At 39.3% G+C, this 144,179-nt stretch overlaps 1 protein-coding gene across 4 annotated transcripts; it reads left to right on the plus strand.

Moving 5' to 3' along the window:
- The first annotated feature begins 25,610 nt into the window (after positions 1-25,610).
- On the plus strand, positions 25,611-107,972 carry ZNF608 (zinc finger protein 608). Of its 4 annotated transcripts, none has more exons than XM_077171264.1 (10): positions 25,611-26,107; positions 29,217-30,263; positions 61,788-62,043; positions 98,545-98,632; positions 99,106-101,557; positions 103,322-103,739; positions 104,283-104,455; positions 105,364-105,517; positions 106,766-106,847; positions 107,837-107,972. In XM_077171264.1, exons 2-10 carry the CDS (start codon positions 29,379-29,381, stop codon positions 107,841-107,843), a joined length of 4,515 nt encoding a protein of 1,504 aa, XP_077027379.1. In that variant the 5' UTR covers positions 25,611-26,107; positions 29,217-29,378; the 3' UTR covers positions 107,844-107,972. The 4 variants fall into 4 exon arrangements, with proteins under 4 accessions (XP_077027379.1, XP_077027380.1, XP_054508287.2 ...); XM_077171265.1 differs by lacking the exon at positions 25,611-26,107 and adding an exon at positions 26,507-26,650; XM_077171263.1 differs by lacking the exon at positions 25,611-26,107 and adding an exon at positions 27,091-28,255.
- The last annotated feature ends 36,207 nt before the right edge of the window (positions 107,973-144,179 follow it).

The following is a 144,179-nucleotide window of genomic DNA, read 5'->3' on the forward strand; positions in this document are numbered from 1 at the left end:
GCTGCTGCACTGTTCTAATAATAATGACCAGGAAAAGGAATGTGGGAGAGGGAGGCTCTATGCTGTTTTCTTTTCAGTTTTGTGTTCCAAGCCTTTCCTGGAGTCAACGTGAAATGTAATTGCTCTTTTGACCTCTATCTTCTCTCTCCCTAGGTCTGAGGAAGAGCTACACTGGTTGATTATTGCAGGAATGAAAGGCACTCTGACCTTGCCGACCGAACGCCTTGCTGCTTTCAATGTTGCCCATTATGCGGAAGGCAGGCAACTCCTGGAGAGAGGCTGAAATCTACAGGAGCGCTGCTCGCCGGGCAGGCTGCCAGCAAGGGCTCCAGCACACACGGGAAGACAGCTGGGGGAGGGAGAGGGGGGAGACTATATCAAAACATTGTTAGCACAGGGTATAAAGAGCTCTCAGATGCTGATCACAGATTGCTTCTTCATTAATAAGACTTTACATCATCCACCTGAAATGAAAAGGAGCAGAGACGTAAGGGAGAAAGAAGAGTACAGTGATAATGTTTTTGCAGTGGAATGGTGGAATGTGGCAGTCATTAATTTAAAAAAATAAATAAATAAATTAAAAAGCCAACAAACCAAACAAAAAAACCTGAACCCAAACCCACAATTTTAACAAGAATAGACGGATTGTTGCTGTATAAGGATCCATTGAAAATACTCCTCCAAGGAAAATGGGTCAAATATTCAGTTGCTATAACTATGCTAAATTGGAAAACATTCACCATAAAATCTTCCATAGAATATTTCTGGAGCTGTAAAAGGCTGGAAAACATACCAAATGCTATGTTTGACAGATTCTCTTTTCATGTGTGCATGTTTTTATATTTCAAAAACATATATTTCAGAAAACCAAAACCTTAGAATTCACAGCAGTAATAAGATATTAGTTGAAATTATTTCCTATTACTCTGACTGTAGCTTTCATTGCCCTGAGCCAGCCACAATGACTGGCTGAATGACGTTTGTAATTTGACCCAAAGATTATATGGAGACCCAGGTGGAGTTCTTGAAGGGCACTGATAGTTTGAAGACAGCTCATTTTAATTGAAGCTGCCCAAAAAGATGTTTAAATAACATGGGCATTTCATTTAGAAGCTGAGTTTATCTCAGCAGGGTCACCAGTATTTCAATGTCATCATGACTTGAATACGTGTGCGTCTCATGTGTCTCTAGTGATTCATACAGAATGAATTGATGCTCTTTTGTTTGGTGGGTTTTGCTTTCTTTTTTGTCTCAGTCATTTATGCCTACCACAGAAAAACTCAACCAAAATACAGGCAAGAAACCCACATGTTGTCTCCCTAGGCTCGTGCAAGGACTGGGTGATTGCTAGACCACTCTAATGGTCTAAGCTAATGCTGCACGCTCGCCTTTGAGCCACTGCCTTGCAATGACAAACACAGACCACATCATGGATCCAGCGGCCATGCCGCACATTCCCCAGCCCTGCCAGCTCTCCGTCTGTCCTGCCAGGCTGTGGACAGTGGTGATGGCTACTCTTTGTGGCAGCAAGGCCAAAATATGCTGGCAATCCCTGCACTGCCCCTTGCCATTTCCCATCTCTATTCTAGAAAGCAAGGCAAACACTGTGTCATCACAGGCACTTTCTGCCTTGAAAAGGTGGTCTTATCAGATCACTGCTGCTCAGAAAATGAAGCTCTGCACCACACTGATGCTGTGCTGCTGACCAAGAAGCCTGGAGGAAGAAAGCCAAATAAACTGGTTAAAACTCATGACCAGAACTCAAAATATATTCTCCTCATTGCTTGGGCCAGAGTGTTTGGACCAAGGGAGAATCTATCAAAAGTCTTTGTATATGGTAAAGAGAGTTAATGACTTTTCCTTTTAGAAGGAATGCTGCCCATCGAGATGGCGCTGAGGTGATCTGAGTTTATCTAAGTTTATCACCAATACATTCCATGCAGTTATATCGCTAATGGAGCTCTATATAATCAAATTCCTGATTAATTACTGGAATTTGTGGCTATGACCAACACTCTCATTCAACTTCTCTGTGAAGTTGAATTAAATAAATAAATAAATAAATAAATAAATAAATAAATAAATCTGACTGCACACCTCAAAACTTTCACAATGAGGCTTGTTCTCCAGTCTTTCCATTTCTTTTCTAATTCTTTCTGCATTTTCTCTGGAATATCAACAGCTTACTTGAACAGAGTGCTCCTATACAAACTATCCTACTAAAAATATTTTGAACCTTATTTGAGAATCACCCAGCCTTGTTATTCAGTTGACTACTCCCCATGGGCCTCCACTCATTTTCAGAGCTGCTGAAGTCCTCTACCCTGAAATACTGGCTTCTATTATTTGCTCCGAACTGAATTGCTATATGTAGGTCTGGTTCTTTTCTCCTTCCTTTTGTTGGAAAAAGAATAGCCATAGTGTTGTGTGAAAATGAAATAAGCCATGCTTTAAAATACTATGTGTAAAGAACCTGAGTGAGCAAATACAGGGGATCCTTTCATGCAGTTACCATACTTTCGATAGTTTTTCCATTTAATAAATACAGATTATATTCTGTATTTATATTGTTATATTAACACTTTACCTAATAGAAAAAAGGCATTCATATTGAATACTATTTGTACTATTATTTTTATTAATGCCCTGTACATTTCAAGAAGCAGTTGCCAGGATTAGTGAGAGAAATGGGAGCATATTGTACAGGCAAAATTGACATAGTAACAACAATGAAGCCAGGTGACCAGGAGTCTAACACACAAATGAGAGTAAATATATTTTCAACACACTAAGGAGCTAAGTGACTTTTTTCCCCATTCTTTACAGAGTTCAAATCCCTGGCAAACAGCTTGCTGCAGCTCAAGTTATTTTGTTTGGAGAAATCTAAAAAGGTTAAGCCAACTAACACCATGAAACAAATGGATCAGAGGAATTTGAGCTCTGGAAAGTCAAAGTATTAAATAAATTGTAAGTTCATACTGTGCCAGTTCTTTGTTTTCATTGTTTTAATTTGAAAGATGAAGCAAAATACAACTACATTAGATAAAAACATAATAAAATAAAAAGGTATGAGTAACGTGACATGACACATAAAAAATAGTAAATAATTGTTTTTGCTCAGTCAGTTTACATAGAATCTCAGCAAATCAGCTTATTTTTCCTGAAAGCAGTTCAAAGAACACAAGCTGCCATTTGTACCCTGTGCTTTTTGCATCTTCCATGCTTGCTACCTAAATGCTTTGTATTGTAGATACAAAATAGGAGTTTTGACTGTGCACCTGACAACATATTCCATGGATTTTGGCTGTCTCAATGGGTGCAGTTCTCCACAACACAAGTATCTGCATAACACAAATGGCTTATGAACATAAAGGCCTGCATGTACTTTCAAAACTGAATATTCGGTTTGCAATGCTTTCCACACTTTGGCTTGAGGTACAGATCCTTGTTTTGCCTGCAAATCAGGCATAGTAGGTACTCAGCCTAGGAATACATGCCACAGTACATGCTCTCCTGTCCACCTGGACCTTCACCCTATGAAAAAATAATAGTAAGTGGAATTTTTCTAAAATATGGTGGCATATGCACCATGAAATCACTGGTAGACTGAAAAAAATTTATAAATTATCTAGTATAACTCTAAAAACAACTTAAGCAAGACTTTGTCTTGGTCCAAAAATAAAAACTGAATAATAGTAAAATTTAAAAGACACAAGTAATTTTCCAGTGTGTTCGTGCATTTTTGGTCTCTAGACTATTTGGAATTAGCTTTAAACTTTTTGGGAGTTTTTTTCTATTGTTTTGATTGCCACTTTTCTTATACGTATGACACTTTCTACAATTAAAGCTCAAAAGAAGGGGTGTTAGTGAACTTCATAAAGATGACCGGAGTGAAATCCCTGAAAAATACATTAAAATGTTGGTTCTTGTCCTATCTGCCAGACCCTGCAAGATGCCAGAGTTTTACTGTTCTCATTGATCTGATCTGGGAGAGATGACAAACCCCTGGAAAAATTATGCACCACTGAGGCCCAAGTGCATCTATGGGTTCAACAACCGGGATTGATGCAAACGAGAAATCTAATTCTTGCTCTTTGCTTTATTTTAAAGGTTGGAATGTGGCATTTCAAAGACATAATGTCAGATAAGAAAAAGGGTGAATGTTAAGGGTTTACTGAATATCAGATTTCATCCAAGGAGATGAGAAAGACATAATTTCTGCAATATTTGCTAGATTATGGCTTTTATTTTTGTAGGAAGGGTGGCTGGCAGCTCCTTGTCAGCAGACGGGTAGGAGTACAAGAAGCTTCCTTGTGTTCAGTATCAGCAACTCCTGTTTAATTTGCATTTGAGGGAGCTTTTTCCATAGCGTATTCATTTGCCAGTGAGTTAATATGTCCCTGCATAATCAGATAAGAATGGAGTAGAATTACTAATGATAAGAGGAGGTGGAATAAGGGCATGCCAGTAGAGCAGCCTTTCCTTCACCCACTTAATCTGGGTAGGTCATAATTTCAGCTATCTCAAGTTTAGGATAGTCTTATTTCTTTTCCCAAGGTAGGAAGGTTTGTTGCTTGATGTTTGTTTTTATGGTTTTTTTCCCCCCTCAATGGTGATTTTAGAAAATTAAATGCTGTGGGTTGTCTATGACAGATACTACTTCATTCTGTGAAGGTGGAGAATACAGAAGTTATACTTGCAGCTAGAAAAATACACCACTTACCTCCTAAACCAAATAGAAGAGCAAACTAATTAAAGCAGAGTAAAAAATATTCTCTGTGAAGCATGAAGTGGAAATCAAAAAACCCTAGAAAATGTTTGTTCCAGTGCAATACAATCTTAATATATGCAAGTCAATAGCCATGCTTGCATTGGAGTAAATGCAAATGCCATAAGCCTTTAGGGTTGTAACGCGCCATTCATGGGGCAGCCTTCAGTGGAGGACGGAGGACTCCAAACAGCTTTGTCAGCTGCTATTGTGGCCGTGAGCAGCAGTGCGTGAGTGCCCTGCCAGACTCCTTGGTGCTCCAGAGGTGGTGCCTTGACCTCAGCCGGGAGGTCACGGCTGCGCTGCAGGGGCTTGTGCTGCAGCCAAGGACAATCCTCCCGGCTGCTTAGCAATGCACTTGTGGGCCCTCCTGCAGCCCTTGCAGAGGGGTGCAGGGACCAGCAAAAGGCTGCAACGTGGAGCTGCAGCATGTTACAAAACCCACAAATTTACCACCAACAAATTCATCCCTACTAGTGCGTCTTGGACAAAGTAATAGTACAAACACTCTGGAGTTTTATGTTGCATTATTGCTTCTAAGCTTCTGTAACTCCACATAGATTATGCCGTCTAGCTGAAATACTTTGTAATGTAGATGAAGCTACTTTTGAATTAAAGAGAGACAAGTGTTAATGGCCAAGATGCAGGAGGCCCAATTTTAAACTCATGTATGATGTAATTTCATTTGGATTAGCTCAAATCCTAATTCGGTTTTCTGTGGAAATTCTCAGTGAGTTTAGTAGGCTACACCATTTAAACACAATAGCTAATGCAGAAAGTGGATATGTCATATATTGACCAATTCTGCTTTACAAATTTCATTGTGATTTTAGCATAGAACTGTGAGTATATAAGCCATGATATATTGATAAGTGTCATGAATATCCACAGAAGCATATACGCAGTTTGAAAGAAAAGAAGGAAGGAGAGAAGGGGGAGAAAAGAAAAATGAAAAAAAAAAAAAAAAAAAAGAATTGCAGGGGTAAGGGAGGGGATGAAAGGGAATGCAAGGGAAGGCAAAGCAAGGCAAAGGAAACAGTCTCTAAACATGTATTATGTGCCAAACCTAAAACAGTTTCTTCAGCGTAAAGCATTCCTGTGGATTTTGCTTGGGCCCCTTAAAATTCTTAGACATTTCCTATTTGAATATCATCTGCTCAGCAGGACAGATAAGCCAACTATAAACTATTCTGCCTAAGTGACATAAACTACATGACCTTGCACTGGCCTTTGCAAATGATTTGGACCAATGATGTGTTTAATTGGGAATTTAATGAGCGAAATAGATGTTCCTGTGCTTTTCCAATTCACAATTATGTTCTCCTGCCTTTAATTCCAGATAACTCTACTGACTTTGAGGAAGTTACCGTTAGAACACAATTTAAAAAAATAAAAAGGCAGAGTAACAGGCCCATGAGAACTTTGCTGCTGAAAAAAAAAAAAAAGCAGGATTTACACCACTATGGAGGAAGCAAATCCAGATGTAAAACAAGGTAAGTAACTACGGTGTCTGCTGAAACAGCCTCCCCAAAAGGAGCATGAGATTACTGAGAGATGTTTCAGTCACTGACACGAAAACTAAACTTTGAGATTGCAATGCCTAATGAGCATGAGAGAATGCTTGATCCTGTCATTGAAATCACAAGCATTTCCCTCAACCAATACATCCCAAGAATCATCTTAAAATTACAATACTATAGTCCCTTCTGAAGAAAGCCTACACTTGATGCTACCAAGTCCAGTGTTTCTAGTCACTTTTCTTACTAAATCTTTTTTCAGTAGCTTAATTGAGAAAAATGTATAGCTATCTCAGCTGAATGGGTCTTTTTCCACTTTCTCCATCACTGTAGGACTTGAACATTTAGCACTGTCTTGAGAAGAAATATAGCATAGAGAGTTATGGGGTTACTCATTCATATAGAAATATGCTTCAAAAATCACACTCAGAATTCAGATTATATTAAAAAATTCTAGCTTTTTGACTTTGATTTCAAAGTCGCCTTATCATTAGTAAACCACAGAGAAGATGCAATATGCAAGACAGGTGAAGGCCTGAGATCCGATACAGAACACAGAGCAAGGGCTCATCTCTGACATTATTTAATGCAGAAGTGCAAAGCTAAGGACATCTAGCCTCTAAGGTAGATACTCATACTGGATGAACAATCCAAGCAGGATCCTTATTCTAAAGTCAAAAACTTTAAAATAGAAGTCATTGACCAAGATATGGACAATGTGTTCAGATCACAGGGACACCAGGAAGAAAAGGTTCTGCTTCAAGTACAGCGTGCTATGAACATATTTTACTTTTCCACTGGCTTCCAGTGGGGCCACTGAATTCCATTAAAAAAAAAAAAAGGCATTCTGCCCATACAAGTATGACAATGATGTATTGCTAATTCTTCATTCCCTCATGTAGTTTATTTATGGTAGGCAACAGATAAAGTGACAAGAACTACATGACTGATTTTTATATATAGTTTTGTTCCCTTTTTATTGAAGATTCTTTTCAAGCACAATACATCATTTAGTGAATCAGTAAGATTCACTAAATTATAAGAACCTCGGGTCCACACAAAATTTTCCAAAAACAGGTGAAACTAGCTTTTGTACTTTAACCTTCCCTCAGTCCCCTAAGGGACTGGTGTTGCCCTTCAGGTACCCAGACAATGTCTGGGAATGTCTGTGATCTTTAGAATATAAAATTCCAGCTCCACCGTATTTGTATGAAAGCCAATTCTGCATTTTTCCCTAAGTCATAGGAAATGTCAAAAGCCGTAAGGCATAATGACAGAGTTAGAGTCCCTGCTGTAATATTTATACACATTAAGATATGTCACAGCAATTGTTGTACATAAGGAAGCCCAAGTAGCTTGTATTTTTAAAGGTCTTCAAGTGGATATTTACATGACAATGCCTGTGAAGACCCAGTAGGTGTGTTCTGCTAGGAAAACCTCTGTGGGTCACTTCTTTCTGCAACCGGCAAGAGGTTGTTACAAAGCCTTGTAGGAATGTCTACAAAGTTGTTGTCAGGTAGCCAGAAAAAAAAATCTGCATTTTAAGAAGGATTTATTCATTCACATAAGTAGACTTTACAGGTGTAAGTGTCTGTATGTTTCCACTGGTCCCAAAGCTGCTGCATGTACTTATTGAATTGGCCCATTACAGTTCTTAGGGCTGGCCAGACCTGTCTAGTTTTTAGTGCAAAGCAGAAAAATTAATTTTATTTACACAAACCACTAAGGTCCCGAGTTCATGTGAGCAAAGATCTGTGTTTAGGATCTATATTATTAAGTCTCTTCCCTAAACTCCATCAACAACATTAAGGCAATGAGACATAGAGTCTTCAAGAAAGCTATGCTGAAGCCTCTGAAACACAAGGATTTTGATTCAGCAAAGAAGATGAACATCCATTCCTGCCTATTCATAAGTCACCAGAAGGTTTCTGAAACAATGAACTTGCTTGTAGAAAAACCACAGACTAACAAAATGTGGTAACAAGATAATCCCAAATAATTGGGCTATGGTTTCTGTGACTGCACAGTGAGGTGGAAAGATCAGACTTGCAGTAAATGGGCAACCCTCTACTGCTTTGTATCTGATTGTTGCTGCCCAGGCAGCTTCAGGAACCTGCAGGGCTGCTGGGCAGCTTTGCAGAGATTGTACAATAGGTCCAACATTCCTGGGGTTGAGCGTTGTGCACTGTCAGTTAGAATCTTTAAGAATGGAGACCTGCAACTCCATGCTCTCAGGTGATCGTGCATAGCAGCAGTAAAGAGTGAGGAGCACTCAGAAACAAGATTAATTACCCTTTTGTTTTGGTCAATTCTTACTGAGTTGTGAAAAACAGACAAAGTGATCACCTTTCTGCTTTTGAAATGTATGTGGTGATGAAAGACGTACATAAATTCTGGCAGCAAAGTTAATTTCCCTTTTTCTGCTTTAGTGTGTCATGCTGACCTACAAAAACATCCAATGGGAAACAGGTAAAACACTGCAAAGAAGAGGAGATGGTGTTAGCAATCAGGTGTTCAAATATTTGTTCTTTTTTTTTCTCCTGGATTTTGTCAAACAACTGCAAGTCAGAATTAAAGTATTTTATTGCAAATTCTTGTGTATCTTGTGTATCATTCTGTATTACTGGTCCTATTGTATTCCTTCAGCAGGGCACAACAGACATCAGTTACTATTTGCAGGTTTGGAGATGTATATATTTATTACATCTTTCCTGAAAGGCTTGAAAATAAAAGCATTTTCATATAGCTTATTAACATTATGCAAATGACAACATAACTAGTCTTGATTTGCTGCCACCACCTTGGAAATATTTAAATATTATTATTACTGAGCTCAAGCTTTCAGTTTTATCTTGGAAATTTATGCTTTTAGGCTCAATTTATGCTTGTCAACAAATAATGATCATAGATGTGAGCTGGTTCATAATCCAGAGGTACTAGGTTACAATGTGTTGCCATGGAAACTGTGTTTTATTGCATTTTCTCTACTTGATTTAAGATATTTGACAATCATAGCAACTGTTTGCCTGTCTTCCCATATCATAAAATATTCAAAAACACAAACAGCCAATAGGAGACATTCACACAGTTCTTAGACCTCACCATAAAAATTAAAAAAAAAAAAAGAAATTACAACCTTATATTTAATAGGGACCTTTTCTGAATAGTTTATCTCACAGAATGTCAAAGAGTGTTGGAAAATTCAATCAGAGGTTAGTCATCAAATGGACCTGTCTTGCCTGTGGTTCATTTTGTTTATTGCATCATATATCTTTTATGATCACTGGGACTTTAGCCTGAAACAGCATTTTCTTTAACAAGAGCCATGTTTCCTCTAACGTTGTTTATTGCATCTGAAACATTACTCTTTGAAACCACAGTACATTTTCAATTGAGCAAAGGTCTGTAACAGAATACAGCATGTCTGTGTTTATTCAGGATCGTGAGTAAAAAATATCCCAGTTCATGTAACATTAATCACTTTGCCAGTGTTCAGCTGAGGTCATTGCCACATTCCTAGCAGTATTAAGCCAAGTCAAGATTAATCACGTACATTAAACCCTGCAAGGAAAGCATGTGCAGCAGATCTGAAATTAGACATTTGGTGAAGGACTAAGAGAGCACTGTAACAAAATATGTTAGCAGTATTGTAGCAAGCTTTCAGAACAATTTGAGATTTTTACCTCCTATGCCCTTGTCAGCTCATCTATATTTAAGGCCTTGTTGCTGTCTCCCTCATTTAGCCCATTTTTAAGAAGTTCTAAATAAAACCACCAAAATCCTTTCTAGATTGTAGGAATTGTTTCCTCCCTTTTTTACTCATTCATATACTTTAAAATGCATTAATATATTCTTTTGTAACTGAAATTTGGCTTCTTAATATGAGATTAAAATGAGATTCTTAATAAACAGGTAGTAAAATGATTATATATTTTCAGATAGAAAGTTAATTATCAAATAGTATTTCATATCAATTGTCCATTATACTTTCACTTCTTTTTGTATGTGCACATACCTCAGTACCATAAAGCTTCACATTTTGTGCTAATGTTGCTGGAAATGCAAAAGAAGCATTTTACACTATGCCTTCATGTTCTACATGGCAGACAGTTAGAATACATTTGTACATTCTTGTAAACTTCCATTAAACATTTGTTTGATTTTTTATGTCACACAATCATAAGAGGATAATTGAATGAGAAATAATTTCCACTCAGAACCCCAAGGAGAAAACCCTGTTGTGACATGGAGTTTACAGTCAGTTATTTCTGTCTCAAGAATATATTGACATATCAAAAAGGCTAGATTCATGTTTTTAAAAAAATTAGGAAACTTGGCAATTCAGCAACAAAAACGGGAACTAAACTGCTGAACTACAAAATTAAAGGAAGCAGATTAACATTATTTTGCCATTCTGCAATGGCTTAGCCATGTCCTTCAATACCAAATGCTTTTTTTTATCCAAAGATAACAGAAAGGTTTTTCATACAGCAACATCCAAAATCTGGGCTTGCCATAACTGTAACTACGTACAGTTGTGTCCTTATACAGCAGTTCAGGGTCACAGAAGTGTATAAAACTTGATCTCACACCACCAACTCATCCAAACACACAAAACGCTCCCAGCTGGGGATGGAAGGACTGCACATTGAAGGCAATCCTTCTCTGCTTGGAAAGTTCTCTACTGCCTGCCTGACTTCTGTGACCAGCAGGAGCAATATCCCCACCTCAGGGTCCTCAAGAGAAAGGCTGGATTCTACAGGAAAGGTAAGTGGCACTTTATCTTGACAAAATCTCTCTGGAAAAGGTTGCCTAGCACCAGTTTTTGCAAGGGTTCAGACACGATAGCATTTTTTTATCTCCTTCTTTATGAACCTTCACTCAGCAAGAGTGGGCTTTTTGTATTAGACCAGCAGAGAAAGCAGTGAGAAAGTTTAATGCTTTCCTGCACTTAGAGAACAGCCTTCCTCTTGAATCATCAGAGGCAATGGTCACAGCTGAAGGCAGGAGATGCTTCTAGTAGCAATGACATTTATGAGACATATGTGTCCTGTCTGTTTGCCACAACTTTATGCTAAACTGATGTCTGGAAACAATCTTCAGTTCTAATTGGGACATATTCCTGATGTTCTTCCATACAATTAATCTTTTCCCTGTGGTCGTAGGCAAGGTTCCTCTCTGCTGCAAAGGCTTACAACATAGGATAAAAAGCCTGCTGCCCTCCTTGGACATAATATAGCTGTGTCTTTTCATGGTTTTTTTATAGGTCTCATATTTGCTGTAGGACTTGGGAATTAATTCTGTGGCCTTCGATGTTTCAGTAGTATGTAGAATATATATTCTGTGAACCTCCTAAAATACTTATTGCAAGGTTTTCTGCAATGGCAGGGATTGTGATTTCTTTCACAGTGTCCTCTCCAAACCCATACTCTAGGGATTCAGTGATTTTGACTGTTTTGCCACAGAGGTGATGTGTGACATTCAATCTTGTTCTTCTTCTATACTACCTGTCTATCTAGCAGTTTGTCTACTAGGTGCCTGTAATATTTTCACTTCTGCTTCATATTCTAAAAGAGTATTTATGAGAAATAAATTCATCTTCTCAGGTTTTTTTTTAACTCTTTGTAGAAAACAAAAGTCTTTGTAGAAAATAAAAACTTAAAAAAAAAATCCAAAAGGCAACATAAAAGAGAAGCGCTTGTCTCTCTTTTTTTGCCTTTTGCTCCAAAAAACTTTATTAATGCAAGTTAAAAGTAAACTGAAAGGGTCTCGCATGTCTGCTATTTATCAAACTGCATATGTTTTCCCTGGAAATCAGTTTACCACTGGCTTTATTCAAGACCAAATTCATAGACTCACAGAATATGCTGAGTTAGAAGGAAGCCACAAGGATCATTGCACTTAGCTCATGGTCTTATGCAGGACACCCCAAGAGTCACACCATGAGCCTCACATCATTGCCCAAACACTCCTTGATCTCTGTCAGGCTTGGTGCTGTGACCACTGCCCTGGTGAGACTGACAGTGCCCAATCACCCTCTGGGTGAGGAATTTTCCTGACATTGAGCCTAAACTTCTCCTAACACAACTTCAGGCCGTTCCCTCAGGTCCTGTAACTGTCACCACAGAGCAGAGATCAGTGCCTGCCCCTCCTCTTCCCTTCCCAAGAGCTGTAACCGTTGTGGGGTCTCCCCTCAGTCTCCTCCAGCCTGAGCAGACCAAGGGACCTCAGCCACTCCTCACACGGTTTCCCCTCAAAGCCCTTCACCATCCTCGTGGCCCTCCTTTGGAGCCTCTCTGACAGCTCAGTGTCTTTTTTGTGTTGTGGCACCCAGAACTGCCCCTGGTACTCGAGGTGAGGCTGTCCCAGAGCAGAGCAGAGCAGGACAATCCCCTCCCTTGGGGACTGTCCCTTGCATCAGGCACAGCTGGTCATGCTGTGCCTGATGCCCCCCAGGACACAGGGCCCTCCTGGCTGCCAGGGCACTGCTGGCTCATGTTCACCTGGTCATCAACCAGGACTGCCATTGTACCAATACCTGTGCAATTGGCCTTAGGTGATGCCATAATATTATGCTAGAGTAAAAGAGTTAACACAGTTAAAGTTTCAACACCATAACAACTTGACATTGTTTTTCTGAGTCTTTTTTGTTTTGAATTATTTCATGTTTTTGGGTTTGTTTTTTTTTTTTTTGGTTGCTATTTTTTGGGAGGGAGGTTCTTTGGGTTTTTGTTGTTGTTTTTGGCTTGTTTTGTTTGCTGCTGCTATTGTTTTTGTTGTTTGGTTTCTTGTGGTTTGGTTGGTTGGTTTGGTTGGATTGTTGATTGATTGATTGATTGACAGATTGAATGAATTCCTGTTATCCTATTACTTTTTTGGCATGAATAGAAAATCTATGCCAATCTTAAAAATAGGGATGCCTCTCAGAGATAATTATCTGTGCTCAACTTTAGAGCTAAAGAAACAAAATGAATGTTTCAACAATATTACTAAATGGTCCTAAGTTAGTTAAATTAATCACAGCAAAGATAAGACTGTTGAAATCTTTTGTGGAAAAAATATGAAACTGTGGCTTCATGTGTGTGTAGTAAATGTTTCCCAGACAGACGCACTGAATGCTAAGGGATGTACCACACAAAATACTCCTCATGGGTAAGTGTGATTAACAGGTAAATAGCCTGACCAAAAGACCTAAAAAAAAGCCAGTGGGTATAACATAGCAAGAAATCAGGTCACTTTGTGTTGAGCCCATGTACCTGAAAGAAGTCACACAAAAGATTTACTTTGAATTTCTAAGATTTCTTACAAATTTGGAAGATTATTTTGTAGTTAACAGCCTGAATATTCTCTCTGACTTTTCCAAATCATTTGTCTTCCAAACCATTTGCTGCCTTCAGCTCAGCTCATCATCTATTGCATACATTGATCTCACAGCCAAATCTCCTTAGTCTGCTATGAAAGCAGGTTTATTTCTTCCCTTCATTTGCTTAGGATTTCCCATGTGTCTCCGTGAGTTCCACCTTGATTTCTTTGATATATTCTTTTCACTGAGAAAGTTACTGCAAAGTATACTGTTGTGAATTTATAACACAGTCGTTCTTCTGCACTAAATCCCTCGCAATGCTGATGCTCTAGGGACAGAGGCAGATCATTTCTTTTTACTGTAGCTGTGCCAGAGGAAGGGATCCCTAGGTACCAAAACTTTCTAGCTATTCCTCTGAATGAGGTGCTTTCATGAGTATGTCTTATCCTGCTCTTGGAAAATGAATGGGAGCGGGTTATGTCTAAAATGTGGTTTTTTGGGGGCTTTTTTTTTTGCAATTCAACCCACAGATCTGGTGATGGTAGGTATCTGTCCTTATGGTGCAGTTGTATTAAATGGTATAACCCAATTTCACGGTTTACTGCAATTAAAAGGGGTTGTCTTGCGCTGTTCAGGCCTCAGTTTCCTCACTCTCACTCCCATCTAAACTGTATGCTACCACTGAGCCCCTTAAGAGGTGACACATCTGCTCCTCTCTGACTGCAGAGTGCACTCACTCATTCAGCTCACTGAGCCAGCAGCAAACTAACCCCACAAAACAGTCAACAGTTTTTGTTGGCTTAACAAACTCCACCGACTCACTTAGGGGTCAAATGACTGCCACATCTGTGCAATGGAGAGGATGAGACCACACAACTTGAAGGGCTGGAGAAAAAGTGGGAAACCCGGGCCTTAGAGAAAGGAACTTCCTCTCTTGGCAGCAGCAAGCTGTTAGAGCAGCTGAAGTGTCTGTCTGAACTGCACCCTCACCGTGCACAAAGGATGCCCATACGAGAAAGAGTGCGGTAGTGTGCTGTAAAGTCACACCCCTGCATACTTTGCAGTAACTTCACTTGAGCCGTAACTCTTTTGTTCTGTGTTTGTTCTCCAAATTCCCTCCCTGCAGGCAGGTAAGGGAAGTAGCTTCAGCTAATCCCCTTAGCATACCTTTTGTCTGTCTAAAGTGCAGTTATTATGTTCAACAAGCCTCCATTGTAACGAGTCTGGGAGAGAGAAGACACTATCCACGTGACCTGGATACCCATTTGCCAGGGCATTCAGAAATACAGAAAACCTGCAAGCTCACCACACCAACCAGAAATCCTAAATCTTACCCGTTCACCCCATCGCTGCATTATGTCAGAGTTCAAATTACTAGACATTGATTAGGTGGGAGAAAGGTTTGCCAGAAAACTTTTCTGGCTGAATGCACATACATTGCACAGCAGAACATGTCGGGCCCCTCATCTAATTAATTCTGTAATTAACAGACATTGCCCTGTTTTGAAGAGATCAGCCTTTTTGTGAACGCAAGTAATGTCAGTGACTGGGACAGAAAATGTGGGTTTGAATTAAATTTTCAGTGACCAGTTTTAACCTGTTCCCTTCAGTAATTAGCAAGAATATTCTACAAGAATCAATGGCTTAACAACAATAGAGGCAGCTCCAGGATATGACTACTGGGCTGTAAACAACCATTGCAGATGAAATAGAGTTATTTTCTATGTCTATTGTGACTTGTTTATCACTGCACTCCCATGTCTCTTCCCAGAAGTAACTAAATAGCATCTCTTCCAGGAAGAGCCCCCTCTAAATCACTTCTGGCGAAATGGGTTCGACTACTTAAGCAGTGGGGAAAATAGTTTTGCTAATTTGCCTCATTTTGGTTGAAATGATCTGGAGAGTGCTCAGGTGGAGGGAATATGATGTGCTGTCCCTAGGCAGATGATGAGCTGCATGTCTTCGCTGGAACAGCTATTTGCGGAGTACATTGTTTATCTCTACTGCTGCAGTCTCCCAGGGAGACAACAGGGATATCTTCAGAGTAAGAAACTTTTAAGGTGCATTTAAACATACATCAGATAAACCATTAAAACATTATTTCATTTTAATGATTTGTATCTGCAAGAGGACATAAATTAGTAATGGCTTATCAAACTTTACAGTTACAGTTTTTTAAAAGATCTCTGAATAGTAGGTGTTAAAAAACCCCATTTATATGTGTGTGTATATATATGTAAATGTATGTGTATATGTATATGTATATGTGCATATATATGTATATATGTGTATATATATGCATATACGTATAGTCTTACACTTACATTTACACTTATATTACTACAGAAAGAGCTAAAACCAACTATTTTTTTGTCTCTCACAAAAGAAATGGTTCACACATGTTGACCGGTTTGAAAGTTTCCAAGAGAGCTGATTGCCAGCAATTATTTTGTTTTATGATGCATTCTTTCACTCTATATTTGGTTTTGCTCATATGGAGTGCTCAGTGCAGTACAAAGGTTTGTATAAGTTTGGAATTCCTAGATTTCTCTTCAAAGCTTGCTACTACTAACAGAGATTGCTTAAAAAAACCTTTTCCATAGCTACTGGCTGCTCCTGAAATGCATAACAAGATTTCAAGGAAAAAAACTCAACCCATATAGAGAAAAAATAATGAGAGGACACTAATTTTACTCATTCTGAGTAGGAGGTATAATGTCTTTATAAAGTAATAATTAAAAAAAAAATACAAAACAATGACTGGTGGCTTATCTGGACCTTCCAGCTGTACTTACCCCTTTTGCATTAGCAGTATGTGTTCTAAGGTTATGAAAAACCATGAAAATTGCATCTTAAGAGGAGTTTTATTCTTTTTCCTAGGATTTGATTGAAACAGACAGCTACATTTTGTGTATATATAATTAGGCAGTAAAATAGGCTTTGAAGGCAGATTTCTGTTTAGTATGTGAGTCACATGCACAACAGTCTTTCATTCAGCAAGGAAAGACTGATCTTTTTAATGCCTCAACTCGCTCAACATGTTTTCTGAATGCTACATCTTGCAGGAAAGAAAGAAAAAGGAGAGAAGGAAAAAAAAAAAAAAGACAACCCAAGCAGCTTTAAAGCCATATTTCTCTCTTTCTTTCTGGTTTTTTTCCTTGTTTCCCCAAATAAAAAACAATCTGAAAAGCCAATCTAGCTAGTCTGTAGTGATTTAACCTTATGACAAACTGATTTTTATCGTCTTTCTTTCCAGATTGTTGTCCAGGGCAGCAGTGAATGCTGCACCAGCTCTAGGCGTATCTAATCCCTCTCATAAAAGGCCATTGTGGTAGTAAAACTGAGACCAATGGCTTTTTCATTCTCCACATCTCAGCTCTCCAAAGTAATGGCAATGGGGTCTCCTCTTCATGTTTTTCTTTTCAGATGCATAATTTCTCCTTTTAATAAGGCTAAAATAGAGAGAAATAAAAGGAACACAATCACATTTTCCTCAAAGCTCTTTCTATAAATACCTTCTGGGTAACTGAACTTAGGAACAATTATCTGTATTCTGAGTTGTTGGGACACTTGTGTGAATATAGCAAACTATTCATGAAAGTTTCTGATCACTATGAAGTATGCGAACATATTCAAATTTTGGGCACTATGACTTAGGGCTTCATATTTTCTGCTTAAGGTCACACTGGCATTCTTCATCATCCTAAAGCCTAAAGATGCAATAAAGGCAGTGCTCAACACCAGGACAGTTCTCGTACTTATTCCTTGCAAACTAATCATGTAAAAGCAATTACCCACTGATTTTGTGCATTTGCAATGCATTCCTCTCAACAATATATTCCCTAAACCATAATTCATGTATTTTTACAAAGAACATCTAAGAAGGCTAGACAGCAAATATTCTCTGGGGAAAAAAAAAAGTGTATTTTCCTTTTTTTCCCCCCTCCCCCAAAAAGCCTTGACCTCGGTGCTAAATGTTTTCATTAACAATATGTTAACAGATTATATTTCAGAACTAGTTCACCATTTCGAACAGCAGTATGAGAGAGTTGGTCTGCATTTGATTACAATTTTTTATTTGACCTCAGAGGAATGCTTTTAACCAGCAAAATACAAAGTGCTAGATAAAAAGATTTAGAACCAGAAACTTTTCACATAAGCTCATTTCTCCAAATAAAAAACCACTACATTTTAATACACCTGATTAATATTGATACACTTGCAGATAACTTTTTATATTACCATTAAAATTAAAACCGAACAAATCTGTTTAAATAATATACAATTTTGCTTTGGGCTTTTTTTTTAATTTTGAGAGCATTACATTTGTGCCCTTAAAATTATAGAAGTGTAAAATGGAAAAGTAAAATTTTATAATAAAAAATCATATAATTTATTCCTAAATTTCAAATCAGGACAAAAGGAAGGAGAGGTATTTAGTCTGCAAAATAATATTCCATGGGCCAGAGCATGGAACAATTCATAAGTATCCTTGTTGTTTAAATACAAGAAATCTTCTGGGCATTCTTGATGAATATGCACTAGAATACACTCTGTAGAAGCAGAGATCCTCACAGGATTTCTTCCAGGTTCTTTTATAGTACATCTGTGGGAAGATAGTTGAAACAGCACTTCCGGCACCAGGACACCACAGGCTTAGGCTCCAGAACAATTCCTAAACATCTCCTAAGGACTCAAGACTTTTTTCATGACAATTACAAAAAGCACACCAGGTTTTTCTTTTTTCCACATCCCCGGTGGAAGTTCAGAGAACTGGACAAAAAGTCTGCTTACATCCCAGCTTAAGGGTTTGAAAGCACAGAGGATCTTTACATAAGGCAAATAAAACTGACACCCCTGTGTAATTCTTGGGACTTCTTTTCTCTGGTCCTAAAGAAGAGAGAAGTTGCAGTCACTGGAAAGTCTGCTTTAATAGCAGCTATTTGCAACACAGGTCTAAATCTAATGCAGATGTTCTTAATCACATTACACTTGATCTCAATATGCTTAACAAACACAGTCCTCAGGGCACCCTGTAAGGTAAGTAATCACTGTTACACTAAATTACAAGTGAGGAAGCAGAAGCTTTGTGATGAGAAGACCTGAAGATTTCAAAGTCCAGATTGTGCAGAGGCTCATCAGCTAACAGACCACCTCTGCCCTCTTGTTTGACACAAACAGTGCTACATTTAGCTCACACCACTGCTCTGAAACAGATGTGAGGAGTTCAATATAGCTACAGTCACAACTTGCTTCCATTAATACGAAGAATGATGAAGCAGATATGATTATGTCACTTGGTGCATTCCCTGGAGTTTTGGTTTGTTGTTCTTTTGGGGTTTTTTTTTTCAGTTTTGGGGGTTTGGTTTTGGTTTTGTTTTGTTGTTTGTTGTTGTTTTGTTTTTTTCATTTTCTCTATTATTTACCAGGCTTCTTTTTAAACTAAATGTTTGTAATCATACTGCTGAAGAAAATGTCTAAAATCTGGATGGGTTTTCTCCTCAAATGTCAATAGTGCAGTTCAGCAATGTTTCAGGTACCTCCATGGAGAATGTAAACCTTGAAATGAGTAATGTCTCACCTGATTGTGTTTCATCATCCACTAAAAATCATAGCTGTGTTACTTATGACTAAAGGAATCATTGATGTTTTTACATTCACTTGTTGCTTTAGTTACTATTTCAAGGCAAGACGGCCAAATCACAGAAGTTGTCACATAATGACTGTAAGACAGCTGAGACCAGACAGCCCCAGTTCCCTATCTTCTGTACTAATCTTCCCTTTCTGTATTTACATTGCCGCCTTTACTGCCTTCGTCTCTTGGTCCATCACCCCCTCTCCTTCTCTCCTACTGTCTCACTCCTGTTTCCTCATGCTGCTTTTAGAGCAAGTCCCTTCTTGTGTAGCTGAGGGTACAAAGCTTTCTTTGTGTTTCTCTCCTGCCCCAATACAGCAAAGGAAACAACAAAAGAGCAACAAGGACAGTCAGGAAAACAAGAGGTCATAGTTGCTAGCTCTGGTACACACAGAGACATTCTTAGGGTTATTCTCTTCACTTGCAGCTCTACCAGCTAACATATTTAGTTTGTTTAAATGCTTCTCATCCTGATTATCAAAATCTTTGGTATTTGTCTTAGAGCATAGGTTTTCTCCTTCCATGCCTCTGCAGTTTTTAAAACTACTGGGTTCAAACCTACACACAAACAGACTCTTATTCTTCTCTCGTGGGTTTTCAAGGGTCACTCATCTTCGAGCTCCTTTCTGTCAAAAATGTAGCAGCATGTTTTCCTCACTCTTCCTGCAAGGATGTTATACCCAACCTTGGCTCTGAAAACTTTCAGAGTCATTCCTCTCTTTACCAGACAGTGCACATTCTGACTGTTAGTCACCTTTATCTTATTCCTGGTATATGCTATCTGATCTTATATCTGGCCTATTCCTTCTGCTTATTCAACATCATGCTTCTTGCTCTCCTTTCACGTTGGGAAAGTCCCTCTCAAACCCGCTTCTGCTGCAGACTCCTTAAGCCTAACTGGCTACTCCTCTGCAAATTCCATTTCAAGATTCATCTTTCCTCTGCCTGGCCTATGACTCCTAGCCTTTCCTCTAAAAAACCAATCCAATCCTATTCACTAAGCCTCAGTTTCATTTCCCCATGCTCATTTGTTCTCTCTGGAAATGGGAAGTACTGTACCCAGCCACTGGCCTTTTGTACATTTTTCACCTTAGCAAGACTAGAACATCGACACGCTGTCCTACTAAAATACTGAAACTGCATCTATCATTTCTATTACAAATTATAATGGACTGTGAAACATTAAGCTTAGGCTATGACAAGACTGTAAAAGATTTCAACATGTATTGCTTGTTTTTTCAGAACACACTCTTTATTATGAAAGAAAAAAATGTTTTTAACATTATCTGAATGTTTAAACAAAGCACTACATAAATATGCTGTTTAAATTACTTGAAAAATTGACCATCTATACAATGAACTGAAGGCTATACTCATGTCTAGGTAAAAGGTTTGTAATTCAAATTCTACAGCAGAACCTTGGATAGCTGTTAATTTACAGAATAGAAAAGACTTACTGGGTCATTCAGTCCACTCTAATGCCAACACGGAGTAATTACCCATATTATTTATTTTTAGTGCTCTTTCCAGCCTAATTTTTAAGTTCTATGCTACGGGACTTAGGAACATCTCATTTATTCCTTCTGTATTTATTTCACTGATTAGCACATCACACTGGTAGGATATTTATTTATTTATTTATTTATTTATTTATTTTCAACTGTTGCTTTTCTCTTTTCATCTTTTATTTTTTTTTTTCCTTTCCTTTTTTTTCGTCTTCTACATTTCCCCCCACTTTTTTCAGGTTTGTTCTCTTTTGTTTTCTTTTTTTGTTTTCGTTTCTTTCTTTGTGCTCTCAGAGGGATAGTTTTAATCCTGTTTACTTTTTACATTCTCTGTACTCCCAAATAAATATACATATGCACATAGAGGCTCTTTCATAAATCATTCCATCTACTTGTCAGGTCATTTTTGTTGCTCTTCAATAAACTACATAGCAGCACTTTGATTCCATATAGAAACTATATTTGTATGCTGAAACGTCAGAGACACTGACCTCTAGATTAGGTATCAAACTGAGACTCCTTGTGAATATGCAGATAAATGTAAAAGAGTCTATGGACTGCTCTAAAGAAGAAGGAAACATTGTCAGCATTGCCTCTGGAAAAAAAAAAAAATGGTATCTAACAGAAGTATCTGCCAAGTGTATAATGACTCCTCTGTAGTTTGTATCATCAGTTCCCACACTCTGGTCTATGGATCACTGGCTGTCAGCAATGCTGTAATAAATTACCCACAACTAATCTGCAGAGCCAGTAGTTTGTGCACATCAACTGAAAGTTCGCCCATAATACTGTGGGATGTTCTGAAAGTTCTAAGGACGCGCTATCCGAAAATTTTCGAACCAATACAATTTCCGGTGCACTGCTTTCAAGTCTTGTTATGAGAAAACTTTTATGCACAAAACGTTGTACAGGAGAGAAACGCCACTCATTGTTTACGTAATTAGTCTGACAAGTAAATGCTGATGAGAAATGGATTTTTGCCCTCTGGTGCAAGTTGAAGAGAAAGAGAACGATGGGTTTATCTTTACAGACACGCTGTCGATAATGCCGAGATTGGCGGTACGGACCCGTACCCTTGCTCCTGCAACACCGAACACGGGAACAAAGGGAGAAGTGGAGACAGACTGAATGAGGGGAGGCAATTAAGGCTTTGCTGATAATGACAGTAGGCCTAGGTGGCATTACTGCAGCTCATCTCGGCAAGTTTAACCCCGGCGCTGCCAGCGGCGCCGGGCCCGCCCTGCTTCCCTCAGGCGGAGAGCCACCGCTCCCCCGTCAGCTCCCCCGGGGCCCGCGCGTGGGGCCCCCGCCCCGCGCGCCGCCGGCCAATGGCGAGCCGCGAAAGCGATTTCTCGCGCGCTGATTGGGCGCCGCCCGCTCAGCGCTCGGGGAGCGGGCAGCGCGCGGGGCCCGCGGCCGCGGAGGGGCGGGAAGGCGCCTCTCTCCCCTCACGGCTGCGGCCCGCCCGGGGCAGCGGAACCGGCCGCGCGGGCCCTCCGCCAAACAAAGAGACCTTCGACGGCGATCTTCGTAGCGTGTGCGATGCATATGTCTGGCAAGGTTAAAACAAAACAAAACCGACAAAAAACGAAAAACCCTCCCAAAAAAACAAAACAAACAAAAAAATCCGGACAGGGACCAGGATGGGTGAATGGTGATCTCTTGGTATTATTAGCAGTCCACAGCTGCACCAATTAAGTACCGATTTCCTATTTTAGACAATCATCACTAATTTATTGGCCTTTTGTCTGTCTTGTAAAATGCGCAGAAATACAAAGTTGTAATCTAATTTGGAGAGCAGGTAGAAATTAAGGCGGAAAAGTCACTAAATCATACAGCGAGCCCTGGCCGCTTTTTGAAATACCGACATTCTTAACCTGCCAAGACAATGTGAGTTCAGTGGTCCTTTTGCATCCACTCATGGGAATCGGCTGCTGCAGATGCGCCCACGGGCCGGCAAGCAGTCTTGCTCTAATTTCTGCCACAGAAATGGGTAAATAAAACCCTGCTTTGGCAACCATGTGGTATGCTGGGCAGGCTTCTTCCCTATAGACTCATACACAAATGCCAGGAGGGAATGGGGCGAGAGGGGAGGTTCCCCTCCGAAATTTGTAATTTAAGGAGGTTTTTAAGGATACTTTACCCATCAGTTGGTCTCTGTAGTTAGTAACCCTCTGTGGCTGGCTCTTCCCCTGACCATTACTTTCAAAAATTAAAATGATGGTGTAAGGCAGATAAAGCAGAGGCATTTTTGTAATCTCTCCCAGTGACTGCTCCTTGGCTAGTTAACAGACCATCTATTCAGAAGCAATTTTCTTTGGGCTGAAATTATGTGCTGACCGTAGCAGATCACTTCCCATAACACCCCTTCCCCCACCCAAGGCTAAATACAAACCGTCTCCTACTCACTGTATAATAATGTGAAAATGACTGTAATTTTGCAGACGAGAAGCAGCCCAAAGTGAAACGTGTCTAAACAGAGGTCGATACTGAAAAATTCAGGGTCATTACCTAAATCTGAAAAATACATACTGTAAGGAAACAGGAATAGTGATCCACGACTAAGTAGACCAAGAGCTTGGTGTTGCTGATCTTCAAATTTTGCTAACCAGTGAGTGACATTCACTCAAGAGCTACCCCCGGGGAAACTGTGATTTTCGGTACCTTGTGACATTATGCATGCCCCATCCTCCACAAATTGCTCGTGCTGGGCATAAGTGTCCCCTCCCTGGGGGGAGGGTGCCAGTGTCCAGCCGTGTCCGCTGCCACACCGGCTGGGAAGTGGCCGCTCACAGGTGATTATCCCTGCGTTGTCCCAACACCCGGGCGGGCAGGGATGTGTTCACTGTTCACACCTCAGTTGTGTTTGTGCTGTACACATGCCATGAGGTGTTTTTTGTTTTGTTTTGTTGGGGTTTTTTTTTGTTTGTTTGTTTTGTTTGTTTGTTTGCTTTCTTCCTTCCCTCCCCTTTGTAATGGCTTAAACATTTAATGTGATCAAGGGCCTCCTTGACAATGAACATATCCCTGCTAATAAACCCTTCATTATGAGCCCTTGAAGGGTAAGTATTTTTACACAGGAGAAACGGAGCAGTCTCAGACCGGGCAGCCTCAAGGCCTCCCAAGGTAGCCTATGTTAGTGACCCCAATGTCCGCGGCGTGAGGGACTCACAGGACCTGGAGGGCAGCCTTTTCTCCTGGGGCGCCTGGCTACGGTGACCATAGCGCGGACGAGTGCCACGCCACGGGCGGTTTTTACCCCCACTAGTCCTGTTTCACCTTCCGCAAAGCCCGCGCAGCAAAGCCGGGTCTGGGGGGGTTTGCTCCTCTGGTACCTCTCAACTAATCTCCCCTTTCATTGGGAAGCCTGCAACGCGGGCACGCTGACCTGCGTGATTTGCTCAGCTGGACGAAATCCAAAGAGGTATTTTGTCACCCTGTCATGGGTGTGCAGGACATCGTAAATGCCACGCTTTGACTTCTTGCCGGAAATCTTGACTTGGGCGTAGCGTACGTTTGGCAAGAAAAACATCCCGTATCGATTTTCACAGGGAGATCAGTCCCAGCGAGATCAAGGGGAAGAGGAAGGGGGAAAAAAGTCAAAGAGAGGGAAAACGGAAAAAAAAAGAAAAAAGAAAAGAGTAGATGGTGCTTAAGGATATTAAAAGGAGCATGGTGTTTGCGGGGCGAGTGCCCCCCACCTCCCGACCCTCCCGTGCCCGCGGGCGGCCGCCGCCGCCGCCCCCATCCCACCCCCGCCGTCCGCGAAGGGTTAAACGCAATTTAACGCAGTGGTGTAGCATAATGGCTCCCAACGTAAACAAAAGGAATGATTAAGGGGGATATTTTCGAGCTACACAAAGCCCGATAGGGAAGATTTGTGTTACTAATTCCTGTGAAAGGATGTTCACGTGGTAGTTAGAGGGTCGCTGGCATTCACACTTCAGTGCGTGCGGCAGTAAATCAGCAGTCTGGAAACAAAAGGGTTATTTTCTGCTCCCCTTCCTTCCGAAAAAGAGGAAGAAAAAAAAAAAAGGAAGAAAAAAATAATAAAACCCGACCTGTCTAACTTAAGCCATATTGTAAAAATGAACATGTAATAAAATACATGAGGAGCTGTAAAAGTGAATGCAAGAAAGAGGGCTGATCGAGAGTGGAGCAGCACCTCGGTGACCCCCAAGCAGAGCTGGGGGTGCTGTCCTACCCTGAGCCTCCCCTCAGCCCCTTCCTCCAGACACTGTTTGCTTTTCTCCTCCACTAAGCACGAAAATAATCGCACATGTGTATCAGCAACCCTCTCTCGCTGGCTTCAAGCTGTTATAATTTTGAATGAGGGGGCATTTAAAAATTATGACTGAGATTCTAAATTGCCTCTTTGAAACCGGCACAGTAAAATCATTCATCATGGCTTCGAAAACTGCCCTGAAATTAAATTAAAACGAAATAAGGGAGTCTTCCTCCCGACGTGTGAGTCTTGGCAGAGCTACACTCCACCTTGGTTTTCTATTTTTTCCCTTCCCCTCCTCCCTCTCTCTTTTCTTCTTTTTTTTTTTTTTTTCTTTCCCTTCCCTCATTTATTTTCCTCTCCCTCAGCTTTAAATGTTATGTAGGATAATTGAAATGGGAAACACGATTTTGTATCTGGCTGCAGCAAGGAGGCTCGGTGTAGGCTGCGGGCTGCAGAGCGGGGGGCTGCGTGCGTGTGCGTGCGAGTGCAGAACGTCTGAGTGAGTGTACAATGCGTGCGGAGGTGGGGGTGGGCTGGTGCGAGGGTACCGGGCGGGGGTGCGGGGCTGAGGGTGCGGGGCGGGGTGCAGCGTGTGCGGGGCCGCAAGGCGCGAGTGCGAGCGGGTGCCGGGGGTGTGAGCGAGCGAGCGGGTGCGTGTTTGTGTCTCTCGCCCTCGCCGGCAGGCAGGAGGAGCGGCGGGCCAATGGCAGGGCCCGGTTTCATAAAAGCTGGGTGCTGATTGGCCGGCAGGGAAAGGGCATCGCGAACAAAGAAAAGTCCCTCTCAGGTACCGCGCGGAGTGAGGCTCCCACTCCCCCGCCTCGGCCGCTGCTGTGGGGGCAGCGCCCCTGTCCCCTGTGCCTGTGTGTCAGCCTGTGAGGGGACAGACACACATGCCGGGTTTGCCTTCTCTGCCCAGTTTTTATTTTATTTTCGTTTATTTTTTTCTTTTATTTTTTGTCGGTGTTGTTTTAATTTTGTTTCTAGAAAGAAAGAAAGGAAGGTTCATGATATCTGGTGCTCTCTTCCTCCAAACACAATAAATCTGTTGAAGACATTAGATTTTTTTTTTCCTAAAATAAAAAGCGGCTGCAACAAAAACACACTCAATGCAGTTAGAAGGAAAAGGTCAACTCGATCCAATACAGACCGTAAGTACGGTTGCGTGGTGTGTCTATAGCACTTAGAGGGGATTTTCTTTTTTTTCTCTGCAAACGGGAGTGTTAAAGAGTTTTGGGAGTTGAGATAACTAGGGTTCTTGGGGATTTTTAAAGGAGGAAGAAAACCCCAAAACAATCCCACAAACAGGGTGAGTTATTTGATGGAAGTAAGAGGGTGAAAGCACTGTAGCCACACAAATCATACTTGACGGTGCACTTGGGGGGCGTTAAAGCGTAGTGCCTTTTTGGGTTTTAACTAACCCAGGGTGGGGGAGGAGGGGGAATAAAAGTGACACCATTACAGCCAAGTCTGCATTGCTTCCCCGCCCCCCCGGGCCCCGAGAGCACTGCGCTCGTTAGCAGGAGCGATGGGGCACCGACAGACCGGGAGGCACCTCGCATGTCACACCGAGACACCAGAAACGCGAGGCTGGAACCGGGGGACGGGGGTGGGATCGTCCCTCGGCGGCTGCCCGCTTCCATCGCCGTCTCGGTTCTGCCTGCCGTGAGGCGCAGGGAAGGGAAAGCCCTGAGGTAAACGGGCCCCCCCCACCCGGGGAGGTGACGGGGGGCTCGGCGAGGCGTTCCTGGGGGGCACTCCGGGACTCCAGCCGAGGCGGCGGGCCGGCGGCGCGGGGCCGGGGCAGGGCGCGGCCCGCCCCGGCGGGTGTGTGAGGGGCGGCCCCGGCCCCGCTCGGCAGCGGCGGCGGCCAATGGCGCCCGGCGGCGTCACGTGACGCGGGCGGCGAGCCCGCCGCTCCTCCCCCTCCCCCCGCCCTCCCGCCACCGGCAATTCATTACGGCTTTTAGCTTCCCATCGCCGGCTAATTAAAAATACTAAGCTAAAGCTCCGAGACCGTCTGACTCGGGGAGGGGGGAGGGAGGCATAGAGAAGGGGGAGGGGGTGATAACGGTAGACTGCGAGGTTTGCTGAGACAATAAGGTGGGAGCGATCTGTCCTGACAAAAAGGTCGTCTGCTTTATCTCCTCGGACTCTAATTACTGAATTACTTACCGCATGACTGACTAGCCCAAGCTCACGGGTTTTTCGTTGTTATTATTTTTTTTTTCCCCCAAGACAGCCATTCGAAACTGATACGTGCCTATGCTGGTGGTTTGCCTTTTTTTTTTTTTTTTCTTTTTCCTAATTCCTATTTTTAAAAAGCGCTGATCTAAGGCTGGTGGGGGAGGGACGGACAGACGAACGGACGGGGACAGGCACCCCCCTCCCCGAAATCTTACCCCTGGGAAAATTTAGTTCGTTTGAGAGTACGCAGTCCTTCCTCCACTCCCACAAAATGTTTTGATAATCGGTTTATCAGATCAGTGATTCCCCCCTCCCGCTCCTCCTCCTCTTCCTCGCCCCCCCTCTTCCCCCTCCCCCCGCCTCCCCCGCCCGTTTCCCCTCAAGTTACTTCAAGAAATCAGATCTGTCAGGACGGGCGAAAAAAATGCCACTTCCCAACTAACAGGCGGAATCCAGCCCAGATTTTCAGTCCTTTCTTCTTTTTTTCCTTCCTCCCTTTCACTAATTTATCCCGATGTTAGCACATTCTGTCTTGTAACACCCGGGCGCCTGTAGGTTTGTTTCGTGGGATCATTACTTACTGATCGGGATGGCTCCCAGGTCCGGGGCTGAAGACGGAGTGTGAAGTTGGGGAAACATTTTTTTTTTCTTTCTTTTTTTTTTTTTCTTTCTTTTTTTCTTCTTTTTTTTTTTCTTTTTTTTTTTTTCTTTTTAATATTACTGTGGTGTTTATTACCTCTCGGTGCTTATTCAGGAAAAGCAAACAAACAAAAATCTGGTCCTTGATGCTTCACTTCTGAATGTAAAATATTACCTCCCAGCTCGTAAAGTTGTGAGGCACAGCATTTTTTTTTTTTGCTTTTTTTGCTTCTTTTTCTTTAAGCAAGAACGAAAAAAACCTAGACAAACAAACAAAAAAATGGACTTCTGATCCGTGTGCCAAAGTAGGGGGAGATATGTTATTGACCGATTTATACTGGCTGAGATGATACTTGCTTTCTACTTCTTGATCACTTGCTCTTTAAGTAAAATGAGGCACAGAGTTGTTGCTGAGACGAGTGGGAACAGCATTTTGATTTGCTGGTTTAATTAAAAATGATAAAGGATTAAAGGTAAGCATTATGCGTATATATGTATAAATATTTCGGCAGTCGACTGTAAAAGGGAGAGATCCCTTTAAAAATCGTTTTAACTAAGCTTTGTCAAACACACACTCATTTGCGGTCACTGAGGCCACCTTGGTGCAGATCACTTAAAGTGTATGTCTTAATCAGTTTCCTGTACAGTCAGTAATACTATATTTAACAGACCTAACAATTGTGTGACCTAGGAATACATTAGAGCTGCTTTTAGAACTGTTATCTTAAGGATATTTTTTTAAAGGAATGAGAATTTTTATTTATTCTCACTTGTTTTTTTGTTTTTTTTTTTTTTAATTTTAACCTATGGATTTTAGTATTTTCCAGTAAACATTTGAGTTTGTAGGCTGTTGTTTTTAACAGAAGGTGTATTGTGGCCGGGAAAATGAGGTTTCCCACTTCCCTTAGCACTCTCCTCCCCCGCCCCCCCAAGAGATTAAGTGGAAGGGGGGTAAAAGATAATACAGGAGAGTCGCAAAACTTCAATGGTCTGGTTTAAAAAAAGCCACAAAATCCATGGAATGCACTGAAGAGTGAATCCGTGTCCTTCCTTTTCTGCCTAGGTGGTGGTCCAAGGGGTTAGATTACAACATGTGCTCCAACAGCTAGGCACCACTTCTCTGACTGTATTTCCTGAACTTTGTAGATTTAAATAATATAGATAATTTTTTTCTTCCTTTTTTATTCTTCCTTTTTTTTTCTTCTTCTTTTTTATGGACATGGCTCTTAAAGAGAGGTTGTGGATGTTGGTATACAAGTAGATTAAAAGTGCTCATTATAAAAACACTACAGCCACTGTCTCTGGCTTAACAAACTTAAGAACGTGGCAATGCTGAATGTTTTTGCTCCCCCCTACCTTACCCCCTCTTTATTGAGTGACGTTATATTGTGGTAACACCCAGACAGAAATACTTGACTATTTCCCTCCTCACAGGACAACGTGGATGTGGACTGCAGGTTGTGAGCCTAGACACACCTAGGGGAGGGAGACAAGAAGAGTTGAACTTAAGAGAGAGCCCAACGGAGATAAACGAATGTCCCCACATCTCCAAAGAAAAGTTCATCGGATTTTTACTCTAGAGATCTTATCTTCAGGATGTCATTGAACACTTCCACTGCAGGAAAAGGTGTGGATCCAAGCGCAGTTGACACTTATGACAGTGGCGATGATTGGGAAATCGGTGTTGGGAATTTAATAATCGATTTGGACGCCGACTTAGAGAAGGACAGACAGAAATTTGAGATGAATAATTCTAATACCACCAGCAGCAGCAACACCAGCTCCAAGGATTGCGGGGGTCTGGCTTCCAGTGGGGTTAATGCTACCTCAGCCTTAGCTGATGGCCTAAAATTCGCTTCTGTTCAGCCCTCTGCTCCCCAGGGGAATTCCTCTCACAAAGAGACTAGCAAATCAAAAGTGAAAAGGAGTAAAACTTCTAAGGATGCTAATAAATCTCTGCCTTCTGCTGCCTTGTATGGGATTCCTGAGATCAGCAGTGCTGGCAAAAGGCAGGAAGTCCAAGGGCGCCCTGGAGAGGCAACTGGCATGAATTCAGCACTGGGTCAAAGTGTGAGCAGTAACCCAAACGGCAATAATAACAACACCAGCAACACCACCACCGTTGCCTCTTGTGGGAAAAACAAAGAGGAGAAACCAGGTAAAGCCCCAGGCAGCAGGGGCTCCAAGCGGGATAAGGATGCAGGAAAATCCAGGAAGGACAAGCAGCATGACCTGCAGCAGGGCCACCCCAATGGCAGTGGGGGTGGCAATAACCAAATTCCCTCTGGGCACCTCTATGGCTTCGGGGCCAAGGGAGGCAGTGGTGGAAGCAGCAGCCCCTTCCACTGCACCTCCTCTGCTGTGGGGGAGGTGAGCAAAAGTACCCCGGATTCAGGGTTAATGGGGAACTCTGTGTTGGTAAAGAAAGAAGAGGAGGAGGAGGAGAGCCACAGGCGAATCAAGAAATTGAAAACAGAAAAGGTAGGACAAAGCTCCTCTCCACCTCTTCTGTGTTTTCCCATGTCTATAATAAGTGTCCCATGAGTGTATGTCTGGTTCCTCTGTCCTCTCTGCTGTGATTTGTGACATGCGTGTGTCCTTCCTCCTTCCCTTAAAAAAAAAACCAAACCAACAAAACCAACCCAGAGACCTCTTCCCTACATGGAAGATGCCATGTTTCCAGCGTGCTGCTCTTACTTGTGATTTCGTCTCCTGTCATCAGACCTGCAGAACCTTTCTGTTTTGTCTGTTCGTTTTAATTGCACTTGTCCAGAAGGAGAAACGCAGAGATGACCCTGACCGAGCTGCCCCCAATTTTAGCAGAGAGCAGCAGTACCAGTGGGATGGCATGTGTTCACAGGCTGGGGCTGCAGAGCTCAGGCTGCAGGCGCAGCAGGTCTTGTATGTGCTGACTCTTCCAAAACTTCAGCAGGCATTCATGGCCATTCCTCTCCCAAAGTCTAAAGAAACCCCTCTCCCTTTCTCTGACCCTCTGCCTAGAGCTGGGATTGTGCTTGGGGAGGGAACAGGAGCTGTGGGCAGAGACCGGGGCTCTGCCGTTGCGCTTCGTGGAGACGCGGGATGTTTATTGTGTTGGGGGCTTCCGTGGCACTGTAGCCCAGAGGCCCCAGAAGCTGGTGTAGCGACTGGGAGGAAGGAGCCAGCAGACAGGCAGTGCCTCTTGTCTTCCTGGAAGGAGGATGCTGGGAGAAGGGAAATGCACCTTGTGCTGAGAATTATGTGTGCAAAACAGCTTTTGGAACAGAGTGGAGCAGTTTGTCTCCTGTCTGGAGGAGTTTTCCTCTCTGAGCCATGCTGGCTCTTGGATTTGAAGTGCTTGTTTGTTGAGAGGTTGAAATGCTGTGAAAGAAATCAGATGAGAGTGTGTGGTTTTATTTCTTTCCATTTTGGATGCTTTCTGTATGAATAGATGGCCGCTACTCTATTATTTGGGAAAGGTGGAGTGAGACATCGTTGTCTTTGTCAACTGCTGGTTCAAGGATGTTCTGGTGTTGGTGGGAGTTCTGTCCCGTCCCTAGGGCAGAAGCCATCTTCTGGGGGACCAGAGGGCGAATGTTGGCCCAGGATTACAAGTATGGTAAATTCTACAGGTTGTTAAACAAAGGGAACCTGCTCTGCTTGAAAAATAAAGCCAACCAACACCCTCCAGATAAACAATCTCGGGGTGTTAGTACTGTGACTGTATTGTCAGCTGTTTGTCCTAAATTACCTGCTTTTACAACTTCCCCGAGTGAACATTGCAATGGGGAGATTTTCGGGAAGGTGTTAACTGTATGGTCTGCAATGTCTGGGAGGGCTGAAGGTCTCAGGGAGCGGGAAGTTATGTCTTCTTACAACTGGCTACCAGCTTTTTGTATTTCAGTCATGAAGTTTTTGTAATATGAAGTCGACTGGAGGATTAGATTTAGGTGTTTGTGATAGCAGATATTTGTTAGTACTGGAAGATAATTCCAAGGGATTTGTTCAAGGCAAGGAACAAATTAAATTTTATATTGTATGCGTATTATTGCTTTTAAGATACCATATCTATGGATGAATTTGAATGAGCCTTATGACCTTGTCTAAATGCAGATGAGAAAACCAGATTGCTATGTAATTCCTGTGTATATGTTTGCATTTTGATTTATGAAAAGTGCTGTTCATGGCAGAAAGGTGTCCAAAAATGTCATGGTCTCTTTATTATCTTAGTACAGTAGGCATTTACTTCTGTTGCCAATAGTCTTCAAATTGCAGTTCTCTAATCTGTTTTAACTATCTAGATAAATTGCCCTAATCCGGTCTTCACAATGGCTGTGGTTAAAGAGTCAGAGCCATTTGATTGGATTCAGTGGCTGCCTGGAATGTGGGAGGTACTGCCCTTTTGCAACCCCCTTAGCCTTTTAATCTCTCAGCCAAATGTTCACATTCAACAATTTTGTTTAGCTGGCAATCTGAACATTTCAGTATCTCAAAGGCTGCTGCCATGGCAACGGAGATTAGAGGGTGGTGTGGTTTCTCCCGTTTTTGTGTTCTTTCAACTCTCTAGTCACACAGGAAATTGTATGAAGAATCTATATACGTGCGAGTAATCTTATGTGCAATGTAAATGGGATGGCATGCAAATTCAGAGCAAACACGTATGGAGGAGTTCAGCGTCAGTGGCACACTCTGTGTGTTGTAGATGTCGCTCCAGGAGGAGGTCTGGAGCTTGCATTTCCAGCAACAGCCGCTGCTGTTGGCACACACCGACTTTAATACAGGCTCTGCACACCAGAGTCGTGCAGCCTTGGCCATTGTCTGGCACAATGGTGTGCTTGCTTGCTATCTCAAGTAAAGTCCCTTAGCGTTTTTCTTAGCCAAGAATGTTCCTAATAATAATAATAAAAATAATAATGATGTAGCTTGTTGCTGATAATGGCTGATATTCTTTAAGTCCAGCCAGTGGCAACATTAGCAACATTCGAGTGTTTTATGTTTGTTGTTCTGCTTTTTTTTTTTTGCTTTTTTTTCCCCCAAATGATTAATCCTCATTGGAAAGCATTCTTTAAAGGCTTAAGATGGTTGAAGGGTTATTGCTTTGACTGTTTATATGCTAGAACACATATGCCATACTTGCACGAAGCAACTTGCATCTGTAGATAAATACATAATTTGCAGCCTGCATGTTGAAATCAATGTGCAGTTGTCTTACTGTTGTGCAAGGCATGCCTCATGAATTTGGAGGTTTCCTTTTAGAATAGATGAGTTCATGACTGCTGATTAAAAATCTACATGTTTTTATATGTGGTGTGGAATATAATACTGCATTTGTTTACTATTTGTGAAAATCTTGGAGCAGATTCCCAGGAGTTGTAGTCACTGTTTAGCTTTCACAGCATGCCTCATTCTATTTTTAGTCTATTTATTATGTTTCCTTGCTGCAGAAAGTCATGTAAAACATGATAAATTGGATCTTACGAAGCCTAATTAAATCAATGACTGTGTTCTGCTGGCTCTTTTATGCAGAAACCACAAGTATGTTGTAAAAGTCGCCACTCCCCTAATATGTGGATAAAGTCAAAGTGTGCAGTCCATTTTGTGGCTAAGCCAACAGTGACATGTCTGAATAAGTAGCTTTGACAGGTAGGCTAACCACTCCCAAGATTTTTGGTGTTAAAACCTGTCTCCATTTTCCATTTCTTATCCATACTGTTTTTAGCACAGTTGCTGACTGTTTGTCAGCATGAGCTCTTCATCTGTTCCAGCTAACATATTTTGGTTTTTAACAGCTGTTACATTGAAAATTGTTCAGAATAGCTACAAAATTTGCTTTGTATGCATTGTGAGGAGATTTTGGAATTAATTCAGTCATAATTTACTCTGAGATACAGGAAAACTTCATTTTGTTTGTGAAAAACAGTATGTTTACATGGAATTAATGCAGAAGATACAAAGCTGTAATCAGAAGGGTTTAGTTACAGTTCTAAATGTATCAGTCTAGCGATACTCCAGGATGGGATTTTTCCCTTTTTTTTAGCTTAGTGCTTCTCATGAAGACTGCATTTCACATTTGAAAGTTGTCTTTAGCAAATTAGCCAACAATTAAATGTTGGCTAGTATTATTTATTTTATCTTCACTTTCCTTGTTGTGTTTTAGCGTTAGGATTTGATAGTGTTTTGTATGCCATCAGGAATCTCTGGGTGAATTTTACCTATTGATGTAAATAATTTAAGTACATGCTTTGATTAATGATGTTATGGAGATATGCTCTTCATGTACTTTTCTTGCTGGCCTTGTGTGTAGTTTATTCACTGTGAAATAAAAGGGCAGGGAGGTCACTTGCTGTAATTAAAGAACAAAGTCTATTGTTGTTTGACAGCAAACTGTTTTGAAAGCTACATAAGGGATTTAGCTGTTAAAAACATTGATAAGTATGGGTGTCTAACAATAAGCACAGCTCAAGGTTCTTAAAGTTCTGTAGTGCTGTCTAGTAGTGTGACGGTGCTTTTTGAGCTGGGTGAAGAGGTGTTGCCCTTTGGCCGAGGAAAGCTTTCAGTGTGAACCTGCTGACCTCTGCCAATATGTATGACCAGATCTTCTATTGAATTCCTGTGCAAAGCAAGAGTTAGTGTAGCACAATGGAGGCTGCTCTAGAGCATCTATCAAACAAAGCAAGGAAGCTGATAACCATATTCGGAACTACAGGAAAAATATTTCACTTTGGGCATTAGTAATTTTACAATTTTAATAACTTCATAAATACCCAGTAAAGAGGAAAGGATTGATTGTCCAGATGTCATGAGGTTAACCGTGTTCTCCATGTTAAAGGGCTTTCCTGCAAGACTGTTTTAATTATAGCTATATAAAGACTTGTTTTTCCAAAGTAGCATTTTATAGTCCAATAAATAAAATGTATGTTAAAAGTGCTAAGCAAAATCTCCCGTAACCATAGAGGTGTTCAATAACCAGATTCAAGTAACATGGACAGTACCATCTGTTTCTAGTTTTCAGCATAAGGCCAGGAATTGAAAAGCTGAGATTTGCTCGTATTTTTCTGACTCTCTTTTTTTAATTATTATTATCATTATTTTAAAAAGTTCACCTGGCACTTTATAGAAGCTTTCTGAAATGCAATAATACAGGAGAGACTGTGAAAACACATGTTCGTACATACAGTTAACCAGTTCCACTTTCATTTAAAGAGGTTTCCAGAAGTTCAGTCATTGAAGAATTTATAATAGTGAATCACCTCCTGCCGGCAAACACAATAAGGGTCAGTTCTTCAAAGGTCTTGCTATTGAGGTAGAACCTGATTTACTCTGTCTTTCCTTACGAAGTAAAATGAAGGGGGGGAAAAAACCTACAACCTCCCAACAACAACAACCAAAAAAACCCACCCCAGCCTCTCAAAGGATAACTTTAGCAAGGTCTTATCAGGCACCTAATTGCATACGATAAAACCATTGACTAAAATTTTCCATGCAGACTTTGCTGCTCTTCAGAGAAGTGTTCTAGAATGCTTGATAGGGAGAAAATCAGTCTTTTAAAGATAAGTTGTTCTAAACTGTTAGGCAATGAGATTCTTGGCTGCAGCCTATGAGCCCTGGATAAAACGCCATCCGGCCTTTGTTTGAGGTCTTTTACTGAAGCTAATGACTGGTCTTGTGCCGCCCTGAGATAAATGACATTATCTCTGAGTGGTCTGACAGGAAACAGACATGTTAATGGTGAAGCTGCGGGGAGGATCTGCTGTAGTTCTGACAAAAGAGTAAAGCTTGGACCCCTGGTTGTGATCATTAACGCAGAATGCATTCCTTCATAATTGGAAAGCTATTTTATCGACAACAACGTAAATCACAAATCTGAAATCTGAAGGGGTTTCTGCGTGCTCAAACTAGTGCCTTTTTTTCTCCACGGTATAAAAAATGGGTTATCTCCGTAGTACTGACACTAGTGCTAGGGCCTGGGGTCTGCTTTCTGTTAAATGGACACATCCTTTGCACGTTGAATGCAGGTTCCCCTTTATGTGTCCTGTGTTATTCATGCTATTTGCATTTCTAAAAGAATAAAAAAAACCCCTGTTTTTCTTCACATCTTACACTCTTACTGATGCGTGTGATATTGAGCATGTTTCTCAAGCTTCTTCAGGAGTATCGTTGCAGAAATACTAACATTTCAGGTATTCTTCACCTTCGCTTCCATTTTGGATAAGAACATACTTATATTTTGGATTTCTGTCACCCACCCGTGAAAAAGGTTGGATTTCTACTGCAACAGTTCAGGCTGTTTTGTGCTACTACCACATGGTCCGTATTTCTCAAATACAGAATTCACTTTGTGAGTGGTATGTTCCAGATTTGTTGCATGGTATACAGTTGGAATTGCTGAATGTAACCAGTCTATTGTGGTCTGAGCTAAGATACTTTGTACAAATGATCCAACAACCAGGTTATTGTTTTTATAGTATTCTTAACATTGTACCTTGTATGATGTTCTAATTCACATGATGATATATTGCTATGTTCCCTGAATGGCTGAGGATTGTCTGACTTCTTAAATGTGTCTTTCATTTTTTACAACAGAATTACATCTTGCCCCAGTCCTCATATAGGCACTGTGGATTTGTGGATTGGGTTCAATTGAAGGGCTGGCCAAATTTTTTTGCTAAAAACTAGTGTTTGTTTTAGTGTGCTTACATATCAAGGAGTTATTTTCATTTCTTAACAATCACAGAATATATATGGATATTAAAAAAAAAAAAGAAGTGGTCTGTACATAGGATTTCCTGTTGGGTGAAAGACGGCAAAGCAGTCTTTCATGAAAATTTCTGATGATGTCATAATTGCAGAAAGTAAATACCTTTCTAAAAAATCAAAAAAAGTTTTATTAGATATATCTAAAAATAAAATGTATTTAATTACTATATTATATATATATATGTATATATATGTATATTCTGTTTCATAAACCTCTTTCTTTTTCTCTTTTTGTAGCACTATTTCTGCCCAGTGCGGCTTTTTTCAGTGCAGCCTTTCATCAGAGTGAACAGTAACACAATCTATCATTTTTTAATTTGCTTAAAAATATGTTTGAAATGTGATAATTTTAATAAATATAATTACCATTTGTTATAACAGGATTTGAGGGATTTTCTTAAATGAGATTTTAAATCATGATTTAAAAAAATTATTATTACATTCTTGATTTAATACGATAATTTACTGAAGGCAATGAGTAGCCATTTGGACAAAGGGGAAGGTCAGAGAATGACTTTTGGTTGTGCGGTAGGATTTCAGAAAGCACCCTCTGTTGCACTTTCTCTTTTAACTCTTACAAAATGGTCTTGGCAATTGGAACAAAGCCTTTACATTTGAATGAAAGGTTGTAAAACTATTCAGAGCGACTTGACTGACAAGCAGGTTCTTTGTAATTTTTTTTTTCTTTTTTGAAAAAGCTGAGAGAAACATCAAGGAGTGGAATAGGTAGCTTGCTCTGACACCCACCCCATGTACATGCATGGTTCCATAATATATTTGCTTATATATGTGTAACACTACTTGATTAAACAGTTCAATTGAGTGTTCAGGGCAAGTTGCATGCAATGAAATAGGAATCATGTCTGTACAGATAGCCCTAGAGCTGGAAAACCTACCATGGTGTTTTTCTGAAATCTGAAGCCAACACTGCAAGTGAGAAAGTTGCATTTAGTGACAGAGATTTGTAATATGTCTGCTTGTATGGTCAGTTGACAAATACTGCTAAATCTTAAGGTGGAAGGATCAACTTCTCTAGCTTCTGCCTGTAATACCTATAAGGAATTAAATGTGAAGCTCTTTGTTTCACTAATTTTGAAGTGAAATTATTCTACATTCAGTTGTATATCCTTTATGATAAGTCTTCGTCAGCTGATTTTCAGAAAAAAATACCAAAATTTTGGTTCCTTTATCTTCTCACAGCTTCTGATTCTTCCTAGCCTAAATCTCACTTTTGTGCACAAATGCAGTTTGAGGTGTTTGTCTCCAGAGAAACTCCACCAAATAATACTGGAAGGGAAATAACCTCATAAGGATGTTCGAAGCATATGCCAGTAGTGGCATGTGAATGCAGTTTTTGCAGTCCAAAGAGCAAACTAAAATCTATTGATTGTGGTTACTTGATGTTTTCAAAACATTAGCATTCTAGTTGTTGAGTTGTCTTGTCATGTTAACCAAGAAGCAGATGGCATAACACCACAAAAGTGTACTTTTACTTAAATAAACTTTAGAGGTTTTGATGTGTTTTTTTTTTCCTCTTATTTCCCCAATGGCTTCTTTTTATTGAAGAGTAACATGAGGAAACCTGGTAGCAATTTTATTGCGTTCCCATAACAGTTTGAAATAATAGGTTGGTCTTTGGTTGCCAGTCAAATGTCTACCAGTCAGCTTGATTCTGTTTTTTATCATGTGGCACTGGAATATAAAAAGTATATGTTTGTAGTTTGCCCTCAGAAACTGGCTTTTTTCCATGCTTCAATTAGCAACAGAAGACTAAGCTCCAATTGGTCACACTTTGGTAAACTCTGAGAGCTTGCTTTCTTCATTCTGAAAAAAGAAAGCACCAAGTTTAGGTTTTGTTTCCCAGGAAATTTTGAGGCACATCTGGCCTCTTTAACTGTGTTCACTAGACAGTTTGATTTTGCACACATTTAGTCATTTGCATTATCCATTGAATTAATTCAGGGGTTTTGTTAAGCCCATCCCCCCTGCAACACAAGTTCATGCTATTCAAGTGCCACCTTTATTGATGAATTTCAGTGATGCTGTGCTGAACTCTGGTAGAAATAGGTCTGTGGGTACCATCGTTGCTTGTTAGGTAAGCATAGCCTTCATAGTTTTCACCAGTTCCCTCAACCAGTAAGAAGAGTGAAAAGCAAACTGTAATCTCCTTTCTCATAGTGTGCAGGGCCAAACCAAATTATTTTTGGATTTCCTGTCACCTCCTTGGCTGATTTCTGTGGATGGCTTATGTTAAAAGCAACAATAATGTTTGAATTGGAAGGGTTTGGTCTTTGGGTTTTCATTCTTCATGGAGAACTGTTTATTTGAGTGTGGTTCACCACACTACACGGATAGGACTATCAAATCTGTGCTTTATTATAGGCTTGTAGCAGTGAAATAATGGCAGTATTTGCATGTTTCAGGGTTTCACTGTTCTTGCCAATCCTTTCTTTTTGAAGAAGGGAAATGAATCTAGATCTGTATCTCTTCAACAAAAGGTAATAGTTAGAAGCAAATACAATTAGAAATGGACCTCGTTACTTCATTGAACTTTGTTTTGCTGGTAGGAGTTTTAAATCTGTTTTAGTAAACTTTGAGGCATCTGTTTACCTAGCTTGTACTGACTACAAGGATCTAATATTCCAGGAGTATTTATGGATATAAGGAACATATTTGACATAAAGTTTTGATAGTTAATTTTTGCTCTGGGTTTAATGTTAGGCGCTATATGTGCTCCAGAACTCCAGTATTGCATTGGAGTTCTGGAATTTTAAAGAAAAATAGTGCTGCGTTTTGAGAACAATGAAGGTGGTTGTTCCACACCCAGTTTTACTGAAAACATAAATTGATGTTCTTGTCCACTTCAGCCGATAGTAAGGTGCAATATTATATTATTAATATTAATAATATATTATTATTAATATAATACTAAACAATATTAATACTAGTGTTACTAGTTGATGTTTAAGGAGAAGGTTATGCAAACACATGCATGCGTACATATATATCAATATAAATATTCACATATATATATGCTGGAGGTGTGTGTGTATATATACATACATGTAAAGAAAAAAGAGCTGCTACTGTTTTATAAATACAGCAACTGAGTTTTGGCTAATAGTTTTATTTACATTTCATGTCCAGATCTTTTAACAGTTCTTTCCTGTGACGCTGCAACGGATGCCAAGCACTGAAGGAGAAAGCTAGCAGCTGCTTCCATTACAGCATTGGTACATTAGCCTCTGCACTTTATTTTCATTCTATGATCTCCTCCAACCTTTTCCTAATCACCCCCTAAAAAGGCTTTTCCCCTTCTGCCTCTGATTTATTTGTCTGCAGGGTTCTGTGTTTTTCTTAGCTTTAAAAATGTAAAATCTGTGTGTTTTTTTTTTTTTTTCCTAAGAGCTTAATGCTTTGACTCTTACTCACACTGAGCAAGGGCTTACTGTCCTTTTTCAACTCAAGTAAGTAGTTCCTTGTGTTATGTCTCTGTAATCCCTTACTTGAGATGAGTCCAGGTTGCAGAACAGTACCTACTATGACCAATTATATTATTCTTGTAACAGCTTGAGCTACTGTAGGATTTATAGGTTTTTTGCATGCCACCTGGGTAGTGTTTTGTTCATTCTTGCTCTTTCCTTCACCATCTCTCTGAAAATAATTGTTTCATGGCTGTATGCTCTTATTGCTGAGATATGACTGAAAACTGCATGCAGTACAGTGAAGCACATTCATTTTCATCTAGTACCCGTTTATTGCCTTGAGCACTGTAAATCTGTCAGCTCTTCACGATGCTTTCACCTCTTTCTTCATTTGCTCCAGCTTCTAGTTTGACAATGTTCCCCTGAGGCAGAATTCTAATCTGCTTCCAATTAGTTGCAAAATGTGACTCAAATTTCCACATTATGGCTGCTGTTTTACTTGCACGCACACATCTAGAAACAAATTAATGCTCTTGAATATTTATTTTTGAGCCTTCAGATTTACTCTAGGTGGAAAATTTGCCAACTACATTCAAACTACATCCAAGATTTATATTTTTTTCTCAAAGTGAAATATTTTTTGAAAGGTTTCAAATGCCTCTTACTGTTTCATTTTCACAAACCCTTTTCAACTGTTTGGTAATTATTGAGGGTACATTGTATTGCGATAAATTAAACAAGTTAACAATACACATAATTAACATTTAAATATGGATGTGACTGCTGTGTCAGTTCAGGATAAGAGACATTTCTCTTCTGCAGGGTTAGCACAATTTTTTTTGGAACCTTTAAGTAGTTTTTCAGGATGAGCATGCATACCTGACACCTGTCTGGCTGCCACCTCTTATCTGCGACTTCAGAAGTTGTGAAGTTGTCATTTGGCTGGGGGGAGGGAGGGTGGGGACGGGGACTCATTTGATCTCTGGTGAGTGTTAATAGGTACAGCTCATTAAAATCTTTTTGTGTGTCCTTTTGTATGGACCTGTGCTTGTGTATGCATCCATATTCATGAGTGCATGGGGTTTACATTTAAAATAAGATACCTTAAATTAAGAGGGTTTTCCTGTAGTGTTCATTCTCCCATGAGTAGCTACAGTAGGAATATGTTATATTCAGTGGGGAAGAAGTGAGATTTTGAGTGGAAAGTGTGGAAATCAGGACTAAAACCCTGAGGAGAGGACTGGAATCTAAGGGCAGTTGGAACTTCATTCCTTATTCAGGCAATACTAGCATTGGGTGCTCTGTGTCAATTCTGCCCCATTGCCCATCCACCTTTAATGCCTTATGTCTGTAGTTGCCTATACAGAGAAACACTGAGTATTTAATTCAAATATACCAGTGGCTAAACTTGTAGGTGAAAATCTTTAGTAGAGATTAGCACTCTAAAGCCTGGCAGATTGATGTCAGCAGCCGTAATAGACTTTAAATAGGCTTGCAGAATTTCATTGGAAGTATATTGCTGGAATTGAAATGGCTTAGTACCTGTCATTTCTAAATGAGATTTACACCTGTAAATTTATCTATCCACTTACAATACTTTACTTATTTAATGTATTAAGTATTGAAAACATACAGACATGTTTTTAAAAATATTTAATTGTCTTTACTGTCACGTGTTGAGGCGGTAGCTTGCTAATCCTATGTTGTATATAGAAACATCTCCATGAAGACAAACATATACACGTTGTGTTCTGGTTTTAACCTGAGAATGTATTTTCCAGAAAGAACAAAAACTTAAAAATAGAGGTAAATTAAAATTATCTCAATGTTATTTTCTCTTGAGTCGTCAGTGACTTTTAACAGCAGCGATGAAAAAGCTAACATGTTACTTACTTCTCTGAAGCATTCACTTACTCTGGCAGACTCCTGTGATTCCCAACATCATTCTATAAAGAAACTATATTTGCAAACATTGTGAAATGCCACAGTAGCATGGCATTTTTTTTTTCTCATACAGCATCGAAGTATTTGATGTTCAGCTTTGTAGCCATGGTGAATCACAGTTCCTGTGATTGTCTGCTGTTATAAAAAAAGTACCCAGTCAATTAAAATTCGAGTGAAATATATGTATTTGTAGTTTACAATAACTGACTTTTTAAAGGCATGCTGAGTGAATTACCAGGCCAGTGCATAAAAAAACACCCCCACATATCATCCACATGTATGTGTACACACATATAAACATGCAACCACACATTATTAATTTTTCAGGCAAAAATCACAGTGCTTCAGAGAAGCATTAAATGCTTTTGTTGATAGCTTATAGTTTTATAAACTCTGAATGAGCTTATTGCCTTTTAACCAGCACTAAATAATAGAAGAACCTATGAGCCTCCACATTGGACAGCAGCCAAGCAGCCAAAGAAAGAGAGGGAGGAAAAAAGAAAAAAAAGCAGTGAATGGCTTAATTGTAGAGCAAATCATTTGTTTACAGATTAAGACCTATTTGGTAGCTAAATCCTATGGACAAGGAGGTGAAAGAATGAGGCACTAAGGTACAGGAAATGAGCTTTATATTTTGTCCCTAAGTCTTGCTATTTTTGCCTCCTCCTGAAGCAGAGGAGGCAAGGAAAAAAATGAATTGTTTAACAGCAAAGACTGCTGAACAAACCACACATATTAAGTAGGAACAAAAGAGTGGGAGAAGGGAAGTGTTGGTACACTTCCGTGCTGACAGGAACCTGACAACTGGAGCTGCTTCCAGCTAAGGGGCATCAGTCTGTGGCAAGAGAGCTGCCCTATTTTGTTTTCCTTTTGAATGGTGTGGGGGAGAAATGCTTCTGTTAATTTGAGCAAATATAATACATTTTCTTGAACCTCTCTCCCCAATATGCCATTTGGTTTGCTCACTAGAACTGCCTACCCCCCTTTTTTCTGACTTGCTTTTTCTCCTCTCTTCTTTTTAAGAGCAAGTTTTTTTAACAGGCCTTTGTTTCAGTATCATAATTAATTAGTTGACAGTTCAAATGGTTAAGAAGTGCTTGTGCTTCCTGCTTTATTGTTGTACAACATTTTTTTAAAGACCCACTTACTGGTGGCCTGTAAATTTGAAGATATCATTTTCATGAGTCATTGGTTTAAAGATCAAAGCCAAGAAAGCATTATAGCAGAAATGGAGTAACCTCTGCTGTAAATGTTGTTTAAGCTTCTTCAGTTAAAACTCACTCTTTCCGTAATTTATAGCCTTTCAAAATTCTTACCTTCTGAGATGAATTTTCTATGACTTCTTCTCTTCGTCACTACTGTGAAAATGAATTTACAGAGTTAAAATAAGGAAATAGGTCCATAGGTCATGGAAAAAAACCATATTATTTTACAGAATATCCCTGCTGTTGGTATCTTGGTTGGCAAAGCCTTCTGAGAAAACAAGTCATGATTATTTGTGTGGAAATAGGCTTTGATTTGATCTGATTATAAACCATCTGAAGATTATGTTTGGCTTCTGTAAAACAACTATTCCATTTTTTGTCTTCAGTGGTTGTAGTAATTTGCATGGGAGAAAGAGTAGATATAGCTAAGTTTGGTAAGTTGTGTCTGGTCATCTGTAGTAGTAAAATGCATTTTTAGTTTGACTTAACTTATAATAAAAAAAAAACAGAATAAAATGGACAATTTTTTTTTCCTTTGGCTAGTGGAAAGTTTGTCTAAAGAAAAATCAAAAGATGCATAAAATTTTTTTTTTCAGTTCTTACTTGAAATCCAGTATAAGAGCAGGAGAGTTTTTAGTGTGTAATTTTTGTAAAGGGACAAGAATATATACTGTGTAATTTTTGTAAGGGGACAAGAAAAATGTTAATGAGTTTCGGGTGTGACCTTTTTAAGTGCTTGGCAACGCTGTGCCTTGTTTCTTTACATATTGCTTGATTGAAAGTCACTGATGGATATAAAACGTTGCGCTCTGCTTATGTATAAACAAATGCAGAGTGTGTTGCCAGTAATTGTGCTATTAAGACTATCTCCCTCAAACTAGAATCTACTAAGTAGCAACCTCCAGGAAAGTATTCTTAATAGCGTTTCTTGTTTCAGATTTAGTTTCTGTTGCATTTCCTGATCACAATAATGAGATAGTGCATGGAAAAGTGCGACTAGCTGCATTCCCTACTAGCAGGCCACTTCACCCATCCCATTTTTAGGCATAGAAGCCGAAGGCTTCAAAATGAGCAGCAACATGAGCATTGACATCTCTGCAAGAAGAATGCTGCTGTGGAGATTATGTAAGAATTGTGTCTTTTATATGCAATATATTAATTATAAACATATTTGTGTATGTTTACGCCCCTTTGGATACTCCCTAGGCTCTGAAATGACTGTGTCTGTGGGAACGTTAAACCAGGCTGTTATCTGATATCTGTTTGGTAAAATGAGCATTGACATATTTCAAGTGATTGAAAGCAGTGTTCTTAGTGACTATTAAAGAACTTTACATTGTGTGCACGGTACTGTGATTTTGTTCACACTATTCTTTAAAACCTGTATAATGTGACTGGCAGAACTATAAAACCAGTTTGTAATAAGAAATTTTCTATAGGAAAATTAAAAGCAAAATGGTAGTAATTTTTGCATCTACTTACACATATATAATTTCCTTATTATTATTGCTTCTAATAGATACACTGTTGGTAATCAGACTGCAAGTTAAAAATTATAACATTGAGATAACAAATGAAATTTCATAAATTTTCAAAACAAAAATACTCTTTTTGTGTGTGTATGCAAGGCTTAACTACCAGTAGACAAATTCACTCCAGGGTAATCAATGTAGTGAAGTAGGACCATATTTTTCTTTATCAGTAGTACCTTACCAAGTGCTTGATAGACTTAATAAACTTGTTTGTATCCTTGGCAGAGTAAAACAAGTTTATTAATGAAACCAATGATTAAGAAATGTTGCCCTGAATGTGAGTCCTAGTAAATTCAAAAGGAAATTTGCATTCTAAATCAACAATTAGACAAAGAAATAATTTAATCTTAGGATTTGGAGAAATTTGTTTTAATTTTTCCATTGTTGTTCTTTTACTGGAAACCAAGGAGCTGGTAAAAAGGAACTGCTGAGACTTTAGCTCATTAGGATAACAATAGCTCTGGATAATATTTATGGTGTCATAAGTGTTCATCTTTCTTATTATGCTTATCAACTTTTAATTCTTTCTGGAAGAGCCATGCTAATACAATTTTACTTTCAAAATTGAATCGGCAGTGAGTGGTGTAATTTGCACAATCAGATTTCAGTATTTTGTATGGAACAAGCCTTTGCTAAGTTTAAGTGTAGAGGTCAGAGCAGAGTTTTCTCTGTCCTGTTTGGCTTGCCATTGTTGCACAATAAGTCACTGTGTTTGCTTTTGTGAATAAAAATCTGCTCTGCGGATGAGGAGCGTGAGACTTCTGTTGTTCATTCTTGTACTTTCAGTATTTTCAGTGTTTTGACTTAGAGAAGGTCAGTTGATGTGGAAGCTTCAAGTCAGTGTACCAGGTTTGTCACGTACTTAGGCTAATTTATTTTAGTCGTTACTAAATTTGTAAAGCTTTTGCTAACAGATCAGGCTATGAGCAGAGAGGAAATATTACTTAGAGGTCAAATTAATCTTTTTTGCAGCTTTATTTAAAATCAAGCTTGTAGCCCACTTTAGAGTTGAATTACTGCATTTGTTGGTTTGGTGTGAGAGCAAAGCATCATTACAATGTCTTTAGAGTAAGAAAACATATTTCCTTTGGCTTGATCTAAGTTAGGCTGCACTCAGAGGAACCAGGATATCCAAGAGTAACTCCTCTTCAGCACTACAGAAGTTCTTCAGTCTGGCTTTTCCTCTGTGAAAGTGGGTTATAGTAAATCTTGTTTTCTTTAGTTCTGGACAAAAAAATCGTGGTTTTGTTCAGTTCTCCCACAAAAGGTTTTGCATAGTGCTCATGCAAGAGTGTCTTCACCAGTCTTGGCTGTACCTTAGTCTTTGCATCTGGCTAAGCAGTGAACCCGTATCTGTGGCATGGGTAGAAATGGAGCAGTGCCAGGACAAAACTGGAAGCTGATGATCAGAGCATGCCTCAGCCTGCAGGTATCAGTGGAACAGTTTTGTTGGGTTTCTGAAAATGAAACTTGAGCTGTAATCCCATGTGGATTATAACAGCATCTTCCCAGAATACTACCAATGCATATCACTTAGGGGTATTTCTACAAGGTGGAACATTCCCTAGATTGCTTCAAGAAAAGGTCCAGGTGACCCACAATAGTGTGCTTTTTCTAACCTAGTGTCCACGTTGACTGTGGTGAAAGGGGAGGGTACACAGACAATGTGAAGGGAAAGGCAGTGATCTCCAGAATAGGTGTGGTGGGGCTGGTGATGATACCTAGCTTTGATACCCTCACTTCTATTTACATCAGCTGTTAAGGGATATGTGACTGCAACTTAAGTCTATTGAGTTTATTTGGGCATTTAGACTGAGGTTTGGGATCTCCTGGATAAACAGAAATTTACTAAAAAAGTAAGCATTACATTGCATACTTTCTTCATGAAAGGCATCACTACTTTATGTATAGTTCTTTCTCCTCTTTCCCACAAGATGAATGATTATTTGGACTTTTTATTGAATTTGTGAGATACTTTTGTTCCTTGCACATTGTAGTGCCTTTTAATATTTTTCCTATCTTATTCTACATTCAGTGTTAGTAGAAGGGGTGGAATGTAAGGTGAAAAGTTTCCTCAAGACTCCCCTCTTCATTTGACAGGTTGTATATGGAGTAAAGTCTCTGGTTCCATGTTGTACTCTGTCTGTCTCCCCTGTTGTTTCTGTGAACTTATCAGCTGGTTACTGAGAAAAGTATTTCCAAATTAATAGGAAAGTGTGTTGTGAAACCACAAAAATGTACTGAAGTCTCGAGGGTAAGCTGTGTATCTGGAACACTTTGTCAGGGCTTTCCTTTTTTAAAAGCTTTCATTAATCTGCAGGGACAGTGCTTGTAGAAACCTAATTGTGAAATCCCTGTCTCTGCTGTCCTGCTTTGGAACTCTCCATTTCTTTAGCATCATCTCTTTAGCAACATTTGAAATTCTTATCTGGCTGTCTCATGGCTAGGTGCTCTGGATATAACCAGGAAGAATGTCACAGATGGCGAGAAGGAAAGATTTTTTTGGGCATAATTGTTGGAGCTGTAACTGAGTCACTTGATATAAATGAAGCTCACTTAGATGAAAATTCACACTAAGTTCTTCAGGGGAACCTTTTTTTTTTTTTTTTTGGCAGAGGGGGAGATTGAACATCTGGTCATGAGGAGTTTGGGATTTTTTGTTGTTGTTGTTGTTTGTTTGTTGTCTGTTTTGTTGTTGTTTTGGTTTTTGTTGCTGTGGTTTTGTTCTGGTTTTCTTTTCTGGCCACTGTTTTCATACCACCAGACTCTGGAAAATATTTGCTGTTGCTGGCTCGAGATAGGAACAGCCTCATCTTGATGTTTAACAGTCTGTTGCTCCTTCATTGGTCTGTTGATTTGTCTTGTGTAGCCAATGAAATAATTTATGATAACCTATGGAAATAGGTAAGCATACAGGTACTAGCACAAGGAGCTGCAGGCTCCAACTGTGACATTTTTTTCCTCTGCATCTAATACATGTTGGGTAGCTTTCCATAAGGTATTCAGTGTTGAGGAAATTAAAAATCATCTCTTTGTAAAGGAATAGGAAGCAAGTGAGTGTAAGCCTTTGGCAAGGGAAAGACAGTCTCTCCACTGACTGTGTCGCCCATCTTGTGCAAGAGCACCAAAGTGACTCTTGCCTTATTTCTCTCTGTGGCCTAGGCCAGATACTATTGATGGTGCTGTGTTAAATGCTGAAATGTAGCTTCTCTGTAACCATTATAAATCAACAAACGTTTGTAAGTTCCTTCCTGTTAGATGTGTTTTCATAGTGCAGAAAAAGCTATGGCACTAATTGCTGAAGAGTTAGTTTTTCCTTCAGTATGCCAGCATAGAGATGCTTATGGGTGTAATTACTTGGGTTTCAAGCTACTTTCCTCAAGAGAAGCCTAAGAAACGCAAGAGATGTGTATTGACTGTATAAGTACTGAGGGCTGAAATCAAAATTATCTTTCTTTCCTGGCTACAGTTAACCTCTGGTTGAACTCTTAACTAATCAAACTGGCACCAGCCCCATTTCTTCCAATGTTTCCTTATCCAAATTTGTACATACAGATATGTGGGAATTACTAGGATGATGACAGATGCCATTTACAGGGCAGTGGAGGGGCAGCTTGATTGACCTGATCTGAGAAATGCGCTTTAAAGTAGTTATAGAGACAAAGGTATTTAATGCGTGAGGCAAGCAAGCCTAGCAATGACAGCAGCTTCCAGACGGTTCTCCTTTGTCTAATCTAATTTAAGATCCAGAGTGTTGTTTTATACGCCGTGTATTGTGCTGAGAGCCACAGTTACTTCCATAAAATTAAGCTTAAAGAAGTGTGCATAATTGCAGGAAAGATTTTCGTGGATGGGTGTAGCTGCGAATCTTGAGCGTAGAGAAAGGGAGGCTGTCTCTGGTTTGCCTGCAAAATCTGTGGTTAATCTAGGGGAAAATAATAATACAGCCTTTGATTATTAGTTTCAAAGTACGGTGACGTACTGTTTGTTCCCAAGCTGTTAACTTTCTGAAAAGTCACTGCATCTCAGTTAATTAATGATGTTTATAGGATCAGCATGTTGTCCAATAAGCAAATCCTTCACATTAATTAAAATGTGAGTGTTATAATCTTAAAATGCAGTTATCTGACCTTTTGAAAGAACGGCTCGTGTGCTACTCTGTGCCACTGTTATATTGAATTAGAAATCAAAATCTAATAATGAGTATGTTTTCTCTCTAGTGAAACTAAATGTGGAGCTCTTTTCCCTGTGTGTCACTGCTGTTACAGTCAAGGGTGTTGTCAGTATTAAAATTTAAATACCACCTCCTCCTCAGTGTGGTGACCCACCCTTAAGGGGAAGGTGGGTCATCACATTCACTCATCACCACTGAATAAAGTTGTTTTTAATTGTAACTTTACAGATTAGCAGTTCCTTAGTTCCCGTATTGCACTCCAAAGCACAGGGGTAGCCTAAAATGGCTGCAGATTATGATGTATGACTGCTCTTGTGAAGCTGCAGCTGTGAATCTCAAAGAGGATGTAACCATGCAGAATCGCTCTTTTAGATGGTCATTAGCGCTGCATAAGTACAAGCCTCTTTTTCAGACAGCATTTATTCTTCACGGTTCTTCTACTAGTATGTGATGGCAATGTCATTTGCCAAGCATTGAATCACAATGAATGTTTTATTGAAGTACAGTATTCTGAACCAGTGCTTTTTTTAAGCTGTTTAAGTGCTTAATTTTCGTTTGACTGCTCCTTTTCATGCAAATGTGAGTGTAGCAGAAAAATCCAATACATCCTTCTCTCGTGTGCTTGTGTGATGTATTGGACTAAGCTGAAGTCTTGTGTGAGGCAAAAGGAAACCCAGTATCATTTATCAGTTATCCACTGGCATCCTATCCTATCCCAGTTTTAGTTGTCTTTATTTTGTTTAGAACAAACACGTGCAAAAAACCAAGCGGAACAAAAAACACGCGAAAATTTTCTGTGTGATACTAAGGAAAAAAACAAGTCAAGAAACAGTCTCTTCTTTGCCCCTAAAATTGCCCTCAAACAGAGGGAAAATTAAGTACAATATTCTTTTTTTTTGGAATAAAAAGTGGAATTTGGTCTAAATATTTCGATGCTTGGTGATTTCACTCGTCTTCCAAGGACCAAATTGCATTTTGAAGCATTATGACTTCATTTATGAAGGACAGGTTTTTAATGTGGTTAACACCTACAACTTTGGCAAGATTTTTTTGAACAGGCTAGCACCTCCTTTTGTCCTTATGAGGATCTGAGGGAAAGCTCATGTACCCAATGTGCTTTGTCCTTTGGAACATCTGGCGCCTTGTTTTGGTTTGTGAGCTATCTTGAAAATCTGACATCAGTTCTGGGGTTTAAGTTCTAATTAAATAAAGTACACCGTCTAGCCATAAGCTTTGCAATACACTGAGGAAAGGAAGAGGGGGGGGGAAAAGCTATCTTCATTTTATTATCAGTGGAATTGAGATTGTGAGACCATAGAGTTATTGAAAATGGTCAATATATTTTGCTACTGAATATTTCCTTCAAAAGTGGCTTTTAGTGCCTACATACAGACCAAACCAAATGTGTCTATGATCTCAGAATTCCTAGATTTTAAGACCACAAAGCAAGTTCTGACATTACCCATTCATGATATGGGCATGAAAATTAGCCATGCCATGCCATAGAGCAATACATGATTGTATCTATTCCTATATTATCATCAGACTCTTTACCATGATTTGGGAATACAAAATAATTTTCAGCTGTTTGGGGGCAGAACAACAGATACTTTGTTTGTTCTATGGAGCAGTAAACAAATACTCATCAGAATTCAAGTGCTGTGACACTAATTTTAATAAAACACATGATCGTTCTCTTCTAATTATAAACAATACTGAAAGCAAGTGGTCAGTCTTCGGGAAATATTCAAATTAATCCAGTCTAGGGTAGCTTAAATATATATTTCTTTGCTGTGTAAGAGAGGAGAACCTTCTATATCAAGCCTATTGAAATCAGAGAAGGTTGTGTTTATCCAATTCTTTTTTGCTATTTTTTCCTCTATGGAAAAGTTAGGTTGAAATATAAGAATGTGTACGAAGTTCTTTGTATTCAGAGATCCACTAATTCTACCTCTGTATCTTGGGTGTATGATTTTTCCAATGTCTGTATGTGTGTGCCTTCTTTCTCTCTCCTCAAACAAGCAATGCATCTTCAGGTATCTTTGATCCAGTCTTTTGTGGTTGGCCATTAGTCATATTGATTCTCTAGTGATAAAGGAAGCTTTGTTCTCAATGCAGTTTTAACAGTTCAGCATCAAGGTCTGTCACAGAAACACTTTTGACATCAAAGAATTCGCAAAAACGTGTAATTTTGCAAAAATATAAACTCAGTTGTATGTTGTCTTTTATATTTGAGATAGGGAAAGGAAAACTGAGCAGGTTGGTTTTAATGTCCAAGAGGAAGGAAATTCCAGAAGCAAATAAAATCTAAGCAGTTCCCTCAAAACTGAAAAATAAACGTCCTCAATTTCAGTATCTGAAAGTATTATTTTAATTACTTTGTTCACAGGTAGGCTTTGAGCTAAAATACTGTTTACATACATACCAAGAAGTGTTGTCAACTGGTGCACTTTTTATTTTCCTGCTTTAATCCATTTAATCCATCCAAGAGTCAGTCCAATGAGAAGGAAAGCAAAAGCAGCAGAGGTGTAATAAACACTGATTTAATTTTTACAGCACAGTACATTATAGAACTATAAAATTGTGTGATTAGCCAACTCATTAACACTATCTTAAAGCAAATAAGTGTTTAGAGCTTGACACAGTTAGTGTTGAAAACCTTTCTAATAGTAAATTTGAAAAGTAACCAGTGTTGCTTGGAATAAAGATTGTGCTGCTGTGCATCATCAGGAGCTCTGTATTAGGGCTGTCATCCAATTATTCCATTCTAATGCATTCCCTGTTTTACAGCACTCCTGTCTATACTGTTTTGACGCTTCCTTGAGAGTGGTCCTGGGTAGAACCTGCAGAGCACTTTGTACAGGACTGCCACAAAAATAACTTAATTGATTTAAGTACTGCCCTCCACTTTATAAAAGGGTTTCTTTGCACTTACTCTTTTATCCTGTGTTTATTAGTAGTGACTTAGACAGCATAGTTTGAGCCAATATAGGAGTCATTGCGGTCACCTAAAGTCTGCTTTTCTGGTAGAATCCTGTTGATCCAGATGCTATGTTAGTTGTTTATGCTCTTAACATTTTCAGTGGTGATTTAAGAGATCTAATCTGAAAATTCCCACATTTTTGTACAAAGACTGCTCATGGATTTCTTTCTGAAAATGACGTATTTTAGCTGGGAATTTAGAAAGTCTTGGCCCCTTTTGAAAGAGTCTAAAAATAGATAAACGTTGTCTTTTTAATTTGCTGGATAGTGGCAGGCCACTCCTGTGAAACTAAACTCATGTCACTTGGTGCATTAACTTCAACATTTGGTATTGGTTTGTATTTTTTATTTTATTATGTATAGTTCATTATTCAAATTTGAAAACAATGTTAGAGAACACCTGGAAAACAAATTTACTGTGTCAGCCAGCTTAACAAAAACATGACCTTTTAATAAATTTTTTTTTTTTTTAAATTTTTTTATAAATCAGATTTTTTTTTTTTTCCTGGAAATTAGCAGTTATACAGTGGTTGAATTACTTTCTTGTGTTAATGCTGTCCTTACAAAGTTACTGCTTTGGACAAGGTCTTCCTGATGAGTGTTTCCTCAGGTTAGCTTTGAAGCAATTGAATTGCAAGATCACATCATAGAATGACAGAAAGAGGGAACACACTGAAATTAAAACCTTGAGATATTTTAGGGTGAAGCTCATAGCATGGTATTCTTTTTCCCATATTTTTCAGAGATAATTTTTTAAAACAAATCTGTTCCAAAAACACATCTAGGACAAGAAAAAATATTTTTCTAAAATTGTGTCAGCCATTAAGCTACAGGTGATCCATCAGGCCCTTAAAGGGCCTGTTTTGTTTGAGACGTTTCTTTTGCTACGGGAAAATAAGTATAAACCTGAGTGAACAAGGGGACTCTTACACAACATATTAAGCTATGTGATTAAGCTCACTGATGCTTAATCGAGTGAATTTAGGATGTTCTATTTCCTTAGCGCAGTTGCCATCTGCATGTGCTGACAGAATGATTGTGGGAGAGAGTTCTGTGCCCTTTGGTGTAAGGCTTACATGGGAGCTGTGGTTCCACCTCTGCAGAAGCTGATTTCAGACTGAGCTGTCACTGCCACACTTTCTCATGGACTTTATGCAATGAACTGATGCGTCAAGATGAATACCACCAAAAGTATGAGATGAGTTGTGGGATTTAGGTCAGATCCTGCAAGATACAAGACTGAACCCTTAGTTAAAATTGTCATTACAGGTGTCCCTGGGGCAGTAAAACTGTGGAAGCCAGTATTGCCATGGCTTCCTGAACAGTCTGGGATTGATACCTCCTTAGTCCAGCTGTTTACCAAAGGAGGAGTTCCACAATATCAATCTGTTTATTGACATACTTGGTGCCTTTATGTGCTTCCTCGAGTAGCTAAGACCCTCTTAGCTGTGTCAATTTTACTTAAAAATATGCCATCCTGAAGTAGGATATGAGATGTGTGGTACTCCATGTAAGAAACATGAAGGGAATGATTGTCTGGAAGACCACGGCAAAGTGGGAACTTTTAAAACTGGTTCATGTCAGAACAGAATATATATTCTGGAGCTGTGCCTAAAGCTACTGGCTCTGGGACAGTGAAGAGTCTAAAAGGTTCCTGCTTCTTGCTCCCTCTTTGCTCAGAGGTTAATTACTGGCAGTAACTGAGATAGCTTTTATAAAGGTTGCTCCCCACAAATAAATTCTCTCTTCCCTTAAATACACAGTATTGGCGGATCAGATTCAGGTTGTTTGCAGCCATGCTGTGAAACCTCTCTATATTTAGACCCTTGAGTAGAGTCCAGAGAGGGAGGACAGTGAAGGGACTAAACCATCCAGCTAAAAGTGCTATATTTAAAATGTCAGCAGCAAGTTGTTTGAGGTCCATCTTTATAGGTATGTTTACTTTTGTACAGAGGAATAACTGTTCCCTTTGGAGTTACATTCTTGGCTTATTTCCATTCATTTATATGCAAGAAGGGTAAACCTCTAGTCAACCACACTCCATAGAAGTCAATAAGAAAGGCATAATTGTGGATTTGAAGACACACATAAACCTGAAAATGACTTGGTAGTATTTCTACTTCAGTTTTTCAAAATCATTAGCAATACAGAGTAATGCAGTCTAGCTAATATGTATATAATGGTAAATAGATCTGGTTTTGAGGATGAGAAAAGTCATCAAATGCTTCTATGTACGGATGTTCATTTCCAAATATCTGAATAATAGTTGCAGGATCGATACATTCAGGAAAGCAATACACAGAACTTGTCGCCTTTGTCCACCAAATAGAGCTTTTCCAGCCTTTCACAACTTCACATATGTTAATGAAAAACATTTTCTGAGAAATTGGCAGCTTCATGCTTTTTAGCTAATGCCAGCTTTTTTCATGGACCAGTTCAAGACAGAGCAAAGGGAAAAATGCCTTGTTTTAGTGCGTGAATTACTCTGACAAGCTTTCACATTGCCCCTCCTCTTATTAATATTCTTTTTGATGTGAGCTTGTAAAACAGAGGATTGGCTGTTAATCTCTGGGATCTCAAGGGCTTTTGGCAGTGGCCCATAATTGATGTGTTCACATGGCTGTTGTCTGACTACTAATGATTAGACAGCAGTGTTATCTCCCAGCTAAATCAGTGTTGCTTATAAATCACACTTGATAAAGTGCAGTTTCATTTCTTCAAAGGTCTGTACATGTCTATATAGTTTGATACAACTGCCAGAGCCATTTCATGATTTAATGACAGCTTAGATTAGGTTTATTTTTATGAACAAGATATTTGAATTTCTACCAAGCATTCAAAAATGTTTCTTTCTGTTTGTTTTGTTATGCAGTGGGTGGAATAGAAAGGATATGCACAGATCATCCTAGAAGGTGCAAATAACTGGAGAAAATATCACATGAAAAGCAGAATACTTGGACTGTCAATTTCTTTTGCTCTATTTGAACAGAAAGGGAGCTTTGTTTGTAGTATGTGTTGATCATGCTGGTACACTATAAAAATAGTCTATGAGAGTATAAGAAAAGACACAGGCAAACACAACGCATTTCAACAATGGTGTCTGGGATTTTCTGGATGAAATGAGGTACTTTGCATGCCTCCCTTCTTTTTCAGCAGCACAAGAATGAAAAATCCTTACTAAAAGTCTTAAAATACAAACTTTTGTCTGTGTTTGCCCTCCTAGAAAGCAAGCTAATGAGGATCTTGACGTACTAAGGCAAAATCAACAGGTAAAACTATTGTTGAGATAGGGACATGCAAAGAGAGAACTCAAGGTGACCTGAATTCTGAGCCACTGAAAGGACAAGATTTGTCTGTCTGTTAGGTAACCTCTAATCAGATAACTTGGGTGCTGATAGTGTAGATGCTCTCATGAAAAAGAACTAAGAGAACACTAAATCTGGGTTTCTCTTCTCTACCTAAACTGAATGGCCTCAGACTTGAGGCTAGTAGGTAAGCAAATTTTGAAAGTAATAATACTGTCTTCTTTAAATAAAATTAGGACACAATATCCTACACTTGGTGTTTGTAGCTCATACTGTGAATATTTAAGGTCAAATGAATACAGGAAAAAACCTAACTGATATGGCTCCTATACCATGTCAAAAAAAAAACACAAGAAAGAGACTTCTGAGGCAATAATACAGGAATATGTTTGTCAGAGAACAATACGTCTTGTCTAAAAAGCCTAAGAGCTTTTTAAATTAAAAATTTTAAGGTCTGTAGATAGAAATAAATATGGGTCCATTAAGTCAAATGGTCAATTTTTGGAACATGCTAAAATTGCCATCCATAAGAATGTAGGCAGGCCCATTAAAGCTTCTGGTATACATAGGTCATCAAGGAACTTCAGTTCTGTTTTGTAGGATTACAGAAGGTCCTTCATAACCTTTCAGAAGAGAAATTTAGACAATTTTTCTTAACAAAAAATCAGTGAATTCAGGAAGGAACTGCCTCAGTCATAATGTGTGCAACTCCTCACTGGCAAAGTGAGTGGTCAGCAAATGGGTAAAAGGCAACAGTGGGCTATTCACATGCAGAAAGTAAAAAAAAGTACAACTAAGCCATTTCTCTTCTGAGTTCTGTTGCCACTTTATTGTATATTGTACTGGAGTCCTGGAAAAACTCACAATGTTTTATTAAATGTCTTCTATTCCGGAATGGCTGAAATGGCTGCTCTTCCACCAGACTGTGGTTGCATCATCAAGTAACTGAAACCATCAGTGGAGAACTTCTGCTTTGGAGTCATAGGTCATTATTTGTTTGGACATTAGGAATGAAAATTTGCAGTGGAGCAGTTAAATGATAATGCCAGCAAGTTAAACATGATCTTCCTATATACAATTGAGAATGAGAAAACTTTCCTTGGTCTCTTGTAGTCTTGATTTGTCATGGACCAGCCATGCTTCCTTTCTCAGGTTGAAGTCTCTCATGTATTAGAAATAAACACTGAGGGTAATATTTTATTTATAATGCTATGAGACCTATTAAGCAAATACTGTATCTATTTTCAGGCTCAGAACCCTGAAAGTTTGAGCGTAGCAGAAACCTTGGAATAAAAAGAAGTGATTGTCATTGTTAAAATGAAAAGCTTCTAAAAGCTCATATAACTTCATAAAGCAGTATCTAACCTTCACCATCAAGTGGACATGCCTTGTTTTTTACCATATTCAGTTGCATGACACTGACAGATACTGGATATCGTTAGACAGTTTCTATCTAGCCCCAGACAATACAGAGAAATTTCTTCCTTTACTGTTCAGAATAAATTCCTTTCTTGATTGTAGAATAGTGTACCTCTCTACACAGGACAGATATCCTGAGGGAATTTTAGTACTTGTTCTTTTTGTATTAAAGCTTAGTGTATGAAAAGCTTCGTGGCTGATTGAAGAAAAGTTTGGAAGTACAGACTGACTAGGAAAAATCAAGATTCAATGCAGTAAAGTGTTTTAGATACAATTATCTCAACGAATGTGATTTACATAGGCTGAATGAGGAGAAATGTCTCTACAAGAAATATGCAGGTGGTGATCTGGGCATCCTCCCAGAACTCTGCCAAGCATTAGAGTTGACATACAATTTTTCACAGACTCAGCCTTGGCAAAAGGCTATCACTGGCAGCTGTCAAATGCTAATCTCTCTCACAGTAAAATGGGTGAATGGCTTGGGAAATCCCACTCATCTGAGCTAGACCCGGAGATCCAAGAGAGGATTCAAGAGAGGACAAGGAAGTTTCCTTGCCTGTTGTTCAGCACTGTTGTGCTGCATTAGACCAGACCCTGCTCAGAACTTTGACTTTTCATCATAGTCTCCATTAATACTGTTCTAAAAATAAAATACCGGCATTATCATGTCTGTGGAGGTGCTGCAAATCCATAATGTCATGTAGTCACCTAGAGTCTGAGGACGTCTGGAGGCCACCATATAAAAAGAACATGCAACTGTCAAAAGATGAGTTTGCAGAGCTTTTGCTGGTTAATGTGGCTGATGCTAGTGACAGAGAATATCTTTGGTACAAGGGGGCCTATTCTTCCTTGTTCCCTGTATTCCTGTATTGAAAGCTTAGTATGAACTTAGATGCAAATGAGATCTTTGAGAAAAAATGGAGATTCTTCACGTGGTAATTCCTGTTACATAGTAGAATATGAAGGAATAGCTTTCAGTTTTGAATATGTAAATTCTCTGGGGCAAGGTCTGTAGCATGAGGAGAGTTATCTGGAAGTGCAGACATGCTTCTGAGCACACAGACATTTTTCTCATGTCACATTCTCCCATATTTGTTCTCTTCCAAAGCAGTTCGGTTAATTTCATTAAAATTGCTTCTGATTCATGATGTTGTGCATGAGACTACAATGACGTCTTCTGGAATCATGTTACTTTAGAAAATTAAGATAGAGGCAAGTATACTTTATGTATAAGTAAGTTTGTCTCCTTTTCACCTTAAAATCTAAAGAAAGCAATTTGTAGGATTCAAAACTTCCAGATAAGGCTGAATTCCTTTATTTCCTGTTTTCTTTTGCAGACATAGTGATTCTGTGATTTATTAATTCATAACTCTAAAGAACTTGTCAATGTAATTTTCGAGGCTGGAAGTTTCTTAGTCCTTTCTGCCTTTATGTTGCTGTCTTCTAGAGGGAGGAATTAGGTTTGCAAAGGGCCAAGCTTGGTTTTTTAGTTAGATCCTATAATAGGATTCAGATCTTCCTTTCATACTCTTTCTATTAGGGCAGACATTCCCACTGGGAGTGCTTACAGTAGATTTTTCTTTTTTTCACCATTTAAAAAGTGGTGCTTTCTGGGAAGAGCTTGTACTTAGCCTGAAACCTGCTCCTCTGCCTTTCTCCCGGCTGTGTTGGTGGATGGATTAAATGGCTTTTTTGGCATGTACATTTCAAAATCACCTGGTGCATGACACTGCAATAGTGTTTGACCCACTTTGGTCTTAGATAGGTAAACTATGTTATCATTGAGATATATCTTCAAAGACACACCTTCATTAAATCAAGAAGGTGAGTTTTGATACACAGAACTTGATTCCAGCATGTAAAGTGCCTGAGTAACTGAATGGCAACCTTGCTTTTTAGAAAGTCTTGCCTATTTCTTGTTGGTACGTTATTTCCTTTTTCTTTCATGTGTGCTTCCTCCTACTGATGAATGTTATACAGTCACCAAAACACCAAAACAGACCAGTGACTACATTGCTTGGCAGGCGGCCTTCATTTTCTGTGAGCTTTCTGCTACGAAGCATCATAGCTCCCTGATACGATCAAACACTTGGCAGTGGAAAACTGCCATGAATAACACTGCAGCTTTGTAGCCTTTGTCACCAATCAGCTCTCAAAAGCTCTTGGAATTAGGTGAAGAAAATATTGCTTGGATATTTTTATCTTTTTGTACTCCTTTGATTGTGTGTCTAAAGAGAGCATCTATGTAAATAGTCTTCTTCAGATTCAGATTTTCAATCTCATATTGGAATCTCTTGTGTGATAAACAGCAAGGCTGCTGCTCAGTATGCGCCAACACCTGGGAATAATAACGAAAAAATAACAGTGAGAAACTGCAGAGCATCTGTTCTTGACATTAACTTTCCTCAGTTTGACAGACTGCCACCACCAGATGTTAATCTTATGTGCCTTTTTTTCCACTGGAGATGGCGGCCTTCCTGCCTCTCTTTGCCTCTAATAGCTTACATCAGTGCCCTTTGGAGAATTCATGAAAACAATTGTGTCACCACAATGATCTCTAAGAACCACCACTTTGCAGTGCTGTTATGATTATCAAGCAAGATGGGTTAATTTTAAAACATGGAAATCTGGAGCAATGTTTAAACTTATTGTTTTTTTTTCTTGTGGCTAAGGACATACTTGTGCAATGAACCTGTATCTCAGAGACAGTAAGTGTCCACTTATTTCTCAGCCAAAGGTTTAGTATTTTAATTCACAGAGAAGCAATCCCATTTAGTGCAGACGCCCCTATTTGGCCTTGTCCTGAGTGAATGTTTCTAGTGGAAAACATGAACATTTATTAGCAGGTCTAAATAAACCAGAACTGAGCACAAATATTTGTAACAAAGAACTTAATAGGATACACTGTCAGATCCATGCTTTCATTAGCTCCCCCTCACTGTTTATAGTAGTCAAAAATGGAAAACACATCTGTCAATTTAGCCTACATTCATTTAAAACATTGGCTAGTTTAGTATGACCACAGAAAACACTTAGGAATTTTCTTCCTCTGGTTTTGTGATAAGTCTATTTTACGGAAGAATTATGTTGCATGTGTAGTAGGAGGTTTTGCACAGCTTTACAGAACACCATGTAAACTATCAAACAGGCAATTCATCAGCATTTTTTGGGTTTATAATGGGATGTGGTTTAGCTTTTCCTAAGTGCTAGGCTCCATTTACCTGCCAGCTACTGAGCCCGGTTCTCTTCTGGTTTGAGCTAAGGTATGTTAAGAGCTCCTAAATGATGCGGGGGTACGCGCTGACCCGGTTCCACTGACAGAGCACCAGTACACAGCCAGTGCCAGAGAGCAGGGCTCCGTGCCATCCAAACGTGTGCCTCCACTTGGCACCAGGCAGCAGGAGCTGCAGAGCACAGGATCAGTGTCTGCCCACGCACAGCATCCACAGCTGTGGTTTTGTGTGATGTGTGCTATTAGATACTGCAAGTAACAGCTGCTGCTGGGGGTCAGTTGATATTTGACTTTCCTGTGTGCATTCAAGTCTGCTCTGCAAAGCTTTCTGCCTGTGATTTAACTCTGCAACTCTCTTGGCATAAAGAGAAGAATAAAGACACCATTGCTTGAGTACATTGTTCTATGTCACAGGAACTCTGCTTTAACCAGTAGAATTTTGATGGTATTAGTAGGTTTTTACTCCTTAGGGATGCTTTCAGTATTTATGTTTTGTTTTGGTTTTGGTGTTGTGGGTTTTTGTGGTTGTTTGTTTGTTTGTGGTTTTAAAATTTGTTTGGTTTTTTGTTGTTTCGTTAATTTGTTCTGGGTTTTGTTTGGTTTATTGGGTTTATTTGTTTGTTTTTTTACTTCCCTCTAACCTGAAGGTTTCATTCTCAATAAAAAGAATCCCCTCTAATGAGGAATACTTTGGAGAAGACTGTGGTTATAGGTCCTCCCCCTCTCCTGCTTAGTTCTAATGTAGTTGAGGTCAGAATCTAGGCTGGTCACACAAAGATCATGCAAAATATTTTCGCAAAGTTATTGAGAATTATTTAGCACACATAAGACTTGCACACACGATTAAAAGCCTTGGTGCTTGGTTTGCTTCTATGAATAATGCTAAAAAACCCAGAATTGTTACAAAGGCCAATGATAACAATTGTTACAATTTTTAAAAAGTTCTTCCTAATTTGTCATTTTATGTTCTCATTACAACAAGTGTCCATCTGATGAAGTGGGCTGATGTGTGATACATGTGTAATACCTTTTAGTCTGTCCTTTTATTTGTATCCCCGTTTTGCTTTACAAGCAGAAAAATTAACCTTGTCCTGTGTTATTATACATTTGAGCAAAGCCTGGATGATGTACAGTGAGTCATTATGTCTTCTCTGTTGAGTCTTCCTATGAGGTCCAAAATTAAAAACAGCATGGTCATGGAAGACATTTGATCCTCTATTTCTACAGAGAATCTGCTCCTGAGTAGATTGGAAGTCGTATGGGAGAGATAACTTCTTCAGTTCATATGTTGATATTGTCTCTGTGAGTTGTCTTGTGTTCCAACTGATTGTCTGGCAAGATGCATTCTTCTAAATATGCATTTTGGAAACCCTGAGAAATTAGATGGTTTGGCTTGATTCTTGTATAAGTCCTCTCTGTTACTCCAAGTAGAAAGATCTAAATGCTATCTATAACATACTAGGTGGGTCATCCTAATGTATTTTAAATGATTGGGATGACAAGAGATTGTATTTGCTGCCATATGGATATTAGAATTGTTCCAACTACCAATTTCTCTATGATACACATGAAAGAATAGGATTTGTGTCTTTGTACCTGTCTTTATAATTTTTTTTCTGTAAATAGAAAATGAAGTTTCCAGTTCACAAAATTAATTTCCATCCAGAAATCAATCTCTGTCAGTGCCAAGAAAAAAGTAAACTTAATCCTTGTTTTAAAAATTTATTATTATTTCATAGTAATTGTCTATGATAACAGGGAATAGTCTAGTAGAAACTTAGCAAGTTGCCTTGTTTAGCGTGTATAATAGATATTTTTGTACCTAATTTCTCATGTGCGGCATTTGGGCTAATGCCAAAAAATTTGAGCTCATAAGACTGAAATTATCTGTGATACACCAAATCCCTACATAAAGAACTGCAATCTTGGCAAACTGGACTTTCTATTACTTTAAAAAAAAAAGTATGTATTTTATTTCATATTATTTTATTTTATTTTTATTTTTTTAACTCTCACAGCACCATTATAGTAAGTTTGTCTGTTGTTTTCAGGTTGATCCCCTGTTTACAGTGCCTGCACCTCCACCTCCGATTTCCAGCAGTATCACACCTCAGATTCTGCCTTCCTACTTTTCCCCATCTTCATCCAATATTGCAGCACCAGTCGAGCAGCTTTTGGTACGGACACGTTCAGTGGGTGTAAACACTTGCGAGGTTGGAGTAGTAACAGAACCCGAATGCCTTGGACCCTGTGAGCCTGGGACCAGCGTGAACTTGGAAGGAATTGTGTGGCATGAAACTGAAGAAGGTAAATTGTTTTTTCCATTAGGTTTGTCTCTGAGATGTGTTGGCAAGGGTGGGGTGTATGCTCTATCTGCCTGGGTGCTGGCTAAAGGCTTGCTAATCTGTTGGGACACCAATATATGCTACGGCAGTCACAGCTTTACAGTTCAGTTAGCGAGCTTTTATTTTAAAAACAAATGACAAGTCTTTTTATTATTTAAAGCAGCTGTGTTTTCCAAATGACCTACCGTGTAACCCTAGCTAATAATAGAATTGTTTCCTCTTGCTAAATTAAGAAAAGCATATGAAGAAATTGCTAATAGAATGGCATAAATGTCCTGTTTAAATGAACATCATGAGGGGGTGTTTATGTGATGGGAGTGGATATATGAATAGTTTAGATGAAAACTTAGCTGAATATTTCAGCTGATAAGAAATGCCATGATTACATAACAATAGAAGCCCCAGAGACCCTGCAAAAATTCAGTTTGATGTGATTATTTTTCCTTTTTGGTTATCTAAAATATGTTTTAAGAGGAAAGCTTTCAGCTTTGCAGAAAAGTGTTCATGTGGTGAAGAAGTGCTATCAAAACCAGATTGATTTCTTTAATATCCTTTGAAGACATTTGTCCAAGTAGGAGCGCTGGAGAGCTTTGGGGAGCACTAAACATTGATTTGCTACGATTTGCTATGATTTAGAGCAACGTAAGCAGGAAGAGGATTATGCTGTGATATGCAGATTTTTCCATTTTGGATTTCAAAAGCTCTTTATTAAAATTCCAGCTTTCTCCTGCTAAAAATACTGCATGTGTACACTAAACTTCTGCAATTTTTCATTTAGTAATAGCAGATGTTTTCATTTATAGCTGTGTGAAAATCTTTCTTTTGAGGATTATTTAATTTTTAGTGATCTACCTCCCTCAACGGTGAAAACAAGATTATTTACAAAATGATATAATGACAGAATACAGCGATGCAGTGCTTCATGATAAATCCTGACATGCTTCAGACCGTATGCACAATGGCATTCCGTCCTTTGCAGTGATATATAAGACCTCACCAAAGTGCTCTACGCTGTCCTCTCAAAAATCAATAGAGAGAGTCAGATTTACTTGCTCTTATATGCTTTCATCCATCCATCTTTCTCTCTGTGTATGTCTACAGCAGATTCATAAGGTAGATTGATCCTTTTAGATTGTTTTTAAAGCACAGTATAAATTCTGGTTTAAAATATCCCTGCAGAGATGACTGCCCTTAGCAACTCCAATCTTTCTTGGCTGGCCTGTATTAACCAGAGTTGGAATGTGTGGGTGTTAACTGTGTTGACATGAAAGAGCAGTAGCTGTTAATAGTGTTATTCTTGCTGAATAAACTAAACTTCTGACCCCCACTGAATTTAAGAGGCCTTCCTTGCGAAAGGTTTGGCACTAGAAATGAAGTATTAAAAAAAGTGCATTCTGGTCAGGGTGACATTCCATTTACCAGTATCTCAGCACTCTAATGGTTTAAAAACTCTTGTTAGTTAATGGAAATGAACTCCCTTAGCCTTTTCCTAGTTTTGTCTAAAACAATTTTCTGAAACAACTCAATTCAGTAATGGTGTGTTTGAGTGTAACTGTTATGAGTGTGCCTGTTTTCATGGCTTTACAAACACTCTGTGTACACTACAGCTATGAGTGACTACAAATATAGATAAAATGGGATTCTAAAATACACTAGAAATATAGCTAGAGTGTAGATTAAGAGACTGAAGATAGTTGATATGATATCATATTGTGTGGTTTGTACCATGCTCTATTTGAGTGTTTCAGACCCTGCTGACTGAAGAAAATAATACAAATTTGACTGTTTTATCCCAGAGTCCGCAATCAACACTGTATTAAGAAAAATGAGTTCCTAATGATGATTTGCATTTTAATTAAGTTTTTGATGTTTGGAGCACACATATAAGTATATATTTATGTGTTTTCAAGCTTTATGACATGTTCAGGAAAGCAGCTATATAAAAGCTTGCACGGGGCCATTTCTGCCAAATTCTGGGAAACAGCATACAGATGGGTCTTCTTTTTACCTTTAATAGAAAAAAAATATTATCAGATACTAATTTTCTCAAGTTCTGATTTTGACTTTAGGGCAGAACACAGCCTTTGCTGAACTGGTGTAAATCCACTTTACTTTAACCAAAGTCTTTGTAACTAGGCACATCTAAAACCATCTGGACATTTATGATGACATACACTTTTTTTTGGTGATTTTTATGTGTTTCTTTAGTTTTCACTCCCTTTACTGCTTTCCAAAAGTAAATAAAAACACTCATGTAAACTGACATTTCTCTGGCTGTCTATAATATCTTATAGCTTCTTAACATAAAACAATTTGAACAAGCTAAGGAAGGTATGAACATTTCTAATCCCGGCTTGTCTTTTGAGATATTTGAATTATTTTGTATCTAGTTTAGCCACTCTGTAAAATGAGTTATGGTGTGATAAGGAAAGGCATGTAGGCTGACTGCATACTCATACGAACCAAGTGTGCTGCTGAGCAGCCTTTGTGTACTGCAGCAACTAGTTGTGGGAATGCAAATACAGAAAGGATGTGGTCAATCACAGTTATTACAACAAGAATAGTAGCCTGTGTGGAGAAATGCTAATAATGAGTTCTGCATAAATTATTTGATTTTATCTAAATGTAAAACATGCTTCATAAAAGAGAAGGTATATACTGAGAATTCCTGCTATGGAGCCATCTGAAGTAACCAGTTTTCTTTCATGTATGTTGAGCAAGTTGTCACAATTTGTTGCATTTGTTCTTTGAGGTCAGAAAAAGGATAATGTTCAGGCTTATGAGTCATATTTTAAAGATAATCTTCAAGGGTAGGGGGCAAGGGAAGAAAGCAAGACTTGATTTCAGACAAAATTCTGAAAGATCAAAAAGGGCATTGTTACAGCTCTTTTCATTACTTCCACACCACTTTATTTAGTTGACTTGATTTAATAAATCAGACAGACCATTCTTCCCAGCGTGTTTTAATCTTTAGAGGTGTAGAGGGCAGCTGGCATCTGAAGCCTGTGATATTTAATTACAGGGGGTGGTAACAAACCATAGGTGGTTACTCTTAAATGACTGAGTTATCACATGGTTTTCACATGGGCATTTCTCAGTTGCTCCACTAAGCTGTGTAGTGTTTAATTGCTAGTATGTATGCCATAGGCATTGTCATCTGCATAACAACCTTGTTTGGATATAACTTGGTAGTGTGTCCCAAGTGGTGGTAATGGCTGTGAAACAGAGCGCTGAAGGGACTGTCTGAGGCTATCCTATGGGAGAGGAAAGAGAAATTATTATGGGGGCAAGTCAACCTGAAACTGGCAGCTGATGTGGATATTTGACACCAGAAGCCATCTGCAGTAAAAGTCCTTCACGGAGAGCAGCTTGGTAGTGTTAACTGGAGTGTGTGTTTTGGTTTGTTCGATTATTCTGATGTTCTGGGAAACAGCTGCTAGAAGTCTCTATTGCTATACTGAGAAAAAAGTTTATCTTGAATCAGGTACTTGCTAAATTGTGTGATTATCTTCTGGGAAAACAATTTCTAAGTGAGCAATAATTGCTTCTTACTGCCTGGAGGAAATAAAAATGACCCAGAAAAAAAAGGAAACCACCAACCAACTTTCTAAATTGCTTAGAGCCCTCGTTTTTGTTTGGCTTCTCACACGCAGTTGCCCTGGGTCACGTCCTGGTTTTAGTTCTGCATCTAGTAGTAGAGTCTGCCTTTAGGTGGGAACCAGTTGTTCTGATGATGTCTTTTTTTCCTGAAAACTGCGTAGGAGACAGCCCTTGCTGCCTTTGTGTGCAGAACAAGCTGTCTACATGTGGTGAGATTCTTCCTCTTTGTGCAGAACAGGTGCAACCTGCTGTTGTATAGTAACAAATAATGGGGAAATGACTTGTGTTTTTTAATCAGTGTTAGCTTGTTGGTCTTTATGACCTGAGACTGCCAAATAGAAGAAACAGGAATCTGCTGGATCTCAGAAGCCTGATGGGATAATTGATAGGGTATTCCAAATTTGCCACAGCATCAGTTCTGCCACTATTTTGCAGAATTTTTAGAGAAATTTAGTAGAAAGGAGAAGGCTTAGATGACAAAGAGGCATGCTGGTATTTGTTGTGTGTACAGTTTTCCAGCCTGCCACTTTTGCAACTAATATGCATGGTTTGTTTTGAAAATGTTATCTGTTGCACAGAGCTGATGTGGATTCCTCTCTGCCTTACTATGTGGTCTTAGTTTTGCAAAGACTACTTTAAAACAACAGTCTGTTTTAAATATCTTTGTTTAGATACGTGTTTGTACATGTGTGTGTAAGTAAGGGTGTGTATGTGTCAACAGAAATAGAATTAGAAGAATGGCTAGAATTAGTAGTCTGGCTGTCTGTTATTCCTGTTAGCAATTTTTGTGGTTTAACAACTTACTTACTTTCACAAATACAGAGGCGTGATCAAACAATGAAACTTGTAATGGTGAAAGCCATATCAAATGTGTAAGGAAACAAATTATAAATTAGAGATTTTTATCAAAGAACAGTACAACAATTTGTAGAAATTTAGAGAAACATGTTAAATCACATTTTTGTCTTGAACTCAAGCAAGTTTATTGAGAGAGGCAATAGGCTTTATTAAACCAAGTGATACAGTTGTAAAGAACAGGTTTGCTTTTACACTGGGTGCATTTACATTTCTGTGTGATGTAGACCATTGACTTGCTGGGTGCAGGTGTTGGGTATTGTTAACCACTATATTTAATTCAGAATTGTCTATTTTTATGACAGAAGCATAAAGATAACTACTGCTCAAAAATTAGGCTTTGTTATGTCTGTGTTACAGAGAAGTGGTCTGTGGAGACAAGTAGGGTTTTTGGCTACCTACATGAACAGAACACCTAAAATCCAGTTGTTTTCTCCTGCTGCATGGGTCGTCTGCTGACCCACTATGAATATCACCCACTATCAAAATGCCCTCTGTCAAGAAAAAGCCTTTACATGTATTTATATTTTTACACACTGTGTTTAATTTTTGCTCTTTCTACTGTATGTGATGCCAGACCCAGTAAATCGGTGGATTTAAGGAAGCCTTAAATATGTGATTTTTTTATAGACTTCCAGCTGTCTCATTTTATTATCTCAGGCACTTGGAGTCTGACATGTATTACGTGTTACATAGAAACCTGTAGTAGAAGAGATATGCTTTGCATCTCACAATGGAAAACCACAGTCTTGCATAAAAATGTTTGTGGTTTGTGGGAGCTCTACCTACTTTTCAGAAGGAATCTGGGATGTACACAGACTGTCTGAAACAAGTTTTAAGAGTTGTAGGATTCAGACCACAGGATGGATTTAGCTGTAGTTAAACCAAGATTTGTCATGTCTGAAGGGGCCATTTTGATCATCTCAGCTGTTTGTGTGACCTTGTCAGAGTATGCACTTGTTTAGGGACATAAATTCAGGCATTGTTGTCTAACTGACTTCTACACTGTTTCTTGTGTATTTCTTTGAAACATAGAGTGCTGGCCAGTGTTAGAGACAAGGAGTGCCTACTACTTGTAACCTGTTTTATGCCATTTTCATCTAAAATAAATGAAGAAAATAGTTATTTTAGAGTATCCACAAAAGCCTCTCAATTGGTTTTAAACCATTGGGACTGACTTTATGAAACAGGTGCACATGGTTGTGATGTGGCTTCGGTGAGTTGCCCTGAATCAGCTGGGTCACAATAACCACACCTTAGCAGTCTCTTTGTTCTCAGCAAACAGTACATAAATCATGTCAGTATAAACATCAGTGAAGCAGAAATTCAAAATAGGTTATGGATGGTCCCTGCTGGCAGAGGAAGGGAGATGGAAGATATTTTTGAGTTTTAATTTTGATTCTGTTGCAAAGAGCTCCTTTTCCCAAAAATTTCAATTAGTCATTCATATAAATTTGAGTTTGAAGCTGTTTGATGTAAAGCATCACAGATTAGTGAAGAGCTGTAAAAAAAAAAAAAAAAAAAAAAAAAAAAAAAAGAGGTGAAAACAGATCCTTTATTAATTTCCAGGCGTTCTAAGTACAGCAGAGAAGTCAAGCTAGCTCATCACCCTTTCCATTTCTTCCCAATACTATTGCTTCAGATTTTTGAAGACTGCAGACCAACACTGGAAGAAAAGCACTTAGGAAATTTGTGCTGTTAAACGTTAAATTTGGTATTTAAATGTCAGCATTCCTCCTTGAACATAAACACCCCACAGGGCCTAGCCAGTGCTAGTCCTACAGATTTGTTTAGGCTGTATGCCTCTGTTGCATGGAGGAATGTGTGATTTCTGTACTGCCTAGTGCTTCTCTTTTTGGTCCACTCTTAATATACTGATGTAATGCTAAGCAAAGTGTAGCCACAATGCAGTCCCAATAACCGGCCAAAAACATCAGATGTGTCTTATTTACCCTGGGTACTAACAGACAGCTTATCTAAAGGGACCTGGCAAGTGCTACATGTTGCAACTGAGTGCGGATCTGGGTGTGATTCTCTTGGTATAACCCAAAGCAGAGAATGAAAAAACTTAACAAATTCCAGACAGTGCTTACATAAAACTCTGCATATTGCCAAACTCCTACAGAGGAAGACTCCCTGCGCTTCTTGTACATACATAGAAAATGATCCCTTTTACAAACAAGCATATGGGGGCAGGGAGGGTGCCTAGAAAAAGGAAGGAGGATAATTGAGATTGGAAACATTTGCTTGGAGCCATATGAATGTGAAACTGAGCCTGCTCAAGCGGTGAGGTTATGAACACTGAAGGAGCTGCTTCAAGAAAAGACACAGTTTTGAGCATTTATTGCTCAAAAGCAAAAATCTCAGTAGCAGCAGATTGCTTAGAAGTGAGACTGTTCCAGTACGAAATACTTGGAACATGTGATGTTTGGATTTGTAGATAGCAGGGGGAGAGATGACTGCTAATGAAGTGTGTGTGCATCCAAGTGTTTCCTTACTGAATAAATACCATTGGAGTAGGGGATGAAAGTACAGCTGTAATGGCATCTTTAGCTGGTGTGCTTCAGGGATTAACCCACTTATTTAAAGATGTTCTCTCAGTCAGTATTAATTTTATATGTAGTTTAAATAGTTAGAACAAGCTGTTGTATTCCAGTTTTTCTACACTCCTAATTGGCACCAATCTTGTACAGTAGTGAATGTGAGGTTCTCTCAGTTGATAAGACTGTATGTTTGTACTAATACAGATTAATATAAATTTAAAAAATAATCCCTTTTCTCCACTGTTTGAGGCTATGTCATGAAAAGCTGCTTTTGGCATTGGAATTAATTTTCCGGTATCAGATCAATGGCTGGAGCAGATTTTCATTTTTTTAAAAGAAAGAGTGGACAGGTAAATTTTGGTTCCCCGAGGCATATTTGTAATTCTTTCTAGTTGCTACTGATGTAGTAGTAACTAGCTACTAATCTGGAATTTTTGGTGGCAAGTAGCAATCCAAAAAGCAGAAGGAAAAAACTCAATTAAAAATTTTGAACAGTGAAGAGCCCTTTGACCTTCAGGGTTAATAAAAGATTACTGCTTATGTTTTTGTTCTAGAAGAGAGAGGCAGGAAACACAGAGGTTGAAAATGTAGAGGGTGAGGGAGAAGAAAAAGTATATATATAAAAAAGAAAAGCTTAATGGAAATAGCTTTCTTGATTTAGTCTGAAAAAGTAGGTCTGGATTTACAAAAGCAAGTGTTGCAATGGAAAGCAGAATTGAAGTTCATCAATTTTATATCCCCAAGTGCTATGAAATTTAGGGTAATAAAATCCCCTAGAAACATCTGGGATGAAAAACAAAAGACCAGTATTAGAGCATTTTGCTTTAATTTCGGTTTTCAGGGTTGTTTTTTTTTTTTTTGGTGTTTTTTTTTACAGAGGATCAGCTAAAGCAAAACACTTACACATCCATCAAAATTAGCACTGGTTTGAGTATACTAGCTGTAAATTTAAATCTTAATAGTACCTAAAGGGGTTATAGCTAGGGAAATAAAAGACTGTAGAATTAATTTTTAAGGGCAGATTTTTTTTACCATCCTTGTTAAAGATTTAATCAGAATCAAGAAGAATATTTAAGAAAAGCCTTAAGAACCTTCTTTCCCCCTACGATTTTCTTTTCCCTCTGGTTTAAGACATCAGTTAAGTTTATTTGGGATGTTTACTAGGCCTTCACTTGGGTCAATATTTCGTGTGTTTAAGTGATTTTGTTTTGTTTGAGTTTTGTTGTTTCTGTTTGAGTGTTAGAAGAAGATCAGGCTATTTGCTGTTTCTGCAGTAATTTAGCTAACAGTATGACGATCTCCCGTAATAAAATGGAACTGACATTAGTTGTTAGGCAATGGCAATTCCGTTGCCAGTCCCTAACACTGAGGATAAGTGTTGTGGAAAATCAGTTTCAAGCAGGGGCAGTTCCAAATCAATTTTCAATTAATCTAGAGGTGGTGGGTTTTTTTTTCCATCACTTAAAACTTCTTCATTTAAGTCGGTTGAAGCAAGTAATTATGTTTTACTGCCTGTTTACTTTCCCCTGCAGTGACCGAACCTGTACTTCTTAACCTTGCATTCATATTGAGCTGGCTTTTGTGGATCTTTGAAAGCCCTGAGGCTATGTGACCCACTCTAGCTGGGATGTAGAAACAGTAAGAAGAGTCTCAGGTTTCACTAAAAGATCTGTTTTCCTTAGGGAAGAGAGAAACTGATGTCAGCTTTTAGCAGAGTATGACTTATAGTCTGTTACAGATTTTAAAAAGAAGCTTACTTTTTAGGTTATTCTCTACAATTTTCTGAAAGTCCTAAAAGTTAAGACTATAGGTTCTGTGGAGAAAGTTTTGCAATAAATTAATATTGTGGGATTTTGTTCATATGTCACTCTCACCTTTGACAGTGAAGGCAGTACAAGTTCGTCTGCATCCAGGCCAATTCATCCAGAAGAATCACTAGCTGTTAATAGAATTCATAAAGATTCTTCAGACTAGGAAGAATCACTGGTTACAACACTGAGCAATTAAAAAAAAGTTAAGAAAAAAAAAACAAAACCAAAAAATGGCTCATGGGTTCCAACAATTTCCAGCCAGACACCTTTATTTAGAAGTGATATGACCAGACGGAAGGCCAATAGATGCTACTAATGTTCATTCTTTTAATGAAGATCAGATTCTTTTTTGCTGAATGCTGGAGAGAATGACATCCCCACATAGTTTCACACATTTGAAAATTCAGCATTGTTAAGCACATGTGACTCTTCAATGGAAAAATTATTTAGTCCATTGACAGTATCTAATTTCTGAGATTTTTCAACTTCATCAACTTTTTGCAACCCCCCCCCCCCCCCCCCCATGGCCCCATTTCTTTCAGAGTGCAGGTTACTTAAGATGGGAGTGAAAGATCTGGGGTCTAAAACATAATATATAGAAGTTTATTTTTCATTAAACTGCATAGTCAAGGTTGGTTAAAAGCAGATTTGTCTGGGAAAATGTCCAAGCATACTTCAGGGGTGGGAGAAAAGGCCGCAGCAGTGTTGGTGGTGGAAGTGTTGCTGGAGATACATACATACATACATTTCTGTTGGTGATGGGGATTTTTTGTTTAGTTTTTGTTTGTTTGTTTGTTTTGGTTTTGTTGTTGTTGTTGTTTTGGGTTTTTTGTTGTTTTTTTGGGGGGGTGATGTATGTATCCCAAAAGCTGGACAGACTGGTTTCCTTGAACTTTCTTTGCTCCAGCACCTAAACTTCTGTGGGCCTCAGCTGCTGTGCTGTTGTGCCAAGGTAGTGACACTTGCTGAACAGGGAAGCTGTAGGTGCCAGCTGACTTGAGATGGGTTTTGAATGACTGCACCTCCCCTGCAATCACCTTCCTGTTGACAGTGGAGGTGAAGTTGTGTAACATTTTAGTAATTTATTTGATGCTACTCACTGGAGGTTCTTCTGCAAGAACTGACAGCCCCTTTCTCCCTCAGATAAAGATTAAAGGCAGCACAGAGGTCCAGATTTAGTAACTGATGCATTTTCATATGAAATATGAATGGATAGGCTAATGCCATTTCTTTTTACTTTGATTCTGCCCACACAAGTGCCACATGAAATTAGTATAAATGAGGGGGAAGAGGGGCTCTTGAGGGGCAGGAGTAAATCTGTAGTTGGTTTTGCTTCAAGGTAGTAGGTGGTGATTGCATTACAAATTATTCTGTTGGTCTAGACAAGCAAGTGACAGGAAATAATTTAGAGAAAATGTTTTTGTATCCTCAAAGCATTATCTTTGAGAAGCACAGTTAGTAATGCTGTTGTGAAAAGAAACCTCCATTTGGACAGACAGCTTGATGTGGGCAAAGCTGCTAATTTGTTTTCAGCTTCAAGGAGATTTAGAGTCTTTGCATCTTTGGCAGTAACACACAGTGTAATTGTCTCCTTTCCCCTTAATCTTCAGTCTAGATGCATTGGCTTAATGTGGCTAGGAGAGGACTGGAATGTTGACTGAATTAGCTGCACCAGATAGCTTACCCTCACAGGTGAGGAGAAGTTATTTCAGCACCCTTGACTTTGTAGTCAAAGTCAGAGAGAAGAACACTGGCTGTTCTTTTCATCATTGCATCTAGTGGTAGAAACCCTTTAAAGCAGAATGGAAAATAAATTGTGGGGTATGAAAGGGAGGTGACAGAACTAATGTTCTTGCACTGGCAACATTACTCAGCTATTAGAGGCTCTCTGTAAATAACAGCTTTGCTTTCATCTATTTTCTGCCTCTTTCTTTCACAGAAGTAATTTTGTAACACTACAATTTTTAAGTACGGCAAAAAAAGCTAACTGTGCACCAGGAAATTTGTTTGCATTCCTAGTATTCAGTTTGGTATTGTTGGTGGACAGCAGCTGCTTATGCTATTCCACAAAATGGAATATGTGCCATTAATATATCACTGGTTCAAAACTAGCTCAATTCACTAAAACTACAGTCTTCAGTAAAGGGATGTAGCACATCATTGAGCAATTAAATTATTTAGTCAATCCAGTGGTTAAGCTTGGGTCAGCTTTGAAGGGTAAATTTCATTGCTGGGATACATTCTTGGCTATGAATGAATGCATGAATAATCTGTCTTTGAACCTTAAGATGCACAATAGACACAATAACTCTTGAGTTGAACTCTTGAGAGTGGGCTGATTTATGGGCAGCTGTTGAAAGTGCTCCTAGTCAAATTATTTTTTAATCTGTGAAATAGAAACCTGTAGTATATTAATTACTTTATACCATTCCAGTAGTAGACAGAAAAAAAACTGTGCAAGTTTTTATGACGGGTTTTTAATTTATAAATTAAAGATTAAAAGGAAAAAGTAATGATTTTGACACGGTACATTGCCATAAAATGAAAATCACTTGTCAGGGCTCCAGCAGACAAATAGCTGAAGGCATTGTTGACCTCAGCTGCTCAGCCAGTTGATCTGTGTGAATTGCGTCCCGTTTAGCAGAGGCAGCAGCGGGGACTGCGCCTGCTCCCGGTGCCAGCAAGATCACAGGCCTGCCTAAGCCAGCACGAGTTTCATTTACATTAATGCTGTGATTGCAGGTGACCAAGGAGCTGACACACATTTATTTCTACCTTCCATTTCTTCTACCATTTGACACACATTTATTTCTACCCTCCCCGTTTCAAGGTCCAGAGCCTCAAGCGAGGGCAGGCGCTGATGTACAGGAGGGTGTGGCAGTCCCTATGCCAGGATTTGGCCACGTTGGTCTGCAGGAGGGCACCATTTGCTGAAAGGGTAAAAGGTCCCTTTTGTGACCCGCAGTAGTGTCTTGGCATGGCACCTTTTCAATGCTGGGGAGGATTGAACTCTCCTTGTCTCAGTATCTCTTCCTGAACTATTGTGTTTACATTACACAGTGCTTACAAGGTTTACTGGTTGTTGTAGGGCATTCTGAGTTATTAATATTGTGTCATGGAAGTTGGGTTTTTTGGGGAGTTCTGAGAATTAGTTACAGAAGGAGCAATTTGATTTTATTTTCTTTCAGCTAACAGGCCAAACAGATGGGGAAGCAGACCTAGAGTGGTTTTGCTGGCTGGCTGCCACGATTCTGTAAATTTTGATTTGTATGGATATGTAACAGTTTTATTTTTCCCTTTTTAGAAATGTATGCCTGTAAGTCTTTGGGAAATTAATCACTGGCTTCCTGTGAAACGTGCACTTGTAAAACAAATGTTGTAGCAGTGTGCCATGCAGACCCTGTGTTGTGTCAATTAGGAAATGTGACATCAGCAAACTCCATAGACTGTCAAAGGCTAAAGCACTTTTCAAAGCATCATTCATTCACAGGTCTCCAGAGAAAGAATTAAAAAATGACAGAAATTTGAACTGCAGTTCAGTACAATTTTATTGTTTTTCTTTGCCATTCAAAAGGTACAGGGCTTGTAATTCTGCCCAAATGAGATTTTTAATACCATTTGACCTTGCACTGCTTTGTATTTGAAATTAACAAGACATTCATCTTTTCAAAATCTGTAGTAATAACCAAGTGTTAGGTGATCAAAATGTGGATATCCTAAATTTAAATTTGCAAGGGAGAAAGAAGAAAAATACAACCCATGATTCACCTTTGGTCAGTCCTTCACCACTTCATGCTGCCCTTGGCACCTCCTCACCAGAACAGCCTGCAAGAAAAAGTTACTAAAGCTTTTATTAGCTGTGGTATTGATGATGATGTAGCCACTAATTACACACCAAGAGGGCTACATTTAACAGTAAAAAATGCTAGAAATTTAAGCACATGACTGACAGCCTGGGTCATAGTCCTTTTTTTTTTTCCTCTTTTTCCCTGGAAATTTTAAGAACTGAGCTTTTTACTGCTCACTCAGCATTTGGATCTTTGAGATCAAAAGGCCTTTCCTTCAAAGAGTTTCATGTTGTTATTTAAATGGTAATTGGATCTATCCTCAGTTCGACTGTGAGTATTTTAACTTCAGCAGACTTGGGATTTTCATTATTTTCAGTTCTGTGCTTCTATGGAGGAGGTGATGTGGGCAATGACAAAGATTAATTGTAAATTTGGAAGCTAGTTGCTAGTGACTAGAGTTTAGGAAGTCACATAGACTATTTAAGCAATATGTGCTCCAAAATGAATGATTTTGCTTCTCTAATAATTTGTCCTTTCTTTACTGGTGACTTTTGCTTCTAGAGTACTTCCTTACTGACAGAGTCATGTTTCTGTATAGTGTGGACTGTGAAGTATACATAAATTAGGGGATATTTTAAACTATTTGCCTGCAAACCTTTCATTTAATATAGTACACTCTCAAGAAAATGTCATGGCCATGAAGTGCTGATCTTCAGAGACACAGTGCTTGAAGACTAGAAAGCTCTGGTGTATACCTTCTACGGTAATCTTCAATACTTTCTGGTGACGAAAAAATTATTTTTACATCATTTCTTTGGAGACAGAGCCAACATTTTGCTTTAATCCCTCTCTTCACTGAACTGGACTTCCTCTCTTGTGAAGCCTTACCACCTTCAGCTGTCAGTGCAATCAAGCAGCATGAAAATTGCTATCATTGTTATCCAGGAAAAACACTTTCCCAAGGGAACATATTGCTATATGATATCACTATCATCGTAGTAAGTAAAGTACTGCTGAAGAACATGATGAGTGAGACACAATTGTTTTTCCTGTGCTCGGTGACTTGGTTTTCATTTCTCTCTGGGGAGACCCCAAAACACCCTCAGGTATAAATACTGTTAAAGTGGCTAAACTGTATTCAGGATTAAAATGTCCTTGTGCTAAACATTACACAAGAACCTGCAGACCTGAGTCAGAGAAACAGATAGCGACAGTTTTCAAAATACCACAGTACAACTTCCATGTGTAAAGGAAAAAGGCATCTGCAGAGTGAACAGTGGCGTCTTTGTATTAACTGCTCTAGCACCACGGACTGCGTTAAAAACCTCTGGTGTTCTCTAATAATATTAGATGTACCTTCCCATTGACAAGCTCATTTTCTTTAGACCACCCAACATCACATCTAACCTGCAGCCTTTTTTCCCCTCAGTCTCCTTCCTACCCTCCCCCAAATGTATGGTGCATGTGTATTCATGTTTTTGCTTTCTGCTCACGGAGATATCCAGCTGGGAAAATATAGTGTGTACAATACTTTCTGCCTTCAACTGACATTTCTCATAAATTGCAACAGAAACACTGCTATCAGCAGCTAAATAGCAGGTATAATACAGCTCTACATAGCAAGTCTCAGCAGGACACAGAAACTATGGTTACCAAATTTCCAAAGAGAAAGGGTTGGGAGGCAGAGTTTTTATATTAGAATAACTGGGAAGGGGAATGAGAAACATTTAAAATGGGTTCATTGAAAGCTGCCTTTAAAAAAAAAAGGCTTATAGGGGCTGACTCAGTGGCTTCACATTCACTTTTTGCTGAATTGTTGTTTTAGAAGACCTCACAAGAGGTTTCTATCAAAAGCAATGCAAAACAGTCTTTGCTAGTTGGTCCTTAAAAACACTCCTACCCTCCACACACATTCCTTGAAATACTTTTTGGAAAATATGTTATTCTTAACTGCTGCTATAGTATAAAATGTTTATGACAGAATGCCTGGGTCAGCCACAGTGCATTTATGGTTTGGTGGAAATAGACTAGTAAATATCATTATGTTCCTAATCACAGGATTTAATAAGTTTGATTTTGCCCTCAGCTCTATTCAAGCTCAAATCTTGACTGGAAAAGGCTAGAATAAAACCTCACAGCATAGGTTAGAAAATATATCACAGTATTTATTGGCATAGGATTTTTTAGTTTTTTTTTTTCATGTCTTGCTTTTTTCTTGTTTTGGTAGTTTTTTTAGTTAGTTTGAAGAGGAGATGAAGCTGGATGATATCTTGTTTATCACAGGTTGGTCTGTTCTTTGTGACCATGGTAGAAAGGACAGGAAACAATGATCTTAAGTATTGACAAGAGAGATTCAAGTGAGATACATCAAGGATTACGAAGCTGTGGAATAGGTAGTCTAGCAGCTTGTGGAGTCTTCCATTAAAGAAAAACCTACATGAACATTTTTCAGGATAGATGCTGATACTGCTTCAGAAGTAGGAGGGGGGTGGGTGGACTGGGCAACCCCTGAAGTCCTCTTTGCTCTGTAGTCCAATTCTGAGAGCAGGATACTTTTGGCTGTAGTTTTTGTTTTGGGTTTTTGTTTTATTGTTTTGGTTTGGGTATTTTTGCTTCTCACATGGAGATTTCCTAGGAAATTAGGACATAGTGTGTCACCTTCCTCCTTTTTTTTTTTTTCCCTTAGATTAAAAATTAGTTGAACATCATTAGTGAAATATTTTAAAAAGGCCATAATAAAGAAATTGTACTGTCTAAACAAGGACTATATATAAATTATAGCAAACAGCTATTAATCAAGGGCTCGTGGGAACCAAATATGACACAGAGAAAAACTCTCTTATGGACAGCCTAATGAAGACCAACTGTTGAATCCCCACAGCTAAAGGAAGAATAAGGAGAGAATGCAGGTACTCTTTGCTGGGAAGTTACCCTTGTGCTTGGCTTTAGCTTTAATTTTTCATACCAGTACCTAACTAGTAAATACCTCATCATTTTGAAGGATGCTTCTCCAGTAACCTTTGTGTTTTGCAACATAATCTTTGAAAGCTGTTTTAGGAGGAGTGAGGGAAGTCAGAGTTGTAAACATAGTACAGCATATTGAGATACAAGAATGCCATCAAGTCTGAGGGAGGCATGTAAATAACACTAATCTTCCATTTGTTTCAGTTGGAAGAGTATTGAGGATATACTGCTCTTCTTCAGTTTATCAAACTATTTTCAATGGAATGTTTTCCAGCAGTAAAACATTCCATTCTTCATTAGCATTTTTGTTCATTTCTTCAAGTGCTATTGGTTGTATGCTGAGTTTTGCTTGGAGAGAGCTAAAAAACCCAACTCTTCAAGGTCTCAAAGACATGGCTAGGTCTATTTTATTTATGCTATCCATTAGATAGTTCGCAGACAGCCTTCAGAGACAGAGTTTAACTCTTAGTCTTCCCACTTTTCTCATTCTTCCTACCATCCAATGGTAATAGTATTTAATGTTTTCCTATTTTGTGTTGTTTTCCTTGTAGCTGATTTCCCTGTGGCAGAAAAAGAGTAATAGTGAGCTTTACCACTGTCTTCATTTGAAAAGACAGATGTCTGCTAAGGAGGGCAAGAGCCTCTCTTGAAATGGAAAATGTAAACCTTCTCCCTCTAAATTATTATAATTTTGAAGTTATGGGGCTCTCAGGCAAAGGTATGGGAATAGGAATAACAGTTCTTTATTAGGAAAAAATGCAGTAATGCAAAGCAACACTGACAGAGTCAGAATATGACCTGACACGCTGTGGGTCAGGGTGTTGATAGCAGTCCAATTAGATGGTGGCTGCAGCCCTCCTGCAGGGACAGGTGTGGTTCTGTTGGAGCAGTGATCCTGTAGAAGGGTGGAGGTTTCCTCTGAAGGTCCAGTGGTGGTGTAGATGGGCTTGGTCTTCCTCAGGGAATCCAGTGGAAAAAGGCTCTCCTGGTGTTCCAAATCTCAGATTATATCCAGGTAGGAATGCTTGGCTCCTCTCCCTGGGCGGAGCATCTCCCAATGGGATGATGTTATTTTATCAGTCATGCAGTGAGACTCAGTGGCCCATTAACAGAAGATATTTTCTGGAGAGAGGATGTGTTTGTGGAAGAGATAAAGAAAACTGCCCAATTAACAGAAGATAACTTCCCCACCTCTAACAAATGGTAATAGAATACACAGCCCCAGCCACATCTTGCATTACAACCTAAGACAACCACTAATGTTCTCTTTGATTCATCCTTCATTAGGGTTTTTTCCACAGTGTTCCCTTACACTTCTGAAGTTTTAGGAAGTCTAAGTAACTCATTAATTTCTCAGTTGGTCAGCCATATAGTTTTGTCAAAGAGCTTTTGTTATTTTGTTATCTAACCATGAATCTCCTTGGCAGGGAACAACTAGCTTACAAATGCTTTACCTTTCTCTCTGTCCAGTCTCTCTAAAAGAGGATGTTATCTCACAGACATCAAGAAAAAGCCTCGTACTTCTCTAATCATGTAGGCAGAGAATTTATTAATCTCCCCTTGCAAAGACCTTTAAGAAAAAAAATCTTTAACCAATAAGCAAATAATTTTTGCTTGTGCCTGCTACATTCTCTAGCAGGACAGGTGAAATGTAGAGTCTGAAAAGTAAGTTTAAAGCTGTTTAGAATCTAGACACAATTTCATCCTTTATGTCTCAATGATCCTTATGATCATTGTGAATCTCTGAAATCCAGATAAATTTGGAAGGTTCTTTAGGAAATGCCTTTGCTTTCAAACACAAAGACCTAAATTGGATTAAATCTTACTAGAAGTGTTCTTCCTTGACTGTCATGTGATGGTTAAATGCTGGGGACAATAAATTATCTTTTTACTCTCCAAGTGTCTCTGACAGCCTTCTGTAAGGTACAGTCCCCTATCCTTGGAGGTCTATGGGCTCATTTTCAGCAATTCCCAAAGAAACTGAGAGTGGGTATATTGAACCCCTTAAGAAAGACATATCAGAGAAAAAAAATAGGTCTTACTTTTCTAAAACACTGGCTGTTTACTTGGGAAATTTAAAAGTAATTGAAATAAAGTCAGTGGATGTAATTTTACATGGAATCATTTCTGAACTACCTTAGTCTAGCTACTGAAATAATCCCTTTGCAATCTTTTGGTTTAAGGATGTTTTACTTCCAGTTGCCAGTTTTTCAAGTTTACCAGATTTGCCTTTTGTCTTTTTTTGTCTGAAGTAGAGTCAAGTCTTTGGACTAGTCTATAGATGCTTAAAAATAATAAAAAAATTCAGAAAAAGTACACAAAACTTTTTAAAAGGAATAGTTGCTAAATTGATATTTATGAAATACAGATGGTTTCATGAGCATGCTTATATCTTCAGGATTGTATCAGTGTAAACAATGTACATATAGTCCTTATGAACTCTTTGGACAAGTTTGCATTTCTAATGGAACAAATGCAGATTCTGGTGTTCTTAGAAATAGTTCTTAGTCACTTGGGAGTTTTATCAAGGGAGAAAAGGGCTTTTTCAGAGGACAGAAGCTCAAAGTAATATAACCTTGCAAATCTTACAGGAAAGTTAGAATGCATCTGTTGGGCAACGGAGAATCTTTGCCCTAGAGGTTTTTCAATGGAATTCTGCTATTTTAAAAACATCCAAATGAAGGGTAAAGGTAGCAGCTTTCCACCAGCATACCAATCCTCAACTGGAAAGAGATCACAAAAACTTGATGTGGATTTCTTTTGGCATAGCTCTTGTGTGTCCTCCAGCTTTCTTCCTTGGAATCTGATTCCGTTCACCAAGCAGTCTTTTTATCTGTCTATCTGCAAAAGGTTTCCTACTAAAAAGCAAATGTTTCTGATTGTGCATGGGCCTATGCAAAATGAAAAAAGGCTTCTCAAAAATAAGATGTTAACTGGATTTGTGTTAATGTGATTGATGAAGGGAAAAAGACAAACCCTCTACAAATATATTCCACGAACATATTAAAATCCTAGTTTTTTGGGGTTTTTTTAAAGTAGTTTGCTAGCCATTTTATGTAGTTTCAAATCTTTGTTAACAAGAATATATCAGTTCCTGTTATTAAATCTGCAGTCTTCAAATCTTCACTAGTGTCCCTTGTTTTAAAGGCAAGTTCCTTCCTTCCTTATAGTTTTCATAGATAATTGTAATTTTCTTTCATAAAATTAATTTTATGGAAGATTTTCAACCAGAACTGGAGAGGTGTTCCAGGAGAAAACATCCCTTTACCAGTGGACACCAGTCCTAATTTTGTTCAGCTCCCAAAAGAGGCAAAAGATGTCTATATTCTTGTGTCCCTAAAGAGTTGAAACAAATGTATGGCCTTTAGATTGATCTCCAGTTCTCTTTTCTAGGTCACAGGGGGAAGTCTGCTAGAAGAAATGCAGCCTCTAAGCAATTATTTGAATAAAACACTCAAAGTTCATTGAGAGAACCTCTGAACACACTGAAACTGTGAGGAAAAGGTGCCACAGCCTTGGCTGCCTTCTTGGTGAGGAGAGAGGCTTCTGCCAGAGATTTGAAAAAGGCAGCCAACTGTCATTCCTTTCACACCTTCCTGAAGTGTTACAAACTTCTTGTTGTGGCATCTGTTGTTACTGCATTTGGTTGTCTACTGCTCAGAGATGTGGTTCATCAACAGGGAGCTCATGGGTGGAGACATATGGAGGTCTGACTTTTTTTCCCCACTGCCATCCTTCCTTTGTCAGTGCTGTTTTTTTTTTACCTGATGAAATGCCCTGAATCTGAGAGGTTCTACTTTACCCTTTCTTTTAAGTACCCTTAATCTGATGGTGAATATTGCACAGGAAGCATAAGAGAACAAAATGCAAGTACAGTATCAGTTTTTGCTGATTACTTTTGTGGTTTCAGATGGTCATGTTCATAAAATCATAGAATATGCTGAGTTGGAACGGACCCACAGGGATCATCAAGTCCAACTCCTGGCCTTATGCAAGAACCCCAAGAGACACACCACATGCCAGAGAGCATTGTCCAAATATTTCTTGAATTCTGTCAGGGTTGGTGCTGTGACCTCCTCCCTGGACAGCCTGTTCCAGTGCCCAATCACCCTCTGGGTATTTTTTCTAATACTGAACTTAAGCCTCCCCTGAAACAACTTCAGGCCATTCCATCATGTTCTGTCACTGTTACCACAGAGCAGAGATCAGTGCCTGCCCCTCCTCTTCCCCTCACAAGGAAGCTGTAACTGCAGTGGGGTCTCCCCTCAGTCTCCTCTTCTCCAGCCTGGACAGACCAAGTGACCTCAGCCACTCCTCACACGGCTTCACCCAAGGCCCTTCACCATCCTCATGGCCTCCTTTGACACTCTCTAACAGCTCAATGTCCTTTTTGTGTTGTGGCACCCAAAACTGCCTGCAGCACTCAAGCTGAGGCTGCCCCAGAGCAGAGCAGAGCAGGACAATCCCCTCCCTTTCCCAGCTGGCCATGCTGTGCCTGATGCTCCCAGGAAAATGTTGGCCCTTCTGACTGCCAGGGCATTGTGGGCTCATGTTCAACTTGCCACTGACCAGGACCCCCAGATGCAGGACCGTTCCTGCACTCATTTCTTCTGTCAGCTCTCATTCCTGTCTGTACATCCAGGGCTGTCCTGTCCCATATGCAGAATCCAGCACTTTTCCTTGTTAAACTTTTTATGGTGGGTGATTACCAATCTCTTCAGGCAACCTTGTCTTCTGAAATACAAGGCTCCTCTTCATAAGGCAGGTAGGTGTTTTGAAAGGTCCTAACTCTATAAATAGCATGGAGAGCCAAGAGGAGAAGAGCAGTCTTACCATGCAGTTCCCTCCCAGCCAGTAGGAAGGTGAATATCTACCCCATTGAACACCCATAATCTTCAGGGGTATAAGAAAAAATGCATTGGTTAAATGTACTTATGAAACCACATTCACATAGGACTGAGGGAGGTAGATTTTATAAGGATTTGACACATCACACTGGCATTTCGTGAAAGAGGAGGTCCATTTGAGATATGCAGATTATTCCATGTAGTAAATGATGGCATCATTTCCCTTGCTTCCATCCTGACAGAAACCATTAGCTGTAGTGGATTAGCTGCTGTCTGAGTGGAAGTTGTTCTGACAAGGACGATCATGTAAGAAGTGAGCTGTAGTTTTATATTAGGAGAGAGATCAGAAAACTAATGCATCAGAGGATTTGAAGAGAAAGAACAAAACACTCCCAGAAGCCTTGCTTTTGTGGCCTGTCAGAAGCAGCTTTCTTCGTATGGCCAGAAAGAACATAAATGACAATAAAACATGGAGTGAGGAGTTGTACTTAATCTGACTAAATGCTGTACATAAAGTCTTTATCAGTCTTTTCTGCTCCTGCTGTTACAGGCATATATTTTCAGGCATTCAGTTCATTTCCCCCTCCCTCTAGCTACTAGGCAGGGGTTGCAAAAATTCAAGTTTGTTGATATTTTCAGTATCAGAAATAGAGAGTGAAGGATAATACTAGTATGACCCTAGTTCAGACATGACATTTCTTTCCTTCCCCCCCTCCCCCATCAATTTTACTGCATTACTAAGCACTCACAGTGTGGTGGTGATCGAGTTTACAAGCACTGTCATCACAAAGATGGGAAATGAAAATGTTTTTTGCCAAAATTCATGAAGAAGTAGCAGGTGAGGCATGGAAATCAGAATTAGACCCTTGGTGCTTTTGGTCAGTGTATGGTGTGCTCTCCAGCACAAATCTGCATAACAGAATGAAGGGAAGGATTTTTCTCATTAATTCCTGTGACAAGGAAGTGAAACAAACCATGCAGCTTGTACTACAAAGTTTTTATTGCTTTATAAATTTTCCTGAGATAGAAATTAACCAGTTTTCTCTGTGTTTTAAACAGAATCAGTTTGTGTTTTTTGACACAGGGGAAGCTCATCTGTGTTCGAGAATAGATGTGTTTTCTGTTAGAAAAGGCTGCACTTCAGAGAATTCTTTAATGGTATAATGTATTAACTTGACACACCATGTTTAAGAATCTGGTTTGGGATTTTTAATTTAGCAACAACAGTTTTTTCTACCTGATTGGTTTTATGATAAGCAGTGAAGTATCATGAAAGAAGTACTGAATAATAAGAAAACCACTCTGAGCGGCAACAGATGTGCCAAAGTCAAAAAATATTTATCTGCATTTCCAAAAATTTTTTAGCACTGCATCCATATTAGGTCTGTTGCCATGTTTATTGAAGCATTTGAACTATGATTTCCTGCTCATTTAGGGAGGGCTGTTCAGTCATGGGCATCTTATGTTGTGGCAAACACATTCAGGATTGTCTTTCATTTAAGCTGTATTATTCATTAGAGGTTTTAAGCTGCCCTAATACATGCAGAATTTACACAGCTTTATTTGGGTTCTTCAATACAGATATGTCCATATTTGAAATGGAAGCTTAATGATCTGTGACTATCTGAAGAATGAAACCGTATAGGCAGAGCCCTTGAAACGTCACCCATCTTTTTTCTCTTAGTTTTATAATAATGATTGTACAAGATGGGATTTGCATCTCTGAGCAATGAGTTAAATACTTCCAAATCTCCTTGAAATCAATCTTGTGTGTTCATGCATGCAGATTGAAAACCATGACTTTGAGATTTACGTTCTGTGAATAAAATTTACGTTCCCTGAAAAGCAAAGAAGGCTGTCATTTCATGCTTCCTAACCTTCATTGTCTATTTCACTTCAGCAGAAGCCCCGTGCGCCTGCGCACAGTCTTGAGGAACAGCTTTCTGCTCTGTCGATTTTTGTTTTATAAAAGCCCTGTTTTCTTTATTGCACTTACCTATTACATCCGGAAAACTTATTAAAGGTGTGACAAATTTCTCTTTTGGGCCCAGAGTATGAATGAAGAACAGCCATCACGCTGTTGGTAAAAGATTTGTTGCCTATAATTGTTCATTAAATGGTAAGGGTCTGTAGATGAGGCTAGCTGTCTAAAGCTGCTCTGAGTAGGTGGGTTATGGGCTGTATTTAGTGAATATACATCATCAGGGAGATAAATGTGCTTCAGCAGCCTTTTGTTTTGTTCAGCTAAAATGGGTGTTGATTTTGGAAAGCTCAGCAAAATCACTGTCATTTTTCCAAATTAGATATCATTCAGAGTACCCATGAAAAACAGCATTTAGCTTAAATATAGCAGCATTACTTGTTGGCTTTGTAAGTTGACAAGAATAGCATTACATTTATTTCCCTTAAAAAAATGCTCGAGCCTAACACAGTGCCTGGGAGTGAGAGCTAATTGATAGCACTGTAAATAGGAATCCTTGCACACTACAAGTCCTGTACAGTCCCAAGTTCAGTGCTTACCTTTTCACACTGCTTGGTTGGTTTTTTTCATTTATGTTTTATGTTCCTGTGGGACAAGAAATTTAACGTCAGTACTATTTAAAAGATAGGAAATAAAAGAACATTTGTAAAGATAAAAATCTGAGTTACTAATACTATGACTGTTTGATCCACAGTGTCTACATAAATAAATTGAAAGGCCCTCTATATTTTTACTTTTTATTGTGCTATTCCAGCACCACCAGTGCTTACTGCTCTGTTTATTCAGATGTCCACCAAAATAACTGTGAAACTTCATTTTCACCACAATCTGAAAAAACAAGCTATTTGATGGGCTGTGAATTATGAGTTCTTCTCATTCTTCAGGGCATAAATATGCTTTCAGCTGAAACCCAGGGAAGGAGTGGAATCCTTCATTTGAAACAAGCTTTTAGTTTGCACTTGATCTCCTCTGGTTTTGTATGAAAAGCCACATTGGACTGAATGACAGCTGAAAAGGCAAGCTGCTGTGTCAGAGGATTTAGCAGAAGGAAACTGTTGTTCTTTCAGCCAGCACCTTCCCAGAAAGCTCTCTGGGTCTTATACCAGTTCAGTGCACTTGTGAAGTCAGAGCACTAAAAATATGTGGATGAAACAGTTTAATTGAAAATACATCTCACTGCCTTAGTACTGGTGTTATTTAAGAAAGTAAATAATTCTTAACTTATGGCTTCCAGTTTCTTGTCTGTAATTTAATACAAGATGATCCTTTCCTAAAAGCTGAAGTTACAATGGCAGAATATTCTAAGGCTACAGCTAAGTTAATTTAAAAAGTCCTACCACCACACCACCCCCCCCAAAAAAAAACAACAACAACAAAAAAACAACAACCAAAAAACCAACCAATAAACAACACAACAAAAACCCCCCCACAAACAGCCCAAAAAGAGAAGGAAGACTTTGCCAACTGCAAAATCTAATCATGTTACGCTATTGTTGAAATTATTACAGGAAAAAGGTTTTTGTGTATGTGGCGACAGCACCTGTTGGTGGTATTAAGATTTATGCATGCAGCTGAAATCATACAGAGTTGTTTAAAATGAAGGGAAATGTTTTCAAAGACAAGTCAGTGTTCTTCCACATCACACATGTAGGAGTCCCGCTTAAATGGTCTTCAGACCTCGGAACAACACTAGGAAAAATGACATCATGATTAGTTCTGAAAGTGTTTTTCCATTTTGAGCACAATGTGATATTGATCTTGAAATACTATGGGGGAACTAAAGAAGAAAATATCCATTTGTCCACAGTTAGCATGGCACAACCCCACTAGGGCTATTTTTAATCAAATCTGTTATGGTCACTGGTTTTCTAATACATAAGCTATATTATGGTACATGACAACATATGTATGACAGTTCTGTGTGACTGAAAGGTTATTCTTCTTGGTGTGCATAAAATTACCTTCCAAAATCTTTCTTATTAAGTAAAGATGACAATTCTGTGTCTTTCAGTGTTACACCTTTCTTTCACATAAGTCTAAGAACTGATCTTTGTTGCCTATGATTATTAGCAATTAGTAATATATTGCTTTCAAGAAAAAGGCTTTGGGGCCATTGTTGTACATCTCAGAGTCAATAAAATCTGAGCTGCTCATAATAGCCCTTCTTTCTCATTGAAGCCTTGGACTTGCTCTAACTTCATCAGAGCAGAGGAAGAAAAGAATAATGTGAACAATAGGAGCCCTGGAGTTTGACTTAGGCCTAACGTGAGGAGGCTGTGAAAGCTGTCAGGGAGCTTGATTGATTGGCTCTTGGGCTGCAGTCCTCAGTGCAAAGCAATAATGTTCCTGCCTCTTGTGAGAGGGCTGCATGTGTCACCTGGGGTCAGAGCTTATCAGCCTCAGGGGCCAGCATTTCAGATGAGGCCAAAGTACAGTCAATAATTTATACAGAAATTTGTGTATAGATTCTGAAGTAAAGCAAGCTTTATCTTGAAACTGTTTGTCTGACCAAAGAAATAATTTAGTTATGTCTGAAAGTCCAATCTTTCCCCTCGCCCCTTAGTGACATGGGAAAAAAATCTCCCAATGTAGAAATATGTGTTTCTGTCATTGTGCTGGTTGTACTTTCAATGAGGGAGAGCATTCCTATGATAATCCTTTATGGGATGTTACTATGCCAAAAGAAACAGAGATTTTTAGCTGATTATATTAGGTTTCCTAGCATCCTAAGTCTTTGCCTACATTTTGTGCAACACTGGGCTGTTTTCTGTGTCTAAATGGTTTTGTTTCTAAACCTACGAGGGTCAAAGGTTGATCAGCTCCAGTGCATGAAAAAACCAAGAGAAGCTGTAGTAGAGACATACATCACAGCAGGCCTGAGTAAACTATCCAGGCTGCTATTAATAACTGGAGAAACTGGGACAGCACGCACAAAGGATACTTACAGGAAAATTGTTGAACCAGTTGCTGACAAGAGATTGAAAGTCTCACAGAAAGTATACTCATCCCTAGTGGGTACTCATTTTGCTGGTAGCTTGCCTTTGCATTGCATCAGTATTGTCAAGCATCTGGAGAAAGCCAGCTGGTTAACTAGATGCTTTACTAGTTTGCCCATTTGGAAGATAATTTAAAACATAGGAAAGAAAATCATGGTGAACTTCTCTGCAGAATTTTGACACCACTGAAATAGGTTAGCTGACAAGTAGTTCACTTTTGTTCTGTCCCAGCAAAATTACTACTTCACTTCAGTAGATGCTAACAAAAGCCCTTTTACCTTACTTCTGCTCAAGGAGAACACTATTAGTCACAGTTCATTAGGCTTGTTTACAAAACTGAACTGGTATCTTAAGTGTGCAACTGAAACACTTCTGACTGCTGGGGGCATCTTTTCCACCACAAAGTTGCAAGGATTTTGTAATGGCAAGGATAGCACTGCCTACTATTTTTCAAAGAAAATAACTAGTTTGTGGTATAAGAAGTGCAAGAAATTATGTAGTTTTGTGTTTTCAAACCTAGAAGGTGAAGTTTCAAGCATAGTTTGGTTTATAATCTGTTAGCTATAGTAACAAAAGACCCTAAAATTAGGTGACACCAAATCCTAAGCCATAGCAAATCCTAAACCTTCTTCTTATGTAGGAAGAAGAGCCCCAGATTTTTAAGGTTCTTTATTTGCTCTTTTTTATACAGAGGAAAAATGGGAGTGCTGGGCCTTGCCATGCCAAACTGATTCCATTTTGGTGCATAAGTGGGAAAGAGTTAGAAGAAAAAGAATTCATCATTCACACAGTTTTCATGGAACTCCTGTGTAGACCTACTGCTTGCCTATGCAGCACTTTCATCTTTTTGTATTTTGCCATGAGGTTTCTTTGTGGCATATTACTGTATTAAGATCTTAACAGAGTTTATATCTCCCAATACAAGGGATGTGTCCCTGTGAGTCCCACAAACTAAATGAAAGAAGAGTTATTTGTCTCCCGTTAGCTGTTGCAAGAAAACCTGAGGGAGTTCTGCAGACGAAATCCCAGATGTTTTTATTTCCCTTCCCTTTGTCTTGGATGTGTCTGTTGTAGGTGTTTACTTACCCTTTTCCCAGGCTGAAGACATGAAGTCTTAATGAAATCAGTGAAGCTTAATACAAAGAGAGAGAGAAAGAGAGAAAGATGTAAAATGCAGTTCAGTAGATTTAAATGTTTTCAGCTACTGCTTTAAATTGCTGTTTTAAATTCTAGTGAGTGGAATAATAGAGAAGTTATCATGTCTACTAACTGCAGTTGGCCTTTGTAAAGAATGGCTTGTTAGGAGGCTTTATGATTTACTGAGGCCCACAGCTGGCTGCCAGCAGAGCTACAGGAGTGTGGTCTCTCTTGGGCCTGGAAGCTAGAGATGAAAAGGATCCAAAGCTGGCACAAAAGCAAATAAATGCTTTGACTTTAAATAAAGCATAATAATTTATAAGGGGCTCTGCTTCTCAGTCCCACTGAGGTACATGGATCAGCAGCAGCTCTTTGAGGTTGAGCAGAATTGTCTGTCTGGCTCGACTGCAATTCTGGTATCTGCAGTCTACATATTTGGAAGAATTTTCATGGTTTGGGATTGGAATTGTTTCTTTATTCATGCTGATTCTTTTCCATAAATTGTCTCTCTTCTGTCTTCCATTTCTTTATGTTTCATTAGCTGCTCTACTGTTTGATAAATAATTTTACCAGTGTTTGGACCTGGCAGCTCTTTATCATGATTTACAGTGCTGGGAAACAAATCACCAAAGACACCTGAAGGTTTATAGGTGCATTTTGGCATCTGTTGCTTGCTTGGGATTTACTCATCAAGTTCCTACAGTAGCAGAGTTCAGAGCTGGGAGACAAACATCTGCTGAGATGCCCTAATACTTGCCTTAGAAAGAAAAAAAAAGGTCTGAGCTCCTTAAGAGGTTTTGGGGGTTTTGTCAGAATTTTTTTTTTTAATAGATATACACACACATGCATACACACATAAATTTATACCAGCTTCCCCATTTCTGCAGCTGTTTCTCAACAGTCTGCTGATGAAAACAGTATTTCTGTGGTCTGGTGTCTGAGAAGAAGAATGGAAATGAGGCAGATAATTCTTAAAAGGAACTCCTGAATGCTTGTCTGGGTGAGAAAAAATTGTTTTGGTTTTCTCTTTTTTTGGCCCTACTTCTTGTACTGAAACAATAGCTCTTTCCACCATGCTCCAGACTTGTTTTGCTTTGCTATTTACTTGCTCTTAAGGGAGAAAGAGTTTGGGAGAGAAGTAAGTAGCTGAAGAGTTCCTGTAATTAATATAAAGTGCAGGAAGCAAGTGTGACAGATTAGTTGAAAAGCCCTGTATTCTGTTGCTTATCTCAAGTGACATATGGTCCTGGAGTATGAGCAAAGGCAGTGGATTGTGGGGCTTCTTTTTCTTTTGCTCCACAAGAAGTCAGAAGAGTGTCCATGTGTTCAACAGGCCAGCAACATAGGAGCTGAAATAACACTCCTTGAGAAGTGAGTGGGAAGCTCAGGGGATTACAGAACAGCATTTCCTTCTTCTAAAATTGAGACTGTGACACTTTTCAATGTCAGGCTATGTGAATCACAGTTATGATTACTGAAGTAAAAAAGAAAAAAAGATCTGCTAGAAATGGAATACTTTATTTCTGAAACAGATACAGTTTTCTTCAGAACACACAGATGTTAAATTATTTTCAAATTGCATTTTTAGTATCAGCTGAAATAAAGTAAGACTGCAGTTTTATTCTCAAGCTGCAGTGAAACAGTGAAGTTGTTCAGTTACTCTGGCCAAAGAAAAGGTAAGGGCTGCACAAAAACTAGCTCTTTAGTTGTACTCCAGAGGTCAGAAGCCTATGGTTAGTTTATAATAACATTAAGTGCACATTTTCTTGTAAATACTGCAGTCATGTGGTCTGACATTCAAGAGGTTTAACAGCATTTTATCCAAAAGTTTTCCTAATCCTGCCAAATTCTAATCACTTTGATAAAAATCTGGCAGGAGAAAATTATGTCGATTGCTGTGGCTTCATAGTTTTCAAAATCACCACTCTAAGTAGCTCATATTTTAGTAGAACTATTTAGTTGTCGATAAATCAACAAGCCATTTGGGACCCAACCTGATGTAATTTCTGGGGTACTACCCAGTTTTCCTTGAGACTTTTATTGGTCTTTTAATGAGTGTGAAATTTAGCCTTATATTTGATTAGGACCATTCATATTTCTTTTGGCTTTCGATTTGTATTTAGATCTTGGTCACTGGTTATTTGTTAGACAGACCAGCTTTAGAAGAAATATATGCACTGAAAAAAAATGTAACAGTTATCATTATCACTAGTAAGGGACATGAGCTCTTAGATTAGATGCTGTCCTGTCTTCCAGAGCTAACCTGCCCCCAGCATTTCAGTTATGGCTTTGTCCAGAGAAACTGTCATTTCAGCTAACCTCAGCTACATGTCTTCCTAACATGATGGGGTTTTTTTATACTAAAGCCAGAAAAGGGTAATGTTGCTAGGGAGGTAGGAAAAAGAAATGAAACCAGAGCTTCTTTTAGCTGCCCGTTCAACTGAATATTGACCAGCTGTCTTCATGAGAAAGAAATAGATGGTGGTGAATAAGCTAGAGTCTAGTTTTCCAAGAAGTTCAATGATTTTCCCAAATCAATACAGCCCATGAGGCTTCAGAACAAAGGATGTGGGAGACATGACAGTGATGGAAGTAGCTTGTGTTCTTTTGTGTATTAAGCACATGGGCTCATGGGGAAACAGGATTTCTTCAGTTATTGGAGTGTATATTCTTTTATATGCACTGGGATAAACTTCTAGATTAAGAAAATCTATTACAGTAATTATTAGGTGGGATTAAAAAGTTGTCTGCTTGATGGCCCAGCTCCATGTTTCCAAGAGCTACTCCTTACTGTATAATTGCTGCTTCTTTTTTGAATGCAAATGGGAGTATGTAATGCCAGTCCAGGAAACAGGTTCTATAAAAGAGCTATTTTTAAACAAAGGTGGTAGTTCCTACTTTCAATATTACCTTTATTTTACCAATGACTTCATAATGAAAAGAAAAGAAAGGGGATGACATTCAAATAAAGTATCCATGAAATGTAGGTTGTCATTACTCAGAACTTACTGGAAATCACACAGATATGATCTTACTCTGTTAGGCTGTTGCAGAAGATACTGTAGTTTGTAGTCCAGCTTTAGCCACCAGCAAGGCAACATTAACTAAAATAGCAGAGTTTAGCCTCTCAGCCCTCTAACCTTTAAACTTGCTATGCTTTCATAAAGTACAGAATGCAGAATTAACGCCACTGCTAAACGCCTCAGTGGTTTATGACAACACCAGCAGTATTTCATTATGCTTCCTTTCCTTGATGCTATCCAATCTTCTCGTCTTCATTGCTGTACAGTATTTGTTCAGATAAAGTCCAGTGCCCAGGATGACTAATTGCAGATCTGTGCTCCAGATGGTCTGATTACAGGATGTGGTTTAAGTGACTTTTCAAACATTCTGTGCTGCAATAGGGCTCTTGGGAAAAAAAAAAAAAAAAGGCCCAAAAATCCCACCAGCAAACCAAAACAAAAAAAGCGCAAACCCACCAGTCTTGCATTTCCAGGCCACCTGACAATCATTACATCCTCAAGCTGGCTGATGTTGATGCCAGTTACATGTGCACCTGTTGTAGATGTAGTTAAGTTCTTGTGCCATGCTAGACAGAGAGTGTGATTAAAGTAGTATATAAACTGTACAACTCCCAGATCAGCATTCAGTCTATAAGACATGGCTTCATACAGAGATCGTTTACTGATCATTTTAGATTACTTTCTGGATGGAAGCAATCAGGGAGGAATAAGCCATTTGCATTGCAAGTCTAATATAAAAATTGCTCTGTGTTTTTTATGCCTGGTTGAATTGCAGGTGTATATGTGGATGTGGGATTGATGATGATATGATGGATATGATGGTTGTGAGGCAAATGAGTTGTACTGCTTTTACTAAGCCAGTGGCAACAAAAAGTCTTGAGATAATACTAAGAATATAGATTTTCATCTTGCAGCTTTTTGCATTTCATATATTTTAGCTATTGTTATGGAGTGATGTCAAATAGTTCTGGGTGGGACCAAAAAAATTGCAATGCCAGATTTGGAATAAAACACGTTTAATTGGTGGGGGTGGTGTACTCACTGATGACAGATATGCCATGGTTTGGCTATCCCAGGCATGTATGTATTATTTGTACTTGACATGGCAGGGACAAGAGGCAAATCAAATTTGACTTGCAAACATATTTGTGGATTCACTAATCATGAAGATACAAGGAATTGATTATGCTGTAGTGTTACAAGTAATACTTGTAACAGTAATCAAGTAATGATGTGATGCTTCGCTATACCAGGATTGCATCTCAACCTTGAAGAACTACTACGCCACAGAGATTTTTGCTACAAGAATTTATCATATTAACCTTTTAAAGAAGTAATCTTACTAAAATAATTCTGGAAAGTGTAGTCTACTTTAGAGATCTTCCTCTGGCATCAGGAAAAATTGTTTTAAAATGATACTCAGGATAGTAAAGGTAGTAGGCAGAACTTAATTTTGGAATTTTGACAACAGAGGCTTCCACTTATGTTTAAGGGTAAGTGACTTATGTGACTCTTAAAATATATGTGACTTTTTAAATATACATGACTTCTGATGACTGAAAAGTAGACAAATCATTCCTAGTTTTGAAAGATCATATAAATATTCTTCAACAAAGAAGTGTTCAGAAAGACTTTGTGCAGATCTGGTTTCTCCAGAATTTTACAGATGCTTTCGGCCAGATTGTCTACTAAGAGCAGAGGGAGCAGCTCCTTTTGCAAAAATGAAGGCTTACCCTCTCAGATAACTGGTTTGCTGAGTTTTCTGGTGAAATAATCACTTTGCACTAAACCAGGATTTTGTAGCATTTGCTGGGATCTGAACACAAAAGTAGCCTATGCTGTAAAAATTAAGTCAGGCTTTCCAATCTGATTAATTGAGTAGTGCCTACTTGTATTGGAATTTGAACATGTTTGTTTTCTAAAGCCAGTATTTTTAAAAGCTGGGGCCTGCATTTAAGGTAGTGATGTGATAATTTGATTCCTCATCACATGAGCTCATTTTCAAAGTTTTGGATACAAACATAAACATTCTTGGCTTATGATCATTGCAGAAAACTGAGTCAAGAAGACAAAGAAATCAGTATTATTTTTTAGACTAGGTACTTCAGGGTTTTTTTGTCTTTAAATGAAGGAATGTCTGCAAGAGTGTAGATGTGTCTGCTAAACGTGCAGTGCCAGAGTAATCCATATGAACAATACCCTTACTTGGTACTGAAAATGCCTTTGATTCTGATGTTTTTATGTCAAAATAGCACATCTGCATTTCTTAGCAACAGGGTTATTTACTTCATTTCCAACTTGTGATGACATATTTCATTCTACAAGATATAGTTAATAGTAAATAGCAAGTTTTGGTTCTGGCCTTTGTTAGGCAGTCACTGAAAAGCAGGCAGAAGGAATAGGAGAAGAAAAGATACATCATATCCGTAGAACTCATAAAAAGTGAGGTTTTTGCTGTAGATTTCTGAAATTACATTCTTACATGCTACTTTAGTGACATGTGACTTTTCATTCCATAAGAAAATTCAAGTAGAAATTGTCGCAGTTGTTTTGTACGTTATCTATCAGAAGTGCTTATATAAAATGGCTTTGTATTCCTATAGGCATGCATTAGTTTTTCCTGCCTGAAAATTTTTGCCATTAATGTTGTGGTTATGATTATGATGAGTAAAGAAAAAGAGCTCATAATGGTACACATACTGTGAAGGAAAACAGCAAAATACAGAATCTTGTCTTGTTCCTAAAAGGCTGACAACATTTGATCTTAAAGGAGGAGCTTCTATTGACGGTGGTGGGCAGATGACATCCTGGGTGTGCCGTTGTCATACATTAATGCTTTTGCATATGATCCTGCCTTGCCTAATAATGGATTTTGGCAGAAAAACTACAGTAGGTGAACTCTAAAACTTCTGGGTAACATTACCCCATTTTCTTACATTATAACACCATTTTGTAATTCCCACACATAAAACATTCTGTACTTACTGTGTTTACTCTTTAATGATAAAGAGTAGCATGGGTGGTAACTTTAGAACATTTAATTCTCATATTCTTTTTTTGCTTTAATGTAGGACATATGACACGGAAGGCTGCAGAAAGTATTGTTAATTTCAGATATACTGTAACTGTGAATAGTTATATAGTTTGCAAATGGAATGATCAACCAAATTAAACCAAGAAATTTATATCCGTATTTTGGGGAGATAAGTTTTTCTTTGCTACATTTAATTCTTGTGAACTGTGCTCTAGTAATTGGTCAAACTCTTTAAGATGACACCCCTAGTTTCTCAAAGAAGCATTTGTGTGTAGTACATATTCACTGGTTTTTGATCCAACCTCACAGGAACAGAATTAGATATTTGCCTAAGTTTCCTCCTGAATTAGAATCTTAGAGAGTCCAAATGTCCTCAGGTACATTTCATTACAAGCACCTGATTTTTTCTTTTTTTCCCATTCTTCAGTAAGGGGTATTTTAAAAAGTTTAGCCTCTTGGGCTTTTTATAAGGTGAAAATGCATCTCTTGTTTCAGATAGTATGAAACCTGTGGGTTCCTCAGACTGTCTTTGCATTTTCTCTCTTGTTCAGGCAATGTTAAATAGGTTATTGCTACATTATATGTAGTCTGATGTAATAGGAAGTCTCATTACAGGAACTGCTTATGATTTGGCACAGCCCCCAAGAGGTTTGGTCCTGTGTGTGGTGTGTTCCTTCACAAGATGAAGGGGTTACATGAGCACACAGGTGCACAGAGAGGAGCTGGAATGACCCAGAGAAGGGCTACTGCATCCCTGAGTGCATGGCCAGTGTACTCAGAGGTGATCCTGGCAGTGAGCCAGGCACTGCTCTAGCCCCTGGGACACAGCAGGCTCAGCAGAGGTTCTTGCTTTGAGCTTGAACGCTGTGCCATGACAAACAGCACACCCTGATTTAGAAGAATAATCCCTTCTCTTCAGCACTGCATTGAGTACATTGTGTGGATTACCAGCTCAGTCATCTCCATTTTCATGTTCTGGTGCTTTGGCCTAATAAGCCTCTCCCAGTTGCACATTTCCTTAGATCCCTACCTCCCATGTTACTTATATTCTCCTCACCCATTTCTGTGATAATCTTAGAAGAGTAAACGAGTTACCTTCCCTGCCAGTTCTGTGGAGTCTTTTGTGTGGCTGAGCAATGTGCTGTCATTAAGGAAAGGAAATGTATTCCTTTCCACAGCTAACACAACATGGAGATTAATATTCTCTCCTACTTGCACGGGACCTTTGCTAAGCCTAACAAATTTAATGAGATGCTATATGTAGCAGATTTAAGGGAGGAGCTTACTTGTGTTTGCTTTTGAAATTCTGATTTTCTTACATGGGAAGGTCATTTAAATGTCTTCGTAGAATTATTGAAATATGTATTGATTTCAGGGACTTTCATTATTTTCACTATTCTATGCCTTCTACCTTGCCTTCTTTTCTGTCAATAGGTAACAAACTATCCCTAGGTCTGGTACATAAATAAATTAATAAAGTGCACATAGAGATAGGCAAGATTACAAATATCAAGGAAGATAGGTGAGAATAAACCTTTATTAAGACATCCCCCCAAAAAAACCCAAAACAAAACAAACCAACCACCCCCTTAAAAAAAAAAAAAAAATCCAAACTCAAAAAATCCCCACAAAGTAACAATTACTTTTAAAAAAAAGGATAAAAATGAACTAGCTGGGGGAGAATAAATGACAAAATTAGTTCTTCAGTAATATTCCATGGGTTGTCAGAGAACTCTCTTTGCTTGGTACTTTTAGGAGACTGGACAAATGCTGCTATGTGGGGTTGAGGGATCAACTGTGCTGCTTGCAGATAGATGGGCTGCCTGCCATAATACAGTTTACCAGGGGAAAATACTCAAGATTTTCACTTGGACCCTTACAGAGTCACAGATGACAAGCTGTTATAGTGGAAGAAAGGCATCAAGGCTGCCAGAGAAACACCTATTCAATCTCTTTTCTCTAGGTTGTGAATGGAAGTGGGAACATAGAGCTGCTCATTGTGAGAAATCCCATTTCTACCAACAGATATTTCCTCTTGGATGTACTGGGTGGTTCTCCTCTTCCTCCTCCTCCTCCCTGGACCCCAGCACTTCCTGGCTGCCTCCATGCCTATGCAAGAGGCAACATAAAGCAGCCTTGGTGTCTTTGCAGGCTGCTTAGTTTGCATAGGTCATAAAAATACAGCATGGCCTTTTAACCCTGATCACAGAATCACAGAATCAGTTAGGCTTGGAAGGATGTCTGAGATCATCGAGTCCAACCTATGACCCAACACTGCCCTGTCAAGTAGACCATGGGACTAAGTGCCACATCAAGTCTCTCCTAAACATCTTCACCATGGTCCCTCTAGGACCTGACTGACACTGGCTGGAAGTGCAGTTTGTCTTTCATGCTTCAGACCAGTTCATTCCAGTGTGCAAAATTCTAGTTGCCTAATTGCAGTGAAAAACCATATGGGGGATAAATTTCAAATCTGTTTCAGAGAATTTTCAAGGAAATCCCTTCTTCCTTGGTACCTCTGCTAACAACATTTAAAATACTTCCCTGCTGCTAAAAGACCCCTGAGGAAATATGCTGCTGCTTGTATGTTAACTTCGCCTCAGTGCAGCAGAGAGGGATGGTTTTATTGCAAAATTAGAAATTGCACTGGTAAGACAAAGCAAAAAGATGGGCTGGAAACATTCTGGCACAATGCCACAATCATTTCTATTACAGAGACGCTGCAGATAGAATAAGGGAAGTGCAGAGGAAAAACAAGGCTGTCAGCTGCGAGTTGGTGTCTTCACGCCTCTCATAAATTGGGAACATTTTGTACTGTGCCTTTCTTTGTTAGATAAAATGTATTTCTTATTTCACTGTGTGTTCTAATGAGAAGAGATGTCTGGCTCAATAATACTACCTTCTGTTTATCTGTGGCGGTTAATGAATTAAAGGGGTCATTATGCTGGCTAGTCCATAAACATGATGATAAATTATGTGAAGAAGCGTTTGAGGGCAACCTGAAAACATTTGAATGACATCCCCTACATTTATTTTCTTGTTACTTACAATAACCTTATCATTCAAAAATTTTACAGGGATAATTCAAATAAAACAAAATTAGAATTCTGCTTTAGGCAGGCAAATTTGCATTTAATAAAAGTCATAAGTGGAAAATCAATTAAATTACAGTAGGTTTTTTGAAGGATCCCTTTTCCTATATAAATATATATTGCAATTACTCCTACCTTAACTGTGGTATGGTTGAAGTTTCACATCTAGCTCTCACTCTCCACAGAAGCAAAAGCAAGGCAAATAATACATTTTTTGATCTATATCTGCTGAACAAAACTTGCAGTGCATACGTGTATATGTTTGTGTGTTTGGATATGAGTAATTTCAAGTAAATAGAAGCATCATTATCATATTGTTCAAAGCAAAGCAGATTATTCTTCTCAGTCACCTTCTGATTTAAACACTGTAACTGGTGCTTAGTTTATGCTGGCTGGCTGCCAAGTGAAAGCAATTATGTGCAATAATAGCAAAATTAAGAGGTGAGTGTTGCTGTTTTACAGCAGGACATGGCAAAACCCATTTCCTTCTGTCAGCTGTATCTTGATTACACACACACCGTCACACAGGCAAGCTGTCTTGCACACAGACACATGGGTGCACTAATTCTTGTTCTTTGTCATTTGCAGTCTTTCCTGTGGGTTTTAACTTGAGGTCACTGAAACCAGAAAAGAGGAAGAATATAGACCAGAGTGTTTGAAAGCAAATGAGAATTAATGTCTTACTTTGTAAAGAAAGGACAGGAAAAAGAAAAAAAAAATGTGCAAAACAAAAAGCCTATCCCAGTTATTGTTCTTATGTGTGATAATACTTTATTTTTTGCTCACTGACAGGTGTCCTGGTGGTAAATGTTACATGGAGGAACAAGACTTACGTGGGAACACTGTTGGACTGCACAAAGCATGACTGGGCCCCTCCGAGGTAGGCAAACATTCTGAGACTATTTTTTCTCTGCTGTGTTTTAACCCCCAGTCTCAGGCAAGAGACCATACAGAGATTAATAAAGCACAACTGGTTATAATTGAAAACATGCACAAGTGAATTAACTAGTTCTGTCTTCCAGAGTGAAACGTGGGGTGGAAGCTCTTCTTTATTTTACTTTTGTATTTTTGAGAGGGAAGAGGAAATACATGGGATTCAGTCAGAGAGCAGTTAATTTCAAAATGCATTTCTTTAAGTTAGGAAAATGTTTTGCTCCATTTTTCTCACCAGGTGGATATGTCCTTACCATTTTTGTCGTTTTTTAATGACTTTGCCTTTGACACTGTAACATTCTCACTTGTCAGAAGGACATCTTTCCTTTAACATGTGTGAAGGTTCTCTTACGGGACATGGTAGTGGTTGTTATTTTTTCAGTTCATGGCTCCTGCTGATGGAATCTATTGTTTGTACAGGTTTTGTGAATCACCAACAAGTGACCTGGAAATGCGCGGAGGACGGGGCAGGGGAAAGCGGGCAAGGTCCGCTGCAGCTGCGGCTGTACCTGGGAACGATGCGAGTTTCGCAGAGTCCCGAGGACTTCAGAATAAAAATCGAGGTGGTGCCAATGGGAAGGGGAGGAGGGGCAGCCTTAACTCAAGTGGGCGCAGAACACCCCCAAACTGTGCCATGGATGAAGTCAAAGCCAGCCCCTCGTCCACAAACAAGAGGAAAACTAAGCCTCCTATGGAGCTGGATTTGAACTCCAGTTCAGAGGACAATAAGTCTGGAAAACGCATTCGTACTAACTCTAGAAGCACTCCCACCACCCCACAGGGGAAACCTGAGACTACTTTTTTGGACCAAGGCTGCTCTTCCCCAGTGCTGATTGACTGTCCTCACCCCAACTGCAACAAGAAGTACAAGCACATTAATGGATTACGTTACCATCAGGCTCATGCACACTTAGACCCAGAAAACAAACTGGAGTTTGAGCCTGACAGTGAAGACAAAATTTCAGACTGTGAGGAAGCACTAAGTAATGTGGCACTTGAATGCAGTGAGCAAAGCACAAACTTGCCAGGCTTTGATCCACTAAAAGCACCGACATCTCCTTCCTCCATTGCTACCCCAGGGACCCCCAAGGGAAAGAGGGAACTGACCAGCAATGGCCCTGGTTCAGTTATCAGTTCCAAAACTGGCAAGAATTCTGGCAAAAAGAAGGGTCTGAACAGTGAATTGAACAGCCTTCCAGTAATTTCTAACATGGCAGCCACAATGGATAATTGCTCAGTAGCAGATGGCAATTTGCAAACCGAAATGCCGAAATTGGAGGCTGAAGGATTAATTGACAAGAAGAGTTTAGGTGATAAAGGCAAGAAATCAAACAATTGCAAAGTGGATAAAAACCTTTCCAAGCTGAAAACGGCCAGGCCCATTGCCCCAGCACCAGCACCAACTCCTCCCCAGTTAATAGCTATACCTACTACAGCCTTTACAACCACCACTACAGGGACAATACCAGGACTGCCCTCTCTAACAACTACTATTGTTCAGGCTACACCAAAGAGCCCTCCACTGAAACCCATTCAACCAAAGCCCACAATTATGGGAGAGCCAAGCACTGTAAACCCAGCTCTCACATCACTCAAAGACAAAAAGAAAAAGGAGAAGCGAAAGCTGAAGGACAAAGAAAGCAAAGAGACGGGCAGCCCTAAGATGGATTCTAAGCTGGGGAAGCTGGAGGACTCAAAAGGGTCTGGAAAAGACTTATCTGGACATTTTTTAAAGGACCATCTCAACAAGAATGAAGTGCTAGCTAATGGACTGTCAGAATCTCAAGAGAGCAGGATGGCAAGTATTAAGGCTGAAGCTGATAAAGTTTACACATTCACAGACAATGCGCCCAGCCCTTCCATAGGGAGTGCCTCCAGGATGGAATGCAGCACTTTGGTGAATGGACAATCTGCCATGGCCCCACTGCACGTGTTGACACAGAATGGCGCAGACAGCACGGCTGCTAAAACCAACAGCCCTGCTTACTCAGATATTTCTGATGCAGCTGATGATGGTGGCTCTGACAGCAGGTCAGAGGGCATGAGGTCAAAAGCCAGCTCTCCATCAGATATTATTTCTAATAAAGATGGTGTTGTAAAAGGACATTCTTCGACCACAGCACAATCAGCTCAAGCGAAAGAGTCTCATTCTCCCTATTACCATGGCTACGATCCTTACTATTCCCCAAGTTACTTGCACTCTGGACAGGTCAGTGCCCCAGCAGCCGGGAACAGCGGTACCCCACAGGGGCTGAAGATTAAAAAAGAGGCTGAGGAAGAGGCTGAAAAGAAAGAGAAGGCAGAATCGTCAGATGCCAAGAAAAGCGAAAGCACTTCCTCTAATTTGCAGCCACAACATCAGTCAGTAATAACTCAAAGACACCCTGCACTTGCTCAGTCACTTTATTATGGACAGTATGCCTATGGGCTCTATATGGACCAAAAGTCCTTAATGGCCTCCAACCCTGCTTACAGGCAGCAGTATGAAAAATACTATGAGGACCAGAGACTAGCAGAACAGAAAATGGCACAAAGTGGGAGGGACTGTGAAAGGAAGAATGACCCCCCCTTGAAAGAGATTGGGAAGGATGACAACAAGCAGAAGAATATTCCATCTGCCACTATTTCAAAGGCCCCTTCAACTCCAGAGTCCAGCAAAAATAACACTAAAATAGGGTCATCAGTTCCTAACAAAGGTGAGGAGACAAGCAAATCACAGATCCTTTCCAATCACCAGCAGCAGCTTCAGTCTGACACTTTCAAAGCCAAACAAATGGAAAACCACCAGCTTATAAAGGAGGCTGTGGAGATGAAATCTGTTATGGACTCAATGAAGCAAACAGGAGTAGATCCAACCACAAGATTTAAACAGGTGAGATCACAGGAAATGGAACAAGAGTGTTTTGGTTTATCTTTTAAGTCGTGGTATTTACTTTCTGCTACATTCTTCTACCTCTGCAGCCAAACAAGCTCCACCATCATTTTTTCATGCTGGATTGTATTGTAGTCTGTGAATAGACCAATAAACCTTCCAGTTGAGCTGTTTGAAAATTACAAAAAAAAAAAAAAAAATTAAAAGTCTAGTAAGGTGGTGACAGAGCACAGGCTTACGACCTGAACAGACTATTTTAAATTATATGCATGAATAAAGTAGAATTAGATTTCTCTTTTAGATGTAAATGGTAAGCAGTTTGCTTAGTTCAGAAATGAGAAATTTCAAGCAAAATAAGCAGCTTTCATTGTGAGAGGACTTAAAGTAGATTTGAAACATGGTTTGAAGTGTTTCTTTTTTTTGTTAAATAACAGTTGGCATTTACTAAAGATGGGTGAGCTGGTTCTTTGAAGAGTTGGCTTAAAGCACAGCTCTTTATCTTAACCCAAGGTGACCTTTCTGAAGCAGTTAAGTTCCCCTTCTTTCCTCAACCAACCTCAAGCCCCTACAGACCTACACAATGGATGAAATCCTCTCTCCATTGAAGTCAGTGATAGTTTTGCCATTGACTTCAGTGGGACCAGAATTTTATCCAGTGGCTTCATGCTGACCCTCGTAGATGTCACATTGCCTTCATTTGAGGCAATGCAACTGTCTCCGTGCTCTGAACTAGAGCCTCAATGCTTGATACTTTCATGTTCTGGCGTATGGTACATCCCAGACTTCACCCTTACAGGCTGTCTTTCAATGTACAGTGGGATCAGGGGAGTGGGAGTAGAGAGCTCTAAAGGAAGTGGGATGGTACAGTCCTAAGTAGGAGAAGATTTCTGCTGATTCAAGTGAGTATTTGAACCACACTGTCCAAGCGTTTAGTTGCGTGCTTATATTTCTGTGGCATGTACCATAAATGTATGTCATTTGGAGAAAATGTTGACAATTAGCTCTTGCATATCCTGTACCAGAAAAAGAAGTCTTCCCGTTACTTCTCCGTAGCAATTTGGTGTAGTGTTATGAAGATCTCCCCTCTCCAGTTCTGTAACATGTTTATAAACTGGTCTGTGTAATACATTATTTTTGGAAGTATTTACGGTGCCCAGTACATGTTCTTTAAACCATGTGATCCTGATCCAATAAATACTTGCTTACCTGTAATTTTACAAACTTAAAATAAGATTGTCAGCTGAAAAAGTCTGCTTTAATGTTTGACTTCCACTGATTCCTGGATGTTTGTAATACCAGAGGTAGCATTAAAATCTTGCCAGCTAGATCAGCTTTTCATGTGCATTGTTCCAGGTATTCAAAGTATTCTGGCATATCATTAGCCAGCTCTAATTTTGTGGTTCACAGATACTTTTTGCTCTCTAGTGGGAAAAGTCTCTCTGTGGGCTTTAATTAAAATGTTTTATGAATAACATAGTCTCAGAACTTCATTACATTGCACATGTATTTCATGATTAAACTAGTTAAAGGCATGAAGAAGGATATAAGATGAAGCAATTGAATTAAATTTTGATAATAGACTCTTGCTCCTTCATGGGAATATTGGTTTGACTTTGAGCTCAAGGCACTCTGTGGCAAACAAACCTCTCCTCTATGTAATGGGGATATGGTATTAAAAATACATTAACTGAAATGTGGGGAATATCAATAACAAACTTAGTTCTACATCTAAGTTCAGGACAATTTTTTTCTCCTCTTTATTAGGACCCAGATTCACGAACATGGCATCATTATGTCTATCAACCCAAATACCTTGATCAGCAAAAACCAGAAGAACTTGATCGTGAGAAAAAGTTAAAAGAAGACAGCCCTAGAAAAACACCTAACAAGGAAAGTTCCCTGCCTAACCTTCCTGTCTCATTAGCAAGCATTAAAGAGGAGCCCAAAGAGGTCAAGCGTTCTGATTCTCAATCAGTGGATGAGAGCAAGATAAAAAACGATGATCAAAAGACTCCTGTAAATTGGAAGGACTCTCGGGGTGCTAGAGTAGCAGTTTCCTCACCAATGAGTCAGCATCAGTCATACATCCAGTACTTGCATGCTTACCCGTATCCGCAGATGTACGATCCCAACCATCCAGCCTATCGTGCAGTCTCTCCTGTCCTAATGCACAGCTATCCTGGTATGTATTCCAAAACCTGCCTTGTGTGCTAGTTAAGATTTGCATCCTCAGGTTCAGTAAAGCCTGCATTTTAATATTTCTGTTAGTAGCTAGGCTAAATTAGAAGCTTCATGGATGACGTTGTGTTGCTTGTGCTTCCTCTGGGGAATGTTCTGTAGATGAAACTGGTTTAATACAAGATGTTCCTTTTATGAACTCTCAAGTTTCTCAACACTTGACAGTCTGCTGTTGCTGTTAGACTGACAGATAGTTTATTGCCTATAAAAATATTCTAAGCACTTACTGTCAGAACCATTATAGTTACTATTCCTTTTACTTAAATAGGACCCATAAATGTCTGAAATGGTTATCAGCTCAACCCTCTTTATAACCTCCATTCATCAGGGCAAATTAGGTGATGAAATTGAAGAGCAGTCATGCCATTTGGTAGTCATGTGATCTACTTTTGACGTAATTGTCAGTTCTGATATTGTCTCCTCCTACCTTGATATAATCAAAATGTAAAAACAGTAACTTGATGTGGTATTTATTGTTTACCCGCAGGGGCCTATCTCTCTCCAGGATTTCATTATCCAGTTTATGGGAAGATGTCAGGGAGAGAAGAGGCAGAAAAGGTCAATACCAGCCCGAGCATCAATGCAAAATCAACCACTGAGTCCAAAGCACTGGATTTGCTCCAGCAGCATGCCAACCAGTATCGCAGCAAGTCACCTGTTGTAAGGCTTTGTCTGTTCTTACTGGAGAGTGTCACATACAGGAAGGGATAGAGGAGGAGCATAACTGTGGGAAGCACACAAGCTGGCATCAAGCTATGAGTGCATGATTCTTCTTTATAGTACAGCTTATAATAAAAGCAGTTTATAGTCAGAATGCTTGTGTGGCATAAACTGGAAGTAACACATCTAACACAGTTCTGTGCTGAGGTTTCCTGTCTTGAATAGACTAATATAGAAATACAGATTCAGAGATACCTCCTGGTGCACAGTTTTTTGCAGTTAAACAGGAACCTCCTGTTCAGAAACATAATGAAATAAGGAGTTTGGCTATAGGATTTGATAATATCCCCTCCTTGTATTTGCTAAGAATTCACATCTTCCAAGTAGCTGATTACCATCCGCAATTTCTGAAGATTTACAAATGAGATTTACAAAGTTGGAACAATTACTGTTATTTCACTTTCAGATAAGTTGTTGCTGGTTTTAATTGTGAGCAAGTCATTGGCTCTCATTCTATTTTCTAAAAATAGTTTTTCTGCTATTCAGTCAGACTTGATCCCCAGAGAGCTTTAGAACATTGAGCATTTTCAGCAGCTCCCCTAGGTTGTTCAGGCATTGGCAAGCCAGCTGAGCTTCAGGGAGCCCTAAACCAGAAGTCACCATGGTGTCTTCAAGATGCAGTGTGTTGCCTCAAAATCTTCTGCCTTGGGAAATCTTCCATTATCCAGAAAGATTAGCCTGAGATTAGAATCAAGTGCAAATACTCCGGTAGAGATACTGCTTCAGAAAAAGTGAGCTTCAGTCATTTGTATTCAAAAAGCTTTTGACAGGTAGTAGCACATGGTTTTATTGTGATTTCATCCCTTTTAAAGTTCTCATGTCAGTTTTCTTTCACTTTCTGTTACTAGCCTGTGGAAAAATCACCAGCTGAGCGTGAGCGGGAAGCAGAGAGGGAGCGAGACCGCCATTCTCCTTTCAGCCAGCGGCATCTCCATACTCACCACCATACACACGTTGGAATGGGCTACCCCCTTATACCTGGACAGTATGACCCATTTCAAGGTGAGCAGAAAATTGTCAATGGGTAGGATAAGCTTGCCTCATGGAATTGTTGCCTTGACACTGGAAATTATGCCTATATGAAGCATTTTGAATAGAGATCGCACTGTTAGAAAAGAACTGCGTTACGTTTAGGGAGGAGGCTTGAAAATTCACAGCATGTACTAGCAATAGATTAATAGCTTCATGTCTGAGAAATACCAAGTTTTGTTTCCAAAACTGGGTGTCAGAGCATTATTAAAGATGTACCAGTTAGGCTGTCATCCACATGAATGTTTTGATTCCTCCTGCAAACTGATATTAACTGGCTGAAAGGCAGTAAAATATCCAAACCAAACAACCTCCTTTTTGTATAATTAGGGTTGTGTAAGCAATGGAGGAAGTGTAGCAAAGACAAAAGCTTTTTATACTGAACATATTTTATGTACAAGGCATTCCAGTCACAAGGGTTTGTGCTTGTTATAATTTGACTGTTTGAAAGAGGACTCTTTGTATTTTGGCAAATGCCGTGCACAAAGTTGCAGTCAGGGAAAAAGCAGCACAGTGAGATACAATTTATTCTCCCTAGGTTTTATACTGGTCTTTGAATGTTTTTTTCTCTAACCATGGATTCTAGCCGAATTAAAAGGAGGTTTCCTCCCAGGCAGCAAAATATGTGCTACCACAACTGGTGGCTAAATGACATTTCTTCTTTCCATTGACTTGGTGCCTCAGCATTTATTTTTCCTGTGTAAAAGTCTTGACATTTCTCAGTGTGATTCAGTGATTCCATATGCCTTTTGGGATGCCTTATGCTTGTTCAGTAGCAAAACTGTAAAAATGGTAAGTTATTATGAAAGTATTGTATCCTGAGCAGCTGGCATGTCGTTTCTATAATTCACTGTGACTTTTGATTCTTGTTGTTTCCTGATACCTATTATTTCTACTGAGCTTCCTATTCATGAACTCTCATACAACCCACTTAGCATCATGCAGTGTAGTGTTTGGAAAGGAATGCAGTGAGTAGAAATGCTGTAATTTCTTGTAGAATATCTATCAAAGACAGTTCTGTTTATTACAGAAAGGTATATTGATCATACTGGGCAGATTGTGTTAACAATGTTGCCTGCAATATTTCTTATTTATGTAGTGATAACCCCCCTACATTTTCTGCTTGTTTGCCTTAGAGATCCTTCCTACCATTACTCTGACCACAAAAATCCATTAAAACCAGAGGTACATCAACATTCCTTTGTTTCTTCTTTCTTGCAGGATTGACCTCTGCTGCCCTTGTTGCCACTCAGCAGGTGGCTGCACAGGCATCTGCATCTGGTATGTTTCCTGCACAAAGAAGGTAAATAGCCAATAAATTATATATTGTAGCATATATAATTTGTTACAAAGAGGAGAAAGTAAATCACAGATTTTTTTAGCCTGCTGGTGTGCATTTCCTTGTATGACGCAAGTTTTTAAAGTTGAGGAAAAACTTGGTAGTTTGGATTAATTGCAATTTTGTTCTCCTTGGAATGACATTTTGTCCTTGGTTGTGTTCTTTAATTGTAACATAGGTCATTAAGAAAGAACAAGTAGTCTGTCTTCTGAGATTTTCCACAGAGTGTGTTTTAAGCACTGCTATTGAGATAAAACAAGAGATTGTGAAATATAAGATCCAAATTTTTAATAAAATGAGTTTAAAATTAATGTTCAATTGGTTCCATGCATGACCAGAAGAACTTGGGATTTTATCTGTTCTGCAAGGCAGCCTGGCTTGCTGCTCTTGCTTTTAGGGAGTTTTGTCTGGGAGCCCATTAGAGATGGTTTTGTATTTAAGTTGCACACCCATGTCATACATTTATATGCCTAAAAGCCTCTCAGTTATTTACTAGGTTGTCAAGAGGAAAGCTACTGTATTATGATGGTTCCATATCAAGTGAAAATTCCAAAGCATCTTTTAACATTAGGGTTTCATTCACTGCCGCCATGTTATGACTCAGAGTTTAATGTATCAAGTAGAACCATGAAGTTCCATGTTAAGGGTGTCTGTCTGAAAGCTGATCCTAAAACAGGCAACCATTAGCTATAATTATTTGAGTAAGAAACGTTTGTAGCCCTGGAAGAGCTGATGGATGATAGGGAGCCAGAACACAGAAAAAAATCCTGACACAGGTTACTTCTCAGGAAGTTTTTTCTGGCAGGGGAGGGAAGAGGACCGGGCTTGCTGTCTTTTCTTCTTGGGTTTGAGAATACTTGTACAGATTTCATTTTATGGTGCATTCAATGTGCAGGAAAAAAAGTGTGAGGAAAGGATTCTGCTTACTAAAACCTTCTTTTTTCTCTTTTCAGAGAATGATGAATTTGGGGATGAACATTGTCATGTGACTGGATCACATGAGGAAGCGCTTTATTACAGACATCAGTTCCATGGTGTTAATTTGAAATGCCTTAATGGCAGGCAAAAACCAGTCATTTCATTTTTGTAAATTGCAGATTTTATCACAGAGTAACAAATGTTGCTGTAATTAGACTTCTGTTTTTTTATATATATATATGCGTATATATATATATACATATATATATAAAAATATATATATATTCTTTACTTTTTTTGTATCAGTACCAAGGCTCGCACACAGGGTCTGCTGCTAAGTTGCGAACCACACACTAAATGGAGATATGTACTTGTCATGGTTAGAAGGCGTTAACCGCAAAAGGCTGTTTGTTTCCTTTCTCTCCTTCTTCTTCTTCTTCTTCCTTTCCTTTTTCTTCTCTCTTTTTTCCTTTCTGATTGTAAATAAATAATGTTATGTATCAGTGTGCCTGAACCTTGCATACCCTTCTGGTATTTCCCACAAGCTCTCAGAGAGGCTAACTGTGATGACACTTTGGTACAATGTAGATGTCTATTTGGTGGTTCCTATTAAGATGCATCAGTGTAAAATGTTACTGTACTCACTGTTTCATTGTAATTGTGTATTGTGAAAAATATACCTTTGGAAGGCATGGGGATTCTAGTACCACAAAAACTGTGTTGTATATAATGTATAGATTTTAAATGGAGATAATGAGCATCTGTGAATAATGAAATGTCTTTTTTGATAATCTTGAATGGCAGATAACCTAATAGCCTGCATATGAGAAGACATCTGTGATTGTTCTATTACTTGAATAGTCCTGCAGTCTTTTTTTTAATGTTTACAATTACCCAGATTTAGAGGAGAGACTTTAATGCCATTACCTGTTTACTTGTTTTATGCTGTAACCTAGTTTATTTTATGTAAAACCTATATCAAATGCTTTCATTTTTTTACTTGCCTTAAATAATTTGGCAATCAGAATAATGAAAAAACTTTGATTTTTTAATTTTTTTTTTTTTATTTCTGGGTGTTCTTGAGCCACTTTGAAAGATGTGTCATAGCTGTAGATAGCAGAGGGTGCAGCAATAGCACAGCTCCTAGTTGTGCTCCTGCTGGGCCTGTGCCAGTGTCCTGTCCCAGCGGGCAATGCAGGGTCCAAGCCAGATGGCAGATGGACCTCTTTCTGTTGACCCTGATAGGCTCAAAAAAGGCCCATGGTAACACTTTTGATGGTATTAGTGGAACTGAAGTCTCTAATACCTGTTTTAGAGCAGCTCTGTATGCTATAAATTATAGGTAATTTTTTTCCTATTTTATCTGTATTGCCCTTCCCCCAAAAAATGAATAGATTCCTAAAAGCAGAGGACCTGTCAATTAAAAAAAAATTCCTTTGCTGTGTCTAACCTGCATTACCACAAGATAAGTATTTTATGTGGCTATACCACCTGTTTTGTTACAATGCAGTTAATACAGTACACAGTAACATGAAATCACTAATCATGATGTGAAAAAAATCAAATTTACTGGTCAGGTTTTTGAGGCTTTAATTTTTTTCTTTTTCTGCATATCCCAGTTACATTGATTGTCAAAACTGTTTTTCAAAGTTTTACTGGTTGTTTTTCTTTTGTGTTTGTTGGGGTTTTTTTTGACAGGGTGAATTACTGCAAGTTAAAGATTGTTCTTGGAGTTGGTTCCATTTCTTCTACCTTGTGAATACTTAATACAGAAGGATGAATTAAAGATTCCCAACAGACAAGCACACTTGGACTTTTATATTACTATGATGAATCTGCCATTAATATTGCTATAATTGTTTTATTTTTATAGGCATAAAATCAGTTCCCTTAGTGAATAGTTATAAGGTTTATTGATTTTTACTACACATCATTCATCTGTGGCTTACTATTATTGTCTTGTTCTGAACACATTCAGAAGTCTCACAGTGGTGACATACTACAAGTTAGCCTCATAAAAAAATGGGAAGGAAGGGGTGTTTTCTTTGAAAAAGGGGATATTGTGAATGCAGGGCTCTTGAAATAATAAATGCCTTATTACTTCTATAGTAAAGGCTCAGATGGCTTTTGTGTTGAAACATACCATTGACTTTTGTTTTTTTCCGCCTAAACCATTAATGCTACCACAGTAAAGTAGATCTTATAAATTCACACTATGGGTGATTTTTAGTGTGGTTTGAGTGTCATAAGTAACTGGAATGAATTATTCTGATTGATACAGAGTAAGCAACAGTTAAAATTACAGTTAATGTTATAGTTTTACTGTATGCTTGAAGTCTGTAAGAGTGGCTAACGTCTCTTGCCATGTGTTGTCTTCCTCCACTTAAGATTATTATGTCTTCCATCTGGCTTCACAGCCTTCTTTTTTGGTTTAACACTCGCCATGCTGACCTCCCTAAAGGCTGTGCCACAGTGAGTGTCACTCTCTGGTTCAGCACTCCTCAAAGGGTGCTCACCCACACATCTGAGCACTGATGTGCAGCTACCAGGGTCATTTCACCACTTTGCAAGCATGCAAAGGAAGAGCAAACTGAAGCAGTAATACAAGGAAGACAATTTATACACTGGGAACTAAGAGCTGCAGAGGCTGGTCACTGAACAGGGGCAGCAGAATCATCATGATACAGATACATTTGCACTCTGTTTTCGACAGGATGGGATTACACTTTTTGCTACCTCTAGCTGATCTCTACCACCCTGCCCTTCCAGCAGCAGCTAACAGTGACCTTGCTTCAGTCTTTCATCCAGATGTTGCTGGATGTCTTGCAAAGGTGAAGCAGGGCTTATGCAGTACACTCATTTGAGTTTCTAAGTCTGTCCATGTAAATGCAGCTAGAGAAATGAAAAGTCTGTCAGTACAAGCCCATCACACAGACTCAAAAACCCAGCCAGGGAGGTACTGCCTGTGATGCTTGCAGGGGGAGAAAAATGGATGTGAACATTAAAGGAGGGTGGGGTGCTTTCTGAGCTATCACATAGCTCTAGGGGCTGGAACAGCTCAGGGGTCTAACCAGCTGAGCTGGCTGGCTACCAGGACTAGCCTAGAGCAGGTGAAAATGGGGGCTAAGAGAAACATAATTTCAGTTTTGTAATTTTAGAATTCCCTGTGGCCTTGGGGAACACCTGAGAAGTCACAAAGCTAATTCTGTGCCACACATCCCCTCCTTGCTTTTGGTAGGTGCACTGGTTGGGCTTAACCATTTGGTCTTGAGTTACACTTGTCACTCTGCTGTCAGGACAAGGACTTCCAAAGGACATGAATTTAGAGAATCCTTGAATTCATCCTAAAACACACACATTGCTGATATTGGCATAAACAAAGGACTATAGCGCCCTTCTACAACTCTCCACCCTGGTTCTTCTCAGAGAACCAGTGAGGGTCAGGCAGGGAGTCTAATTCATATTTCATTCCTGGTATCAGAGTCTTGTCACTGTCACAACTGACAGAAGTGCTGTCCTCATGTTGCTGTCTCAAAATCTCACTCTAGTGTTTGCTTACCACTCTCTCCTTGTCTCGGTCCCTCTGCAAGCCTCTCAAGGACCCTGGGCCAGTCCCAAGTCGGCAGACACCGGGGAGGGTAGCCCCGACACGGCCGACAGCAGGGAGACACTCTCTGTGCCCCGAGGGTGCTGAGGGCACCTAGGCCGGTTGCCTTCGCTGCAGCAGAGACACCAGAGACATCGGTAGAAGAGAAAGGGCCGACTCCCAGCAGGGGATATTCCAAGGTTTTATTAAGGAGTTCCGAAGGAGCTCCTGCACCTCAGGGGGCCTCCTGCCGAGAGCCCCGGGAGATGTGCCAAGGTCACATTTAAAGGGAGGTGGAAACCAAAAGTAGATAACATTTTACCAACCAATGAGTGACCCTGAGGGATGGGTACTGGGGGATAGACATATAGGACAGCAGATGGGGCAAGGCTTGGGGGGCTGACCCCTGGCCTCTGGCTAATCACTCGATGACTTGGACCGAAACTTCTGGATGGGGGGGATGGGATGCTGAGTGATTGACAGAGAGCCAGGGTGGGGGTTTGGGGATGATCTCATCCTGGGAGAGGAATTACACAGGTAAAGGGAGGGGGGCACAGTCTGGGATAAACCATTTGGGAAAAATATGGGAATACAAAACAAAACTACTTCAAAGTATTACAAAATATAAAAACGCACTACAACATCTCCTCTTTGCTCCTCTCCCCTCTCTGTGCCACTTGCCAGCTTAACAAGCCCTCTTACATCCATCTGATACCATCAAAACTCTATTTGCACATATAAAAGCTTTCTGCATACATTTGTGAGCTTGACCCTTGATTAATTCTCTCTCTTTCCTTTTATCACAATTCGTCTGTTGACCTGCACCTTTATCTTAGACTGTGTTAATGTATCCTGCCTCTCTTTAGCCTACAGTGTTTGGGACAGAGAACATATTTCACTTCAGATTCATACCGTGCAGTTCATATTTATAGCTACCTCTTAATAACAGCAACAGCCCCTCACAGGTGATAGCACAAGATGCCATGAGTAGCTAGGACAGACCACTGGTTAACAAGGAGCCTAAGGTAACTGACAAAAAAGTTACAGTTACAGTTTTCAAAGATATTTTGAAACCATCCAATGACTCGAAATTGTGAATGATACGAAGCCCACATAGGAAGTCTGAGCCTTTATCTCCCTGAATCAGAGGGAACTGGAGACATACAGTCATTACTTAATATGCCAGCTTTGTTCTGCTTTAGAAAGAGAGCTCTAGTTTCACTTTTAGCACTTCATGTAGCTTCCCGCACTAAACACCCTATAGCATTACTGTGAACTACAGGTCTCTCTCGGGAAGTCTTCTTTTTTCTAGGTCAGTATTTCCTAAGTTCTCATAGCTTTAGCCTTTTTGCCAAGGTTGGCTTTTTTTTTTTTCCTCTTTTTTTTCCCTCTTTTTTGTCATTCTTTCTTTTTTCTTTTCTTTTGGAGGGGGTCGGATCTTAGTGTTACCAAGAAATACAAGAGGATTTTATTAAGGAGAGGAGACATCAGCTGAGGCTGTGTATGTTCCAGTGGTGGGGAGACAGACACCATTAAAATTCTTACACTGGCTGTTAGTAATTTCTGTGCAACATACACTAAATACAGCTTTCAACTTCAGTTGCAACTCTGAAATTTCTCATCTGGACTGATAAATTAGCAAACTTAAAGGTTTAGCAAAGGTAATTATTACTTGCAGCCTAGAAATATTTGTCATGAAGAAAACTTAATCTTCACCTTAACAAGATAGAAAAATGTTCTAGGGCTATGAAAGTGTAGATTTTGTTCCAAATGAATTCCAGCAGACCCAGCTGATACCTGTAATTCAGTTCCAGTAGCCTCACAGATGTTTCAGCAGTATTCCATGACCATTTTGAATGGTATAAAGATGCATGTTAATTAATTATATGATATCTATCATTTGAGTTCCCTGACAGTAGGACAGTGCTTGCTTACTGCTTTGGGCGGCAATGCTACAGGATTTCCTCATGAAACAGTGCAGCAATGCCTGATAAAAAGTAGAATTAGATCAGTAGGCAAAGGCTCTCTGAAAGCCTCTTTAAACCCTTAATACAGGAGACTAATTTTAAAGCATCCATCTTGACAAGGAAATGACTTCGGTTCTTTTAACTGTTTCCAAGGCCCTGAGGGTATTACCAAGCCTTGCTCTCCCTGCCCAGCCTCCCACGGAGCTCCCCGCCCCTTCTCAGTGGCCCAGGACTCCCATTTCAGTCCAGGCTGTTCATCTCTAGCTCAGGGATATGGATGCCTTGGGCTAGAGCTGTACCCTAGCAGTCTTTCCCCTTTGCTGGGGTCACTGAGGTGGTACCTGCCAGCCTCCAGGAGCCCCCAGTCCTGGCTACATCTTTAGAATGACTAAGAATGTGCAGTTTCTGCTCTTAAGGGATTTATGTTTAGGCTGTTTCTTACAGAATGCTATGTAGGGAAAGGTCTTCAGTAAGACCCCTGCTAATATTTTTTAAAATAGACAAATATAAGGTTAAAGAGGAATTTTGTCTTTATATGTTTCAAATGAAACAGTGGAAATGAGGTGTGGAATAAAAAGCCCCCGATTGAAGAGCCCCCTGCATAGTTAACAGCCACCATGAAAAAACAGTCCTTTTTTTTACCTTATTTTTTAATCCTTCTTTCCTCAACAGTATAAACTTTTATTTGAGAGTCTAAATGACACTAAAAATAACTTGAGGATACCAGGAGCATTTTTTTCCTCTCTCCTTCCAGCGAGAGTGACTGAAAGGGACAATTAGATGTAAAAGGAGCTGGCTCTTAATACATGTACTCTAACTGGGCACCTTCTGTATACAGAACATGTTTCTCATTAATGAGCTCCCTATTCAGCAGTGGTCAGCTCTGCTGCCTGCTTCAGCAAGCTGACTGCCTTCTTCCTTTGGGGCTCTGTTCCCCAGAAGAGAGTGGGAGGAACCACATCAAGGGCTACATGGACTGCAAAAGCAGTGGAAATTTCTGCTCTTCCTTTGCTTATAAAAGCCAGAGCAAGGCTTGCTTTTTATAATTTCCTTTTGTTCATATCTTTCCCCACTCCGTCACTAAGTCAGCTTAAGTATTTGCAGTGATGAGCCTCATCAAGCCACTGATTTTCAAGTAGAGCTCCAGACAGAAAAGGTCATTAAAATGTCAATGACAACATGTTCCATGCCGTGCATTGGAACATAACAATTTCATACCAAGCTTTGACACAAGTATCTGCAGCACTAATTCATTATCTTCATGATTGAAAAGAAGCTGATTTCCCTGAACAGAGAAATCACCAAATCCTTAGACTCCAAATGACTTGTGGCTTTCCTGAAACCAATTGACCACTTTCCTTTTGATCTGTCAGGAGTCTGTCCCCATGTTTGGATTTATTTCCCCAAAGAAAGTGTAGAAGAAACTGCTAGAGAAAGAAAACATTAAAAATAGCAAGACAGAGTCCAGTTCTTTATGCTAGAACAATTCTCATTAGGCTTAGGCAGACTCTTTTGCAACTCAGATAAGCATTTGGTCCCTTGAGGCAGAGCAAGTAATTGCTATTTGGTTTAGCTCCTTCCTACTTCCTTGAGTACATGCACATGTACTCTCTCAGATGCTCATGTACTCACTCTCCCTTTATTACAGGGTCACATATATATGCCATATGCCTGGTTTGATACCAGTTTGCTTAGGGGTTTCTTTTGTAGCCCATTGGCAATAAAATAGCTTTCCAATAGCAATGACTGCTCAGCTTTGGAGTTTTATATCTGCACTTCACATTAGATCACAAGTGTGATTTTAAAACCTGTCCTGCTTCTAAAAGGGTTAGTGAACATACACCAAAATCCAGTTGTATAAAAGGAGAGCAGGATATGTACATCAGTGTTTTGGCCTGGCAAATTATTCAATGTGCACCGAGAAAGGGGAGGGTACAATTAAATCTGGCCCTGATATGTAGGGAGGACAGGAGGTATTGACATAAAACGGACCTGGGAGAAAACTTCTGAGTCTGCTCTAAAGACTTTGGTGGTGTGCTCTGTAGTGAAATACAGGGCTTTGGAGAGTTGTGGGTCCAGCAAGGTCACCCAAGCAGCACAAGGAGCAGTGGTGTCACATAAGTCACTGAGCAGGTGAGTGCCCAGACACTGACACTACAAACTGCAGTGAGTCTTAGCAAAGAAAGCTCTGGCACTGGACAGGCAGACCTTCACTGTGGAGTTAACGCGGAGCAAATGCCCTTGGGGCAGATCTGACTGTTCTGAAGCTGTTGAGTTCTTGCTACATGCCAGCGGCTTATGAGCTGATGAGCTGCCCTCTCTGTGTGCTCTGCTTTCCTCGGTGGCACAGGCCTGCAGCATCAAGGGACAGGGTGTTTACTGTCTGAAGAGAGGTGAGTTACCCTAATACATCTGAGAAACTTACAGAGGATAAGATGGGATAAAGCATGGGTCAGTCTTAAAGTTCAAGCATGGCCTTGACAAAAAGTTGTCTTTAGAGAGCACTACACCTGTCTCATTACTGAGGTGCCACTCGCCTGGACAAAAGGCCATGAATTCTCCTGCTTTGGGCTGCTATACAGCAAGAATACACCTTTTCTGTCTGCCATCTGAAGGCAGGAGTAAATGATAAAGAGAACTTTATTGCAGAGTAGAAAATTATCAGTCAAGGGACTGTACGTGGCAAGCCAGAAGTGTGTCTCCAGTTACACTTCCTCTCATGGCAGTAAGGTGAAACCTTTGGTGCGATTCTCTTTCATTGCTTGTTACCAGTATCAATTCTTACATTCTTTTGGGCCCCGTTAAATGACAGTATTAAATTACTAGTCACCAGTGTAAAGGGCCCATGTCTCCTCATTAATAGGCTGATGTTTGTTTAAGAAGTCAGTTTGAGTATTTTTCACTGTAAGAAGGATATTTCCATCATGGGATATGTTGCTGTCCTTGCTTTTGTACTTCCTTTTGTTTTGGCTGCTCTAGTTTTAAATATTAGCACTTCAGTGTATAGCTTAGATGAGCTCAGCTGAATCTTCAGGATGCAGTATTTCATATGTTCCTAAGCTCCAAATTGGTACTATACTTTCATATTAAGTGCCCTATATATTTAATAATGTTTTACAGTCTTGTGGTTTTGTTCCTTGTTGTGGTTTTGTTTGTTTGTTTGTTTGTTTGCTTGTTTTAAACCTTGCTCAATTGAAAGAGGAAAAGAGGCTTGCAGGAATTCAGCTTTGACATTTTGGGGCCTTCCACCCCATTTTTTCAAAAGGACAAAATTAATTCCCAAATCATTCAGGATTCAGTAGGATTTGGTAGCTGACAGGGAAAGTAAATTTCAAAATTAAGTCATTGATTCAATGAAGACAACATTTATCAATAATATTATCACCACTCTGACTCATGCTAAGACTCATTTGACTAGTATTCAATGATCAGTAGGACATGAATTGAAAACCTTCTCAATTTTGAATCTGCAAGGCAAACAGAGGACAGGTTTCAGGACGCTTTATCAGGGTGACTAAAAGCAGTTAGGGATGCAGACCACACCACCATCTCCCTTTCACAATCCCGCACCCCTTTTAGACTATGCTTTGCCCCGGGGTTGCTGCTTAAATATGCCATCCATTAGACCCTAGTGATAACATCAAGGTCGGATGCTCTACTCAAATCAACAGCTGAATTACCCATATCTTCTGACACCATCAAAAGCAAATTGCTAGCTAATCATTAAGGAAAGGAGACAACAACAAATAGTTCTGTGACGAGTGAGGCTAATAAAGACCACTTTTCAGTGGATCCCTTTTCTCTTCAGACCCTCAGATATTTAATAAATCGTGGTCTTAATTTTTCCTACATGAGGCCAATAACAGGCCATCTCTGCTTTGCCTTTTTTAGCAATACGTGTCAAAGTAGAGACTGTCTTTGGAGTGTGCAGTTTATTTGCAACTGGTCAATGGCTCAAATGTTTTGTGCTAGGGAAAGGTTGTAGGCTTGATGTGTTCACAGGAGCTGTAAAGGAGTGCTTTGCAAGGGTCTTCTCTGCATGGCCCTATTGTGTGTGTCTCCTGAACACTTACAAACTGAAAGGTGGCAATGTGTTTGAGAGCATCTTTTCCCCTCCCAAAGACGGGAGGTGTTCAGGGCCAGGACCCTTTCTGTGGAATAACTCCACCCACTGCCTTGCACCATGCTCTGCACCATGAATAAGGTGCAGAACATCTGCAGCCAAACAGCTGTTGTAAACAAAAGTAACTTGTTCAGAATTTACTTCATCTTAGGGTAAAGTTATGAAAAAGGGAAACTGAAAAAAGCCCAGGTCATGGCATTGAGTCTTAAATCCATCAACAATCATGAGAATATATAACTTGGAAGTAGCCCATTATATTTATGCATTACCTATAGGATTTTTGTGTCATTATAATATACACATAGGCAAAAAAGGAGCATGGATTTATGAAAAGCTGTAGTCTCTTTTAAATGCTTTTTGGGTGCCAGCAAACAACAATGAATTTTTCTAGGTTAATAATAAGCTAGTTAAGGTACAAAAAAAGAACAAAGTTATTTTTGAAAGCTCTGGGTATTAAGCACATAATGGTTTCATTATCCAAAGTTCAGTCACAACAAGGACAAAGAAATCCCTCTTATGTATGCTGAAGAGCTTTTCAGTTTTGAAAAAAAATCAATACTATATTCACAGTAATGTTAGCTTGCATAAAATATTGACTGTAGTCACACTAGTGGTTTTACATAAAGACTTAAAAGCAATTTTGGACGTCTGAAAGATTCTAATTGTTTTTTTCCTTTTCCTGAAAGAGTAATGAAAAGACGACTAAAAAGCAGAACTATATAGTTATTTTATAACTGGCACTAACAAATTTCACCAATTACAGAGTCCATTCTGTAAGCAATGAATGTGTGGCTCCCAATTAATCTAGTGGACCTCCAGGCAAGGTCTAAATCAGCTGGATACAGCTAAAGCAATTTGCACACAGCTAAAAGCAAATTGGAAAATAAGTGTTCCACGCTACTGCCTATCTTTTCAAGCCAAATACACAATCAGTATTCTGGCAGCAGCACTCTGTCATGTTATTTGCAACTATCAATTTTAATTATAACAATTATTGATTAGTTGGGAAAGTGAATAATCTAATGTTCAAATGAGGTTGGTGCGGCTGCTGGGGATCATTTTTCGCTTTCATGCACTTGTACATTCAGTGTTAGGAAACACCATGCAAAGAATATACATGCAAAGAATATGTCATGTCTCCACCACTGTCATGAGCTCAGACAACTACCATTGAAGGTGCAGCTGTGATTTTTTTTTCCCCAGTTTGTTTACAAGCTTCCAGTTTTAGGATTCACCATTCTGCTGTACAGAAAAGGTAATATGAATTGAATTAGGGTGTGAGAGGACTGAGTGAGGAACATAGGCAAATACTTTCAAACTTGGGCACCTAAAATCAAACTCTTATTTTCTTACTTAACAACCCAGAATGCTCCTGTTGCCCATTGGCATGGGTTATTTTTCTAACCTATTTACTTTTAGACTCAAGCTGTTCTTTTGTGGAACAATGCTTCTCTTGGAACAGAGAAAAAAGAAATATTCAGCCCTAGCTGAACTAACAAGAACATTATGTGTTTCAGCTAAATAAATAGCTGGGGGAAGAGGGCATCCTGACTTGAGTAGTTACAGCCACAAACATGAATTCTCTGAATCCAAGTTCCTGGTACAAGTTTATCTCCACTGCTAATCAAATGCCCTGTGTAGTGTTTCTGAAGACATTCTGTTTCCATTTGAAGTGACCCAGTAAACACTCCACTAATAATTACTGTGCTCCAGAGAAGCCTTTCAAGTGCACTGCAGCCTACCTCTGCTGAGGCTGCGGGAGAACACAGAATTTTCCTGTCACACGTGCTCTGTTTGCCTCGTGGCTGAACGTGCCTGCTGTGCTGGGGACACGTCCTGCAGCATGGCACAGAGCTGGCACTGCCCCTCTTGGGGCAGGCTGGGCACAGCCACACCACGTGCCTGGCTGCTGCTCACACAGACATGGCTTTTGTGTTTTAAAAAGGTAACGAGGGTAGCTGATGGTAGCAATATCCCAAAGCTCTGGGCCGCCACTGAGGTCAGATGAGAGGGATCAGATCCAGGATCACAACACTGCCCATTCACCTGCTTTTGAATTTAAAGCAGTGTACTAAGTAAACGGTTTTTGTGCAGTTTTGCAAATAATGGTCAGTGGATAACTGGCATAGTAGGTGGTGCATTGCACTGTTGCTGGGAAACTGTGGATGGATGTGAAACTGCGAAGGTCAGCTGCTGCAATTAGTTATCAAGAGAGAATAATTTCAAAGACCTGCACAAGGATATAGCTATGCAACACCCACGGTCTTGGCAAAGCCTAGTAGAACTAATCATCTGCTTTGAAAATGTGAGGAAATCCGTCCTTGGGTTGGACAAGAAGATCTCTCTGCCTATTCACCAGCCAAAAAATTTGTGCTTACAGTGCCTTATACTGAAATGGAAAACAAGAAAGGGAAAAAAAAAATACCAAAGGCATGGAAATGAGTCCTGAGTGTGCCAAACATGGGAATGCTAATGTCTGATAAAAAGTGCTCTCTGAGAAAAAAAAATAGTGTGATGCTTAGAAAAGTATGCATACATGTGAGATCATCTGGTGATCAGGTACAGCTTTGGCACACATGCACACACAGTTAGTGTAATTCTGTTCTCTGACATGCTTCCTGCTCAGTCGTTTGCCTTTCTGAACTCTTTTCTTTGGAGTTTAAATTATTTTATCCTGCCCACTAAAGCTTCCAACCTGCTCAGCTGCTCAGCTTAGTGCTGCACAAATACACTTGCATGGAGAGGCCTGTCCCCAACAATTTAATTCTTCTTTTCTTTCTCTTTGTTTTGTTAAGGAAAAACAGCCCACATATGGAAATTTCCTGTCCTGTAGTATTACAAGTACTCTTCTAATAGAGAATCATGAAAAGTTATAGACTGCAATCCTTTAACCTGCTGTAAAACAGTGTGATTTGTATTTTGTTAAGCCATAAATTGATAATGTCTCACCTTCTCTATTATTTAAAACACAGCATTAATATTAAAATTGCTGTGCCTGTCCATAACTTTGGGATCAGGTATGTACCTCAAGGGATCCCACTCCATCTGCAATAAGTGCTTTTCACTTCAGATTAATATATTTTCATTTGCCCTGTCAGCCTATGCAGATGGAGCAGGCCTCAAACCACACAGGGTCAAGTAGGAGCCCAATTAGACAGAGTTATTTTTAAGTTCTGGAGGGCACAGGGTCAGCACTCTGGAGAGATTTAAGCACCTAAAGATGTAGATAGGTGTCTCATGTATTTTCAGAAGTGCTATCACTCTGCAGTCAAGGGGAGCTAGGCATCTGGTAACTATCTTGAAAAGCATGTTTTGAGATTCCAGCAAAGAGCTTGAATTCTTTTGGAAATACATCTTCTCCTGCCGTTGGAAGGTTCAGAACATGTAGCAGAGGCCACCAGTAGTTCTACATTCCCAGTCTCATCATCTCAGTTGAGCTGATTTTTATCCTGATGGCCAAGGCTCCTCAGCAACCCCTGGATATGCCTAGGCTGTTCAGGAGGTGACATGTGCCTCTGTGCCTTGGCCACCCCAGGAATCCAGAGCGCTGCCTGGGGAGCTCGTCAGGAAACATGGGTGAGTCAGCTGCACTCAGGCACAGCGTGGGGATCTCTGATGGATCTCTTGCCTGGCCAAAGGAAGGTCAGAGAACATAAACTCAACACTTTCCAGTTAGTCCACTCATCAGAAACGGCCATGATTAAATGCCTGGAGAAGAGCAAGAGTAGGGAATGTTTCAATGCTAATGTTCCTCTATCTTCTGACAATTTTCATTCAGGGAGCTTCTAGTGTAGTTTCTCTATGCAATAATTAACAAACATTTTTTCTTTCTTTGCCGCCAAAGGGCTTTTTCAATCTCCTCTTGAATTTAGTATGAGCTTTTTGTATCCACAATGTTCCTCCTTTGCCAAGGATTTTCCCACGTGCATTGCCAATCACAGAAAAACTCTCTCTGTGTCCTGGAAAAAGTCCTTCTTGCTTTTTTTGTGATGACTAAGGATTCTTGTACTGGAAACAACAGTGAAATAACTTCTTTCCTCATCATCCCTCTATACTTAGCATGATTTTATAGTCTCCAACATATTCCACCTTAAAGCATCTCTGTTCCACACTAAGGACTCCCAGACTAATTTTTTTTCCCTTTTTCCTATATGGAAGTTATTAAACATCCTTGCCAGTCTTGTTTGAAACTTTTCTATTTATAATATATCCTCTGAAGATGCAGGGATTAATATCTATCTTTCTGCTGTAGAACATCCCATTTATTCCTGCCTTTAACTTCTTAATTTTAGCTGGGTAGCCTTCCCTATCTGTGTTTTATACATCTTTAAAAGGCACGGTGAAGGTGCCTGTCAAAAGCTTTGTGGAAAGCCAAATAGGAGCAGTCTGCTTTAATCACGCTTTTTCATATACAGGAGTCCCCCGACTGTCAACAGGTTTGTGAGGCAGGACTTCCCTTGCCAGAAATGGTATGCAGGAACCAAGCTTAAAATGCTTCCAGCATGAAAGAGAAGTAGTCCCTTAGAGCTAGAGGCACTTTGACATGTTAATCTAATGCTGTGAATTGTCTTGGGATTTTACACACACTTGGAATACAGCAGATGACACACAGTCCTTAGGGTTCTTTTTAGGAAACAACTTAGGAAGATGAGAAACATGTACCCTCAGCCATATTTTATTAAATCTACCTCCTTATTTTGCTCTTAGAATCACAGAATCATTTCTCCTGGAAGACACCTGTGAAGGCGTGCAGTCCAGCATCTAGCTTAAAAAAGTTTTGATTAGAAGAGATTGGTCAGAGCTGAAGAAATTTATCTTAAAGGATGGAAATCCCACTCCTCTCTAGGTTTCTGTTCCAGTATTTAATGGTGAAAATTACCTAGTTGAAATTCCCCATGTTCCATCCTGTATATTTTTTCTTTTCACCCTCCTTTGTCTAGCTTTGGGAGGGGTCTGGCTCCAATTTCTCCTTTCATCCTTTCACCATGTAGCTGTAGCCAGCAGTCAAATCTCCCTTCCTCCTTCCTCTCTCAGGGCTGAACACACTCAGATATTTTTTAGCCACTATGACCTGATGCATTGGTTTGACAGCACCAGCAGCAACAGCATGCTTCAGTTCTTGTTCCTAATAATGAATGGGACAGGACCAGGATGTAAATGTTACCCACACAGAGTTGGAATAAATCCTTAACAAGTTTTTTAATTAGGTTCCTCAAAAACAGGAGGTTAGATCTAAAGAATTTCACTAGAAGTCAGCAACTAATTAATTCCTGAAGCATTGGCTGAATGTAGTAATATGTACAGTATGTATGAGGGCAGAGAGCATGTGCACTACAAAGTTAAATCCTAATAGAATAATCACCCCAGAGGGGGTCATCAAAAGCTACTAGAAATTAAAGCAATGCAGAATGCTCCAGCTTAGACTAAAGTGATTTCCATCAGAGCAGATCTGCAAAGACCAGATGAGGTTTTAACTGCTAGTTTGCAGTTACTTTGCATACTTGGAGTCTGACAATATCCAGCAGCTGTGTGTGTTGCTCTTGATATTCCTGTGGTTCCCAGGAGAAGGGATGGAGCTGTACAGCAGGGAGGCAGAGAGAGCCTTCTCCACAGTGCTGGGAGTTTCTGTGTAAGGTACTAGCCCACTCAGTTGTCTGCCATTACATTATTTCACATCTATAACCCTACCACAGAGCGAAGTGGCAAGGTGAGTCTTTTCAGACTGCTGGTGATACAGATTTCATCTCTCAGTTGCTCCAGAGCACACAGAAGTACATTTCCTAGAGTCTGAGTGTAGTATGGGGTAGGTAAAGGCAAATCAACTGAAATCAATCTGGAGGGTAGCAAAAAAAAAAAAAAAAAAAAAAACAAAACAACTCTCCAGAACAGCTGCTTCCAAAAAATTCCTGCTATTTTTATAGGAAATACAATTGGCAACTCACAAGACACTGATGACAGCAAATCCAACCTTGACTGTCTCCTTAGATTGGAATCCAGGTCTGAAATTGAAAATATTCAGAGACAATAACTTTATTCCAGCTGTAACTGGAATAACTTTACTCACATCTGCAGTTCTGAAATTTATTGTAAATCTTAACCATTTCCAGAAAAGTGCATTTAGTGAGTGTCAAAAGAGGAGCAATGCTGCAGATTACAAACCAAGCTCCAGTTCCAGGTTTGTTTGGCAGTCAGATGCACAACAGCAGCTAGGTGCTTGCTCCAGACTAGAAGGTCTGCCTAAATAGATATTGATAGCTATGGCAGGAAATGTGGGTGAGCACTCATGTGTTTGGCATACAATTTGGTGACCTTGACACCTTTAGGTGCTATCATCCTGTTCTGGCTTCTTCTCAAATTCATTTTAGCCTTGATAGAAGTTTTGTGAGGCTCCTGGGCACACAAACCTCCTTTAAGAGAATATTAGTATGAGATGCATGTATATGTGCGTGTGTATGTGTGTGTGTGTGCAGAAGAAACACTTCTGCCTAAAGGGACCAACTAGAATCTGATCCACTAAATACTTCTAGTGTTGAATATGGCATTGTTTCCAAACTGCTTACGCTTCACATTTTGCTTTGTTCATATTTATTTCAGAGATGATAAGATGAATCTGGTATAAAGGTTCTTCCTCTTGGTTTTCAGAGATAAAAGTGCTAAAAATGCAAAACAATATCAGTCAAATCTAGGCAAGGTGAAAAACAAATAATAAAAAAGAGCAACCAAGGCTGACCTTGAGAACATTACTGCTGAATGTGACCCAGACTGAACGATGCATCCATCCAAACCAAGAATTGAAGTCTCTTACAAGTGGGTTTGTAATATGATAGAGTATTGGTAAGATCTTTTGAAAAAGAGGGGAAAATGGGCCCTGATGTGAACTTTAAATGACAAAAGGCTCATAAAAAAGTTTGTAATTCAAGAAAATTTCACAGTCAAGTGTATTTATTTCTCTGTTTTTCTTATTTCTAATATTGTATGTATGGATACATATTATATATAAGTCTACTTTAAAGACTTTATGTGTATAGATATTTAAGTATATATACATGCACATACATATGTAAAACCTAAATGGATTTTCAGACATCTAAATACGTCTAAATATTATATTTTCAAAGACATAAGTGAAATAAAGTTCACTAAGTTCCCCCTAAGTGCAGAAGCTTTAGACTGTTTTTGAAATAAGTCAGTTATTTTTGAATTAAACAGAGAAAGAATGTGGATGTAAAAGTTTTGAGCTGCTGTTGACCACTAGTCCAGAGTGCACCCCACCCTGTCTGATATCTGTGTCAGGTTTCCCTTCATGCTGCAGGAGCAGTGGATGCCATCACCCTCATCACTGCAGCGAGAGGGGCACTGCCTGCACCCTCCCTGGCACGCCAGGCACAGTGATCCTCTGGGAAGGGGATCAGACGGCACAGGCTTGTGGACAGCTGTGAGGTGAGTCTTTATTTGGTTGGAACACATTTTTTAGGTTTTGGGGGCTGTGTTGAGTTCTCCTCATTCATCAGTATATTTAATTTTTCTAGAGGACTTTAATACGTGTAAAATAACATAGAGCCCTTCAGCACATGGTTAGCCAATACTCCAGAGATGTCCTGCTGCTTTTCTTACCTCAGAAGCATCACTCAGTCTGGAGGGGCAGTGCCAGGAAAGGGCAAGCTTTGGGACAGCAGGAATGGCATTTTCTTGCTATGCACAAGAGCCTGCTTTTACGCGCTTTATGTCCTGTTCTCCCAGGCATCTGCTCATCATTTCCTTGAGTGTTTGGATAGGGTAATGCAGTGTACCCTATTTTGAGAAGGTAGAAGCTGCCACCACCAGTGAGGTTCAAAGCAATGGTGAAAATGTTATGGTGGCTAAGTTTATTTTCTTACACTCTTTTTGCTACTTCAGCTCCACTCCACACTCAGCAGGTAAATCGTAGAGATTTATATTCAATGTGCCAGAGATGCTGGCCTCCCCAGTAAATTCAAATTCATAACAGTGTCAAAGGTGTAGAGGCAACTTGGCACAGTGGATAAAATGGAGTGTAAAAAATATTCTATTCCCACAGAAATTAATGGAATTTGTTTACACTTAAAGCAGGGCTGACTGTGGTTCAATGACACTGAATTTCACAGATTTGCATTGATTTGCTAATGAGAAATTTACACCACTGTTTTCTTGCCTTAAATTTGACCCTTTCACTTCAGCTTGAATTGATGATTACTGTGGGAACAGAAGGAACTGGATTCACTTCTCTGGAGTGAACATAATTCAGTGAGCAAACTATAAAAGAGTTTGACAGGAAAGTAATCCAAGGATTAAAAAAAAAGTCACCAAAGAAATAGCAGAAGAAAGACTGTCTGTCTGGCAAATGGTCACGGTGACTAGTACGTGATCCCTGGCATCCCAAATGTTGGGGTGCTGCCCCCTTGTCCAAAGCGAACGCTGTAGAAGAGGGCTGGCGTGCACAAATGTGATTTTAATAAACTCCTGAAAGGTGCTCTGAAATCCAGCCCGGGTCCCCTAGGTCCTGTGGGCCTGTCTTCAGGACTCTTGCAGGGAGCGGGGTGGCGAGTTAGTTCCCGGGCGCAGGAGGCCCTGGCGGTGCCTGCCGGGCGGGCCGAGCCGGGCCCAGAGCCCCGGAGCCGGGCCCAGAGCCCCGGAGCGGGCAGAGCGCGGGGCCGGGCCCGCGGGAGCGAGCGGCTCTCGGCCCGGATCCGCACGGCTGACCTGCTCCGGCTCTAAGGAAGAAAGCCCACATTAGCATGTAAGCAAAAGAAGTCAAAGTGATCTCATTCACAGAGCTTTCTCCCATCTATGTTAGGGGAGTTTGTCCCCACAGAATAGCCTTTCTCTGGGCCACACAGGGCTGTCTGCCTAATTTTCCTCATTCTTAACCTTTGCCTCTCCATAATACTGGAGTGCAAGACAATGCCAGGATGCTGCATTCTTCCCTTATATCTTAGCTACAGCGCCGACGGGATGGCAGGGTTAAAAATGTTCGCACAGCCGTGGGACGGCTTGAATTCAGGGAGCTGTTCTTTCTGAGCTGCAAGCACTCACCAGCTCGAGTACATGCATCTCTGCCTAAGCTTAACTGTAAGCTATCGAGTTTCAACTGATGGTAAAAAATAGCTTCTAAATAATAGAAGTCCCCAAAGCAAAACTTTCATCTAATACTACTAATTGCCTTTGAATTAGTTCTTCTCTATAATGCCACGTTAGCACAGCGGCGCATTAATTATTAAGCAATATTTAAATCATTCTGAACTAAGTAATGCATTCATTTACCACCTCTATTAGCTAGGAAATATCTCTTGTAGTATGTTACATTTTTAAAACCTTTATTATTTAAAATAACATTTTTTGTTTGTCTTTCCACCTTACATAGTTGTGAATTTTTGTGAAGACAATGCTGCAATTGATCTGTTGGTTCAGAAGAAAAGTATTTCTCATATTTTTAATCTGGTAAGTAATATTTTTTAAAATTATGCCTTTTAGCAAAGTATTTTGTTTGCTGTATTGTTGGAAAGCTTAGCAAATTGCTTTTTAAAGAAGTCTAATTAATTATATATGACACTAATAAACTACGTATTCATAAACTGCATCGATTGTGCCAACATAGGCCTTGAATCCATCTTACTATTGAATAGCTAATATTTACATTCCTCTGGAAAAGAATGTAGCCTTGCTGTGACTTTATGAGCTAATTGTACAGTGCAAAAGGTGAAATAGCCTTGCCTACAAGTAAAAGCAGGAATGTACCACAGTAGAAATATATTAGCCACAACTTAATTTCTTTGCTATTATATTCTACTAAATCTGTTTCTTCTTTTAGCATATATTCAAAATACGGCTTTGTTGTTTTGTAAGACCTCTTTTGTCTTGTCCTATAGAAAATGCACCCAGGTATCTGCTCTATTAAATTTATCAAACAAGCTTTCCCCCTGGGTCTTTAAGGTGCTCAGACAAGAGATTCAGCTCCTGAACAGAGATACCCTAAGGTGTAAGCCAGCACCCCCTGCCTGCATAAATAAAGCCTCCCAGGTAGCTCCAAGAGATGTGAGTGTGTTCTCATGGAGGGCAGGTAGTGAAGGTGCTGACTTCACAGCTATGCAGGGCCTCGCAGGGAGCAGCACAGTGTATGGAGTTCCTGGGAAAAGGGGAGAGGCACAATCACTGGTTCTTGTCCTGACACATGGGCTGAAGACATTCTTCACAGTTCAGATAAGATTTTTCTCTTCTCTTCTCTTCTCTTCTCTTCTCTTCTCTTCTCTTCTCTTCTCTTCTCTTCTCTTCTCTTCTCTTCTCTTCTCTTCTCTTCTCTTCTCTTCTCTTCTCTTCTCTTCTCTTCTCTTCTCTTCTCTTCTCTCTCTCTATAGCTTTCCAGGTGTTTCTCAAGCTCCCCTGTAGAATGCTGTAAGATCCAAATGAATGTCTAAAGGGTTTCCTAGGTGTTACAGGAGCAACTGATTTTGCTGTGCCAATTTGCATGACCTGCCGAGTGCTACACACAAACTTTGGAGGCCGTTCCTTTGTGTCCTTCCACTACATGTGGTGTTAAACTGAAAACACTTACAGGAAATCACAATTAGATGAAAGCAGGTGCAGATAGAGGATGTCACAGGCTTTGCTACTGTCCCTGAAAAGATTATGGGACAGGTCCTCTTGCAAGCTATTTTATCCAGGCATGTGGAGGGCAAAAATGTGACTGGGAAAGCCGATACAGATTTACCAATGATAAATGGTGCCTGACTTCTCTTGTCAGAATGTCTGGTGAAACAACTTGCTCAGTGGTGAGCAGAGAGCTGAGGATATGACTTACCTTGATTTTAGCAGGATGCGTGATGTGATTGTGCCATTGTGTCCTGGCTGGCAACCCATTATGTTATGAGCCATGAGGAGTATGGAAAACTGCCTGACTGGCTGGTGGTAGTCAGTGGCTCAAATTGTCTGCCACTCATAAACAGAGCTCCTCAGGGGGAATGCTGGGACCAGCTGTGCTCAACATCCAAATAACTGGCCCTGATGATGGCACAGAGTGTGCCTGCTGCTCCAGGTTCATGTGTGACATGACAGGAAGAGTTGTACATACTCAGGAATGAATAGCCATTGTACATACAGAGAGATGAGATTGGGTTGTAAAGAGATGTGCAAGATTCAACAAAGGGAAACATGAATTCCTGCTCCTGGGATGTAGTAATCCAAAGCAAAAGCACAAGCTGAGATCTGTCTGGAGGGGCCCTTTGGCTCCTGGTGGGCATCCAATCTGAGCATGAGCTAGGGTGTGCTTCAGCAGCAAGGCAAGGTAGTCCTGGGACACATCAGGACAAATTTTATGCTTGCTGTCATACCAGTTTGAAATATGTGTAGTCAGACTCATATACCATGTCTGACAGGACACTATTTCTTCATTCTCAGATTTCTCCTTTTTAATCACTTGTTCCATTCTGATGCTTCTGATGTTTATATTCCAATTCTGGACTCTTGCAGGACTTTACCGTCTTCCTCTGAATTCCTTAGTTCATGCTTTTTTGCGTCTAGTTCTATGAAAAGCTCATGTTTTTCCACTGAGATGGTATTTTCCCACATATACTTCTGACATTTAAATCTTCAGGACAATATTCCCTTTGTGAGAAAATCCTTTAACTTCATAACCTCAGCCTTCACTAATATTTGCATTCATGTTGGAACTATGCCCTTTCCCCCAAGCTGTACATTTCCCTAGGTGACTAATAACTGCAGAATGTCCAAGTGTTTGATGGATTACGAAATTGTTTAGTTGACCCCCTTGTAGGGCAGGATTGCAAGGAATACGTGGAAGGATATTTGAATCTTGTGTCTCTAGTTTGTGATCCTTCCATGAATTTATTCGTCTTATCGGAACTAATGGAAGACATCATGATGTTGCATAAACATAAAAGCCCTCAGCAGAACTTTCCAACACTAAGTGGGAGACTCTACAGAGCAATGATGAGTAGTTTTGATGGATGACCTCAACACAGTTGAGAAATCGTCTAAAACAGGGCTTATATTTGTGAAGCATGAAATTTTTAACAATATCAAGATACTAGCATCTAAAGAGTGTCCAAAGATGGATATGTCTTTGTAAGCACAGAGTATTACAGTACAATTTTAGAAATGTCTAAAATCTGTTTCAAGTAAATTCTAAGGCCAGTGATTTTCTAAGTATGCCCACACTCTTCAGCAACAGAAGGGTTTCTGTGTAAGTACAGCTGGAAATCTTTGCAAAGCTTTAAATCTATGCTTTCAGATGGGGAATGTGGACAACCAGCTGTTCTGCATTTAGCACTTTCAGAACCACTGTAGCAAACTGCAGTTTGGGTTTGCTGAGATTGGTGTGAGGGGAACCCACCTCTGGAGACAACCAGAGCCTGGGTCACAGGCCCTAGCCAGGTTTTGCTTCTTTTGTTCTGTTTTGTTGTTTCCCCCACACTCAATTAGTAAGTTCAGAGCTGGTTTTTCACTTTTGCCTCATGACTATAACCAGTACTTTCTATGGGCATACTTTCTAGGTGAATTTTCAGTCTTTTGTTTCCAGGGGGTTTTGAGAATTTATGCCTGCTGGGACTTTGATTCACACCTTCCACTTTTTTCCATATCTGAACTGCCTATGATCCTCAGCTGCTACTATTTTCTGAAAGGTAGTTTGGAAGTTGGCACTATTCAGCAAGGAGAGCAAAAAGAGCAGCTGTGTCACTGGAACACTTAAGAGTTACTATTTTATTCAAACTGAAGTATTAGTCTGAGGAGATCACCTTTTGGGTCGGAGAAAAATATTTTTCAGGCATGTGACATGCTATTTCCAGTACCTGTACATCACTCATGAACTAATGTCTATACATCACTGTGCAAGAAAACATGATGTTTTGTCTGTATCTCATTTCAGGCTGTGTTTCAGATTCACTGTCCATGACACTTTCCTTCTGGATTGTTTTATCCAGCTTGTCCTATAAAAACAGATGCCTAATTATTTTTAGCCTTCATCTAAGAAGTGGAAGAAGATGTTTTATTTGCTGTCTTTGCCAAGAACAGTTAGACAGCCTAATGGAAACCAGTTGTCTCAGTCTGTCTCTGAGAATTTGGTATGAATATTTCGACCAGGGTAACAAAGTGCTGAGTAACATGACAGGTGAGCAAAAGTCTAGCAGGAGATGTGTCTTCTCCAGACCTACCTGCTCTTTGTCCCTGCTTCACTGATAAGATGATCTTGGAAGACATGAGAGTAACAAAGAAGAAGAAAGGAGTACAGCTGCCTGAATTAGATATTGAGCCTGCAGAGTGACTGTGGGAGGGATAAACTGTGTGAGAGACAAACACAGGTATTCTTGTTTGTGATGTGGTTCCCTTTATTGTCCAAGAATAAAGTGTTTTAAAAATTCCTTCCTTGTTCTTTTCTTTAACAATGGTTTCTAAGGAGAAACACTTTTGACAAGAGTGCCATGAAAGAGGAGCTCTTAGAAGATTATATGAACTACCAAGGAAACTTTGTGATGGAGGGCTTCTTCTCTGACTTGTTCAAGACCCTGTTCCCAAGTGAGAAGGAGGCTCCCGAAAAAGCACGTGCAGCCTCATGACAAACGGGTGGCTCACGAGTAGAAAATATTCAGGATCATTTGTGGGGAAATCCCAAGATCCAGACCCTGGGTAGACTGACTGCCAGGCATGTGGTAAGACTCAGCCTGTGCTGTAGTGTAAATAAAGTAAGAGGTGAAAGGGTAAGATGGGAGAATAGCATTTCTGTCAATGTAAATGTATCCTCTGAAGCACTACAGGAAAAAAGACCCCATCAGGAATGGGAGGGTGGGAGACACCATATGCTGGGTAGGAAAAAGATGTAAGATTAGGACATAGGGAAATCCCCTGATGAGAAAGAGATAAAGGAAGGGATTCAATGGCAAGAAAAAAGAGACTTTGGGGATAAAGGATAAAGAAAAATTAATGTGGTAGGAAAAAAAAAAAAGAAAAGAAAAGTGGAATGCAATGAAAAGAATTGGACAAAAGAAAAAAAGAAAGATCACAGGAAAAGAAGTGTGTGAGTCAGTAAAGGGTGATAGGCATAAAAGCATTAAAGAATGAATGGAAAAGAAACACTCCTTTCAGAGACAAAAATAGTTACTGAAGAGAGTCAAGAGAACAACATACAGAACAATAAAAATCCAAGATAAATAATACAGATGCAAATTAAATTAATCATAACTAATAAAAGAGAAAAGGAGGGGAAAAGACTAAGAGAATAAAAAATGACTCAATATTCAGGAAAAATAGATGATGGATTCTAATTGTATTCATTTGATTCTCTGTATCTAACAGTCTTTCTGTACGAGGTATATCTTCTGAGATTTTGATATTAAAATCATTGGCCATCTATAGAATTATGTGCTGCATTTATCACATTTTGTCATTATAATGCTCATGGATTAGCTTTTTTTTTTTTTGGTACATTAATGTAATCTAAGTAATAAAGGGAATATGTAGAAAAGGTTATCCTATAGGAAAAGTGACCCTCCCCCCAGATTAATTACTCTAATTATTTTTTCAGAGTAGAATTGAATTTAATTTGGCTTCTTTTAATTAAGGGGCCAAAAAAAAAAGCTTGTCTCCTTTTGAGTCACATTTTTTTTCTTATAAGCCCACTGTTTACAGTTCATCTGAAATCTGAGGGTCACATGCCCTGCTCTTTTGCACACAGCAAAATCAGCAGCTTACATTTCAGATGTTTTGCTTCTTTTCTGAGCCTCTTGCTAATGTACTTAGCAGAGAATGATTAAAACCTGTGCTCTGTTAGAATTGTTGCAGTGTTTAAACAAGGAAGTCTGTGTTTGTTTAAGAGAATGGGGAAATGGTTATCTTGACAGATTAGACTGAAAAAACAGGACAGCCACAGTCTAGCACAGATGTCCAATTTTGCCACTTGGCTGGTTTTTTGAGGTCCTCTAAATAAAACTTGCTTGTGTGTTTGTGCTTTTGCTCTGTTTGACACCTGACTGAGGAATGTGATTAAGCACTACTGGCAGGGATTACATGTCCCTCTTGAGCAAGTGTTCACAGGGCTGAAGTTTCCTCATGTCTGTCTAACTGTGTCATAGCCTGCTATGGGAATACAAGAGAAACATCTCAAAATGGATTAAAGCTCTTGAAGAAAGGTTGGAGTGCAATGAAATGACTGCTTTGGACAGAAATTCGCTGCATGTTAGAAAATTCAGCTCAACTTTTTCAGCTGAAGTTTCTAACATCTCCATTCTCTTAGTGACAGAACACATAGAAGTGAAAAATATATAATTTGTGTGTGAAATACTGAAGCCATTTGCAAGACACATTGCAGCCTCCCAGACATAAAGCACATTTCGGTGGAGAAAAATGTTGCATCCTTAATCAGTGCGAGATGATAATTTTCTAATACATTTTTTCTAATACATTTTCTAATCAGTTTTCAAATACATTACTTCCATGATAGAAAAAGCACTTGCAAAGCCACTGCCACTTAATTTCTTTAAAACACGCTTATCTGTAAATGAAGTTTTGCTTGGTTCAATTAATGTTAAGCTGAAAACCAATAAAAAGTACTTGATGGATAAAGGCCATCTGCCTACCCAAGGAGCTCAAGGCACTGATCAGGCTCGTGTGTGTGTTGGGGTTTGTATTTTCACAGTGCCACATGAGAAGTGTGTGCATGTTCTGTGTATCACATACATCCTGGCCATGTACACAAATTTGGTATACACTGTAGGTCCCCAGAAATATGTCAGAACTCTGGGCCAGATCCCAAAAAACCCCAGCTGTGCATGGGACCTGACAGTGGAGGTGTATAAATAGCATTATAGCAATTGCTATTGATTCCAGCCTTCAGAAGCACTCTGAGGAGCTCCATCTTTATATGTTTGTGTGATTACAGCAGGTTTTTTTAACTATTAATGGTGAATATACCGTTAGAATGAGAAAGCTCTTTTTTTGAGAAATTACTGGAGATATGTTGATGAGTTGTTCAGACTCCTATTAGCGCAGTGATGTTGGACAGACATTTTATAAATCCCCTGTGGCAGAGCAATTCATGCAGATTTTTGTCCTTTTTTTCAGGCTATCCTATATCTAGATTCAAGTAGTGTTTTACCAAGATTAAAGATATGTACCTAACATAAATATTAAGCACCTGATAAACACATAATGCACGATGAATGCGAAATGCATGATAAATATGAAAACAGAACTTCTTTGGGATTCAAGTTTCCATACAGCTAAAAGGATCCTGTAAGCAATTGAATTTTATGCCCTGTAGAGTTGTTCTATGGCTTTGATGAAAGATCTTGATACCTGCTTTGATAACAGTTTAACTTGCTTCAGCATCTGCTGAAGTATCATGACACTATTTAAAGCGGTCATGAAATTGAAGCCACAGCCTAGTTCCACCTTGAAACTTATCAGGTGTTTTAATTTTTTGCTGAGGAGCTGTGAGAATTTTCAGCCTGACATCAGAAGAAATGTAAGAAGGCCAAGGACCTTAAGGGAGAAAGTGTTTATGCCAGGAGGTGCTTATTTAGTTTCTGATAGGCTTTTTTCTGTTTCTTTTATCACCACTTCCTGATTTTTGTTTTCTTTCCAAACCTTGAAAGTTATGATGGTTCTGAAGTTATGTGCCAAACATGCTGTGAGAGCAGAGATGAGTAAATTCCTTATGGTAGAAATCTTGGCTTGAAACCTCTGACTTGCCACAAAATGCTTAAAAAGTCTCTGAATTTTTATTTTGTGCCTGTACAAGTGTGAAAAAAGGGATTCTTTGCCAAAGCAAAATGGGAAACTGTACTAGTTGGTTTTCTTTTCTGTAGCATGGTGGAGAAATAATTTCACCACCTTTGCATGGTGAACAAAATGGGATTCAGGCTAGTGCAGCTTGTTAGCTGAGGCTAGGAGTTGAGTTCATATTTAAATTCACACAATAATGCTACAACAAATAGTAAAACACACTGTATGTAATTACTTGGAACAAGTGTTGCCTGAAATAAAAACTTTCTAAATGGTGTTAAAATAATAATAATAAATAGAAAAAAATGTATAAATAATATAATAAATAATGATAATATAAATGTGATAATATAGTGATTATTATTAGAATTATAGTGATAATATCAAAAAACAACTCTTTAATGAAAACTTTCGGATGCCCAAATGTGTCTCTGCACACACATGATAAAGTATTTCTACAATTTTCATAAGGTTAATTAGTTAATATATCTAGCAGGTACATCCAGTAGGAGTGGCCCAAATCACCCGCCCTTGGGCCAGCCCCTAGGAGTTGGTCCAGGGGCTTCTTAGCCCCATTTCTTGTTATGTCTCTTAAGTTCTGTTGGAAAACAAAATGTCCTTGTTAGAAATTCTCTTCTTAAGAATAAGACTAAACATAAGTTCAAGAATGTGATAGTAAGGGTTAGCTTATTGGGAGGAAGGGCAGGAAAAGCGCTAGAAACCATACAACTATATATTAAAAATCAACAAAGGTACAAATATTTAAAAAATATATACAAAGCTAAAAATCATTAGTCATCACAAGGAGTAGTGTAACTGTCAACAAAGAACAAATAATTTCAAAATAACTACATTTTCTTCTCTGATAGGGTATTGGGACAAAAATACGAGATGATACCTATTTTGACTGTAGTTAAGAGACAAACTATGTCAATGTATAGTTTGGCTGGGTATTACACAACACTCCCCAACACAAGTATCAGAATTGTGGTGTTGTTAAGCTGTTGTGAAGTAGGAACAAATGTGACTGGTAGTCTATATTTGGAAAATAACTATCAACACTTCTTGGTCAAACTAGTGTGTGGACTGAGAAGAGACTCCCATTCAGCTGCTATGAGACCACACTTAAATATATTAATCAATAGATTCCATATTGAAATAGGGTATATACTCTTTAAAAAGATATGGTTCCTCCCAAAATGGAATGGGATAGGATTGGACTGCTGAATAATCTTCACAAGCTAGAAAAGTACAGCACAAAAGATATGCAAAATATATCATGCATAGGTGAGGAAAATAAACTTGTATGAGTAGTGGTTAGGTAGCGACTCTGTAGGGGTTTATCATGGATCAAAGTGAACAATGTCAACAATGTCATGCTCTTGTGAACACATCAACATATCATGCTGGGATATGAAACAGCATGGAACACATTAACTAACAATCCCTCTCCACTGAGCAGTGGGGCGAAATCAGCTCTGTGCCCTGCCTGTCCTCTGGCCATTTGCACTTCAAACTGTGGTCTGAGTAGAGTGAGTCTGGAGGAGAATGGAATTGCTAGAAACAGGAGATTTCAGTTTTGAGAAAATCTGATCAGAGGCAGAAGTCTTAGAAAAAAGTTAAAAAAACCTCCAAAATAGGAAAGCAACTTTACTTCATGGCTGTTGTAGGAAGATTAAGAAGTTAAGGCATAAGGTTCCAGCACAGGAGGTTTACATTACTCTTTAGAAAGGCAGAGTGTTAAGGACTGTCCTAGAGGGTCTTATAAAAATTCTTGTAAGCCAAAATACTGGTCATATAGGCCATCATATATAGATGATTCTTGAACTATTGTTAAAGTGTAAGGTGTAAGCTCTGAAGGCTATTTCGTGATGTGATCCAGCCAGCATATATATCTACTGTAAATATTTATAAATAAATAAATATATATATATATATAAAATATATATATAAATATAAGATATGTATATCTCTATATTAAAAATGTTGTGCTGATATCTACATACATATTCCTATGGGGGCTTTTTAGTTTTCCATGACTTAAGCACGTGAAAACACCAGGGTTGCTTTAGTACACTAAATGATGATGATGATGATGATGATGATGATGATGATGATGATGATGATGATGATTCTCTCTTAGCAGGAGAGCATTGGCAAGAATGTTGGGCATGAACTTCCTGCTTCCACAGAATCTTTTTGTTATGTCTGCAGGTTTCTGGAATTGCATGGGATGGACAGGGCAGTTTCCCTTTAGCTTGCTATGCACCTATTGGAAAAACATTTCTGTTCTTTTCCAGTTTGTTTGTTTGGGTTTTTTTTAATTACAATCATTTGTCACAAAGATTTACACATGCTGAGTTCCATGGTTTTTTGTTTGCAGTCCATAATTGGAAATTGTTGGGGTTTTCAGCTCTCCTGAAGTAGGATGATCTTTTAGGAAAAATATTTTACTGTTGAATTGTCCAAAGGTACCTTGCGGGACCAATTAATTAAGCTTTGCTCACTTTCTGTAGCATTTAGTGCTCCTTGATTTGCCATAGATACAATCCTTTTGTTATCCTGCTCTGGACACAAACAGCTCTCCACACAATCAGGTTAGCTAGGAGTATCTGAACTGATTGGATTTTTCTCATCTCTTTTTTTCAATTTAATAACTGGATACAAGTTGCAGGAAAAGCATAAGGCTTTTGAAAGGAATATGCTAGTTGAGCTGGAAAAATGTGTAAAATATTATTTGACTTACTCAGATGCTGATATACTAACCTTCCTTGTATTGTCTGCAAGTTTTCTAGGTAAAATTAATGGAGAAGGAGTAAATTTACTCCCCAAAAAGTTTCAGAAGCATCAGAATAATCCTCCTGCTCTTTCTGTACTGCTAAATTAAGGGGACCTGGGGACCATGCTGGGCACTAGGCTTACCCATCCGTACTGACAATGCCAGAGCTCCTGCATCCCTTCAGTTTTGGCCCACACCATCTGCTGGGCAAGAGATGGGCCTTACCTAAGGTGGAGGTTTGGATTTGGTTGCTTTGTTTTGAATGATAGTATAATTTAGAGGAAAGAATGTGTGCTGTTCTGTGTAGGTTGGCTAGAGATTGGCCGTGGGCATACTGAATTTAGTACCATGTCTTAGGTTATCTGTCCTGGAAAGACAGGAAGGAATTAATGTTTTACTTTCGGCAAAGAAGTTTATACTTCATGGTAAAGGTCATTGCAAGGTCACAGTGAAAATTATTGTCCTCTAATTGTTAGCACAGTGACTACCCTTCCAGTCTGCACAAAATCCACCATCTCCCAACCAGTGCTTTTGCTGTTGAGGGCACAACTATTCACTAGTGCTAATGATAAGAAAAAAAACATGGAACTTTGTTCTTTTGCATTTGACACTTTTGACACTAAAGACAAAGGCTGAGAAATTATAGCTGATCTTATTTCTCAGTAATCACCAGTATACCAAAACATAGGAAGAATAACCTAGCCAAAGTTTTCTGGCCCAGACATCCTTATAAATTTTAAGCCTGTTGTGAGTGGTGACCCTTATACAGCCACTGTCCTTCAGCAAAAATAGCTGTCAGCATTGTGCTACTGGTAAGATTTTTTTTTTCTTGATTAGAACATTATTAGAAACATTTATACCTTACAGAGAGAAAAATACATTGCCCATAAGATCTGGGATTTAACCTTGAAAGAATACACTGTGACTGACTAGAAATCTGTCTGCATATCTTTCTAAGTAAATGCAGAGGAGAAACAAACAAACAAACAAACAAACAATTTGAAAATAATAATTTGAATATTTCCCTGCAAGAATGTCAATATAGATATTCATGTACTGGCTCCAAGGTATGTCCAGTATGTTTGCTGGCAAAAAATTTAATTTATGGCAACAACTGTGGCATTTATATTGTTAGTAAAGCTTCAAGGAATTAAGTTAGAAAATTTCAAATGAACTACTGAGGTAACCTCAGCCAATTATGCCTTGCATATTGCTCCTAGACTGATAACAGTGAATACAATGCTGTGGCATTTATTTTATTTAGCAGCCTCCAAAAGATCCATGATAAAAATGAGAAAAGTGTGACTCTTACAGTAGCTTTGGCCTTGCTCCTCTCTTGACCATAACCCTAAAGCTATATCATACTGAGACTCACACAGGGCTGCCAGGTCATCAGAAAAACTTTTACTTGTTTTCTTGAAAAGAAAACAGATTTCAGTTTTCTGATTGTCAGGGAGCACTTGTAGATAGCCAGAGCAGTGGTTTAGGGGTGCAGGCTGCTGCTGCTGGGTGTGTCAGTGCAGGATGCTGGGTCCCAGGAATGCTGCTACAGACCTGTTGGGACACCCAGGCTTGGAGCATCACTGGTGATGAGGAGCTGCAGCATCTGTCCTCCAGCCACAGCCCAGGGACTGCTCCAAAACCCTGTGGCGCTGAGCCAGGGCAGTTCCAGGGTGAGCTGTGGGGCTGAGCTCTTGGGCTGTCCCAATGGATCAAGGTGCTCCAGGTGAAAGAGCTGTGGGAGGAGGTTGCACCCACTGGGGTAGAGGGCAGGATCTTCCCTGCAGGGACCCCATGCACGGTGTGCTTGCAGCTCCCAAGGTGAGGAGGGCTGGAAATCTGTGGTGGCTAGCAGCAGAAGGAAACCTTTCCCACCACCAAATGTGTTTGCAGAACATGAGCGTGTCCTGGTGTCAAAGAGCTCTTCTGAAGGACAAGGCATCAGAGGTGGCTGAACCAAAGCCAGCAGCATGAGTTGCTGGACCAGCTCCCACTCCTTCTTCCCAAGGGTGTACAAATAGTGGTGACCATGGATGGAAGAGGGCAAAAATGTCATGGAGAAGAGAGAGGAAAAGCTCGGTGGTGCTGTGAGGACTGCTCATGCAACCCACCCAGAAGGCTGCCACATAATTCATGAAGTGTAAATCTTTATGCTTGTTTCCAAATCTACTCAAGTCTATCAGGCTCCAAAGTCCAGTTCAAAATCCATGCCATGTTTACATCTGAGCTGGTAGCTTTAACAAAGGGAAAGAGGGAAGGAGATGTCTGTTGAAGGAGAAGAGGGAAAAGAGTGGAAATGTCCTCCTAACTTGTCTCATACCAAGACAGGACTCAGTAGAAATAATGGGAAAATGAAATTTTTCTCTGCATAATTAATGCTCCATTAATTCTGAATTCTTAAATAAATATGATTCACATTGCTCATGTCTGTAACAGTTCTGCTTCACAATGCTTCAGCACATAGGCTGCTTCATAGTCCAGTAAAGAAAACCCAAACCATACGAAAATACTTAAATGACTGTACATTTTGGTATGTTATTGCCTTTCTTTGATTGACGATGTGAGATTGCACACCTCATTGCAAAGTAATGCTTTTAACTTAAATCAAATCAATTCTAAGTGAACATGTTTTATGCATTTATGCTTGTAGTTCAAAAAAAGTGTGTCCTAAAAAACAGTACTGGCTTTTAATTATACAGTGAACAAGTCACTGGAGATACTTGCATGTCTCAACCAGTGAGCATTTACCTGTATTGTCATGCAACTGTTACAAGTTTAGGGCTCACAAAGCTGCTGTAGTCTTAATGAAGCAGTTAATGATGTGTGAATTATAGATCCTGACAGCCTCTTTTTAATAAAATCAACAGGACTGCATCCACAGTTTACCATAGCTGCTAAACAATGACAGCACTGTCTGCTTAACTGTAAGGCACTATCTTTTAGTAAAGTACCATTCTTGAATGCTTGTACTGAAAAATTCTCATCAACATAAAGAGGAATGTGAGCAATGAAGAACAAGCTGATACACATGACACTTAATTTCTTTCAGTTTGGGAAAGAAATGCACTAGCCACAGGGAATTCGCAAATGAAGCTTCATGTAAAGCAATGTGTTTCTCATTGTTATCCTAACAGCATTTCTACGAGATCCTTCACTGAAGTAAAGAACAACACAATGGATAATGTCAGTCTTTAACAGTCAAAAGTTTTCAGGGCGTTTTTTGTTTTGTTTTGAGAGTTTTTTTGAAAGCATGTGAACTTTATCTTCCCAACAGCTTTCAATGAACAATTGTCCTCACATTGTGGCTAGCTGGAATTTGATGGTTCCACACCTATATGAAAATAGGTACTGTATATAAATATATATATTTCAAGGGATTATTTCCATACATTCAGCTAATAGAAAAAGAATGATTGTTGTAAGAATGAAAGGGCTCTTTTTAAATTTTTTTTTGGTGCTGCTTTTCCTGATCACTCTTACAGCTAGTCAACAATTCAGGGAAATTTTTATGTTCTTCTTGTGTATATTTTCCCTAAATAATCTTTAGTGCCTGATAGGTTGAAACTAAGCACCAAGGATTTTGAAAAAAAACCAAGGCTATATAATGTATGCATTTGCTCTTGTTTATGGCTTCCCTGCCCCCCCCCCCCCAAAAAAAAAAAAGATTTCAAACACTGTCTTTCACTAATTTAGAGGATACTGAAGCGAAGAAAAGGGAAAAGGTCCAAGTCACATTCACTCGGTCGTGTAATCACTTCATTTGCAGTCTTGGTCCAGGCAATATCAGAGCAGCAAAACAACAAGCTAGAAGGAAACGGACATGTGAAAAACCCCTCCAACACAATCCAGCTACAAAAGAAGGAATCACCTAGGCTGTTAAGAACTTGTGAATATATCCAGGATACAATAAACCTGGTCTGCTGAACTGAATTTACTCAAGTGAAATTTTTGTTGCCAGTAAAGAAGCTACAGTCTGTAAAGCCTGCTGCGATTACTATGCGCAAACAAAGCAGGATGACTTGCTTAGGGAAGCACAGCAACACATACCCCAGAAGTTCAAAGTCTGTTTTCCTATGCTGCTGCAACCATTTGTATGACAAACATTGGCCATTGCTGTACTCTTGAGCAAAAATCTTGGAAGTGTTTCCTACATTTGCACCTTTCCATTCCTCTTTGCCTTCTTTCAATCTATGTGTGCAAATCTGTCTGCTCAATTCCGTGAGTAGACAGATGTGCACACATATTCTTTCAAGCAGGTGTTTTTATGTTTTTATGTGTATAAGAAAGGACATAAAAACATGTCTTCATTTCCAGCACTTCATACCCCACCTCTCTTTTGTAGTCTTTGCTTCACCCTTCTCAGTTAACATCCTCTTTAGCCACCCCAAATAATATCCTGTATCCTCTGGTCCACTCAGCTACTGTGGGGAAAAACATGATTGCACATCCCTTATGGATTGGGAGACCACCCCTGCCACTGGATCCATTTTTCCTCCCTGATCCACTCTGAATGCATGGGGGCAAATTTGCTGCATGGAGCAGATGCTGGGGCAGATGGTGAAAAGAAAGGCGGACGAGCTGTTAAGACCATTCATCTTCTTAGAGGTTACTTTTGGATGATGACAGATCTTTCAATCATTTCTCTCTTTCAAAGCAAACCTAATTTTGTATGCAAGAAAACCAGTGGAGACAGTGGATGTACCTCTTGGGGAAAAAATTATATATCCAGTGCTCTGGATAAAGTAGAGATGGTGAAGTAGTGAAGTGTTTTGAAATCATATACATGGCAGGCTTAGCATCCTAATACCACTCACTATTTTTGGTATTGCTACAGTAATGAAAACCCCAGTAGTTGAGATTCTTTATAAGGCAAAATCTCATTCTAGTAGCTACTGTACAACTTCTTTTACTTGTCTCATTATTAGCATCAGTGGAAGCATATCCTTGAAAAGCAGCAGCAGTAAAACTGCCATTGGAGAGAGGCTGGGAATGTGCCTGCTCGGGAGCACGCACAACCAGAGCTGCAACAGAGTAAATCTCCCTCCAGTGCAACATGCCATCCACTTCAGGCATCCTGAGTGGTGCCATATGCTGTCAATATTCCTGGTCACAACCGCCACTTCCTTGGAGAATAAAACACCACATCTCCTGGGAAGTATGGAAACGGCACAGGTCTTGAATTGCTAGTCTCCAGCACTAGAAAATCAGTAACAAATGTGAAAAACTTAATCTGTAGACAAGATTGAAGCCAGCTTTATCTTTTTGGTGAAAAAGCAAAAATGCACTAACATTTTACTTATTTAAGAAATATTCATTTAATATTAAGATAAATATCACAAGTAATATTGTTTTTATTTTCTTTTGGACCACCTACCTAAAAAAGAATAAGGGATCCAATCATGCAATGATCATCTGCTTCATTACCACACAAAAGAGGTTTAGAAAGGCTTAGGATAAGCGGTGGGATTTCTGAGCATGTTTCTGAGTCAAACCTTAGAGATTTCTGAGGTTTGCTTACAATCCCTTGCCTTTTTCAGCAACCAGACCTTAGAGGACCTTTGAAAAAGACAGATCATTAAATGATTCAGTTCTAATCTATAATGGCTTCTATGGATATCAGCAAAACCTGTGCTTTCCATAAACCATATCTCTAAGCAGGGTTCTTTAATTAGAAAAATACTGGCCTATCATAATTTTCAGTGTGATTTTTTTTCACACTGGTACTTTTCTTTTGTTTCTTGGTAGTTTATATATTCTTCTGTTGCAGCATTCAAGAGAAAATAATTGTGAAAATGTGTCTTGCACTGCAGATTGCCTTAGCAGCTTCAGAGCTGGCAGTGTGATGTATCTGATTACCAAAATGACAGTATTTTATGATCACAACAGAAAGAGCTAAAAGTGAAAATCAGTAACATTCAATAAGCTCTTAAAATGCATAGGTGCTTTCATTGCTATTAGTGTTTTTCAGGGTTCGGAGGGGCCCAAGCAGGTTTCATATGATTTACTTTTTGAAGTGGTATCTCAGCGGCCTGCACTGCTGTTTTTGTTATAGCACAAATCTCATTCAGGCTGGTGCTGTAGGGAGTGGAAACTGGCATGATGCCACCAAAATAAATGCAAATCTGCTGCTTTTTTGCATTGAGAAGTTTGCCTTGAGATAAAACAAACTCAGTTCAGGTCCCATAATGACAAGATTATGCACCACATAGAACCACTTTTATATTTGCTTTGAGTAAACTCAAATGAAGAAAAGTGTGTATCAAAATATATATAAAAAAAAAAGCACCATTGAAGGGTTTGGATGAGTCATTCAGTTTCACCTGAGAATACACGTAGATAAAAGAGTGAGCTTTGATGGAGGCACTAGTGAATTGGTTATGTTTTCATAATGACTTCTTTACATTATTGAATACAATGGGAACTTTAAGGCCAACTGCAATAACAGTTTCTCATGAAAAATTAACAAAGAATTTATGGAAATGTAGCAAAAGTCCCAAAGCAATTAGCTTAGATTCCTCTAGAGTCTGAGAAAAGCCTGGATAATTGCAGACAGAAACTGCATAAAGTGGCTATTTTCATTATCACAGGATACAGAAAGTCCATTTTCATCACAATGGGACATAATGATGTTAAAGCTAACATGGAGATGGGTTTAAAGAGGTTGGAACATAGTTTACAGAATGGTTTGATTTACATGGCATTCAGATCCATATTAAAGATCCTTCACTGAGATGCAGTGTTTTTCACCTGGGGTCTTCAAACCCTTCTGCAAGGTAGGAAAGTAAAATAGGTTGAGCCTCAGGAAGCTAAATGTACATTACTAGTAGAATACACAGGAATTAGTTTAATTTAACTTGAATGGAGAAAAGGGAAATTGGGATTCAAATCAGTAGTTAAATACAGATATGAAAGTACTCATTATATATATATGTTTATAAGCTAGTGCTCCACAGTTTTGAAACAGAGAATTTGTGAAGGTTAAGGTCATGTAAAAATCACCCTTAAAATCATGAGAACATTGCTGAGAGCACCTGTAACACCTCCTCAGCCCTATTTCCTGTTTTGTCTGTGAGATCCGTTGATGCATTTTATTTTATTTCATTTCACTACTCTGCACATGGTGTGTTCTCACAGATCTAATTACTCCTCACATGAACTGGAAAGTCATATTCTG

The sequence above is a fragment of the Agelaius phoeniceus genome, chromosome Z (assembly GCF_051311805.1).
Source record: "Agelaius phoeniceus isolate bAgePho1 chromosome Z, bAgePho1.hap1, whole genome shotgun sequence".
Classification (NCBI taxonomy): Eukaryota; Metazoa; Chordata; class Aves; order Passeriformes; family Icteridae; genus Agelaius; species Agelaius phoeniceus.

What these genes read in the sequence shown, in the direction of transcription:
- ZNF608 (XM_077171264.1), top strand. Translation starts at nt 29,379, where the DNA reads ATGTCATTGAACACTTCCACTGCAGGAAAAGGTGTGGATCCAAGCGCA. An exon ending in AGAAATTGAAAACAGAAAAG is followed by an intron (nt 30,264 to 61,787) that starts GTAGGACAAAGC and finishes TGTTGTTTTCAG; the next exon opens with GTTGATCCCCTGTTTACAGT. An exon ending in ACAGTATGACCCATTTCAAG is followed by an intron (nt 105,518 to 106,765) that starts GTGAGCAGAAAA and finishes TCTTTCTTGCAG; the next exon opens with GATTGACCTCTGCTGCCCTT.